Source organism: Bolinopsis microptera, chromosome 13 (genome assembly GCF_026151205.1).
Source record: "Bolinopsis microptera isolate Bmic1 chromosome 13, MBARI_Bmic_1.0, whole genome shotgun sequence".
NCBI classification, from domain to species: Eukaryota; Metazoa; Ctenophora; class Tentaculata; order Lobata; family Bolinopsidae; genus Bolinopsis; species Bolinopsis microptera.
In genome coordinates, this window is record NC_087084.1 from 14,896,322 (window position 1) to 15,031,026 (window position 134,705).

At 39.1% G+C, this 134,705-nt stretch overlaps 5 protein-coding genes across 10 annotated transcripts; 2 read left to right on the top strand and 3 right to left on the bottom strand.

Annotated features, from left to right (window-relative positions):
- Positions 1–7,045: 7,045 nt before the first annotated feature.
- On the bottom strand, positions 7,046–10,354 carry LOC134824833 (uncharacterized). Its single transcript, XM_063836809.1, has one exon. The coding sequence runs from the start codon at positions 10,352–10,354 to the stop codon at positions 7,046–7,048; it is 3,309 nt and encodes a 1,102-aa protein (XP_063692879.1).
- An 18,692-nt stretch (positions 10,355–29,046) lies between these two features.
- On the bottom strand, positions 29,047–97,850 carry LOC134825514 (uncharacterized). Of its 4 annotated transcripts, XM_063837742.1 has the most exons (7): positions 97,791–97,850; positions 94,727–97,706; positions 94,389–94,505; positions 94,060–94,166; positions 93,651–93,753; positions 93,308–93,382; positions 92,203–93,008 (listed from the first exon to the last, which is right to left on the bottom strand). In XM_063837742.1, exon 2 carries the CDS (start codon positions 97,627–97,629, stop codon positions 96,001–96,003), a length of 1,629 nt encoding a protein of 542 aa, XP_063693812.1. In that variant the 5' UTR covers positions 97,630–97,706; positions 97,791–97,850; the 3' UTR covers positions 92,203–93,008; positions 93,308–93,382; positions 93,651–93,753; positions 94,060–94,166; positions 94,389–94,505; positions 94,727–96,000. The 4 variants fall into 4 exon arrangements, with proteins under 4 accessions (XP_063693814.1, XP_063693812.1, XP_063693811.1 ...); XM_063837744.1 differs by lacking the exon at positions 92,203–93,008 and adding an exon at positions 29,047–29,687 and having other exon boundaries at positions 94,727–97,831; XM_063837741.1 differs by having other exon boundaries at positions 94,727–97,831.
- LOC134824834 (uncharacterized) lies at positions 43,949–47,201 on the top strand. The gene is made up of 3 exons (XM_063836810.1): positions 43,949–44,040; positions 44,136–46,959; positions 47,190–47,201. The coding sequence occupies exons 1-3, from the start codon at positions 43,949–43,951 to the stop codon at positions 47,199–47,201; spliced, it is 2,928 nt and encodes a 975-aa protein (XP_063692880.1).
- Positions 66,072–68,135, top strand: LOC134825513 (uncharacterized). Of its 3 annotated transcripts, XM_063837739.1 has the most exons (3): positions 66,072–66,387; positions 66,545–66,646; positions 66,803–68,135. In XM_063837739.1, the coding sequence occupies exons 1-3, from the start codon at positions 66,352–66,354 to the stop codon at positions 67,982–67,984; spliced, it is 1,320 nt and encodes a 439-aa protein (XP_063693809.1). In that variant the 5' UTR covers positions 66,072–66,351; the 3' UTR covers positions 67,985–68,135. The 3 variants fall into 3 exon arrangements, with proteins under 3 accessions (XP_063693809.1, XP_063693807.1, XP_063693808.1); XM_063837737.1 differs by having other exon boundaries at positions 66,072–66,646; XM_063837738.1 differs by having other exon boundaries at positions 66,545–68,135.
- On the bottom strand, positions 97,831–98,862 carry LOC134824835 (protein fem-1 homolog B-like). The gene is made up of 2 exons (XM_063836811.1): positions 98,652–98,862; positions 97,831–98,237 (listed from the first exon to the last, which is right to left on the bottom strand). Exons 1-2 carry the CDS (start codon positions 98,860–98,862, stop codon positions 97,831–97,833), a joined length of 618 nt encoding a protein of 205 aa, XP_063692881.1.
- Between the last annotated feature and the right edge of the window lie 35,843 nt (positions 98,863–134,705).

Sequence of the window (134,705 nt, forward strand, 5' to 3'; positions counted from 1 at the left end):
AGCATGGAGCCCCACTGTGCAGCATGGAGCCCCACTGTGCAGCATGGAGCCCCACTGTGCAGCATGGAGCCCCACTGTGCAGCATGGAGCCCCACTGTGCAGCATGGAGCCCCACTGTGCAGCATGGAGCCCTACTGTGCAGCATGGAGCCCCACAGTGCAGCATGGAGCCCCACTGTGCAGCATGGAGCCCCACTGTGCAGCATGGAGCCCCACTGTGCAGCATGGAGCCCCACTGTGCAGCATGGAGCCCCACTGTGCAGCATGGAGCCCCACTGTGCAGCATGGAGCCCCACTGTGCAGCATGTAGCCCCACTGTGCAGCATGGAGCCCCACTGTGCAGCATGGAGCCCCACTGTGCAGCATGGAGCCCCACTGTGCAGCATGGAGCCCCACTGTTCAGCATGGAGCCCCACAGTGCAGCATGGAGCCCACTGTGCAGCATGGAGCCCCACTGTGCAGCATGGAGCCCACTGTGCAGCATGGAGCCCCACTGTGCAGCATGGAGCCCCACTGTGCAGCATGGAGCCCCACTGTGCAGCATGGAGCCCCACTGTGCAGCATGGAGCCCCACTGTGCAGCATGGAGCCCCACTGTGCAGCATGGAGCCCCACTGTGCAGCATGGAGCCCTACTGTGCAGCATGTAGCCCCACTGTGCAGCATGGAGCCCCACTGTGCAGCATGGAGCCCCACTGTGCAGCATGGAGCCCCACTGTGCAGCATGGAGCCCCACTGTGCAGCATGGAGCCCCACTGTGCAGCATGGAGCCCCACTGTGCAGCATGGAGCCCCACTGTGCAGCATGGAGCCCCACTGTGCAGCATGGAGCCCCACTGTGCAGCATGGAGCCCCACAGTGCAGCATGGAGCCCCACTGTGCAGCATGGAGCCCCACTGTGCAGCATGGCGCCCCACTGTGCAGCATGGAGCCCCACTGTGCAGCATGGAGCCCCACTGTGCAGCATGGAGCCCCACTGTGCAGCATGGAGCCCCACTGTGCAGCATGGAGCCCCACTGTGCAGCATGGAGCCCCACTGTGCAGCATGGAGCCCCACTGTGCAGCATGGACCCCCACTGTGCAGCATGGAGCCCCACTGTGCAGCATGGAGCCCCACTGTGCAGCATGGAGCCCCACTGTGCAGCATGGAGCCCCCACTGTGCAGCATGGAGCCCCGATGTGCAGCATGGAGCCCCACTGTGCAGCATGGAGCCCCACTGTGCAGCATGGAGCCCCACTGTGCAGCATGGAGCCCCACTGTGCAGCATGGAGCCCCACTGTGCAGCATGGAGCCCCACTGTGCAGTACGGCCCCACTATGCAGCATGGAGCCCCACTGTGCAGCATGGAGCCCCACTGTGCAGCATGGAGCCCCACTGTGCAGCATGGAGCCCCACTGTGCAGCATGGAGCCCCACTGTTCAGCATGGAGCCCCACTGTGCAGCCTTTATTAGTACTTTACCCTACTTTAATAAGAATACCCTACAACTGTAAACCTGTAGTCTGGGGCAATGATACACAACTGAGTATAATGAAAGTGTGTTCGAAGTATTATCACAGGAACATGTAGATAACAATATATCCTGAGAGATAACAAAGTTAAGGTAAAAGCTAAAGTATATAAGCCAAAGGTCCTATAATATAAACTAAAGGCGTAATATATAGAACTGGAAATATATAATAGCCTGATACACGTAGCTTTACACTTAATCAAATATTCAAACAAGCATCGGAAAATTCTCAAGCGAAATGAGATTTTGTAAGTAACGGTGAGATTTATTTAATAAGAAACTTATTTGATTAAAAACTTTGTGCATCATGCAGTCCACGGTAAATATTTTTACTTATTCAGAGTTTAAAATTGGTTAGTATTTTTGTACAATATTTCGTTAAACGCGTGGGCAGATAAATTTTATAATTCAGTGTGGACTTGAAGTAACTGCAAACACTGTACTGTAACACACGCAACAACAACACACACTGTAACACACACACTGTAACAGTGAGTAACACACACAACAACAACACACGCAAACTTTCAATAACTCGCAAATGTTTGCAAAAACTTCAGGATATTTTGTATCACATACTAAGCACGATCAACTTTAGATTTTGGCAGAAGTTCAAAATAACAGAAAATAGAAAGTGCTAAGCCCGAATAATTGTCCTTTTATTGCGAATATAGTAAAATTAAAATATTGAAATAGTGGGAGTAGCAGACCAAACCCACAGTGATCAACGAACTTATCATTAAATATTAAATCCTAGTACATATTTAACATATTTAACATAATTAACATATTTAACATATTAAATCGTACTACATATTTAACATATTTAACATAATTAACATATTTAGCATATTAACATATTTAACATATTAAATCATAGTACATATTTAACATATTTAACATAATTAACATATTTAACATATTTAATCCTAGTGCATATGTAACATATTTAACATATTTAACATATTTAACATATTTAACATATCAAATCCTAGTACATATTTAACTTTTTACTGGTCTAGCATCAGCAGCAAAGGAAAACGATTTTACAATCGACATAAACATTTGTATTTAACTTTGTGCTACTTATAAGCTTATAGTCTAGTAATATCCGGATAGGAAAATTATTTATGAGTCGCATTGTTGTGATGTTTAGAGTTTAAAGTTTCTGATAATTCCGTATTATATGCGACCAAGAGTGTTTAGAGGGACCAAGGGAAACTGCTCTTTTAGTCTAGTAGCAGAAGATTAACATGCGCATATTTGTACAGAGATATTAGTAATATTCAACTTTTTACAGAGTTATTAGTAATATTTAACTTTTTACAGAGTTATTAGTAATACTTAACTTGTTACTACTTACAGTCTAGTAGCAGAAGATGGAAGTACCTAATCTGTTACTGCTACTGTAATAGCAGTAAGAGTCTGGTTTCTACAGAGAGGTAATACAGAGACGTTCCACACTTTACTGGCTTCAGATCCTTACAGCATTTCTTTTATCTTAGAAGTCGCGGACACAGAGCTATGCTGGGTTAGAATATAATTTAGAGCTGTTCCCATAAATCAGATAATTTGTAAGTGATAATAGGGTTTCAGTGGAAGATAGGGCTCAGAGCGGGGGCCGGGGGGATCAGGTACCCCCCTGCTCAGAGCGGGGGGATCAGGTACCCCCCCCCCCCCCCCCCCCGCTCTGAGAGTGACCAAGATAAGAATACTTTTAGAAAGTAGACTGTAGTGCATTCTGACACAAAGAAGTACTCGAAAGGACCCGAAAGTACTCGAAAGTACTCAAATGTACTCAAAAACACACGAAAGGACCCGAAAGTACACGAAAGGACCCGAAAGTGCCCGAAAGTACCCGAAAGTACCAGCTCAAAGTGCTGCTATAACCTTTTATCCTCCACCGGGACACTCCTACATACAGATATCAAAGTTGCTCATGATAAATAATAATCTGATACAATAAGAGTGGTCTGAAATCAAGCTTGCGGAGCCACGATTTAAAGATATTTAAATACGTTGGAGTGAGTTAAAAACCAATCTACGATCTCAACAATCGTGATCGGATAATAAATATTACATTTTGTGACAAGCTAAAGAAAGAATTTATACAATCATGAAGTCAAGTGGAACTGCGAAAGCGTTTGAATAACTTGATAACCGTTAATTGTATCTTGGAATAAGTAATCTGGTGGAAAAGTTTTAACATTTATAACAAATAATTTGAGTACTGATGAAGCTGTTAATTATGGGGGGGGGGGGGTTGTTTTTGATCCCCCCCCACTATGCGGTTAATAAGGTATCCTTTCACTTGGTCACCAAATAGCTAATTAAAATTAAGCTGAAATGTAGGTCTGATTCACTAAACTTGAATTTATGATGTCCAACCATTATTAATACTCAAACAGTCCCAAACGTTTACACTCTCATAAACCCATTTAACATCATGACTTAATCTCAACTCAGCGATCAAAACAGTTATTACAGCAACTAAAGTAACGAGCTTCAACTTTTCTTGGGCACACCGCATTCCAAACCAAAATTACGAGCGTTAACCACGCGATTAAGTAAATTAATTAAATAATTAGATGAGATGGCGAGTATAAATATCCTAAATAATAGCAGGTTAATTATAGTCCAAATCACAGACCTATATCAGTGGCGTAACGACCCCGCTGTGTTACGCCACTATATCAGTGGCGTAACGATTCCGCTGTGTTACGCCACTATATCAGTGGCGTAACGACCCCGCTGTGTTACGCCACTGTATCAGTAGCGTAACGACCCCGCTGTGTTACGCCACTATATCAGTGGCGTAACGACCCCGCTGTGTTACGCCACTATATCAGTGGCGTAACGACCCCGCTGTGTTACGCCACTGTATCAGTAGCGTAACGACCCCGCTGTGTTACGCCACTATATCAGTGGCGTAACGACCCCGCTGTATTACGTCACTATATCAGTGGCGTAACGACCCCGCTGTGTTACGTCACTATATCAGTGGCGTAACGACCCCGCTGTGTTACGCCACTGTATCAGTAGCGTAACGACCCCGCTGTGTTACGCCACTATATCAGTGGCGTAACGACCCCGCTGTGTTACGCCACTGTATCAGTAGCGTAACGACCCCGCTGTGTTACGCCACTATATCAGTGGCGTAACGACCCCGCTGTATTACGTCACTATATCAGTGGCGTAACGACCCCGCTGTGTTACGTCACTATATCAGTGGCGTAACGACCCCGCTGTGTTACGCCACTGTATCAGTAGCGTAACGACCCCGCTGTGTTACGCCACTATATCAGTAGCGTAACGACCCCGCTGTGTTACGCCACTATATCAGTAGCGTAACGACCCCGCTGTGTTACGCCACTATATCAGTAGCGTAACGACCCCGCTGTGTTACGCCACTATATCAGTGGCGTAACGACCCCGCTGTGTTACGCCACTATATCAGTGGCGTAACGACCCCGCTGTGTTACGTCACTATATCAGTGGCGTAACGACCCCGCTGTGTTACGTCACTATATCAGTGGCGTAACGACCCCGCTGTGTTACGCCACTGTATCAGTAGCGTAACGACCCCGCTGTGTTACGTCACTATATCAGTGGCGTAACGACCCCGCTGTGTTACGCCACTATATCAGTAGCGTAACGACCCCGCTGTGTTACGCCACTATATCAGTGGCGTAACGACCCCGCTGTGTTACGCCACTATATCAGTAGCGTAACGACCCCGCTGTGTTACGCCACTATATCAGTATATAAGTCTAGTCACGTGACCTATATAGATAACCTTAAAATACTCGAACTGAGAGAATTAAATAGTTATAGACCGTCAGCTCGAGACATGAGACCAATAGACCATAACTTAAGGTTCTGAACTGTTAACTGACACGGTGCCCGGTGGACGAGGGAAATTATACGATTTCTCAGACATTATAACAATAATAAATATGTTAACTGAGTACTTGTACCGTATTTTCTGGACTGTTCTGGCCTAGCAATTAATTATTGACTTAAGAAGAGTTTCTTGATTAAGATGACTTAGTAGTTGCGTGAAAGGATAGTTCATGATAAAGCTAGAATATTCTAGCGAGTGTTCAAAACGTTAAGAACTGAAACGAAACGAAACGAAACGAAACGAAACGAAACGAAACACAGTATTCACTACCCCGCTACTGTGCAGCAAAGATATTGTATAAGTTATAACTTAGTAATTTACACAATACGGTGCCCATGTCTGATAGGCAAATAAGTTGAAAAAGGGGCACAACCTATTTTTCTTCGTAAGATCAGTAAGGAATCTTATTGTTATTATTCTTGGTAATCTAGATTACAGCGCCACCAACATGTTCTCATTGGTCTGTGAGATACCACGAAGCAAAAGTTCCAGAAAATAGACATGAAAAAGAAGAACAGGGTGCAACGGTACCCACTACGTAGTAGTGCTGTCATGGTAACTATTTCAGACTTCAGACAAGTGGTAGACTGGAGCTGAAGACGGTTAACATATGTTATTTTAAAATATAATATGTTATTAACAATTAAAAGGCTTCTGAAGCAACAACCTAACGATTATATGTTTCTAGACCACCCTTCATCTCATACACAACATGTAACTACTAATGGTACCCACCATTTCAGTAAAAACTACCGCCTGAAACTTTTTAACTGACACAAAAGTTACCAGTTACACTCTGATAAAGTCTATAGAGAGCCGGTACCCATTATTCTACCATCCGGAGCTGTGACATTTAACAGAGTAACAGTAAGTGAGGTGATTATATACTTGTCAATCTACTGCTGAACACGTGACATGTATTGTATAGCACGTGACATGACGTCACAACATATGTATATACCTAATGTAGACGTTCTTGGGAGCATTTAATTGTTACTGGCTACTATGGTTACTATTGACAAGTTACCAACAAAGTAACTAGTGGTATACGTCTACAGCTTCAGTAATAGATCTATAAAATATTCGGACCAACTCTGGACATACAGCACTAGGCTGAGTACTTATACATCTGAAACACTTTGTAGAAAGTCTAACATGTTCTCTAGACCGGCCCTGGTAACTATGGTTACCCTGATGCTATGCGACAGTTATTATCTTCCTTTAGTAGGTGAAACTAGCAGCACAGGACTTTTAGCTGACTAGGCTGACCAACAAGCCCCCCCCCCCCCCCCCAACAACTCAACAATAACAACTAGAATAACAAGCCCCCCCCCCCCAACAATAACGACTAGAATAACAAGCCCCCCCCCCCCCCCCCCCAACAATAACAACTAGAATAACAACCCCCCCCCCCCCCCCCCCCCCCAACAATAACAACTAGAATAACAATTATCAGAGGGATATCACAAAATGAAGGTGACAGATTTGCAACTATCTGCAATTAAAAATTCAAATTCAAGTGCAGAGCGAAAAAGCTAAATGATCACTCAAAAGCGTAAATATCATATAACACACATGCAGACCTGCACTGTGAGACAAATGACCCCACTAATAGCAGCTTAATGCACCTACCAGTTATAAAGCTGTGTTTATGAGGCTTTCCATGTTGTCCTGCAACATGTTACTAGTGACATTACGTCCTGCACTCTTGTTGTCCTGCAACATGTTACTAGTGACATTACGTCCTGCACTCTTGTTGTCCTGCAACATGTTACTAGTGACATTACGTCCTGCACTCTTGTTGTCCTGCAACATGTTACTAGTGACATTACGTCCTGCACTCTTGTTGTCCTGCAACATGTTACTAGTGACATTACGTCCTGCACTCTTGTTGTCCTGCAACATGTTACTAGTGACATTACGTCCTGCACTCTTGTTGTCCTGCAACATGTTACTAGTGACATTACGTCCTGCACTCTTGTTGTCCTGTAACATGTTACTAGTGACATTGCGTCCTGCACTCTTGTTGTCCTGCAACATGTTACTAGTGACATTGCGTCCTGCACTCTTGTTGTCCTGCAACATGTTACTAGTGACATTACGTCCTGCACTCTTGTTGTCCTGCAACATGTTACTAGTGACATTACGTCCTGCACTCTTGTTGTCCTGCAACATGTTACTAGTGACATTGCGTCCTGCACTCTTGTTGTCCTGCAACATGTTACTAGTGACATTGCGTCCTGCACTCTTGTTGTCCTGCAACATGTTACTAGTGACATTACGTCCTGCACTCTTGTTGTCCTGCAACATGTTACTAGTGACATTACGTCCTGCACTCTTGTTGTCCTGTAACATGTTACTAGTGACATTACGTCCTGCACTCTTGTTGTCCTGCAACATGTTACTAGTGACATTACGTCCTGCACTCTTGTTGTCCTGCAACATGTTACTAGTGACATTACGTCCTGCACTCTTGTTGTCCTGCAACATGTTACTAGTGACATTACGTCCTGCACTCTTGTTGTCCTGCAACATGTTACTAGTGACATTACGTCCTGCACTCTTGTTGTCCTGCAACATGTTACTAGTGACATTACGTCCTGCACTCTTGTTGTCCTGCAACATGTTACTAGTGACATTACGTCCTGCACTCTTGTTGTCCTGCAACATGTTACTAGTGACATTACGTCCTGCACTCTTGTTGTCCTGCAACATGTTACTAGTGACATTACGTCCTGCACTCTTGTTGTCCTGCAACATGTTACTAGTGACATTACGTCCTGCACTCTTGTTGTCCTGCAACATGTTACTAGTGACATTACGTCCTGCACTCTTGTTGTCCTGCAACATGTTACTAGTGACATTACGTCCTGCACTCTTGTTGTCCTGCAACATGTTACTAGTGACATTACGTCCTGCACTCTTGTTGTCCTGCAACATGTTACTAGTGACATTACGTCCTGCACTCTTGTTGTCCTGCAACATGTTACTAGTGACATTACGTCCTGCACTCTTGTTGTCCTGTAACATGTTACTAGTGACATTACGTCCTGCACTCTTGTTGTCCTGTAACATGTTACTAGTGACATTACGTCCTGCACTCTTGTTGTCCTGTAACATGTTACTAGTGACATTACGTCCTGCACTCTTGTTGTCCTGCAACATGTTACTAGTGACATTACGTCCTGCACTCTTGTTGTCCTGCAACATGTTACTAGTGACATTACGTCCTGCACTCTTGTTGTCCTGCAACATGTTACTAGTGACATTACGTCCTGCACTCTTGTTGTCCTGCAACATGTTACTAGTGACATTACGTCCTGCACTCTTGTTGTCCTGCAACATGTTACTAGTGACATTACGTCCTGCACTCTTGTTGTCCTGCAACATGTTACTAGTGACATTACGTCCTGCACTCTTGTTGTCCTGCAACATGTTACTAGTGACATTACGTCCTGCACTCTTGTTGTCCTGCAACATGTTACTAGTGACATTACGTCCTGCACTCTTGTTGTCCTGCAACATGTTACTAGTGACATTACGTCCTGCACTCTTGTTGTCCTGCAACATGTTACTAGTGACATTACGTCCTGCACTCTTGTTGTCCTGCAACATGTTACTAGTGACATTACGTCCTGCACTCTTGTTGTCCTGCAACATGTTACTAGTGACATTACGTCCTGCACTCTTGTTGTCCTGCAACATGTTACTAGTGACATTACGTCCTGCACTCTTGTTGTCCTGCAACATGTTACTAGTGACATTACGTCCTGCACTCTTGTTGTCCTGCAACATGTTACTAGTGACATTACGTCCTGCACTCTTGTTGTCCTGCAACATGTTACTAGTGACATTACGTCCTGCACTCTTGTTGTCCTGCAACATGTTACTAGTGACATTACGTCCTGCACTCTTGTTGTCCTGCAACATGTTACTAGTGACATTACGTCCTGCACTCTTGTTGTCCTGCAACATGTTACTAGTGACATTACGTCCTGCACTCTTGTTGTCCTGCAACATGTTACTAGTGACATTACGTCCTGCACTCTTGTTGTCCTGCAACATGTTACTAGTGACATTACGTCCTGCACTCTTGTTGTCCTGCAACATGTTACTAGTGACATTACGTCCTGCACTCTTGTTGTCCTGCAACATGTTACTAGTGACATTACGTCCTGCACTCTTGTTGTCCTGCAACATGTTACTAGTGACATTACGTCCTGCACTCTTGTTGTCCTGCAACATGTTACTAGTGACATTACGTCCTGCACTCTTGTTGTCCTGCAACATGTTACTAGTGACATTACGTCCTGCACTCTTGTTGTCCTGCAACATGTTACTAGTGACATTACGTCCTGCACTCTTGTTGTCCTGTAACATGTTACTAGTGACATTACGTCCTGCACTCTTGTTGTCCTGTAACATGTTACTAGTGACATTACGTCCTGCACTCTTGTTGTCCTGCAACATGTTACTAGTGACATTACGTCCTGCACTCTTGTTGTCCTGCAACGTGTTACTAGTGACATTACGTCCTGCACTCTTGTTGTCCTGCAACATGTTACTAGTGACATTACGTCCTGCACTCTTGTTGTCCTGTAACATGTTACTAGTGACATTACGTCCTGCACTCTTGTTGTCCTGCAACATGTTACTAGTGACATTACGTCCTGCACTCTTGTTGTCCTGCAACGTGTTACTAGTGACATTACGTCCTGCACTCTTGTTGTCCTGCAACATGTTACTAGTGACATTACGTCCTGCACTCTTGTTGTCCTGCAACATGTTACTAGTGACATTACGTCCTGCACTCTTGTTGTCCTGCAACATGTTACTAGTGACATTACGTCCTGCACTCTTGTTGTCCTGCAACATGTTACTAGTGACATTACGTCCTGCACTCTTAGCAACGTTAATAATATCACCCTCTTCTGAGTATATCATTAATATTACTCCATCAGCTCTACATCGATAAGGTTGCGACACAGTGACAAGGTTGCGACACAGTGACAAGGTTGCGACGCGGTGACAAGGTTGCAACACAGTGACAAGGTTGCAACCAGTGAGACAGCAACAAGGTTGCGACACAGCGCTACAGTGACAAGGTTGCGACACAGCGACAAGGTTGCGACACAGCGACAAGGTTGCGACACAGCGACAAGGTTGTGACACAGCGACAAGGTTGCGACACAGTGACAAGGTTGCGACACAGCGACAATGTTGCGACACAGCAACAAGGTTGCGACACAGCGACATTGTCGACAAGTCTGTTAACACAGGAAAGTAGAGACGACTTACAGCCCCCTATTATTAGTTACTAATAGTACTAATTAGTTTTAGGCTCGGAGAAATATCTCACTTGTCTGATATAAGCAGCGCTCCTTATATGGGCATCACGTGTTCACTGTGCAGCTTGATGTTGAGGATTGCGAAACAGTTCCTGTGTTGCACGATGAGTAATGTACAAACCGAAGACGACAATCATGACGACAATCACACAAGTTTTCTGAATTCTGATGTCAACATTTCGAAACTAGTAAAGTACAACAACATGAGACAAACGGGCTGTGGAAGGAGAGAAGTAAATTCAACACGAGAAAAGGGTTATATTTTAGAATACACACGGGACTAGTGGTCAACTCCGTGGTCTGGTTACTACGGTTACCCTGATACTCCGGGGTCTGGTTACTATGGTTACCCTGATACTCCGTGGTCTGGTTACTATGGTTACCCTGATACTCCGTGGTCTGGTTACTATGGTTACCCTGATACTCCGTGGTCTGGTTACTATGGTTACCCTGATACTCCGTGGTCTGGTTACTATGGTTACCCTGATACTCCGTGGTCTGGTTACTACGGTTACCCTGATACTCCGTGGTCTGGTTACTACGGTTACCCTGATACTCCGTGGCCTGGTTACTACGGTTACCCTGATACTCCGTGGTCTGGTTACTATGGTTACCCTGATACTCCGTGGTCTGGTTACTATGGTTACCCTGATACTCCGTGGTCTGGTTACTATGGTTACCCTGATACTCCGTGGTCTGGTTACTATGGTTACCCTGATACTCCGGGGTCTGGTTACTATGGTTACCCTGATACTCCGTGGTCTGGTTACTATGGTTACCCTGATACTCCGTGGTCTGGTTACTATGGTTACCCTGATACTCCGGGGTCTGGTTACTATGGTTACCCTGATACTCCGTGGTCTGGTTACTATGGTTACCCTGATACTCCGTGGTCTGGTTACTATGGTTACCCTGATACTCCGTGGTCTGGTTACTATGGTTACCCTGATACTCCGTGGTCTGGTTACTATGGTTACCCTGATACTCCGTGGTCTGGTTACTATGGTTACCCTGATACTCCGTGGTCTGGTTACTATGGTTACCCTGATACTCCGTGGTCTGGTTACTATGGTTACCCTGATACTCCGGGGTCTGGTTACTATGGTTACCCTGATACTCCGTGGTCTGGTTACTATGGTTACCCTGATACTCCGGGGTCTGGTTACTATGGTTACCCTGATACTCCGTGGTCTGGTTACTATGGTTACCCTGATACTCCGTGGTCTGGTTACTATGGTTACCCTGATACTCCGGGGTCTGGTTACTATGGTTACCCTGATACTCCGTGGTCTGGTTACTATGGTTACCCTGATACTCCGTGGTCTGGTTACTATGGTTACCCTGATACTCCGTGGTCTGGTTACTATGGTTACCCTGATACTCCGTGGTCTGGTTACTATGGTTACCCTGATACTCCGTGGTCTGGTTACTATGGTTACCCTGATACTCCGTGGTCTGGTTACTATGGTTACCCTGATACTCCGTGGTCTGGTTACTATGGTTACCATGTTATCATGACAACACTACTCATGAGGTTATTATGTGTCACATTAATATTTATTGAACCTATGTGTATTATACTATAGTATTGTATAGACGACAGTTTATTAATTTAGCGTATTATCATTTATCAAATTATTTTTTATTAGAGTGCTAAAAATGGTCACGTACTTCGTGGACATCATTAACAAAAACACATTGAAATATACTGACTGAAACTCTAGCAGTCAACTCTAGCAGTCAACTCTAGCAGTCAACTCTAGCAGTCAACTCTAGCAGTCAACTCTAGCAGTCAACTCTAGCAGTCAACTCTAGCAGTCAACTCTAGCAGTCAACTCTAGCAGTCAACTCTAGCAGTCAACTCTAGCAGTCAACTCTAGCAGTCAACTCTAGCAGTCAACTCTAGCAGTCAACTCTAGCAGTCAACTCTAGCAGTCAACTCTAGCAGTCAACTCTAGCAGTCAACTCTAGCAGTCAACTCTAGCAGTCAACTCTAGCAGTCAACTCTAGCAGTCAACTCTAGCAGTCAACTCTAGCAGTCAACTCTAGCAGTCAACTCTAGCAGTCAACTCTAGCAGTCAACTCTAGCAGTCAACTCTAGCAGTCAACTCTAGCAGTCAACTCTAGCAGTCAACTCTAGCAGTCAACTCTAGCAGTCAACTCTAGCACTCAACTGCGGAGAGTGCTAAGCTGCAGGTCAGGTAGACGGCTCAGTGTTAATTCTGTGCCAGTTCGGTGGTAGTGACGTCAAACCAAAGTCTCGGAGGCAGCGCTCAGGGGGGCGAAAGGGTTTTTGGGCAGTTTTTGGACGATTGCTGACCATTTTCTCCCCACTTCTTTGCCGCTGTGTTAATTTATAAGTGTACGGACCGGGAACAAAAGTGATGAAAGAGGTTTGGTAAAACCGATCCTTACCTCGCTTAACTTAATGTGTGATGGTAGGGTTTGATTTTTACAGCTAACATGATATATGTTAATATATTAAATTAATATATTATGCTTATATAATACTATTTATAGTGAAACAGTGTTACAAAGCACCCGTGAAATAGGCGATGAACTCATTATCTGTTCACAATAATACCCGTCAATCTCTCAGGTCTTATCAAACATCATGTTGTAACTAGTGGTTACCATGGTTACTGTTGTAACATGTCGTCTAATACCAGTACATTGATCTGTTACACAGTATTATCACTCTATTATAAACAAAGTCTTGGTTATAAATTACTCTATTATAAACAATGTCTTGGTTATAAATTACTCTATTATAAACAATGTCTTGGTTATAAACAGTACACAGGCCCTTATAAACGGTACACAGGACCTTATAAACGGTGCACAGGACCTTATAAACGATACAAAGGGACTTTATAAACAGTACACAGGCCCTTATAAACGGTACACAGGGACCTTATAAACGGGGTCCAGGACCTGTACCTCCACACTATTTCTAGTCTTTAGTAACATCACCGTATTGTTATATTCGTATTATTAGTTATATATCTTAGAGGTATACCACTACTAAGTGATATCACCAAATCATTAAACTTTAAGACTAACGATATTCTCCATCATCTACAGCTGCAGATCGCTCTATAATCTAATAAGCTAATAAACGATATAGTATAATACGATACACACACGTTGAATTATGTTAGTACAATAGTATAATCTATTTGATAATAATATAATAAGTCAAATAAGCGTATTAACGATTTCACCGTTGTAATTATATTATTATTAAAATCGCGGATCACCTATCGGAGTTAACATTAACATTGTACTAATAACATTACAGTGAAGTAAACTGTACCGTTATCCAACTTACTAAGTCGCAACTTATTAATAATCATAGGCCATAGGTACCACTTTAGGTACCGCATTTGGTACCGCATTAGGTACCGCATTTGGTACCGCATTAGGTACTGCATTAGGTACTGCATTAGGAATTTTGTATTGAAACCTCCATATCAACTTACCATTGCGGTCAACATTTTCACTGGTAATAATAATATGGAACTTGCTAAAGTAATATAATAATGTACTATATATATATATATATGGCTTCGTCAGAGTTTTATCGGCACTAGACCAAAAAACCAACCACGTACCTCTTACCGTTTTCTTGATTTAGCCGTTTGTAAATAACACACGCAGACACACGCACATGTGTGCGTAATATTATATTAAATATATAATATCATATTAAATATATGATATTATATTAAATATATGATATTATATTAAATATATGATATTATATTAAATATATAATATTATATTAAATATATGATATTATATTAAATATATGATATTATATTAAATATATAATATTATATTAAATATATGATATTATATTAAATATATAATATTATATTAAATATATGATATTATATTAAATATATGATATTATATTAAATATATAATATTATATTAAATATATGATATTATATTAAATATATGATATTATATTAAATATATGATATTATATTAAATATATGATATTATATTAAATATATAATATTATATTAAATATATGATATTATTGAAATACCCAGATACTAATTAGCTACCCTAGCGTGGCCCGGTGTATAACTACATTAATAAGGTTGTGTTATTAGATTTAGGATTGGATTTTAGCGGTGATCCTGCTTCGTATTGGGCCATGTTAATAAGGCCACAAATGAACCAACAGACATTCGGCAAGGGTCCTGATAATTTAATTGGGCAGGAGACATTTGTAGACTTTTCGAGATTCTCCTTGATAATTGGCAAAGAATAAAATAAGTTATATATCAATAATAACCGTCATCTATATTGGCGAGAACAGTGGACAAGATACCACCATTCCTAGTGGCCCACCGTGGAAATAAATATAATAAAAGATGTCACGAAAATGGGGAATGTCAGTGTAACCATAGCAACCAGACCACAATGTCAGTGTAGACCGGAACATTAGATAAAGCAGTAGCAGTTCTCAAAAACAAACAACGTCAAAAAATGTCAGGAACTTTACGTGTGTCTACAAGGTCCAGCATTTGCTTGCCACAACAAATTATCAGAAACTTCTACAGAATCATCCACCGTGGCTACTTTAACACTGCTCATTAATAATAACTCATTAAAATAATAGCTCAATAAAATAATAACTCATTAAAATAATAACTCATTAAAATAATAGCTCATTAAAATAATAACTCATTAAAATAATAACTCATTAAAATAACAAAACATTAAAATAATAACTCATTAAAATAATAACTCATTAAAATAATAACTCATTAAAATAATAGCTCATTAAAATAACAACTCATTAAAATAATAACTCATTAAAATAATAACTCATTAAAATAATAGCTCATTAAAATAACATCTCATTAAAATAATAACTCATTAAAATAATAACTCATTAAAATAATAGCTCATTAAAATAATAGCTCATTGTAGACCACGCCCACACCATAACACGCTCCTAATGTTGAACACAAACATTGCAAGCAATGCTTTACAAACTGCTCACAGTTAGTAATGTGAGTTCTAAGCACGTTCTGTGGAACTGAGTTAGAAGTAGCCAGGTATGATGTATATAGCAAGGAGAATTCGCATTTTACATGGAAATTAATCGTGGTAGAAGTACCACTAGTATGGAAATTAATCGGGGTAGAAGTACCACTAGTATGGAAATTAATCGGGGTAGTATAGAAGTACCACTAGTATGGAAATTAATCGGGGTAGTATAGAAGTACCACTAGTATGGAAATTAATCGGGGTAGTATAGAAGTACCACTAGTATGGAAATTAATCGTGGTAGAAGTACCACTAGTATGGAAATTAATCGTGGTAGAAGTACCACTAGTATGGAAATTAATCGGGGTAGAAGTACCACTAGTATGGAAATTAATCGGGGTAGTATAGAAGTACCACTAGTATGGAAATTAATCGTGGTAGAAGTACCACTAGTATGGAAATTAATCGGGGTAGAAGTACCACTAGTATGCACTTGCTACTGTTAAGTGGAGTATATAGTTAAAATACCAACAGATCATCATGAAAACAAGAAGGATTGCACTCGAATCATGATTGAAACAAGACTTAATTCTGAATTCCTCACCACATACCATCATGGAAATAAGTACGCACTAGCACCTCAGTGTCGTATCAAGTTTTAAACAGCCGCCAATAAATATAAAAACTAACACTGTAAGAATAAATATTTAACATTCAAACCGATCATCGTTATATTATTAAAACACGACTAAAGTGCTTCTGAATCACTATGGAAACAGGACTCAAGCTTGAAATGCTCACATAGAAAGAGAGTCATGATGGTAGTAATTATTACTAAGTTACAGTGAACTATCAGGTCCGTTTAGTAGACCTGATGGGACAAATTGACAGCTGAACAATACTTAGCTAGCACTGCATTGTAACTCATATGAAGTGGTGGTGCAGATGAATAGGTGTGACGTCATGTCACGTGGTGTGACGTCATGTCACGTGGCGTGACGCCACAATGGCTGACTAGGTAACTAATTCGGTAATAGCGTTATTGTTGAGCCCAAAATGGCAGGCAGTACTTACACTGAACAATGTCTACATACAGTGGAGTTGCATGTCTGGAGGGGGATTTGTTTTAAAACATATAAGAGATACGAGAAGTTTGTTTAAGCAGGAGCTTAGTTGAGTTGCAGTGGACCTCACCACTGCTTCATATCACAACTAATATTAGTCACAGTAATATATGTCTGAGAGTTCGGAGGTGAAAGTACTCACTCAAGGAAAAAGAGGGAACCATAGCTTATTGAAATTATCATGTTTGATGATAAAAGAATAAATAACAACCCTGAACTTTGAGCAGTGGTCGTAACTTTAAGGGGTACTTACTACTTTACTACACATAATGGTTAGTAGTTACACAATATACACATGATAATTGTAATAATAGTAAGTGTAATCAGCTTGAGTGTAAAGGATATATATTCAAATTGTGTTACCCTCTTATATAATATATAATGTGTAAGTATGTGTGTTCGTGACATATAACCCAGCGGTATTAAGATCTACATAATGAAAATACCAAGCATATACCACGCTCTGCAGGCTATAAGATTGAAACACGTGACTTACACGTGACTTACACGTGACTAACAAGCACACCACATAACATCTCCTGTAATGTCAGCTGACATGTAACTATTGACAATATAGTGTCAATATTATATGCAACCATGATTGCCGATAGTAGGGCCCGTTGGTGTAGGACATTAATATTTACTGACTTGCGATCACACTTTGCGCATCGCATTATATCTGATATGGATGTACTTACATCATTTATAAGATGTCATGGAATAATATTGAAGGTGACAGTTGGTGGTGTCGTGAGTAGACCTCCAAAGGGATTTTGCTCCAATAATGTTCAAACTGAAATATTATATTAATGAGATATCAGCACATTAGTGCTTTTTCATTAACAAATGAAACAAACGCAAAGATAATATGTATTCAGGGGTTGGAATAACTAGACCAGGTTAAAATATTTCCATCCCATTATGATATACATATATATATATATCATAATGATACTGAATAGATGCACTTATTTGCCCACATCCAGAAACACGCCATCTTGCCAGGCAGCCTGGGAGGAAATTTTTTTTGGGAGGAAATAAAGACAAATCAATTGAGGAAATTTTTGAAGAAAATTTTTCGATTCTATGAAAATCAAAGAGGAACATCCTGTCAGTTTTGGAACACAGTGAAATATTCTGATTGGAGAATGCAGATTGCTGTTGTGAAGTTACCAATTTTACGTGAGTACTTGATTCTTTTCAATCCCAGTTTGTTGCTGTCCTACAAATTTCTTTAATGCCAAATGTCGTCTAAAACACCCTATTTCGCAAAAAATTTCCGGGGGGATGCGCCCCCTAGCCCCCGCTAAGGGGCTCCGCCCCTGGGCCCTGCTGGGGGCTGCGCCCCCAGACCCCTGCCACAGCTTGCTCGCTTCGCTCTCTGCGCAGCTGGATTGGACGTGTCGGCTCGCTTCGCTCGCCGACAGCCCCCCCAGGAGAAATCCTGGCTACGTCCCTGCTCGTGAATTGGTCCAGTGTTAAAAATTTGCGAGCGAAACGAGCGGGCCACAGAAAAAAAGGCAAACTTGCGAGATAAGCGAGTGGGCCACAGAATTTAGAAAAAAACGCATCTGGGAGGAAATATAAAACTTTCTGGATGTGGGCTTATTTGTATTTGTGAAATTAAAAACTCTTCTTGTAATATGCCACATCAAATCAATTGGTTAATTCTTTTAATGTTACCAATAGTTTAAATTGATAAATTTGTGAGCAGAAAATCAAAATCAAAGCAAAATACAAATTATAGAGAGAATAAAATATAAAAACGCACTAACAAAAGAACAAAAACAAATTTTATAGTGCTGCTTCGGTACTGATCGGTAATTGATTTAAAGTGTAATTACTCCAAACCATGCATTTGAGTATTTTTTAGGATCATCAGGAGCATTACTCTGATTCCAATCCAACTTACAACGCATGATGGAAAAAATGGTTTGGTTAAGACTTGTCAGTTCTTGTGAAGAAAATAATGTATCACCTTAATATACAGAAATCCAAAACTGTTGCAAAATTCAATTAACGAAGAATTCATTCTGAGCTGCCTGTTTGATTCTAAAACGATGAAGAATGGCCACCTTTTCTGTTACATAATTTACCCGGGCTACGTAAATCGACAAGATCAGGCACACAACAAATCAACTACCGAGAATAAACTAAGGAATAAATAAAACCAGACGGTTAGCACACTAGTCACTATCAACCATATGCCACTTTTTTCACTGCCCATTCACTGTCATATTAATAGCATCATATAGATAGCGCTAGCAGGTGCTGATAAGACATGGGCTCAGTTATTCTTTTTTGTTTTAACCTCAAGTAGCTTATAAAACAGTGCGTGTGATCATCTGTCGTATCAAATCAAATTATTTGTCACTATATGTTAATAAATCATGATATACAAGTTTTAATTTTTAAAGTTTCTGTTTTTGTTTTTAATGAATAGACGTAATCAACATTTTCAATTTTCATATTCACGCATATTAAATAAAATTATATTGTTATGTATTATATTATTTTGTAAACATTGGCCGGGTACCAAAAACCGGTCCCCAAACAAACAAAAACTTAAAACAATGGTTGAGACTGCATGAAAAAAGAATAACCCATGGAATTCGGATGGAATCTTCGTAGTTCTTCTACATCATAACTCCTATAAAAGTTACATTTGTTAGTATGTCAGTTAAACAGTTAAACGATTATTGAGTGAATTGTTTGCAAAAACTAAACCATAAGAGAAATTAGAGAAAAAAAAATTAATATGGGGTTTTTAAGACTCTCTCCTCGATAGAAGGTTATATAGAAGTACAGGGTGGGACAAAAGTCAGTACCCATACGTTGGCCTTTATAGCTCAGTCACTGAGTGCCCAATTGAAATAATTCTTTCTGGTATGACTTAGTACAACCACTGGTTCAGGGAATTTGGCAACTCAAAAAATATTTGTGGTCATTATTTCAAATAAAGGTTCATTTTCGCATTTATTTGATAGTTTGGATAATTGGATCGAGCTAAATTTTATTGAATTGTGTTTGGCCATTTGAATTACGTTTGCTCTGAAAAAAATTAGAGTTGTAGCTTCTCAGATGACTGAGATACGGGGCATAACGAGTTTATTCATTACATGTGATCAGGTGATTGGCTTATCTAATCACGTGATAAGGCGACCCCATTAACCACCCGGTTAAACATTATGGGAATTGTCAAGGCTGCCCAATTAAGGTGTCCTGTCACATAATCACCCAATCAATTTTGCTAACGAGGTACACAAAATGCTTGTTAATTTCGTCATTCCTAATCCGTTTCACATCATTTTTTCAGATCAGATGAAACATTTAATAATCTACCCTCTCTTAAAAAATTAGGCGTCCAGCATGTTCAGAGAGAACAGTACAAGGTGTTTTATATTGAATGGGTGTGGTCTAAATTATTCGAATTTTTAAATTTTGGCGACAGAATCCTCCAACAAGTAGGTACAGTATGCCATCTGCAAAGCAACAACTCTCAAATATAAAACATGGCGGAGGTATAAGACCCAACGTATGGGTACTGACTTTTGGCACACCCTGTATATAATGTCAAAAGACTACATCAACATAATGAACAGCAAGAAACGACTGCAGATGCCTAACCTAACGTAAAAGAGCAAATAACTACAGTGATCCACTAACTAAATCACACCTGAAAAGTGCGTGTCTTATCCATGTGTTGAAATGAAATGAAGGACATATAAAGACAATATAAACATTATAAAGTCATATACCAATGCAAATGGTAATCTTGTTTTGCTCTTATGAGTGGGTCAATCATTTATTTTTAATTGTAGTTGACGAAATGAGAGTCTCCACTCAGTGTGGAGACTCTCATTTCGTCAACTACAATTAAAAATAAATCATATACCAAATGTTAATAATCGGTTGATTCTGTAATAAAATGTCCTAAAATTAAACTTATTTTTCATTGAAAATTTCTTGTTTCATTGCATTAATGCATTAATCCATGGAATGTGAAGCAAAAATGAGGAGTACCAAATGAATATTTAAAAACTTTGCAATTCAGATATAGAAATAAAATTGCATTCAAAAACATGGTGGGGGTGGTGGCGTTATTATAAAAAAGATCAAAGCATCAGTCGTACTTTTAGCTTGATATTATTGTTAAACAGTCAATGAAACGAAAAGTTTTCAATGAAACGAAAAGTTTTCAATGAAACGAAACGTTTTATTTTACATTCCTTTAATCATAAATAAAATAAGAGCTTAAACCACGAATTAGTTAGCTAGAAGTAAACTTGAGGAAATATTTTTGGTGATTGTATATAATTATTTAAAAAACTTTATTTGGTTGTTAGTATTTTTATTATGGTACCTAAGTGGTTGAATTTAGTGAGACAAGGTCAGTTTCTCTATTATCTAAGAAAAATTTCTACTTTACAGTAGGCAATGCTGAGTGGCAGGAATGAGGGACCAAAACGCTTGGGGCTAACAATGGCCCATTTACAAACCACTTCAGACATGGCAATGATGTCATTTATGCTTAATTCGTCTGAAACTGACCCTACTGCACTTGTAACATTCTATAAAAATCTCTTCTAAAATAGGTATAAAAATGCATAACACAAAACACACAAACAAAATGTTTATAATCCTCAGGCATCAAACAATTTTAATGCAACGCTAAATGGTAGCAATGCATTACTGGGCGGCTATGAAGGATTGACATTGTCAATATAAGTTAGGCTTGTCTATCATAAATTGTAAATGTATGTTTGATTTTTAGTTAAACAAAATTGTATGCTTATTTATTATGATAAAATTGTTTTCTTTGTGCAACTACGATACCAACTTAAATTATAAACTCTTAAAGAAGTTTCACCCCAGCCGTATTTCTCACAACTGGAGGCATGTCCAAAGAATGTAAGCGGTTTCTAAATAGAGCGGCAGACCTCATCGCCATGAAAAGAAAAGAGAGGTATTGCGATGTGGTAAGACATGTAAGGAAATAAGATTCGCTATGTTAAGAACCACACTCATAGCTCTTCGAGGGTACAGAGGAAAAAAATGGACAGCAAATATGAGACACCACTATCAGAAGTCTCTTATAACCACATCCCTGCCCCTATCAATGAAACTAATAAATCAATGAAACTAATAAATCAATGTTTTAGCTCATTTTACAAAGTCAAATATTTAAAACAATTAAAATTGTATAGTGCTCAATTTGTAAATGACTAGTTGATCTTTGCTATTGGAAGTTTGTCAAGGACTGGCAGCTAGCGGGGCAAGGAATGCACGGGCTTAGGGGCTTTTGTGCACACCAGAACACTAGCTCGGTAGATTTTTGGAAACTAGAAGGACTGAAAACTAAAATTGTTTTTGATGGAGGCTGAGGCATGTTTTTGAGAGGGACGGTATAATAGCTTGTGGTAACTACTGGCCTTTACTTTAATAGGATGAAGTTTTAGTTTTAGGACAGGAAGAAGGCATTAAGAAGATTTGCTCTTTGTTTACAAGGCAGAATATAAGCAATGTTGGTTATAATATGTCCCTATGATGGAGTAGATGTGTATATATCTGATTGTTGATATTTAATATTCAGGAGGTGACCGGGACATGATTTCAGGCCTGACCGGGACCGGGACCGGGATACAAAATGTGACTTGACCGGGACCAGGATAGCTCAAAATTGAGATTATCAATTTACCGGGACCGGGACCGGGACAAGGATGAAAAATGTGACTTGACCGGGACCGGGACCGGGACCGGGACCGGGATAGCTCAAAATTGCCAATCCCGGAACCGGGATTCCTGGTACCGGGAATTCCGGTCGATTACTGGTTAATTCATGATCATAATTTATTACTCAAACTACATTAATGTAAAGAAGTGTTGTTATATGTACTTTTCTCCCTCTAAACGTGATAATAGCGAATTAAATGCAGATATAGATAGCCAAAACTTGTCCATAAATAACAAAATAATTAAACGTGTAAGTCAGACAAAATTTCTTGGAGTAATCATTGATGATAAACTGAGCTGGAAACCACACATATTATCTCTCAATAAGAAACTAAGTAGTGCTTGTGGACGTATCTACCGTATTAAGAAATGCTTACCAGAATCACTATATAAGCAAATATATCATTCTCTCTTTGAATCACACCTAGGTTATGCTATTTCTGTCTGGGGAGGTATTCCCAATAATCAGTTGAAACCGCTATTTATTACTCAAAAGAAGTGTATCAGGATTCTCTTTGGAGACTTTGAAGCCTATGTAGACAAGTTCAAGACATGTGCTACTAGAGCAAGACCAATTAATTCTCAACGTCTAGGATCTGAATTCTATGTTAAAGAGTCCACCGAACCTCTATTCACAAAACACGAACTACTTGCTATAGAGAACCTATACAGATACCGTTGTTCAATGGAATTGTTTAAGATCATTAAGTCACGAGTACCAATTTCGTTATACTACCTATTCGGCTTATCAAATAGGAAAGATAATTTGTTAATCACGCCCTCTCCAACTAATCAATTTATGTACAAATCTGCATGGCTGTGGAACGAATTTCGTAAAGTTGGGCCGATGAATTTCACCTCCCCTTGCAGCTCTGTCAAGAATTTGCTTAAACAGTCACTTCTAAGAGCTCAAAACAGGTATGGAACTGATTGGTGTGACAAAAATTTCACTGAATTCTGAGTGAGAAGTGATACTTGCCTGTTATTCCCACTTACTGACTGATAATCTTATCTATGGATACCACTTTGATCTCTTGTTAATGTTTGTCATTCAAATTTGGTAGACGGCCCCAACGTTAATGTGGCTCTTGCTATGTGTTGGTTCGGCCGAATTAATTATTATATAATCAAGTTTATTTTTCTCGTTAGTTGTCATCCGGCCAAACATTAAGCAACTTATATTGCAGTACCATTTACCATTTAGTATATCAAAATATGTCATTGTAATTTTGCATGGCTGAAATGTAACGCTTGATTTATATATATAATGATTAATTGAATTTTCAAATAAAAAAAAAATGCTTGAATTTAGGTAAACAACATAGCACTTCCTCACCAGTCACGTTGAACGCGATCGCCGAATGATAAAACAATATGGGAACGCGCGCGCACAGCATTGCGCGCTGATACTCTAAATACTGTGCGCGTTTCGTCCAGAACCTGGGGGAGTTCCCGCTCTAATATATCTGACGACAGTGATCACTCATTATGAGAACTAATCCCGACCACTTTCCCGGTCGAACCGTACCCAAATCAAACTAATTTATGAACCACGTGTATAGCCAACGTCCTTGCGGTGCTGAGCCGATGTAAAACTCTTCTGTCTCTTGATAATATTTTAGTTGTACTGTGCATAAAAGTGTGTAGTGACAAGTGTGTAGTGGTAATGTATATTATTTATTATGACGACGCGATATTTATAATGCAGAATTAAAAGCTGCTTTCGATATGACTGGTGGTGGGCTCTCTCCGGCGGGACATAGATCTATATAGGGGGTACCCGGGGTACGAGTTAACGAACAGTGTTCGTGTCCTTCCACAACCCCCTGTTACCTGTGTTTCTGTCGGGGTAGCCTAATTCATCCGTTAGAATCGCAGAGTTAGCGGAGCTCATGATATCTCGCGACGTATGCTGCATGAACGGTGCAAGACTTGCGCCGTTTGTTTCAGCATCCAGTTGCAAGTGCTTGCCCATCGAAAACATGATAAGTGATTGTGGATTTTATTGATATTACTGATTATCCATCATATTCAGTATTAATGTTATCCATTATTTATTTATTGTCATCCTTCAGTCTCCAAAACGAGGTGTGAAGGTAAATTAACTTTGAGCCTTGTTTTGGCGACTGCTTAATCGATGGGCAAGTAGGTATTTGTTTTTTAGCAGTGTTGAACATTGAAACAATTATAAAATGTTTATTTTTATCTTATATAACGTACAATATGAATGACATATGCTATAGTGACGTAACATATATAGTGCAAAGAATTAGTAACTTGCGAGATGTGATTTAGTGATAATCGGCGTTAACATTTTGCAGTTTACAGTTGCGCAATGTTGACGTCGATTGTTACTAACATTTATCTGAATTTAATACAAGTACATGTCACATATAAATTGGGTAGCTGAATGAAACTCGTGCCTCAAAATTTTCCGTTGTTAGCATTGCAGTGTCCACGCCCTGTACTGCGTTAACAACCGAAATTTTCCCAATATGCAATTATTATTTTGCTTCTAAAATTCTCTGATAATTAATAACATATCGTGACATGTTGATTCACGATGTCAATCCTTCGCAGCTCGGTGAGGCACAGTGGTGCATCTCGCCGATCTACCGAAGCATGGTGGTTGCGAGAAGCATTATTTGATGCGCGCGCGACCCAGTAGTGCATCGCGCTACAACGTGACATGTAATTGTAAGATAACAAACCTCGCGCGCGCGGCGCTTACATCTGCACCTGAGAATCTCTCAGCAATGTGTGGCTGTCTGCGCGGCGGGCTGTGTATTGTGTATATAGCTGAATTTAAATTTAGATTTATTTGTAAATGTATAATAATATTAAATATGTATTGATCGTTTTGTGGTAAATAAAAATTTTGTTTTACTAAAAAAAATTTTGTTTAACTAAACTTGTTTAGCAATTTTAAACATTGTTGTATTTGGCTCAGAGGATGTTTAAAGATGAAATTCACAATGAATAAAAGGAAAAACTTAAAATCACAGTGAATGAAATTATGTAAAAGATCCCGGTCAAAATCCCGGCAAATTTGAGTGATTGACCGGGACCGGGACCGGGACCGGGACCAAGAATCCCGAATTAACCGGGACCGGGACAGGGACCGGGATCATTAATAAATAAATCAGCATTTGACCGGGACCGGGACCGGGACTGGGATAGCTCAAAATTGCCAATCCCGGTCTCCTCCTGTTAATATTATATAATATTGGTAACAGTGGACAATTTCCGTTACCTCTGTATTGTGCTCTGCCAATTGCAACACTTGAATTACTTTATTGTATATATATTGTAGCGCGATGCGTTACTGTGCCGCGCTGCGCACTTAATAAGGCTTCTCACAGCTTCTCACAGCTTCTTTGGCTAGATCGGCGAGATGCGCTACTGTGCCGCGCCGAGCTGCCATGAATTGACATCGTCAATTAATATATATACTGTTTGATACTTAAATTACAAGTAAAACAAAATTTAAGTTTTTGTTGCCATTACAATGAATAATGATATCATAATAAATATAAGTAGACATCTTATAATAAACTTGTTAGGTCCAGTGCAACCCAAAATGTCGGCCGACTAACAAAATAAAAAAAGCTAGCATGTTCATTGTTTTTCAAACGAGTATACTTAGGCTGTATTTACCCGGGGACTTCAGGCTATCATGTTTATGAACACAAAGATTAGGCAGAATGACAGGCTGAGCGCGGCCCAGTAAAGCTGTATGGAAATAGTTTTAATTCTATGTCATATAAAAAACTTAACATCATTTTTGAGTTACAAAAATAAAGGATATCAAATTTAGATAATATCAACAATCAAAACTGATTGGCAGAACCGTTACCGAGTATGTTTTAAAAAATTATTTATACCTCTTTTGCTGCTTAGGCGCGGCCGCACCGCGCTTGACCCACATGTTATGCAACGTGTAGCAGAGCAACGATTTTGTCAGTTGCTTCGATGCGATGCAAGAATGCTAGTTTGTGCGGCGCGTCGAAGCGGCGAAGTCCCTCAAGAGCTTTACTAGCACCCGATTTACCACTTTTGCATGGAGCACAAACTCAAACCTAATAATAATACCGGCCGAGCGCGCGGGCACAAATTAATATGTTATTACTACAATTGGGTGGATTGATTCTCAGAATATTATCAGCACGCAGCACTAATAATATAAAGTTGATTATCGAATTTTAGATGGGCCGTTGATTTGTAGCGCGATCATGCACTACTGGGCCATAATTTTGACGGATGTTACGTTGCTCTAACCAGAGCCCTCTCGCTTGCAGTAGCGCGCGTCACGCACGCGCAGTACGCGCGTCACGCAGTACGCGCATCACGCAGTACGCGCGTCACGCAGTACGCGTAGACATGCACATGGCTATGTGAAGATGTTACGCTGTACGCGTCTAAATTTCTTCGAAGTGCGAAGTAGCGCCCTCAGCCGCTCTTTCTTTTCGAAATGCTGGCCCGATGATAAGTGCTACGAAGTAGCGCCAAGCGCGCGCCGGGCCAAACTATCACACATCAACTCAGATTTAAATTGAGAGTTGGGAGTTTTTGATACATGTTTCGTATTCGGTTCTAATGACTTAATATAGTCGTTTAGATAATAAAAATACTACAAAGATACCAATACAAGTAAACTCACAAATATTGCAACTTGGTTAAAAACAATGCATTTAACTGTTTTGGTGGCGCGCGCGCGCCATCTCAGTCAATTACTCCCATATTTGGTCAAACAGGATAATAGGGACGCAGAATATGCGTCCCTCTAAAAAGTCCGATTTCCTTCATGGTATGCCCCTTTTTCCGCCTTCGGCGGCGTGCGCTTCGCGCGCGAAAAGTAGCATGCAACGTATATAGTATGTCAAAGGAGTTTTGATCGACCAACTTGTGTTTCATGAGGTTTTCTGATAACCGATTTTACGTTTCTGGTCCAGAAAATACTCCGTCAAATGTTTTTTTTCTATTCAGGCTTGTTGTCAATAAATTTGGTTTGTTTTGTAAAAGCAGAGTTCAGGATGGTCATCAACTTGATTTCCAACCAGATAAGAAGCGTGTTAATAATAGATTCATCATGAGCAGACATCCACAGTCCACACATGGTCAGGCCGATTACATAGCAGAGAAGTTAGAATTAACAGCAAATTAATTGGCCCCAAGGGTCAAACTCCTCTCCAAGTCCAAGCTTGAAACTTCCCTATAAAAAATCAATATGTGATGATCTCAGGAGCAGCAAACAGAAAAAACCGAAATCCTCTAGTGGTGAATCTGGAATCAAAGGGTAATCTCTGCTTCCGAATAAATTTTCCTGAAAGGTCAGCTTCACCTTCAGACCCTGAAACTGGCGATTTTGACACGATTCAATTTTAGAGCTACAGATCATTCCTGATACTAATAAGTTCACTTCCTGACAGGCCAAAGAGAGAAAGAGAGAGGTCAAAGAGTTATTATCTGCCTCCTGATCGTGGGTTTGTTACAGTCAACTATTGCTTTTCGCCAGATAGACTCAATTCTGTTTGGATCGAACTCTAAAAAGATAATAATATAAAATCAACAAGTAATTGGTAACGTAATAGTGAATACTAATAGTAATAGTAATACTTTTATAGTTTCAAAGAGAAGTTATGGAGTTAGGGGTCGTTCACACTTCACATAATACGTAATCAGCCGAGGGGGAGGGGGGGTTCCAAATGATTACGCTAGTGTAATTTTGACACAATGAATATGTTTAAAAATGATTGCGGAGGGGAGAGGGGGTTAAGAATTGGCCAAAAAGTGATTACGTAATATGTGAACGGCCCCTTAGTGTTATGGTTTCAATTGCTACACGTTGTATACCTCTCGTGCACGCGAAGCGTGCACGCCGGCCGGCCGCGCGCGATCAAAAGGGGTTGCAGCGTGTGTCAAGGTTTCAAAGAGAAACAAGACATTAGCGTTTTGGGGTTATTATTCTCTAATGGAAAAGTATTCCAAGTGGTATGTGAACGGCCCCTTAGTGTTATGGTTTCAAAGAGAAAGAAGACATTAGCGTTTTGGGGTTATTATTCTCTCATGGAAAAGTATTCCAAGTGATTTGTATTCATATTATATTTTTATTCATAATATTTGTATACCGCTTAGTCTTAAAATATTCTGATGGCTCAAAGCAATTAAAGTACATATTATTTTGAAAATTCTCGGAAAATACTTAATTTTCGTTATTATCCTCGCTCTAGTAATTTAAGTTTGTATTACAAAGAAAACTATTACGTATATTAGTTCTGAAGGTTATTATACCAAGCCATAAAAAACAACGTTGAAGTTGTTAAATTTATAACAACCCTGTGGACTAACCACATTATCAAAACCGCAAAATTAAAGTAGCTTTACAAATAAAATTAATAATTAACAACTGTTTAAAAATACCCTGATATAGTCTGATTATGATCGGTCAAATATAAAACAGTTTAACACTTTTACAAACATATCAGTTAGAAAATTTCTAACATAGACTAAAAGTGTTATTTTAAGGCAAAATAGTATTGGAAGTATCCAATAACACCCTATAGGATAGTTAGGCAATAATAATTTAATTAGGTAATTTGACGAAAGTTAATTGAGGTTACATAACCTAGCTAAAACAGCTGAAAACGTAGATATACGGAACAATATCATATCTGAATGATATTAATAAAAAGTTTACATTTTTACTGGACGGTGACTATTGACTATAGCAGTGCAGCTGGATTTAAAAACTTAGTAAAATTTATTAACTCACAGCTAGACTTACAATAAAAACCTATAGCTAAATGTTCATTGTTCTGACAACTCAATTCTTAGACATAAATATTGATTTACCCCACATTTTTAATATCATGTAACCAGACGGAATATATCGCACAATCAGCGAATGCAGATATATTTTACTTAAGATGATGGAACCAGGAACAATTGTCTTTTTCACAGAGGTCAATCTTCTTAGGAAGGAACGGAAGATATGATGAAGAGGAGTGGAAAGGGTGGCAGTGTATTCTTTGGAAGGATGTTAAAGTTGGCAGCGCTCATAACCTGAGGAAAATAAAGTTTAACAGGTTTTTTGTTCAAAAACTACAGTACTAATCTGGACAAACTCAAAATTTTCAGACAGAAAATTATTATTTTGCCACGATGTAAAGTTTTCACCAGAAAGGCTAAAAATGAAATTGAAAAGGATTTAACTTATTACATTCATTGATTTCATTTAATTGATTAATGTTGATGATGACATTGATTAAAGTATAATCTGCTAAAATTGAAACTCACCTTTTGTTCAATGAGGAAGTGAAGTTAGCTCCAACACAAAAAGAAGTTCTTGACTCACAAACACGTGATACCCATATAAGGGATATAAACACCGCTTTCTTCTCTGAAACAGTAAGGGTATAATATATTATACGGGTAAATTATCGACCATCTCCTATTACAAACACCTTAGGCTTTATCAAACATTAATTGAAAAGTTCAACATGGTGGTGGTGCTCGTATTGGAACAACAACAGTAACCATGGTAACCGTGGTTACCTATATAGAGATCTTATGAGTATTGCTGAAAGCACAGTGTAAGGCCTACACGGACCGCCTCTAACTAGCCAATCCCTGTTTACATGCCGTGTAGCAGGGGACTAGAAAGAGCTAAACTAGTAAGCGGGGCATAGCCAATACACTATACTTCCATCATTGAGTATATTACCAACCAAAGGAAAAATTTCCTTGTGTTTGGAATCTACCAAGACGAAAGTTGTACAATCCAGCGAAATTCCGAAATTATGGTATACTAATGGCACGTGATGCCCATACAAGGGATATATTGAATCCTGACTACCAAATTGATTTTTCACTGAATATAATATCATTGAAAGCAATACGTAGATGTGATTAATTCAACATAACCATAATTCCAACCTGTAGTATCAGTGAAGGAGTACAGGAGATAATGATGGAGGTGATTTGGAAGATAAGTGTCCTTATATGGGCATCACGTGTCTTTCAGTCGCCTTTCAGTCACATTACTATCTCCTGAGATGTTATTGTATAGATACATAATTAAGCTATATTTATGCAATAGGAAATGTCTTTATAATCATGATAATAATAGAAATCTTTATGAGAGACATGTTTCCAAACTTACTGGAAACTTATTTTAAAATTATTTAAAACAGTTCATATATACGTGATCCACCCACTTTAATCTCAATTTACCAAATTAGTGCAGGTGTCTCAACAGGATCAATTAAACGTGAGTGTCTAGGGTTACCATAGCGACCAACTAAACCACAAGTAAACTGCTCCTGATCACTGCTTTTCACTGATCCTCGCCTAGTGAGAAACAAATTAGATAAAACAAGGTTATTTCCTGACTTTCTACTGGCTTGTCCCTTTTGCTATTTAGTAAATACCGGAATTATAGAATACTTAAAAAACCTACATCAACATGAACTCGTATCATTTTGATGAACGAAACAAAGTTAGTAACCTAAAGTGCAATTTGTAACGAATCTTAGGATCATTAAAAGCAAGTGGTGATGAACGAAAATTAAAATTACCTGTTATTTGAGAACTCAAATGTAGCGATTCTTGAGTTGCTTGCGGAGGTTTTTGTCTTTAAAGAGTCGGGTTGGATAGTGTTAAGTTGAGAAGGAAAAAGAAAGTAAAAGAGAACTAATGATAATAAGATTAAGGTGAAAGGATAAAAATATCATCTTTGTATCCGTGAAAAGTATGGAATTGTTTCCCTTATAGAGGAAGCACTTCTGATGAAAGTTGTGAACTCCGGTTCTCATCCTTAGATTAGATATATGTGTCTTCTTCAAGGTGGGTTCTTGAAACATTTGAATGATACGATAGGCATCATTTACAAATAATAAATAAAACATAATAATAAAATACATAAATAAAGCTTTTAAACTATACATGCGAGTCTTGGAATACCCTGTGTTCGTCTTCTGCTGGTGTAATGTCAGCTTCTACATTCTGAGCTTCAATATCACTGATTTCCTCTTCCTGTATGGTTGCTAGAAGTGTGCTGCGTTCCGTTTCAGTTTCACTACCATGAGTCTGAGTTGATAGTGGCAGGGTTGACAAAGGAAGTTCATCTGAAGTAGTCTTACATCTGCAACAGATAGATTTAGAGCAAGACTTTTTGAAATAAGAGATTGGACAGCAGGCGGAAGCTTGTTCTTTTTGTTCTTCATCGTTCCCATTTTTCGGAAGTTTTGCTTCGCTAAACATTCTTAACAATATAGCTGCTACAAGAAAGATAATCATCAGGATCACTAATACGATGGTCACCCATTTCGGCTCCATCAGGCTAAATCTTGTCCTGGAGATTAAAGAACCTACCATGTACCACATTATTAACCCATATCCACAGATAAAGGCTGACTTCATTCGGAAGTTTTTAAAGTTCGTTTTATTGACCTGGAGAATGTAAGAAAGCAAAGTTATGAGGGTAGTTGAAATAATTAGTAGTGTTAGGTAGAGCCATCCCTGGTATTTGAAGATATCAGTATTCCTACCGCAGGGGTAGTTATTCTCAACATAAACCGCGCCTATAACTCCCTCGACAAACATGTAGGTTGATATGAGCATCATCTCTTTCCAGGTCCTTAAAGTTTTGTAGCCTACTTCTGAGGGGGAAATAAGATATGCATTCGGTCGACGTAGCGAAATGACAATAACATCTCTAAAACTGAATAGCAGGAGAGACCACATATCACCAATACGTCGTAGTATCGTAAGATCTTTTTCTTTATCCTTTGAACTTGGTCTTTTCTCAGGCTTGCTTGCTCTACTTATCGTGATCTTATTAACAACAAACCAAACTAAAGTTGACAATCCAAGATATCCAACAAAATAGAAGTGATTGGGGACTGAGTGCATTACTGCTGCAAATAGGAAGAGTCTAGAAGGGATCATCAGAACGTAAGCTATATACAATAGCACGAGAGCAACAGTAGACATCTTTGGTGTTGCTGGATGGAGTTTCCGAAGTATCACTTCCAAACCGATCACGCTGTTGGGAATCTTCACAAACGGCACTATCATTGAATATACTTCCACCCATGACGCGCATATCTTTAATCTCAGTAGGTTTTCGACACACTCAAAATCCCCTGAATCGTAATCGAAACTATGATAGTCCGTACATCCAGAGCTTGTGAAATCCCCATCTTTCCTCAAAATGTTGAAGTAGATCTGAAAAATGTAAAACTGGATAAGAAGCTCAGGAATCTGTTCCGTTATCATATAGTATTGGGCAAGAGATTTGTCTTTGGCCTGCTGCCTATAGATGACTCGTAATTTAGAAGGTGAGTGCGTGAGAAATTGCAGACGATCAACAACTGGACGGAGCCAAAATATCGAGAGTACGTTGAGAAATGCGGCTCTAACAGATGTTAATATTGATGTACGTCCTTTTACTTTGAACGGCCAAAAGAATCGTCCTAGATATTTAAATGGCCACCGCCATTCATAGTTTAGTTCAGAACCTTTCCAATCTTCTGTTGTTAATGCAAATTTTCCAAGATTTGTTCGGAGTTGCTCTATCCCAGTAGCAAATGTTGAAATTGAAGAGCGGATATTCTCGTGGAACAACGTCACAAAAACAAGGACTAGCATTAGTATCCCTAATCTTGAAGAAAAACCTTTTAGCGTTTTAAAGCCTACATAAACATCAGAAGCAATATCGGAGATATGAATTAATATTGCAAATAAGCAAGTAAAATAGTCCAAGCTTCCTCGAACTCTACACTTGTGCGAAAACTTGCTAATGCATGCAGAAAACAGACACTTTTCGATGTCCTCTTTAACATTTTCTATGGGAGCGCAGCATCCTTGATCGTTCTTCTTCGAATAGGTTTTAGCAATACTTTTTGCTACAAGTTTTGCGTCAATGTCTCCTTCATATCCTTCATCTGAAATTCTATCTATTTTGGCGGAAAATCTTTCGAAAATAGCCCCTCCCAATGTTTCTCGAAGAAACTTTTTAAAAGCGTCTTTTTCGATCGCTTCTTTAGACTTCTTAGCTTCTTTGGATTTCTTTGGACTGTCTGGAGACTCGACCTCATTTGGAAGGCTTACATTGATGGGATCTGGAGACTCGACCTCACCACAGTCACATTTGATGTTAGCCTGCAAACTTACGTACAAAGGATTCAATAAACTTGATAACTGTGTGTCATGAACCTCTGGATCTACGAAGATTTCAACAAGTGTTTTGAAGACGGAACTTCTATAGAACACATATTTTGCCTGGTTGTTATCCACTTGCTCCATATTGACACAGCCTAATTGGTGAAGGTATTTAACTATATGAGCATGACCTTGCTCAGCAGCAGCGAGAAAGGGGGTATAACCTAAATTATTAACGTGGTTCTTATCCACGCCATCGACTTGGCACATTTGTTTCACAATGTCCAAATAACCCATCCTAGCAGCTTTCAGGAGGGGAGTGTCACCTTCCTTATTCTCCAATTTAACATCAATATTACTGTGTGTTAACAGCTCTTTTACAACATCTGTGCGACCCCACTTAGCTGCTCTGTACAGTGGTGTACCTAACACACCCCCCTTGTTAACAGCAATATCACGGTGTGATAACAGCTGTTTTACAATCTCTGTGTGACCCTTCTCAGCTGCTATGTACAGTGGTGTACTTGACTCATCCCCCTTATTAACAGCAATATCACAGTGTGTTAACAGCTCTTTTACAACATCTGTGCGACCCCACTCAGCTGCTCTGTACAGTGGTGTACCTGACACACCCTTCCTGTTAACATTAATATCACGGTGTGTTAACAGCTGTTTTACAATCTCTGTGTGACCCTTCTCAGCTGCTATGGACAGTGGTATACCTGACTCAACCCCCTTATTAACATCAATATCAGGGTGTGTTAACAGCTCTTTTAAAACCTCTGTGTGACCCTCTCTAGCTGCTAGGTACAGTGGTGTACCCCACTCATCCCCCTTATTAACATCAATATTATTGTGTGTTAACAGCTCTTTTACAACCTCTGTGCGACCCAGCAGAGCTGCTCTGTACAGTGGTGTACCTAACACACCCTCCTCGTTAACAGCAATATCACGGTGTGCTAACAGCTCTTTTACAACCTCTGTGCGACCCAGCAGAGCTGCTATGTACAGTGGTGTACCTAACAAACCCTCCTCGTTAACAGCAATATTACTGTGTGTTAACAGCTCTTTTACAACATCTGTGTGACCCTTCTCAGCTGCTATGTACAGTGGTGTACCTATCTGATCCCCCTTATTAACATCAATATCACGGTGTGTTAACAGCTCTTTTACAACCTCTGTGTGACCATGCTGAGCTGCTATGTACAGTGGTGTACCCCACTCATCCCCCTTATTAACATCAATATCACTGTGTTTTAACAGCTCTTTTACAACCTCTGTGTGACCATGCCAAGCTGCTATGTACAGTGGTGTACCCCACTCACCCCCCTTATTAACATCAATATCAGGGTGTTTTAACAGCTCTTTTACAACGTCTGTTTTACCCTGCTTAGCTGCTATGTACAGTGGTGTACCCCACTCACCCCCCTTATTAACATCAATATCACGGTGTGTTAACAGCTCTTTTACAACGTCTGTTTTACCCTCCTCAGCTGCTACGTACAGTTCAGTGCTCTGGTCAGACATCTTTACTGGTAGTTACCTAGAGAAATTTTAGTAGTCAGTAACTGTGTTGTACAGTTCAGTGTTGTGATTTACAGTTCAGTGTTGTGTTTTACAGTTCAGTGTTGTGTTTTACAGTGCAGTGTTGTGTTTTACAGTTCAGTGTTGTGTTTTACAGTTTAGTGTTGTGATTTACAGTTCAGTGTTGTGATTTACAGTTTAGTGTTGTGTTATACAGTTCAGTGTTGTGTTTTACAGTTCAGTGTTGTGTTTTACAGTTCAGTGTTATGATTAATAGTTCAGTGTTGTGTTTTACAGTTCAGTGCTATGTTTTACAGTTCAGTGTTGTGTTTTACAGTTCAGTGTTGTGTTTTACAGTTCAGTGTTGTGTTTTACAGTTCAGTGTTGTGTTTTACAGTTCAGTGTTGTGTTTTACAGTTCAGTGTTGTGTTATACAGTTCAGTGCTGTGTTTTACAGTTCCGTGTTGTGTTTTACAGTTCCGTGTTGTGTTTTACAGTTCAGTGTTGTGTTTTACAGTTCAGTGCTGTGTTTTACAGTTCAGTGTTGTGTTTTACAGTTCAGTGCTATGATTTACAGTTCAGTGTTGTGTTTTACAGTTCAGTGTTGTGTTTTACAGTTCAGTGTTGTGTTTTACAGTTCAGTGTTGTGTTAAACAGTTCAGTGCTGTGTTTTACAGTTCAGTGTTGTGTTTTACAGTTCAGTGTTGTGTTTTACAGTTCAGTGTTGTGTTTTACAGTTCAGTGTTGTGTTTTACAGTTCAGTGCTGTGTTTTACAGTTCAGTGCTGTGTTTTACAGTTCAGTGTTGTGATTTACAGTTCAGTGTTGTGTTTTACAGTTCAGTGTTGTGTTTTACAGTTCAGTGTTATGATTTACAGTTCAGTGTTGTGTTTTACAGTTCAGTGTTGTGTTTTACAGTTCAGTGTTATGATTTACAGTTCAGTGTTGTGTTTTACAGTTCAGTGTTGTGTTTTACAGTTCAGTGTTGTGTTTTACAGTTCAGTGTTGTGTTTTACAGTTCAGTGTTGTGTTTTACAGTTCAGTGTTGTGTTTTACAGTTCAGTGTTGTGTTTTACAGTTCAGTGTTGTGTTTTACAGTTCAGTGTTGTGTTTTACAGTTCAGTGTTGTGTTTTACAGTTCAGTGTTGTGTTTTACAGTTCAGTGTTATGATTTACAGTTCAGTGTTGTGTTAAACAGTTCAGTGTTGTGTTTTACAGTTCAGTGTTGTGTTTTACAGTTCAGTGTTGTGTTTTACAGTTCCGTGTTGTGTTTTACAGTTCAGTGTTGTGTTTTACAGTTCAGTGTTGTGTTTTACAGTTCAGTGCTATGATTTACAGTTCAGTGCTGTGTTTTACAGTTCAGTGTTGTGTTTTACAGTTCCGTGTTGTGTTTTACAGTTCAGTGTTGTGTTTTACAGTTCAGTGTTGTGATTTACAGTTCAGTGTTGTGTTTTACAGTTCAGTGTTGTGTTTTACAGTGCAGTGTTGTGTTTTACAGTTCAGTGTTGTGATTTACAGTTCTGTGTTGTGTTTTACAGTTCAGTGTTGTGATTTACAGTTCAGTGTTGTGTTTTACAGTTCCGTGTTGTGTTTTACAGTTCAGTGTTGTGATTTACAGTTAAGTGTTGTGTTTTACAGTTCAGTGTTGTGATTTACAGTTCAGTGTTGTGTTAACAGTTCAGTGCTGTGATTTACAGTTCAGTGTTGTGATTTACAGTTCTGTGTTGTGTTTTACAGTTCAGTGTTGTGATTTACAGTTCAGTGTTGTGATTTATAGTTCAGTGCTGTGTTATACAGTTCAGTGTTGTGTTTTACAGTTCCGTGTTGTGTTTTACAGTTCAGTGTTGTGTTTTACAGTTCAGTGTTGTGTTTTACAGTTCAGTGCTATGATTTACAGTTCAGTGCTGTGTTTTACAGTTCAGTGTTGTGTTTTACAGTTCAGTGTTGTGTTTTACAGTTCAGTGTTGTGTTTTACAGTTCAGTGTTGTGATTTACAGTTCAGTGTTGTGTTTTACAGTTCAGTGTTGTGTTTTACAGTGCAGTGTTGTGTTTTACAGTTCAGTGTTGTGTTTTACAGTTCAGTGTTGTATTTTACAGTTCAGTGTTGTGTTTTACAGTTCAGTGCTATGATTTACAGTTCAGTGCTGTGTTTTACAGTTCAGTGTTGTGTTTTACAGTTCCGTGTTGTGTTTTACAGTTCAGTGTTGTGTTTTACAGTTCAGTGTTGTGATTTACAGTTCAGTGTTGTGTTTTACAGTTCAGTGTTGTGTTTTACAGTCCAGTGTTGTGTTTTACAGTTCAGTGTTGTATTTTACAGTTCAGTGTTGTGTTTTACAGTTCAGTGTTGTGTTTTGCAATAAAGTGTTGTGATTTACAGTGCAGTGTTGTGTTTTACAGTGCAGTGTTGTGTTTTACAGTTTCGTGTTGTGTTTACAGTTCAGTGTTGTGTTTACAGTTCAGTACTGTGTTATACAATTCAGTGTTGTGATTTACAGTTCAGTGTTGTGTTTTACAGTTCAGTGTTGTGTTTACAGTGCAGTGTTGTGTTTTACAGTTCAGTGTTGTGTTTTACAGTTCAGTGTTGTGATTTACAGTTCAGTGTTGTGTTTTACAGTTCAGTGTTGTGTTTTACAGTTCAGTGCTATGATTTACAGTTCAGTGTTGTGTTTTACAGTTCCGTGTTGTGTTTACAGTTCAGTGTTGTGTTTTACAGTTCAGTGTTGTGTTTTACAGTTTCGTGTTGTGTTTACAGTTCAGTGTTGTGTTGTACAGTTCAGTGCTGTGTTTTACAGTTCAGTGTTATGATTTACAGTTCAGTGCTATGATTTACAGTTCAGTGCTGTGTTTTACAGTTCAGTGTTGTGTTTTACAGTTCCGTGTTGTGTTTTACAGTGCAGTGTTGTGTTATACAGTTCAGTGTTGTGTTTTACAGTTCAGTGTTGTGTTTACAGTGCAGTGTTGTGTTTTACAGTGCAGTGTTGTGATTTACAGTTAAGTGTTATGTTTTACAGTTCAGTGTTGTGTTTTACAGTTCAGTGCTGTGTTTTACAGTTCAGTGTTATGATTTACAGTTCAGTGCTGTGTTTTACAGTTCAGTGTTGTGTTTTACAGTTCAGTGTTATGATTTACATTTCAGTGCTGTGTTTTACAGTTCAGTGCTATGATTTACAGTTAAGTGTTGTGTTTTACAGTTCAGTGTTGTGATTTACAGTGCAGTGTTATGATTTACAGTTCAGTGTTGTGTTTTACAGTTCAGTGTTGTGATTTACAGTGCAGTGTTGTGTTATACAGTTCAGTGTTGTGTTTTACAGTTCAGTGTTGTGTTTTACAGTGCAGTGTTGTGTTTTACAGTTCAGTGTTATGATTTACAGTTCAGTGCTGTGTTTTACAGTTCAGTGTTATGATTTACAGTTCAGTGCTGTGTTTTACAGTTCAGTGTTGTGTTTTACAGTTCAGTGTTGTGTTTCACAGTCCAGTGTTGTGTTTCACAGTTCAGTGTTGTGTTTTACAGTTCAGTGTTGTGTTATACAGTTCGTTGTTGTGTTTTACAGTTCAGTGTTGTGTTTCACAGTCCAGTGTTGTGTTTCACAGTTCAGTGTTGTGTTTTACAGTTCAGTGCTGTGTTTTACAGTTCAGTGTTGTGTTTTACAGTTCCGTGTTGTGTTTCACAGTTCAGTGTTGTGTTTCACAGTCCAGTGTTGTGTTTCACAGGTCAGTGTTGTGTTTTGCAGTAAAGTGTTGTGTTTTACAGTTCAGTGTTGTGTTTTACAGTTCAGTGTTGTGTTTTACAGTTCAGTGTTGTGTTTTACAGTTCAGTGTTGTGATTTACAGTTCAGTGTTGTGTTATACAGTTCAGTGTTGTGTTTTACAGTTTAGTGTTGTGTTTACAGTTCTGTGTTGTGTTTTACAGTTCAGTGTCGTGTTTTACAGTTCAGTGTTGTGATTTACAGTTCAGTGTTGTGACTTACAGTTCTGTGCTGTGTTTTACAGTTCTGTGTTGTGTTTTACAGTTCAGTGTCGTGTTTTACAGTTCAGTGTTGTGTTTTACAGTTCAGCGTTGTGATTTACAGTTCAGTGCTGTGTTTTACAGTTCTGTGTTGTGTTTTACAGTTCAGTGTCGTGTTTTACAGTTCAGTGTTGTGTAACTGCCCACATGCAACCCTTTAATAACTTTAATCAGTAATCTCATCGGGACTATTCGCTAGCGAGCAACAATGAGACTCATTAGGCGGTAACGAGCCTGTTGGTGGATGACGATCTGATCAATTTGAGTGAATACTGATATTTAATTGACGTTCCTTAAAACTGAAGAAATTTGCGTTATACTTATAGCGCTTTACTTCGGTTGCTGTCCTATAAGCAGTTTACAACCAATCAGATCATTGATTGAGTGAAGATATCACTGATTAAGTGCTGGATCACGTATCTACAAGTTCTTAAAAGGGTCACAACTCGCTTAAATTGTGAACAACTAACTTGAAATTTCGGGAAAGCACTTCAATTATCAAGCCAAATGTGTCTAGAAATTTTGAAGTTCCTAGCTGGAAGCGTTCCCACTTTATGGCGACAATAGTGAAAAAAAGGGAGTGGCGTGCCACACCCACTGTAATTAATTAAGTTGAATGAATCATACAGTACAACCGGTCAAATTAGACTAAGTCCAATTCGATGCTTTACGGACTACTTACCAAGGCCAAATACCTCAATTATATTTCTCAGCGATTGTACACCAGAAGAAATAGAGAAAATCATTAGCGAACTCAAAAATGGAAAAAGCTAGTGACATCCCTATTCACGTCATCAAACGAACGTCTAAGATTATAAGCCCACTCCTGTCAGTATTATTTAATGAACACATGAGAAATGGAACTTTTCCAGACCGACTGAAAATTGGTAAAATTAGCCCTATATACAAAAAAGACGGTACAGAATATCTCGAAAACTATAGGCCAGTATCTACCCTAGCTGTGTTCGGAAAGTTATTTGAGAAAGTAATCTATTCCCGTTTGTACATTTTTTCTTGTGTCGCAGAACGTTTTGTTTGAGAACCAGTTTGGTTTTAGGAAGAGTCACTCAACTAACCACGCCCTTAATTACTCAGTTGACTATGTAAACTCCCATATAAAGGAAAAGCAACATGTTTTAGGTATCTTTATCGACTTATCAAAGGCATTTGACACTATCAGTCACGATAAACTCCTCATAAAACTTGACAAATATGGTATAAGAGGTAACGCAAACGAGCTTATTGGAAGTCTAACAGACAGCAGTACGTTTCAGTTTTAGGTGAGGAATCTGATAAACTACCTGTTATTTGTGGAGTACCACAAATGTGTTTTAGGACCGCTACTGTTTATAATTTACATAAACGATATCTATAACTCATCAGACCTAGGAAAATTTATACTTTTCGCTGATGACACCAATATATTTGTAGTCGACAAATCTGTCCAGAATCTCTACCAAAAAGCTAATACTACTATAATGAATTCTGTTTACAATTATATGAAATGCAATCTTCTCCACATTAACATCAATAAATGCTGTTACATTCACTTTACACCAGGAAAGAAGGATGTAACTAGTAGTAGTAGTAGTAGTAATGATCTTATTTTAACGTTGAATAACACAGTCATTAAACGTGTTGATGAAACTAAATTCCTCGGCGTTATTATAGATAAAAACCTTAACTGGAAACCTCATACTGCATATCTTAGTTCTAAATTAAAGTGTGAAGTCGGTAAACTCTGCCGTATGAGAAGATGTATACCTAAAGAGCTGTATAATGACCTCTACCACACCCTCTTCGAATCTTCAATCTCATCTAGGATATGGTATCTCAGTGTGGGGAGGCATATCGAACAATAGGCTTGAACCAATATTTAAAATTCAAAAAAAGTGCACTCATATTCTATTTGGTGATCAAGAGGCGTACAGTAATAAGTTCAAAACATGTGCTAGAACCCGCCCAATTGGATCCAAAATCTTGGAGCCGACTTCTATAAACGAGAATCAAGTAAACCCCTTCTCAGCAGAAACAAAATACTCTGCGTGCATAATTTGTATAAGTACCACTGTCTACTTGAAATGTTTAAAATAATCAAACTTCACACTCCAATACTGATGTACAATTTATTTCAAAAGTCACCCCGACGTGATAACTACTTTATTAACCCCGCTGCAACCAATTTGTTTGTATATAAATCCTCGAATATGTGGAATAAATTCCTTAAACCTTCTAGTAAGATTGACTTCTCGTCCCCAATTGCACTTGTTAAAGGTCGCATTAAAAATATGCTACTCAATGCTCAAAAAGCTGGAAACACTGATGAATGGTCAGAACTCAACTTTGATGGAAATGACATGTGCCTATAAGAACACACAAACTATCTTATCTTATCTTATGAGGATTCGTTGCGACGCAACAAGGCCATCGAATGAGTCGACCACCTTTGTTATTTTACTTCGGCATTACCTGCATTACAATGTAAACCAGCACTTTCAAGGAAGAGCTTTACAAGAAGCCGAAGGATCGTTCCTAAGGCCAGCGACGGTTAAGGCAAATTTTTTAAGCAAATATTTCAATCTAACGTAACTTAATCAATAGTTAATAATAACAATCAAACACAAATACTAGACATTTTACTTTTAATTAACGTGTATTATATTATATATTATGTGTTATGTATTACATATTAAAACTTTTACATCCTAATATGCAATTTATTCAATAATATGGTGTGAAAATCTTTAAACAATTTATATGTTTGTGCTTGCAGCTGATATCAGGCTTGGGGTGGTGCTTTAGAAATGGTATTTCGGGTATAAGTGAAACAAGACATTATGGACTATTTATTTATAAAATTTAAACATTTAGAAAACAAGTCAGTTGAGGAAATATATTTTTTGAATAACGTTCACTTCTGCTTTAGAATTTTCATTTAAATTTTGAATTGCGCTGATAAAAATGTATGATTGAGACGAATCTTCGAGTTAAGTAGTTCACTACTATATGGACACGTTCATTTGAGTTTGAGGATATTGGTAAATATAAGTGACCCTATTAAAAGGCACAGTGTAGTTGAATTTGTCACACTATGAAATTACACAAACCCTTGATGGTTAGGATAATCTCCTCATCCTCTAGGCTAACTTTGTCACATAACGATATCTTAATCAGGTGATAAGATATCGCTTAAATACGGCCGGCACGGGAATGGTTACATTGTCACACTATAAACATGTGACGGAGTAAATATGGACCCCTTGCTGCCGTTTTTGACCAAATTTTTGAGTGTCCAGTTGATTGGATGGGTACATACTACATATGACCATTACCTACTTATTTGACGACTTTTTTCGTTAGATGGTGCACTCAGGTTTACTCTGTCACACATTTAAGAAAATATGTGAAGAATGTTTAGGGCACCCTGATAAGCAATGCTGAGTAGTGTAGGTTTATTTGATGGCCTGGAAGTGCTAGGAATTGTTATTATATTGCATATAGTCGTAAGGAATTAAAACACAGAAGGCACAAACAAGTTTACTTTGTCACATAATCTTGATGATATCTGAACATGTGTGAAATTGAACAAATAATGATATACCAGCTTAAACCCCTTATATTACGTACTATGGATCAAACAACACTGCTAGTACCACGCACCAGTCACATAAATCATTATCGGGTGTAATATGTTAACAGTGTCACAATTAAACTACCGCAACATGGTCAAAAATAGGGTAATTTCGTCACAAAAAAATTATTATAACTCTGTTAGCTCCTTGCTGGCAAAATAACTAGTTTATCGAAATTGTTTTGATGATAAAGTTACATAGTATTTTAATAGAGGTATAGTTCTTCAAAATAGGGACAAGACATGTTTACTTTGTCACATCAGTTATTATTAGAGTTAGGTAATCGTCATCACATTAACAGATCTTTTTCGTAGTTTGGATCGATTAATATAGGCAATAAAGCAGCTTATGCTAATTTTTACACACTATCTTGAAATTGTTGGGGCAGGAAAAGTTAATTTTGTCACATTTTTAGTGACTTTGACAAATTTAACCTAGAATTGTTAAACTTGAGCTCTGATGTTCTGGACAATATTCTACCAATTTTTTCTGAAAGAATGTTGAATTCTAATAGAGTTACAGAATATATAGATCTTCAAAATAGGGGCAAGAAATGTTTACTTTGTCACATCAGTTATTATAAGAGTTATTACAAGAGACTATTTCATTCTATAATCATTGTTTTTAACCTATTTACGATTTCGTATCATTTTTTGTGACAATGTAAACATCAACTGATCTTAACTTGCATCAACTGCATTGTCATCATATAAAGTTTTCCCGCCTTTCAAATCAAAATCAGATATAAATAATTCGCCCAAAATTTAAAATTCCATATATTGTGACAGGATTAACCTCATTTCCCAATAACCAAGTGCCTGTATTAGCTTATAGCTAACTATTCAAAACAACATATTTTAGCGCTATGATGGGTACATCAACCATCAAATAATGAGTTAAAAAATAAAAGGGTTTTGAGGACACCTCACAGTAGAATAGAGGTATGGTATTCTGACTGTGACAAAGTTACCCAAATATTGCCTTGTAACCGTTCGAAAGATGGATCAAGGTACCCCATCCCCATCCCAAACTGTCACACAGCCAATGGGAGCATCCATGATCTACCCAGTTCAATCAGCTCCCCCAATGATGTGTCTAGGTGTGCCCAGGCTACCACACCACCAGATTCCTTTCTCTCCTCACTCTTATTATTAAATGCTAGGAGTTTAAATCCATCTGCCCACAGTACCTGCAGATGGAAGCTTAATGACCTTGTTGGTCATGTAGACGATAAACGACAATCTGGACAGCTCTACCCCTTTATTGCTATCACAGAATCTTGGCTTAAGTCACATATCAGTGACGCCCAGCTTCAGTTACCCGGATACTCACTTTGTCGAAGTGATCGCAGTAAGAGAGTTGGCGGAGGAGTAATACTTTACTCACTGTCGTCCATCCCAGTCTCGGTGTCGGAGACTTACGACGACAGCATTTGCCAGGGAATCTTTAATGTCTACCCTTCTGCTAAACTTTGCATAGCAGTTGCTTATAGGCCACCTGACGCAAGCTCAAGTAGTTTCTCAAAACTAATAGATAGATTTACATTCGCTATTGAGAACCTTGCACCTAGTGGCTACGACGTCTTTATAACAGGCGATTTCAACTTTCCCCAGATTGACTGGGAAACACTAAACATCATGAGCGGTGGGACCTCTGATTCAAATCTCTCCGCCCAATACCTGCTAAACTTCATGTCAACCCATCTGCTGAGTCAGGTGGTTACTGTTCCAACCAGGGGAAACAGTACACTAGACCTCGTCTTGTGTAACAATGATCGGCTAGTATCTGATGTAACTTGTGAAGCAACAGAAATATCTGATCATGACATGGTTAATGTACTGCTATCCTTTAACCCTGGTCTGATGGAGAAGGCTCAGGCTTCATATCTTGACGAAATGAGCTTCCGAGCCCTAGACTTTAATCGGGCAGACTTCGAACCGATTACTGAGATCCTGAACAGAGTGAATTGGAAGGACTTGAGAGACGCAAGCACTTTTGAAGAATTTCCCGCAGAGTTTACACGGACAGTGCTTAATATATGCCTGGAAAATGTTCCTCGGAAACGACCACCAACTGGCCAGCCGAAGCTTTATAATTCGCTGAGAAGGAAGAAGTCACGACTTAAAACCCGTCTCTCTGCTGCAAAGTGTGCCAATGACCTAGCTCGAATCAAGAAACTTGAAGACGAAATTGGATTAATTTGCTATGAGATCAAGGAAGCTATAGTCCACCATCTTGATAAAGGTGAAAAGAGAGCAGTGGATAAAATTAAAGTCAATCCTAAATACTTTTACTCATACGCTAAATCTTTTTCTAAAGTTAAGCACAATATTTCAACTCTTCTAAACCGTGATAAGAAACTGGTAACTGAACGGAAAGAGTTAGCTAATATACTGCAGCAACAGTTCTGTTCTGTCTTTAGTGACCCCAACTGCCCTGATAAGTCACTACCTACATTTACAGTATCACCTCTCACTAGTAGGGATACAGAACTGGTACTCACACCTAACCACATCGCAGAAGCTATATCTGAGATTAAGCTGGACTCTGCACCCGGACCCGATGGTATTCCTGCTATTCTCCTCAAAAGATGTGCTTCAAGCTTGAGTGTTCCGATTCATCTCCTCTGGTCTGAGTCCATGTATACAGGCATAGTCCCAAGTTTCTACAAGACTGGATATGTCACACCGCTTTTCAAGAAAGGTAGCAGGTGTGATGCTGCTAACTACAGACCGGTTACTCTGACCTCACATGTAGTCAAAGTCTATGAAAGAGTGGTTAGGAAACACATGGTTCAGCATCTCGAAACCAACAATTTGTTATCTGACAAACAACATGGTTTCAGATCGAACAGAAGCTGCTTGACCCAAATGCTCGATCACTTTGATGACATCTTTGAAGGGTTTACTCAGGGGAAAGACACAGACTCTATATACCTCGACTTCGCCAAGGCGTTTGATAAAGTTGACTTGGACCTTCTCTTGTTGAAGTTAAAGAGATACGGATTTCATGGCAAACTTCTAAGCTGGATCCAGTCATTTCTCTCTGACCGTGAACAGGTTGTAGTCCTAAACGGTGTTCATTCGAACAGTGCCAGGGTTCTAAGTGGTGTCCCTCAGGGAAGTGTGTTAGGACCACTATTGTTCATTTTGTTTATTAACGATCTAGAGCTAGCTGTTACCTCTTCTAAGGTAAGCTTCTTTGCTGACGATACTAGGGTCTCCAAACGTATCGATTGCTTTGAGGACTGTCTGCTGCTTCAGGCTGATCTGTACGGTATTCTCGACTGGTCACGCTGCAACAACATGAAGCTCCACGAACAGAAGTTTGAGCTCCTGAATCATCTCCACAATAGAAAGAGTACCTTTTCTGAACTCCCTTTTTACGTGGAAACTCTACTTTACAAGGTCTCCAGCGAGGAAATACTACATCCCGTTGAGAACGTTAGAGACCTCGGAGTTATGGTATCAAGCGATCTGAACTGGTCCAAACAGATCGGTAATATGGTCAAGAAAGCTAGAAGCACACTGTCATGGGTGTTTAGTGTCTTCAAAACTCGTGATAGGACCGTAATGACTACCCTATATAAGTCTTTGGTCAGAAGCCTACTAGAGTACTGTTGTCCGCTGTGGGACCCTGTTAAGGTGACTGAGATCCAGCTTTTGGAGGGGGTCCAGCGAACATTCACCGATCGTATTTGCGGTCTGGAAAATATGAACTACTGGGAGAGGCTTTCACATCTAAAGCTAATGTCACTGCAGCGCAGAAGGGAACGGTACACTATTCTGATGATGTGGAAGATCCTTCACAATGTTGTCCCCAATTGCAGCAATATAAGGTTCACAAAAACATCCAGACATGGTACCCGAGCAATCATCCCTTCCCTGTCTAGGTTGAGTTCCTCGAGCAACCAGACACTCTATGACAGCTCATTTGCTGTAAGAGGACCAAAACTGTGGAACAAAGTGCCTGATAATATTAAAGCTGAAGCTACGTTTGAGTCGTTTAAAGTTAGTTTGTCCAAGTTTATTGCTTTGATACCGGACAACCCTCCGACTTCCGGTTATAGCTGCAGCTGGTCTAATTCCCTGGTAGACTACTCGCCATCGAGGTGGTCAGAAATCTGATGACCCTTCCTGCTACGAGGATAAACACAACCAAAGTAACCAAAGTAAGATCCATGCCCTTTAACCAATGTTGTATCATAATTGTTAGATTGACCTAATCTACTATATTTCAGACCAAGGAATGATAATTAGACTGTAGACAACTACAGTTAACTAAGTCACACAAAATGTGACATTTGAAACATTATAGTGCTTAACAACAATAGATTTTCTTTCTGAGCAGTGCATATGGGAGTATGTGTTACGTGGCTAATGTTCAGAACTTCTGAACGTGCTAGGTTAATAGATGTCAAAATTAAGCCACTATCGTCGAAAACGCTATTATTTTTGTTTACCAATATCCTCAAACTCAAATGAACGTGTCCATATAGTAAAAAGCTTATTTTACATTTCGTTAGCATATCCAATATTCATGTGTTTATTATCGGATGTTTAAGTTTAACTATGTTTATTATGATTCATTGTAATATGGCAATAAAATTTAAATTTTGTTTTACTTAAATTTTGTTTTACTTAATTAAATTTGACGGGACTTTTAGGATATCTAACTCTAAGTTTGACCCATATCTATAATCTCTGAAATTTCTGTACAATTCTAAGAAGAATTACGTGAGTTAATAAAGGGTTGCGTGTGGGCAGTTACTTTTGGGCCACCCTGTAGTGTAGTAATCGAATTCTAGTCATTGGATCGTATTGAAAGTACATTACAGCACTAAATTAGTAAATTGCGTGTAAGATCGAATTGAAAGCTCAAACACTTCTTAATATACTTCATAATACACAGCTTCTTAACTGTCATTTGAACCCTACCCAGGTTCTTGGTTGTCCGGCTGTTAGGATGGTTATAATATGGATTACATCACAAATTATACGTCACTGATTGGGCCATGTGATGTGATACCTGTGGGAGCCCGGAATGAGAGATTCCTAGTTGTCGGTCACCGATTGAAAGTAATACTACACCTAAGTGTATAAGATTTAGAGTAGAGCGATACTTGTGTTATCGTATCCTACGCCCCTTCACAGCAAGTACTGCTTGTACATTGTACAATGTAGAGGTTTGCAGTTATATTTGTGTACGATACCAATTATTGTACCTTCGTAATTCACATTATTATACAATACTTGATATTGTACCCTTTCTATTTACGCATACGATACTAAGATATTATATCTATCGTGTTAGACTAGTGTTCGATACTTAATATACGTGAGTAATTATAGTTTTTAGTCGCTAAACGACTAAATTAGTGCAGTGTGTAGTGTGTAGTACTTGTGAGCAGGCAAAGTTTATCATTGGCACGCCCCGGGAGGACTAGTCTGGTTGCCGCCTTCTATTTCACACTAGCTGTGTTTTGCAGTTCAGTGTTGCTTTTCATAGTGCAGTGCAATGTGTCCCATAAATGATTTTAATTAACACGGTTTGTTTAAACTTAAAGCTATTTGACTGTGTTACCAGGCTTTGTACTAAGAAATGTGACTACAATTCAAAAATTCTAATTACTCTTGATACTTGTGTTACTAATGTGTATTTATGTAATTATCAATTCAAGTCTCCACGCCCTAGAGCCCTGGTTTGTAGGTCACTTCCCTAAAGTCTCGGGTTCTAGAGTTTGGACCGCACTTAAATAACCATTTCAAAAGGACACAGCGAAATATATTTTTGGAAACAGTAGACGAATAATGCATAAAATGGGTTTTATTGCACATGAGAAATGTATAATTAAAAAATTATAAATCTTCTACTACTCACGATATGTTAAAACAGTGAGCTGGCAAATTTGTCTACTGTTTTTCACTGCAGCTGTTTTCATAGGATGTCCACCCTGAATTGTTGGTTGAGATTAGATGAAACATAAACTCATAAGTCATAGCGACTATAATTAAAATAATAAAATCATGTCATGGTTATCACAGTCATTCTGGCAAGCATGACCTGATGACCGCGGCTCTTATAATAGTTATACATTCTATACTATTATACCCCCTTTACTATTTTCCAGGCATTAAGTCTCATCGGAAGTCGTGTATTGGGAAGTGGGTTTTCTATTACAATTGTAAATGAATGGAAAAGCGAGCGACCGGATTCATTATCAGTATCATATTGCATTTGCGGACGGTTATTCAAATTAATATATATATATATCATTTGTAGTTTTTACCTTGCTAGTTATGAGTAAATTTTTGCCTTCCATCAATTGAGTGCAGCTTTCAGTTTCAAAATTTTCAGTTTATTCAGATTTTTCGTTTTCGATATTGCAAATTTTTAATAAATCATGTTCAGATTATGGTGATAATGGATGTAAAGGTACTTCAACCGAATTAACAATCCAACCGTGTGTATGACGTGTCCCAGTAGCCAATCATAATATATATATATATATATATATTATATATATATCTTCGCGGTCCTTGATATACGAACGGCCATAGTTGGTTAGTACGCACGTTACGTAATTTTAAAGCAAATTGCAAACTTTTCGTCGCATCAAATAGTGTCTTTTATAAATCTTTAAAAAGCAACATTTATTTCCAAAATTGACTAGCTGGCAGTTTTCCTAAACGGGTGATATACTCGTAAAATATTTGTTCCAAATATTAGATTTAGACCGTCAACGAGCGAGCGTGCTAAATCACTCTACAGTCGATCTTCGAGATACAACAGTTCTAAAAGGGCCCCCGACAGTTGAAACCAACTTGAATCGATGTATTTTCGGACGCTGATTCCGAATCAACCCCATAACATAGGGTTAAAATGCTCCCCTGGCGAGATATTGGCGAAAAACTGTCTCGATCACGTGATATGACCGTAAAAGGAAGTTAGTCTAATTTCTCGTTAGGGTTAAGGTTTCAGCATATGCTTTTGTTAAGGATTGGGTTAGGGTTAGAGTTGGGATCAGATTAGAGGGTCAGGGTTTTGAATAGTCGTTCAGGGCCAGCTAGAGAACAGGTTGAAGAAGTCACGTGACAGTCGATCAGTGTAAAGTGATTAATCATCATCCGTCAACGAGTCTAACTCGGCATGCGTTCTGTTACGGTAGGTTATAAACTACAAAATTTTCCCCGATATTAGCAACCGTTCACGAATTACCATGGATGTAAACTTAACGGCACTTCGTATGACTTAACTTTGTTGTTTAAGTGAAAAGTTTAAATGTCTACCTTCTAGAAGTTTTAGTCTAGGTAGGTAATGGTACTTGGTAGTGCGCCATTAACAGTAAACCGACTGTAAGATGAATTTTTAGCGCTAATTTCTGCCAGCATATTGTAATTGGGTAACCATATTAATTCGTAGGGCGCTGCTCTACTTCTAGAGTCTCTAGTCAGTACTACACTAAAAGAGGGTGTGGTCAGCATGTGTGTAAAGAAAGGGAGTGTGGGAGAGAGAGAGTAAGGGGAGATCGACAAGATCCATGTTTTTGCAAACGGGAGCCTAAAACACATGTAATTATATAAATTATGTACGTATTTACAGATTTCAGGGCCTCCAAATACTCTGACACGACAAGCACTGATAGATACGCCACAATAAGCTTTTAGGAAGGAGAAAACTTTAGTGTTATTGCTGCTGAGGCTGTTGGATACCCTAGTAAAGTAGTAACCACCCTAGCAACCACCCTAGTAACTACCCTAGTAACTACCCCAGTAACTACCCTAGTAACCACCCTAGTAACTACCCTAGTAACCACCCTAGTAACCACCCTAGTAACTACCCTAGTAACTACCCTAGTAACCACCCTAGTAACTACCCTAGTAACTACCCTAGTAACCACCCTAGTAACTACCCCAGTAACTACCCTAGTAACTACCCTAGTAACCACCCTAGTAACTACCCTAGTAACTACCCTAGTAACTACCCTAGTAACTACCCTAGTAACTATCCTTGTTTCGCTCCACCCTTTAGTGTTACTAAAAGGAACCTGATTAACCATAAAATGGTGTCAAGACTCAATAGACTAAAATAATTATTACCTATTTAATTCGCGTTTTTAACACCACTTGGGGGTCCAAATTTTGGGCTCTAAAATCCTATCTTTTACGGTTTTTGCGGAAAGTCGCGTTAAAGTTGATGCTCTGGTGTCAGTAAAATGGTACGGATCCATCCATATATATCGTCTCGCTTTATAATTATATATAGTAAGATTATTATTTTAAAAGGATACTGAGCGAGAAATATCTTTTTGGAAATATGAAATAGTAGACAAATAATGCATGTGTTTTATTGCACATGAGGAATGTTTAATTAAAAAGGTATACATTTTCTACTACTCACAATATGTAAAAAATAGTCAGCTGGCAAACTTGTCCACTGTTTTCGCTGTATAAGTTTTCATAACATTTTCCAGCCTGAATGGTAAGTTTTGATTAAATGAAACATAAAACTCATAGCGACTTTAAGATTAAGTATGATAATAAAAATATGTCGTGATTATTAGTATACACATATTTTATTTAGTAAATACCCAGTGTTTATATAACGTAAAGTGAAACATCTCTATATACCAGGTACTTCGATATAATTACATCACCATCCTATTTTCTAGATACCAGGTTCATTCTATACCGTTTCCTACAAAATAACTGAGATATTTTTATATAAAATGAAGTCGACGTCTCTTCTATTTTCAGAAATATAGGATGGCCCACTTAGTGTAAAATAAGGTTGGCAACCAGATCAGTCCTCCTGGTGCGTACCAATGGTCAACACTGCCTGCTCACAAAGGTACGGTAACGAAGTGGCGTACACGGGTAATTAAAATGTACAAGGGTACGATAGAGAAGTGTCGTACACGGTACTTAAAGAAATATACGGGTACGATATCGAAGTCTCGTACACGAATACCTGCAAATCTCTAGCTCTCAAGCTCTGCAATTTCACTTTAGCTCTTACTGGCTACTGAGTGCCGTATGACTTTAAAAGATCGAATAACGTTGATCGAGTCCTAAGTTAGGTAAGAACAAAGGAAACAGGGTGTTCGAACAATAAGTCTCGAATGGCAATAAATTACTATTTGATCAATCAACCAAGACTAGTGACTCGAAGGCCACGCTACACTGTTCTCGGAAGCGGTAACTTTTACAACCTTACCGTTAAATGCTCCTCGAAGAACTGCCGCTAACGGGGCAAGCAAACACTAACAGCACTGGGTCACGTGACATCACATGGCGAACCACGTGACACCGCGCGGCCCAGTCTGTCCAATAACCTAACTTAACTAGCTAACCTGACTAACACGTGCCTTCCTCCGCAAAACCATCCATAATCTATTACACTAATCTAATCTAATCTTACACTAATCCTTACGGTTATTTAACACTTATACTAGAATATTCTAAAAGATAACCAATACCACCGCTATTTTTATGACAAAGATCTGAATAGTACACCTTCACACACAAAGGAAATTTTCAATAAACTAGAAATATTAGCTTTACCGAACGTGATAGCTAAATGTATATTATGCTTAATGCACAAAGTTTATTCTAACACTGCACCACCAAATATTATAGGAATGTTCACTGTTTCAAACTTAAACGCACCTAGAAGAGAACCTGAGTTCTTTGCAGTACCATTTAATTGTTTATGTAATTCAGACAAGAGCATTTCTTACATTGGGCCTAAGTTATATAACAAACAGTCAACATTATTAACAAGGACATAAATGATAAAATACGTCACCACTTGCCTACAAGACAAATTCCTAAATTCATTCAAGTCTACAGTCAGCAAGCATGTGCTTACTGCACAAGCACTTATATTAACCCGGATGACAAGGACTGGAACAACTCAAATTTCGTACTTTTAGAAATTTAAATAATTTGGTACAACATACGTTGATCATAATAACGAGCAACACAACTTTAACCTCATAACGAACTATGACTATCTTCGAGCATTTTTTACAATGCTATCGATACCGCGCAATTTCACTGTCATTTACAACTTTTAAAAGATAAAAATATCACCGCGCATTCTTCAGACCCTGTGTCGCTGTTCTAAATTTATGTCAAGAGATAAGAGTTATTTAAAATTCTTAATAGCACTATTTAAATTTGCTAATAGCATAATCATATTTTATACATTATTAATATTTTATACATTGTGTGCATATATTTATATTTGATTGTAATTAAAGATTTTAAGGCGTTAGTGCCGCGAGTAATGCCTTCGGGTAGTGCTCCTCAATCAATCAAGATCTAAAAAGCCTAAACCCTGCTGCAACCAGCTTACCATATTACACTACACTGATAAGGTCCGAAAATGCAGATCCTTAAGTTTTTGCGGACCTACTCGTGAAACAATTATATTTTAACAAAATATGCAACATGCAGGTGCAATGGGCGGGTTAAAATTAAATTAGGTTAAAAATGTGGCCGATTGTTTAGTGTTCAAAATAAATAGGCCGAAATCTGTTAAAAAATCTACAGCATCCGAAGAAATCCTTAAAAAATGTCTGCGTTCAATATTCTGATTCCGGGAAACATTCTCTTTACGCGATCAGCATCATATTCTACGATGAGATGTTGTTCATTTGGAATTGAGTTATAATAGGCATGTCAAGGATTGAAGCCTAATAAGACCCTAGCTAGACGGTACATGATGCGTCATGTGATGGTGTTTTTGTTTTAGCTAGACGTGACGTCCTGAGCAGTGGCGTAACGTTGCCTGTTGGCGCCCCCCCCCCCCCCCCCCCCCCGCCGAAAAAGCGCCCCCCTGTTGGTGCCCCCTCCCCTTTTGGTGCCCCTCCCAAAAAATTGAACAAATTAGGTGATTTTAGAGGATACGCCGGTAAAATCTCTAAAAAAGTGTGTTTCTAGAGCAAAACGCGCAGTTTTGCTAGTACTTAAGTTAAGTTTTCGAAATTGTCCAACATTCAAACGACGATTTGGCGCCCCCCTAAGACGGCGACGATTGGGATAGGGTAAGGGTTGGGGTCAGAGTAGAGGGTTTGTGTTTTAAATAGTCACCCACCTAAAGAACGTGTTAAATCAAATCACGTGATGCTCTGTGCTTATTTGCCTCTACACTCTCAGGAGCAGGAAACGATCCTAGGAATACAAGGAATACAAATTTAAAATCTTAAGTTACAATAGTAACTGTTAAGATAATAACAATATCATGAGATTTAAATTTATTATATTAATATAACTTAAACTAAAGTGACTGAGAGTAAGAGGAGAGATAAGGTAGTAACATTTTCTTAGGTGTATTATATCAGACCGGGAACACTGTAACAAAAAAACAAAAACGGAGTATACGCACAGAAAGGTATTTTGGTTAAAGAACCGAGGGTGCTATCTTTCAGTTCAAGAATTGTTTCTGGCTCACGGAAAATGTTATCAGAATAATATTTGATGACTAAATGTTATGCAGTAACATGGAGGTTTGGTTTATTTTAGGAAGAGATTAGTAGAAGAACCTTAATTCATCTGACGTCCAATCAAAGCACAGCTGGGAGGTCACGTGACAGCAACGTCCGGTACCCGGGTTGAAGCGGTTTATTGGAGGGTTATCAGATTATGTGAAGTGAGCGGCAGTGCTGATTACTAAAGTTTTATCGATTGGCTGGGACCCTGGTAGTGTTACTGTTAGGTTAAGGTGTAGTAGGGAGCACAACAGGAGTCACGTTGAAAGGAATTATATTATGTCTCGGTCACTACCTTGGTATTCAGTATACAGACATGTCTTTCAGACACAGCGCAGCTTCGGTATCACGTGACAAAATGAGTCTAGAATAAACCTTGATATATCAGTGGTTAAGACGATTATAAATTGAGAGTGTGATGGAGGAACCCTGGTCACGGTTAGCTCGTGAGTCACGTTGAGGGATAATTTGTCATATAATACACTAAATTGCCACAATACGGTCTTGGGTTGTGTCGAGCTTGAGGCGTTATCTAGTTCAAAATGGCAGTGGCGTAACGAAGGGCACCGTCGACAAATCTTCGTTTGAATGTGGGACAATTTAAACTACTAAGCTAAACTACGGTACTAACAAAACTGCGCGTTTAATTCTAGAAACAAGATTGTTTAGAGATTTTACAGGCGTATCCTCTAAAATCATCTAATTTGTCCAATTTTAGGGAGGGACGACAAAAGGGGAGGGGGCGCCAATAGGTCGGGGGCGCTTTTTCAGCGGGGGAAGGGGCGCCAATAGGGGGGGGGGGGGGCGCGTTTTCAGCGGGGGAGGGGGCACCAATAGCCATAGGTGGAGGGCGCTTTTTCAACGGGGGAGGGGGCGCCAATGTACGCGACGCCACTGCAGGACGGGGTGTGCTTGAGGCGTAATCTTGTTGAAGACTGATTGTTTTAAAATTTGGGGTGGTAGTATAAGTAAACTTTAAGTTTAATGATTGCGATGTCTCTGGCAAAATTTGCCAATTTTTGTTCTCTTGGATGTAAATTTAAAGAGTTTTCCTAAATATAATATGTAAGTAAAGATTGTTACTTAATACTAGTACTACCTTCACCAAAACTTTATCGGAAATTTTATATAAACAATTTGTTAAATTAGCTTCAACAATTGAACATGAACAATCCAAAAACCGTTTCTTATGAATGTAAGCAAAGACCTCGTGAATCATTCGTCATCAAAATCACCTTCTTTTATTTAATGGTAAAAGCGTAAACGAAATACCGTAGATTGGGGTAAAATCGCCGTGTCGGGGAACTTCGCCACTATTTTTCAAATAATCATTTTACTGTTTTGAATTGTTAGGAGATCGAGTTTTTGTATAGTATTGTGTTGAACAAATGGTTATAAAGGTATTCCTATTCAAATATAAACGTTTACTATGTTAATTAAACTCAGGCAACATGAAATATTGCTATAAAGTGGCTAAAATTTCCTGCTTGCATATTTCCCATATTTTACAATTATATCCTTAATTAATTCTGTGTGACATCATTAGCATATGTCCTGTTCATTTAAGGGCAAAGTTAGTTAGCCATGATGCACACAACTGATATTATGAAGTTTTCAAATTTGTGTGTGGCGAAGTTACCCTCTTCTGATCCCATCTGTTCGGCGAAGTTTGGCGCGAAATTCGCGCGCGGCTGGCAAAGTCACGCACGTGTATTGGCGAAGTTCGACTATATTTCTACTTCATCCCGGCGATGTTACCCGCAGCATGGCGATGTTACCCCGGCGACCAAATTGCCCATTGTAACACGCAGGCTAGAGCTAGATAAGTAAAATTGGCAGGTATATCAAGGAAATATAACTGAGTTTCGAGTGGTATGGTGCTTAGCACCGAATATGGTATAGTTTCAGAATGGCGAAGTTACCCCATATTGCAGGGTAACTTCGCCCTGATTTCAGTGGCACCAATCTAGCTGACTATTTATGCCTGGCTGATGTGGTTCATACGAAAACATTTGCTTTACCAATCCTGTTCATATGAGCTATAAACTTTTTCAAGTACTCGTGTCGTATTTTCTAAATAACATGAAATAGCTGTAAAACATGGCGAAGTTCCCCCATTCTACGGTAAGGAATTATGATGCCTATCATGTATATCTAATTTTAAGTAGATTACCATCTTTTGTCGCTTCTACTTGAATGTTGTAGTATTTCGATAACAGAATATATCGACTTATCGAGGAACAGAGTATATTGAGGAACAGAGTATAGCTTGGATGGAATTGGAAACGATATATAACGGGCATACCAGCATACAAGCAAGGAAACATAGCTGGCATCATAATGGCCCTACGCGACGGCTACTACAACCACACTTATACAGACATAGCGAAGTCTGGTCACGGTTTGGTGTTTTACCCCAGTAACTCTTTCTTTTGCGCTGAAGTTTTATTTTTTTAATTTAGGTGGTTCGTACGAGTTTTGTTTTTTTTTACGTTTTTATTTTTTTTTTTTGACGTTTTTATTTTTTTTGAAGTTTTATTGTGACTTTACTTTTTTAGGTGGTACGAGTTTTTTTGACGTTGCTACTTGCTAGTTAGCCTGGCAACCAGAGGGTTCGGAGCCCAACAAAATGACTCTTTTGCATATTAAGCAGCGGGAACAACTGGGAATAGACTGTGTACTGCGATACTCTGTTGATATTTGTTCCATTCAAGGGACCGAAATGGTTAAACTAGGTATTTGTTACCTGGGGACCCCAGGCTATTATGTTCATTAACATAGAGATTAGGCGGAATGACAGGCTGAGCGCGGCCCAGTAAGGTATTTGTACCTTATCTAATGGTTATCGATTGATAGGCTCTTACTAATTCGCTCGCCCAAAGATTATTACGTGACTGTGATTTTTGTGGTTTTGCAGCCGAACAATATGGTTTACACTTTACATAAACCCTAATCCTTACTCTAATCATGACCCCGAAGCTATCCATAACCCTAACCAAAACCGTAACCCTAACCCGAGCCCTACTACACAATCGAATTCGTGTTTTATCAGCCTGTCAGTGTCACGTGACCAAAACAAATCTATTAGTACGTAAAACTATCCCCTGGTCATATTTTCACATCCTCAATCAATCAAGACCAACAAAATGACCTCTACCCACAACAATGATAATTACTGAGCTCACCAGACAATTTAAGTTTAATTAAACAAATACAAATAGAACATTATATAACATTAAAGTTTTTTTACAACAATTAACGTGTAACTATAAGATTTTTTATCATCAATTCATTGAGTCCGTGGGACTCCTAATTAACTAAACTTTGATACAAAGCATGTAAACTCAAAGTCGCTCTCGCTTGCATATTATGATTTTAGTGAAAAATCGTCATCAATGAATTAATGAGTTTTCCCCAATATTAGTACGTAACCGTTCACTACTTACCATGGATGTAAACTTTACGGCACTTTTTATCTCTGTTGTATAAGTGAAAAGTTTAAAATTTCTACTTTCCCGAATTTTTGGTCTAGGGTGTTGGCTAGAAATTAACAATAAACTTAAGGGATTCAAGTTCAACAATAAGATACTCAGAGCTTCAACTTGAAAAATACGTCGTTATAAGTTACAAAGCAAAATGGTTATTATATATATTTATAATGATTCATGTTCATTTGTAAACAGCAACAACAGCTGTTCAGCCGTTTTCGAAGAGATCAGAAAAGAAAAACGACTTAGAAGAAAAAACGTGATAAATTACTCAAAATCTGATAAATTTTTAATTCTACCATAGCTAGGCGACATATATCTTTTTGCTAACGTAATGTATGAACACTCCCTAACAAAAAAAAAAGCAACTGATAAGAAATATGATTATTCTGACTCTGATCAGTCTTAAATACAGTTTGATATAAGTTATCTCACAGCATATAGGTATGATGATGTGATTCTCCTAAAGCTGTGACTTGTAAAAAGTGCAATTGCCGCGTTGGGATCAATATCATTGGAATGTTTATCTACTCACCAGAGAAATTTGGTGTCGTTTTACTCAAAATTTAAACCATCCGTATTCTCAAAATGGAATCACTGTTATGAGTGTTGCTATAACTCAGGACTCATATTTCATCAAAATTGAGAATGAGTATACATTTAGAAAAATATCGCTATAATGTGACTGTTGACGGCAAGATTCTACTCCATTTCTATGTTTTATCAAAAGATGAATTTTTGGCGCTCTGGTCGGAATATCTTACAATAAATAAATAAATAATATGCAAGAGTGTTCTTAAAATAAAAATGTAAAAAATCATTAAAATTTAACTTCGTCACATCTTTTTCGAAAGAGAAACAAGTGCGAATAAAATAATTTAATTCCCATGAGCATGTTCCATAATGATATGATATGATGATATGAATTAGTAACCGAATATCAACAGTTCAGTGTCAAAATGAAATGAAGCTAAGCTATATCATTTCGCTTTATACATAGTAAGATTGGCATGTATTTTGCGTATTTTGTAATTTCGATATTCAGAGGTAACGTTATGACCCGTTGAAAAATATTGATTTCATCATAAAATAAACATAACATTTCAAACACCCCAATAATTCTGACACCCTGACATGAACTTTGATCCTCGTGTCACTGTTTACGTAGAGTTTCTGTAACTATATCATGTTAGTAATGTACTCTCTCTCTCTCTCTCTCTCTCTCTCTCTCTCTCTCTCTCTCTCTCTCTCTCTCTCTCTCTCTCTCTCTCTCTCTCTCTCTCTCTCTCTCTCTCTCTCTCTCTCTCTCTCTCTCTCTCTCTCTCTCTCTCTCTCTCTCTCTCTCTCTCTCTCTCTCTCTCTCTCTCTCTCTCTCTCTCTCTCTCTCTCTCTCTCTCTCTCTCTCTCTCTCTCTCTCTCTCTCTCTTCTCTCTCTCTCTCTCTCTCTCTCTCTCTCTCTCTCCCTCTCTCTCTCTCTCTCTCTCTCTCTCTCTCTCTCTCTCTCTCTCTCTCTCTATCTCTCTCTCTCTCTCTCTCTCTCTCTCTCTCTCTCTCTCTCTCTCTCTCTCTATCTCTCTCTCTCTCTCTCTCTCTCTCTCTCTCTCTCTCTCTCTCTCTCTCTCTCTCTCTCTCTCTCTCTCTCTCTCTCTCTCTCTCTCCCTCCCTCTCTCCCTCCCTCCCTCCCTCCCTCCCTCCCTCCCTCCCTCCCTCCCTCTCTCTCTCTCTCTCTCTCTCTCTTTGTTTGGAAAAGAGAGACATATGATTATGGTTTTGGTCAAATTCCATAACAATAACTGTGAATTGTTGGGACTAAGATTCGGCGCCGCGCATTTCACTCTTGACTATGAGTATGATTTTTCACGAAACATAAGGCTTTACTGCCCTTGATTCAGTGTAGGCGTACTAGCTGCGCGATTCCATTTCCAATAATCTTACCTGGCCAATTTTACATCACAATGCTGGCAAGCATAACCGTTGCCCTTATATTCACAACACTATTTACCCCCTATACTATTATATCCCCTTTATTATTTTCCAGGCATTAAGAATCATCGAAAGTAGTTCAGCAGGTATATTTAAGTTCAAAACACTCTAATTCAATGTTAAAGATGACAGGAATAAGAAATAGTTATGTGGAGGTTTTTAAGAAATTTGCGCAAAATACGCGCCAGCATGTTATACGAAATTAGGTAAAAAACCCAAAATCGCCATATTCAGGTGCCTTAAAAACCATGTTAAAATTGAGTTAGAGATCTGAAACTTAGCAGGGCGTCTAGACCTCGTCTAAATCGACTGTAAAAAAAGTTTCATGTTTCAGGAGTATCGGGAAGTGAGTTTTCTGGAACCCCTGTTTTACAACAGATTGTCGTGAAGTATAGTATGTATGTATAGACGCTTTTGGCAGTCAATTGTAGCCTACATTTAAGTGTCCTTAGATTCAAAAGTATAAACGATACAGTCATCTAGAACCACAGGTTTTAAAGATAATTGTTTATACTTTAGTTTATATTACATCGAAAAATAATTTATCGTCATCATCATCACTTGATGACGTCATCAATTTAAGTGTTTTTAAAACTTGATTTTTGACAAAATAACAACTTTTCAAATCGATTTTACACCATTAAAAAGTAATTTTATTCAAAATCTGAGGACATTTTCATCTTAGATAATTGTTCAAGCATTCTGAAAATCTACCTTTTTTGGAAAACGAAATTAGATATATACAGAATAGTATTACAGGTTATATATTATGAACATCATCATTGCAAAAATAAAACCCAGTCCATGGGACTGAAAAAATTAGTTGACTTTCGATTCGAAAGAGTTAAATTCTAAATCATCCATGTTAGATAATTCGTAAGTTTTGTTTGAGGTATTTCTTGATCCTCTAATACACAATAAAATTAATTTCCTAATTAAAAATGATAATTTACACCGATAAAAATTTATAATATCGTTGTAATTCTGCTTCTTCTTATAAGCAAGTTTGTTGCAAAGCAGTTTCTCAAATGTCCTGGCTTGAGGTCCCATGCCACCTGTTACTGAATAAATTAATGGAGCGAATGACCCGTGCTCTACATTAAGTATCCTCTCGTTGTAGCATCGTGATTTCTGTTTCTCGGCATTCTCCATAGTCTTTTTTGTCGAAAATCTACCGGAAAAGTTTCTTACCTTACTCCTTCATAAAGATATTCGCTATTGAAGTTAGTGCTTTTTTGAAGAATAATTTTATAAAAACACAAAAGTTGTGAATTAGTATTCTTTGGTGTTGGACCATCCCTTGGTTTGTGGAGCTCAATTTTGCTTCTTAAAGGTCAATATTGTGTAATAGGCTAGTTTTAAAGTTGAAAATCAAAAAGTTGCACACGTGGGGACACGCCCAAATTGATAGAAAATTGCTAAAATTACTGAAAATTGCTGTTTTCACCATTTTGATCAACTTTGGAGTCCCGTTGTGATCCAAGTTCTTTTTGAAATCTTCTGAAACTTTGCGTGCTTGTCAAACTATATATTAAATACCACTATGCAAAAATTTACGGTGATTCAATATTGTATGCGCATGCAACGTCCGCTCAAAGTTTGCACGTGCGAAAGGTGAGAATTTTGCTCATTCGTGATTTCGAATATATTCTGCTTTCCCACGATATTTAAATGGCATTATATATGAATTAAATGCCAACTTGAATGAGCAAAAAGTGCCATATTCAGTCTTTTATCGACAGATATACCTACCTAAACACAAGGAAATGTTTTCAAAGGTAAAATGTCGAAATCGTTGAAATTACCTCCTTATAGTTATTCATGAAATTTCGACTGTGTAAATTATCCTGACATTATAATCAAAAAGAGATGATATTTGACCAAAACCCATAATCATGGGTAGAGTGAACCGCTGCCAGTGTCTCCCTTTCCAAACAAAAGGAAATGATATTAATTTGAGGAACCGTCCGCAAATGCAAATTGATACTGAGAATGAAATCGGTCGCTCGCTTTTCCAATTTCCCATTCAATAAGCTTTATTACAATTCGTAAGCCGTGAATGAATGGGAAAAGCGTGCGACCGATTTCATTCTCGGTATCAATTTGCATTTGCGGACGGTTCCTCATATTAATATCATTTCCTTTTGTTTGGAAAGGGAGACACTGGCAGCGGTTCACTCTACCCATGATTATGGGTTTTGGTCAAATATCATCTCTTTTTGATTATAATGTCAGGATAATTTACACAGTCGAAATTTCATGAATAACTATAAGGAGGTAATTTCAACGATTTCGACATTTTACCTTTGAAAACATTTCCTTGTGTTTAGGTAGGTATATCTGTCGATAAAAGACTGAATATGGCACTTTTTGCTCATTCAAGTTGGCATTTAACCTTGTGTTTAAGTGTTTGTGACGGAGAATAGACTATGATACCTCCGGCTCCGGCGTGTGAAGCATGAACCCTAATTGGTTAAAGATCAGAGCAGTGATGCACGCCGCCGCGTTTTGTCAAAATCGGCGGCGGCGAGGCCAAAACTTGCGGCGTTCGGTGGCGTGGCCCCTTGGCAATTGTAGTTGTGACTTCGTCAAACAAGAAAATGCCCAAGCATGCTACAATGCACAATAACATGTAACATTGCATGTGCCACGTTTAAAGCTGATGACGTCAGACATATTGATACAGGATTGATAAATCAATTTAATTTTACCGATGGAAGATATTTCAAAATTCTTTCACGCCGCCGCTGATTTATTCTTGCGTGGCGGCGTGAGCAAAAACTCAGCGGTGGCAGCGTTCGGCGGCAGCGTGCACCACTGGATCACACTTCACAGCCATGGTATGTCACGGCACCACGTGAAGCCAATGCCATATTCAGACAGCTACCTAAGAGTAACTTAGTAAGTCAGTAAGGCCAAGGCACAAGGGAAACTCCAGGATATTCAAGCATAATATTGCAGCCGCCTAATATGATGTTATAAATCAAGAGGCTTGCATATAATGAACATATTGACATGGGTGCAGAGTTGAGTCTGTACGGAACCTAGTAGTTTCAGTTCCTTGTTTAACTTGCCGTACAGCAAGGACATCCACTACTTTAGCCCGGCGAGGCACATAGCTCACTCTACAACTCCATGTCAAATGTTTCATATATACTAGCCAAGTTCACAAGATATATCCTTGTGTTTGAGAAGCGCTCGTTAGAAGCGCTCGTTAGAACTGCTTCTTTTCCCTTATACCACTAAGACAGTTTTCCCCATACAATATAGGAGACCCTGTTAAAAGGCTAGTCAGTGGATGCGATCGTCAGATAGGCTGACCACTACACCTACTATAAGGGCGATCAACAGCTTAAATTAATGCAGAAGCGAGGACAAGGGAAATAAACCAACTAAGCACACCGTTAAACAATACCTCCCTTTATACCCCTCCCCCCATGATCAGCCCACGTCAGCTCAGGAAATTTCTCACATTTTTGTAAGGTATTTCGTTGCTTAACTGTTCATAATATCATTTTGCACGAGTCTAATCGAATAAATTCGTACATACATACCTCGTGAACCTACAAATTCTGACTTATTTGATTTAGTCCCATCGAGAATGCGAAAGTATCAACTTTTGATTCTAAAGTTCCAGACACTTAGTCAAGATTGCTGGGGCGTTGACCAACTCGGAAGGAATTAGACAGGAGCACAAAGCTGAATAACTTCTGAATAGCTGCGACGGTTAACACGCAGAGAAGATGAAATTAACAACGTCTCTTTCCCAAACAAAAAGAAACGATATTAATTTGCTTGACCGTCTGCAAGTGCAAAATGATCAGATACCGAGAATAAAATCGGTCGCTCGCTTTTCCGAACGATCCTATGACTTATGACTATGACTAATGTCTTAGGTGTATTATATCAGATCGGGAACACTGCAGTAGTGCATACGCACAGAAAGGTATTTTGGTTAAAGAACCGAGGGGTGCTATCAGTTCAAGAATTGTTTCTGGCTCACGGAAAAAGATTATCCGAATAATATTGGACTTATAATGTTATGCAGTTACATGGAGGTTTGGTTTATTTTAGGAAGAGATTAGTAGAAGAACCTTAATTTATATGACGTCCAATCAAAGCGCAGCTGGGAGGTCACGTGACAACATTGCTGTCACAGCAACGTCCGGTTTATTTGATTAGTCCCATCGAGAATGGAATTATAGACAGGACCACAAAGCTGAATAACGTCTGAATAGCTGCAACGGATAACACGCACATTTGAAAGCATTTTTGAAAGCATTTCTTAAATTTGAAAAAAACCCATAACCATGGGTAGAGTGGACCGCTGCCAGTGTCTCTCTTTCTCAATTATTGAAGTAATTGAATCACCACTCAACCCAGGATCAACCCCAAATACATCCTGAAGGTGCCGTACATAAGTGAAGCCCACACTAGACTAATGAGAACGGAGCTCAATAGAAGTGGAATTGACGCAAGACTGGTAGTGACGTCGGGCTGACCCGTCAAATCCATGATCAACCCTCCACCCAACGAATCATGTGACAAATACGACTGACTCTTCTGTACTGCTGGCATGCCATGCCGAACCACACACTATGTAGTATGTACATCAATTGACATGCAACATGTGCCCCGCTCAAGATAAACCCACGTACGTAGGCTGCTCTAGCCTTAGGAAGATCTAGATAGTTCTGAAGAGAATGAGAGCCCACGAAGCAAGTGCGAGACTGGTCAACGAACGAACTGCTTCCGGGGCACAGTACACGCTCTCAGCCCATCCCACGGATCCTCAACGTGGCCGAGTGGATATCAGCACCTTCCTCAAGAAATGGACACCTGAGATACTCCAAAAAGGTCGTCCAGACAATCATATTTAATTTGATCTGCTGTAAGGACACTTATGCTATTTCCTGGGATTATTTCTAAGTGATATATTTATCTTTTACATTTATTAAAACACAGGGTTATGTGCATCTCAAAGTTTTAGGATTTAAAATACCTCAAATTTTTCACTGCTCTGTATGCAGCTCATGGAAACATTTAAACTTTAAACTACCTGGTATGATTAAGTGAAGAAGCAAGTCTATATATGGCAGTGTTAAACAAGGAACTGAAACCGAGGGGTTCCGTTCAGGCCCTTCACACTTTGTTTCTGTCTAGTTCTAATGTACCGTCACAATATAGTGACTTTAATATATTTCACTCAGACGATAAATCATATTTTAGCCCAGCAGAAGGTATACCGCCCGTACCGAAATATCGGCTATTTTTGTCACTTTTTTGTTATTTTTGTCAAATATTTGTTCATTAGTTCCTTTTAAAGTTTTAAACGCATTGCCGTCATTGGTGTCCTAAAACTCGAGAGAAAATGAAATCAACAATTTCTCTTACCCAAACAAAAGGAAATGATATTAATTTGCTTGACCGTCTGCAAATGCAAAATGATACCGATAATGAAATCGGTCGCTCGCTTTTCCGAACGATCCTATGACTTATGACTATGACTATTTTCTTAGGTGTATTAGAGGACTGCCCGATGCCCCAGTACCAAAGACTGCATTTGAGATGGAGAGATTGGACTGGGATGAGTTTCAAACGAAGCTGAAAAGCCGTAGAAATAAATCATCACCTGGTCCGAATGGAGTCCCATATCTGGTATATAAGAGATGTCCCAGAATGGCGAAAGCAGTATTCAAATTGCTGGATTCTCTATGGGAAAGCCAGAGAGTCCCGCTGCAATGGCGAGTAGGTGAAGCCATTCTGATAGCAAAAACTGAGGATTTAGATGACCTTAGTAAGTTCAGAAACATCACTAAAACAAACACTAGTGGGAAGTTGCAGATGGGATTACTAGCGGACAGAATGCTAGAGTATATGGTCAGCAATAGCTACATAGACACGTCTATCCAGAAAGGATTCCTGCGTAAGACACCAGGTTGCCTCGAGCATACTCAGGCTCTGATGGAAGAGTTGAAGGATGCCAAATCTAATAGACGACAGATCTTTGCAGTTTGGGTGGACCTAATGAACGCCTACGGCCGGGTTCCCCACAACTTGATAATATATGCTCTAAGACATTATAAGTTCCCAAACTGGCTCATAGAATATATGTTTAAGTACTATGATGAGCTGATTGTGAGAGTGGTGACAAAGGACTGGAAAACAAACTGGTTCTTTTATATGTTAGGTCTTTTTCAGGGCGACCCTCTATCGGTTGTACTGTTCTTAATAGTTTTCAACCTACTATTGGATCTCCTGAAAAATCAAAGCGACTTGGGTTACAAGCCGTCTTTTAGTTCTAGCAGCACGTCAAGTCGTGCTTTTGCTGACGACCTAACTCTGATGTCTCCCAGGCTGGAAAAGATGAAGAAGCTAATAGATGTGATGGAAAGATTTCTTACTTGGTCAAGGAAAATGAAAGCCAAGCCGAGTAAATGCGTATCCCTGGGGATGAAGGTTATAGATGGAAGGTATGTGTCCTATGACCCTGAAATTTTCATAGATGGAGCTCAAATCCAGTTTATTGGAAATACACCGATGAAGTTTCTTGGCCATTGGATATATGTGGATCTGGGCCTCAAAGATACCAAGAAGCTGATAGAAGACAAACTGATTACACTGTTTCAGGCAGTGGACGGATCAGGCCTTAATGGAGTGATGAAATGCTGGATTTACAACAACCTCCTAACCAGCAAGCTCTCCTGGGACCTGATGATCTACAATCTCCCGGTTAGTTTTGTCAAAGATCTTGAAGCAATATGTACGAAGTATCTGAAGAAATGGCTAGGTGTAACAAAGACAATTACTGTCAGTGTGCTTTACAGAAATAAGGATTGCTTTGGATTGAATCTTAAAAGACTATCGGACTTATACAAGTTCCTTCAGGTGTCCAAAGGTTACTCTCTAAAGAACAGCAAGGATCCTAAAGTTAAGGAGGTCTACGAGCACAGGGCCAAGAAACAAGAAGGGAGCAGTCGGTGGGGTTACACTAATGAGCTGAGTGCTAGAGAAAGAGATCTCTACTTCAGAGAGTTAGTAGGGGTAACAGTGCAAGGCAGGATGGGCTTGGGATCCAAGAGGAGTGTAGCCAGTGAAAAGGAAAAACTGAAAGAACTGGTATCCCACATCTCAGAGCAGGATATCCTGTTGACACTGGTAGACAAGGGAGTTCAAGGACAATTCTTAACATGGGAAAACACCATGCAGCTAGACCTAGGTTGGAACAACCTTATTTACAACTACAAGATGAGCCCTGCTCTTCTTAAGTTCCACCTCAATGCAACCCATGACGTTGCAAATACTCCAGCAAACATGAGCCTGTGGAACTATGCTGACACAGGACACTGTCCACTTTGCGGATGGAGACACTGCAACATTAAGCACATTTTGGTAGCTTGCAACTTCTCGCTGAACAACAAACGATACAATTGGAGGCATGACAACGTGCTGCGGGTCATTGCGAAATCCCTACTGGATCAAATCGAGAAGTTCAACAACAAAGATTTTAAACTTGAAGTTCAGGACTGGACAGGCTTCAAGTCATCTAGCAGCTGTTACCAAAAACCGAAGACGAAGATGAAAAGAGAGAGCCCTTTTGAGAAAGACCAAGATTGGCAGATTATCTGGGACGAAGATGACCTCCCAGCACAGTTCCCCCAGCACATCTACGGAACTGCAGAACGTCCCGATATTGTAGTCTGGTCTGATAAAGGAAAGGTGGTCATATTAGTAGAGTTGACAGTTGGTGACGAGAGTAACTTTAGTGACCAAGTAGAACGTAAACAAGCACGTTACAACAGAGAGCTTATTCCTGGGCTGCATGGCAGTGGGTGGAAAGCTCAGCTTTTTACGGTAGAGGTTGGGTGTAGAGGCTTCTGGCATCATACCTTACCAGCCCTACTAAACTACTTTGGTGTTACAAAGAGAGTAAAGAAAGCAGTGTTCCAAGAGGCGGCTTTGGTTGCTCTCAGATGTTCCTATGCAATCTGGTTAGCAAGAGAAAACAAGAAGTGGAGTCCCTGCTACAACATCGCACAAAGACCCACTGTTCTACCATCAACTGAGTGAGCTGAGTGTTGGGCCCTTAAAACATTGTTTAAAGCCACACCTGGAATCTCAAGTACCAGGATCAGTGATGGAAGCTAAGCAGATACATAGATGGAGTTGCTATCGAAAGATATAGAACTCAGGTATCCAACATCGTACCTTGATTATATTGTAGTATTTTCTCAGACCGGGAACACTGCAGTAGTGCATACGGACAGAAAGGTATTTTGGTTAAAGAACCGAAGGGTGCTATTAGTTCAAGAATTGTTTCTGGCTCACGGAAAAAGATTTATCGAATAATATTGGATGACTTATAATCTTATAATAATATGCAAGTACATGGATGTTTGGTTTATTTTAGGAAGAGATTAGTAGAAGAACGTCCAATCAAAGCGCAGCTGGGAGGTCACGTGACAACATTGCTGTCACAGCAACGTCCGGTTTATTTGATTTAGTCCCATCGAGAATGCAAAAGTATAAGCAACTTTCGATTCTAAAGTTCAAGACACTTAATCAAGATTGCTGATATGGTTTATTTTAAGAAGAGACTAGAAAACCCGTGGTCACAGGGAGGAAGGTAATAATATTCTTTGGTAGTCAGTTTTTGTAGCATCAAAAAATATCACAACTACACAGCCCATTAAAATGTAGCTCGCACTGAACACAACGTAGTCGTAATTACCACAAACCTGATAAAAATGATGTTAAAACGATCATTGCACGTGCATGTGCGTGTTTCAACACCATTACCATGGTTACTATGCAACTTCCTATTTCTCATCTGATTTGCACGTGGGCGGTCGTACATAAATAATTCTCTGAATTATAGTAGAGACTAGAAAACCCGTGGTCACAGGGAGGAAGCTAATAATAATATGTCATGGTTATCACAGTCATTCTGGCAAGCATGACCTGATGACCGCGGCTCTTATAATAGTTATACATTCTATACTATTATACCCCCTTTACTATTTTCCAGGCATTAAGTCTCATCGGAAGTCGTGTATTGGGAAGTGGGTTTTCTATTACAATTGTAAATGAATGGAAAAAGCGAGCGACCGGATTCATTATCAGTATCATATTGCATTTGCGGACGGTTATTCAAATTAATATATATATATTTAAAGTCACTATTGTGACGGTACATTAGAACTAGACAGAAACAAAGTGTGAAGGGCCTGAACGGAACCCCTCGGTTTCAGTTCCTTGTTTAACACTGCCGTACAGCAAGGACATTCGCCGGGTTCTCCAAGGATGGGCACATAGCTCACTCCACACAATGCTCTGTCAAATGTTGCTTATATACCAAGGATCTTCGCGGTCCTTGATATACGAACGGCCATAGTTCGTTAGTACGCACTTAATGTACTTTTAAAGCAAGTTGCGAATTCTTCGTTGCCTCAAATATTGTCTTTTATAATTCTTTAAAAAGCAACATTTATTTCCAAAAGTGACTGGCAGTTTTTCTTAACGGGTGAGATATACTCGTAAAAATAAAATATTTGTTCCAAATATTAGATTTAGACCGTCAACGAGCGAGCGTGCTAAATCACTCTACAGTCGATCTTCGAGATTGTTCTAAAAGGGCCCCCGACAGTTGAAACCAACTTGAATCGATGTATTTTCGGACGCTGATTCCGAATCACCCCCATGACATAGGGTTAAAATTCTCTCTGGCGAGATATTGGCGAAAAACTGTCTCGATCACGTTGGGATCAGATTAGAGGGTCAGGGTTTTGAATAGTCGTTCAGGGCCAGCTAGAGAACGGGTTAAAGAAGTCACGTGACAGTCGAGTGTAGAGTGATTAATCATCTTCCGTCAACGAGTCCAACTCGGCACGCGTTTTGGTACGGTAGGTTATAAACTACAGAATTTTCCCCGATATTAGCAACCGTTCACGAATTACCATGGATGTAAACTTTACGGCACTTCGTATGACTTAACTTTGTTGTTTAAGTGAAAAGTTTAAAATGTCTACCTTCTAGAATTTTTGGTCTAGGTAGGTAATGGTAGTGCGCCATTTACAGTAAGCCGACGGTAAGATGATTTTTTAGCGCTAATTTCGGCCAGCACAAAATTCTTGGAAAAAAATGCATATTGTAATTGGGTAACCTTCCCTCGATACTTAAATTCGTAGGGCGCTGCCCCAGAGTCTCAAGCTCTAGAGTCCGGACCGCACTATAATAACCATTTTAAAAGGATACTGAGAAATCTCCTTTTGGAAATATGAAATAGTAGACAAATAATGCATGTGTTTTATTGCACATGAGGAATGTTTAATTAAAAAGGTATACATTTCTACTACTCACAATATGTAAAAAATAGTCAGCTGGCAAACTTGTCCACTGTTTTCGCTGTATAAGTTTTCATAACATTTTCCAGCCTGAATGGTAAGTTTTGATTAAATGAAACATAAAACTCATAGCGACTTTAAGATTAAGTATGATAATAAAAATGTGTCGTGATTATTAGTATACACATATTTTATTTAGTAAATACCCAGTGTTTATATAACGTAAAGTGAAACATCTCTATATACCAGGTACTTCGATATAATTACATCACCATCCTATTTTCTAGATACCAGGTTCATTCTATACCGTTTCCTACAAAATAACTGAGATATTTTTATATAAAATAAAGTCGACGTCTCTTCTATTTTCAGAAATATAGGATGGCCCACTTAGTGTAAAATAAGGTTGGCAACCAGATCAGTCCTCCTGGGGCGTACCAATGGTCAACACTGCCTGCTCACAAAGGTACGGTAACGAAGTGGCGTACACGGGTAATTAAAATGTACAAGGGTACGATAGAGAAGTGTCGTACACGGTACTTAAAGAAATATACGGGTACGATATCGAAGTCTCGTACACGAATACCTGCAAATATCTAGCTCTCAAGCTCTGCAATTTCACTTTAGCTGATCTTACTGGCTACTGAGTGCCGTATGACTTTAAAAGATCGAATGACTTGATCGAGTCCTAAGTTAGGTAAGAACAAAGGAAACAGGGTGTTCGAACAATAAGTCTCGAATGGCAATAAATTACTATTTGATCAATAAACCAAGACTAGTGACTCGAAGGCCACGCTACACTGTTCTCGGAAGCGGTAACTTTTACAACCTTACCGTTAAATGCTCCTCGAAGAACTGCCGCTAACGGGGCAAGCAAACACTAACAGCACTGGGTCACGTGACATCACATGGCGAACCACGTGACACCGCGCGGCCCATTCTGTCCAATAACCTAACTTAACTAGCTAACCTGACTAACACGTGTCTACCTCCGCAAAACCATCCATAATCTATTACACTAATCTAATCTAATCTTACACTAATCCTAACGGTTATTTAACACTTATACTAGAATATTCTAAAAGATAACCAATACCACCGCTATTTTTATGACAAAGATCTGAATAGTACACCTTCACACACAAAGGAAATTTTCAATAAACTAGAAATATTAGCTTTACCGAACGTGATAGCTAAATGTATATTATGCTTAATCATGCACAAAGTTTATTCTAACACTGCACCACCAAATATTATAGGAATGTTCACTGTTTCAAACTTAAACGCACCTAGAAGAGAACCTGAGTTCTTTGCAGTACCATTTAACCGTTTATGTAATTCAGACAAGAGCATTTCTTACATTGGGCCTAAGTTATATAACAAAACAGTCAACATTATTAACAAGGACATAAAATACGTCACCACTTGCCTACAAGACAAATTCCTAAATTCATTCAAGTCTACAGTCAGCAAGCATGTGCTTACTGCACAAGCACTTATATATATTAACCCGGATGACAAGGACTGGAACAACTCAATTTTCGTACTTTTAGAAATTTAAATAATTTGGTACAACATACGTTGATCATAATAACGAGCAACAAAACTTTAACCTCATAACGAACTATAATGACTATCTTCGAGCATTTTTTACAATGCTATCGATACCGCGCAATTTCACTGTCATTTACAACTTTTAAAAGATAAAAATATCACCGCGCATTCTTCAGACCCTGTGTCGCTGTTCTAAATTTATGTCAAGAAATAAGAGTTATTTAAAATTCTTAATAGCACTATTTAAATTTGCTAATAGCATAATCATATTTTATACATTAAATTAATATTTTATACATTGTGTGCATATATTTATATTTGATTGTAATTAAAGATTTTAAGGCGTTAGTGCCGAGTAATGCCTTCGGGTAGTGCTCCTCAATCAATCAAGATCTAAAAAGCCTAAACCCTGCTGCAACCAGCTTACCATATTACACTACACTGATAAGGTCCGAAAATGCAGATCCTTAAGTTTTTGCGGACCTACTCGTGAAACAATTATATTTTAACAAAATATGCAACATGCAGGTGAAATGGGCGGGTTAAAATTAAATTAAGTTAAAAATGTGGCCGATTGTTTAGTGTTCAAAATAAATAGGCCGAAATCTGTTAAAAAATCTACAGCATCCGAAGAAATCCTTAAAAAATGTCTGTTCAATATTCTGATTCCGGGAAGCATTCTCTTTACGCGATCAGCATCATATTCTACGATGAGATGGTGATTTTAGAGGATACGCCGGTAAAATCTCTAAAAAAGTGTGTTTCTAGAGCAAAACGCGCAGTTTTGCTAGTACTTAAGTTAAGTTTCGAAATTGTCCAACATTCAAACGACGATTTGGCATCGAAGCAAGATGACGAGATCGTTGCTCTGAGCTTCGCGGAGCAACGATCTGGAAGGGTTGACATCGTCAATCAAGTCAACAGTCAAGTTCAGAATTGCTACTGATCAGAAGAGCTGTATAATTTTAGTTGTGCTGTCAAGTTTAGTATTGCTACTGAGAGTGAGAGGCCGTATTTCAGTTGTGTTGTCAAGTTTAGTATTGTTACTAGACTGAGAGACTCTTGCCATACGTTGCATGCAACATGTATTATAAATGACCCGTTTATAGGCTATTAGTTTTAAGTCCTGTCTAACGTTGAACAATTAAAACAGTTGGATAAAATACGAATAAAAGTAACGTTGACAATTAGTATAATATCAAGACGATAAAGATGGGAGTAAAGAGTCTATTCAGTAACTCAGTAAAGTCCGTGGCAAATCTCCCGTGCTAGAATCGAAGTGTCCTCCTTGCTGAAGTCTGCTTAGACACGTATTGCGATGTTGCTGTGACGTCACGTTGGGCAGTATCGAGATAGCCCGACCACTGTCCGCGGACAACTGTCCGCGGACAGTTGTCCGCAGACACCTGTCTACCAGATCATATTACTGTATAATAACAGTATCCCCTGAATCAAGCAACAGGTGTTTGTGAATAGTTGATTGGTTACCAGATCATATGAATGGTATGTATGGTATCTTGGATGCAATTAGTTACGACTAGCATAATTAATTGTAGCGTAGTAAATTACTGGATCAAACTATTGATTACGATTCAAATGTGGTCTCTCGTAGTTGGGCTAGTGAAGGGTTCAGCGTTGTCTCTATCTAGCGTGTCTTGAGGAGTTGGTGGAATGGAGTCCGGGAGTTGATGCTCAGGACAAAGCTTTGTTATCTTTTTTGTAGTAGAATGTAGGATCCCATCGAGGACTGAAGATTCTCGGTGGACATTCATAACAACGCAGTTGTTACATTTGGAGCGGACACGAGGAGCATGAGCAGAGGTAAGGAGTTAGCAAGACCTCCGGCATCAGAAGATGCTACAGGGTCATGAGCAGCGCATGATATACCAGCATGCCTCTTGTTGCAGAAAACGCAGAAGCTTGGGTTGGCTCTGGAGACAATGAGGGTTTTACCAGCTTGAGTCCACTTGTCGAGAGGTGAGATAGGTTTGCAGATAGGGACGTAATCAGCCGAGGGGGAGGGGGGTTTCCAAATGATTACGCTAGTGTAATTTTGACACAATAGCTATGTTTAAAAATTATTGCGGAGGGGAAGGGGGTTAAAAATTTAAATATAAGAAATATGATTATTCTGACTCTGATCAGTCTTAAATACAGTTTGATATAAGTTATCTCACAGCATATAGGTATGATGATGTGATTCTCCTAAAGCTGTGACTTGTAAAAAGTGCAATTGCCGCGTTGGGATCAATATCATTGGAATGTTTATCTACTCACCAGAGAAATTTGGTGTCGTTTTACTCAAAATTTAAACCATCCGTATTCTCAAAATGGAATCACTGTTATGATATAACTCAGCACTCATATTTCATCAAAATTGAGAATGAGTATTTAGAAAAATATCGCTATAATGTGACTGTTGACGGCAAGATTCTACTCCATTTCTATGTTTTATCAAAAGATGAATTTTTGGCGCTCTGGTCGGAATATCTTACAATAAATAAATAAATAATATGCAAGAGTGTTCTTAAAATAAAAATGTAAAAAATCATTAAAATTTAACTTCGTCACATCTTTGTCGAAAGAGAAACAAGTGCCAATAAAATAATTTAATTCCCATGAGCATGTTCCATAATGATATGATATGATGATATGAATTAGTCACCGAATATCAACAGTTCAGTGTCAAAATGAAATGAAGCTAAGCTATATCATTTCGCTTTATACATAGTAAGATTGGCATGTATTTTGCGTATTTTGTAATTTCGATATTCAGAGGTAACGTTATGACCCGTTGAAAAATATTGATTTCATCATAAAATAAACATAACATTTCAAACACCCCAATAATTCTGACACCCTGACATGAACTTTGATGCTCGTGTCACTGTTTACGTAGAGTTTCTGTAACTATATCATGTTAGTAATGTACTCTCTCTCTCTCTCTCTCTCTCTCTCTCTCTCTCTCTCTCTCTCTCTCTCTCTCTCTCTCTCTCTCTCTCTCTCTCTCTCTCTCTCTCTCTCTCTCTCTCTCTCTCTCTCTCTCTCTGTCTCTCTCTGTCTCTCTCTCTCTCTCTCTCTCTCTCTCTCTCTCTCTCTCTCTCTCTCTCTCTCTCTCTCTCTCTCTCTCTCTCTCTCTCTCTCTCTCTCTCTCTCTCTCTCTCTCTCTCTCTCTCTCTCTCTCTCTCTCTCTCTATGACTATGACTATGATTTTTCACGAAACATAAGGCCTTACTGCCCTTGATTCAGTGTAGGCGTACTAGCTGCGCGATTCCATTTCCAATAATCTTACCTGGCCAAGGACCTTGTGTTTAAGTGTTTGTGACGGAGAATAGACTATGATACCTCCGGCTCCGGCGTGTGAAGTGAACCCTAATTGGTTAAAGATCAGAGCAGTGATGCACGCCGCCGCGTTTTGTCATAATCGGCGGCGGCGAGGCCAAAACTTGCGGCGTTTGGTGGCGTGGCCCCTTGGCAATTGTAGTTGTGACTTCGTCAAACAAGAAAATGCCCAAGCATGCTACAATGCACAATAACATGTAACATTGCATGTGCCACGTTTAAAGCTGATGACGACAGACATATTGATACAGGATTGATAAATCAATTTAATTTTACCGATGGAAGATATTTCAAAATTCTTTCACGCCGCCGCTGATTTACAACTCCATGTCAAATGTTTCATATATACTAGCCAAGTTCACAAGATATATCCTTGTGTTTGAGAAGCGCTCGTTAGAAGCGCTCGTTAGAACTGCTTCTTTTCCCTTATACCACTAAGACAGTTTTCCCCATATAATATAGGAGACCCTGTTAAAAGGCTAGTCAGTGGATGCGATCGTCAGATAGGCTGACCACTACACCTACTATAAGGGCGATCAACAGTTTAAATTAATGCAGAAGCGAGGACAAGGGAAATAAACCAACTAAGCACACCGTTAAACAATACCTCCCTTTATACCCCTCCCCCCATGATCAGCCCACGTCAGCTCAGGAAATTTCTCACATTTTTGTAAGGTATTTCGTTGCTTAACTGTTCATAATATCATTTTGCACGAGTCTAATCGAATAAATTCGTACATACATACCTCGTGAACCTACAAATTCTGACTTATTTGATTTAGTCCCATCGAGAATGCGAAAGTATCAACTTTTGATTCTAAAGTTCCAGACACTTAGTCAAGATTGCTGGGGCGTTGACCAACTCGGAAGGAATTAGACAGGAGCACAAAGCTGAATAACTTCTGAATAGCTGCGACGGTTAACACGCAGAGAAGATGAAATTAACAACGTCTCTTTCCCAAACAAAAAGAAACGATATTAATTTGCTTGACCGTCTGCAAGTGCAAAATGATACCGAGAATAAAATCGGTCGCTCGCTTTTCCGAACGATCCTATGACTTATGACTATGACTAATGTCTTAGGTGTATTATATCAGATCGGGAACACTGCAGTAGTGCATACGCACAGAAAGGTATTTTGGTTAAAGAACCGAGGGGTGCTATCAGTTCAAGAATTGTTTCTGGCTCACGGAAAAAGATTATCCGAATAATATTGGACTTATAATGTTATGCAGTTACATGGAGGTTTGGTTTATTTTAGGAAGAGATTAGTAGAAGAACCTTAATTTATATGACGTCCAATCAAAGCGCAGCTGGGAGGTCACGTGACAACATTGCTGTCACAGCAACGTCCAGTTTATTTGATTAGTCCCATCGAGAATGGAATTGTAGACAGGACCACAAAGCTGAATAACGTCTGAATAGCTGCAACGGTTAACACGTACATTTGAAAGCATTTTTGAAAGCATTTCTTAAATTTGAAAAAAACCCATAACCATGGGTAGAGTGGACCGCTGCCAGTGTCTCTCTTTCTCAATTATTGAAGTAATTGAATCACCACTCAACCCAGGATCAACCCCAAATACATCCTGAAGGTGCCGTACATAAGTGAAGCCCACACTAGACTAATGAGAACGGAGCTCAATAGAAGTGGAATTGACGCAAGACTGGTAGTGACGTCGGGCTGACCCGTCAAATCCATGATCAACCCTAGCCATCCAACGAATCATGTGACAAATACGACTGACTCTTCTGTACTGCTGGCATGCCATGCCGAACCACACACTATGTAGTATGTACATCAATTGACATGCAACATGTGCCCCGCTCAAGATAAACCCACGTACGTAGGCTGCTCTAGCCTTAGGAAGATCTAGATAGTTGCGAAGAGAATGAGAGCCCACAAAGCAAGTGCGAGACTGGTCAACGAACGAACTGCTTCCGGGGCACAGTACACGCTCTCAGCCCATCCCACGGATCCTCAACGTGGCTGAGTGGATATCAGCACCTTCCTCAAGAAATGGACACCTGAGATACTCCACAAAGGTCGTCCAGACAACCATATTTAATTTGATCTGCTGTAAGGACACTTATTATGCTATTTCCTGGGATTATTTCTAAGTGATATATTTATCTTTTACATTTATTAAAACACAGGGTTATGTGCATCTCAAAGTTTTAGGATTTAAAATACCTCAAATTTTTCACTGCTCTGTATGCAGCTCATGGAAACATTTAAACTTTAAACTACCTGGTATGATTAAGTGAAGAAGCAAGTCTATATATGGCAGTGTTAAACAAGGAACTGAAACCGAGGGGTTCCGTTCAGGCCCTTCACACTTTGTTTCTGTCTAGTTCTAATGTACCGTCACAATAGTGACTTTAATATATTTCACTCAGACGATAAATCATATTTTAGCCCAGCAGAAGGTATACCGCCCGTACCGAAATATCGGCTATTTTTGTTATTTTTGTGTTATTTTTGTCAAATATTTGTTAATTAGTTCCTTTTAAAGTTTTGAACGCATTGCCGTCATTGGTGTCCTAAAACTCGAGAGAAAATGAAATCAACAATTTCTCTTTCCCAAACAAAAGGAAATGATATTAATTTGCTTGACCGTCTGCAAATGCAAAATGATACCGATAATGAAATCGGTCGCTCGCTTTTCCGAACGATCCTATGGTGTATTATATCAGACCGGGAACACTGCAGTAGTGCATACGCACAGAAAGGTATTTTGGTTAAAGAACCGAAGGGTGCTATTAGTTCAAGAATTGTTTCTGGCTCACGGAAAAAGATTTATCGAATAATATTGGATGACTTATAATCTTATAATAATATGCAAGTACATAGATGTTTGGTTTATTTTAGGAAGAGATTAGTAGAAGAACGTCCAATCAAAGCGCAGCTGGGAGGTCACGTGACAACATTGCTGTCACAGCAACGTCCGGTTTATTTGATTTAGTCCCATCGAGAATGCAAAAGTATAAGCAACTTTCGATTCTAAAGTTCAAGACACTTAATCAAGATTGCTGATATGGTTTATTTTAAGAAGAGACTAGAAAACCCGTGGTCACAGGGAGGAAGGTAATAATATTCTTTGGTAGTCAGTTTTTGTAGCATCAAAAAATATCACAACTACACAGCCCATTAAAATGTAGCTCGCACTGAACACAACGTAGTCGTAATTACCACAAACCTGATAAAAATGATGTTAAAACGATCATTGCACGTGCATGTGCGTGTTTCAACACCATTACCATGGTTACTATGCAACTTCCTATTTCTCATCTGATTTGCACGTGGGCGGTCGTACATAAATAATTCTCTGAATTATAGTAGAGACTAGAAAACCCGTGGTCACAGGGAGGAAGCTAATAATAATATGTCATGGTTATCACAGTCATTCTGGCAAGCATGACCTGATGACCGCGGCTCTTATAATAGTTATACATTCTATACTATTATACCCCCTTTACTATTTTCCAGGCATTAAGTCTCATCGGAAGTCGTGTATTGGGAAGTGGGTTTTCTATTACAATTGTAAATGAATGGAAAAAGCGAGCGACCGGATTCATTATCAGTATCATATTGCATTTGCGGACGGTTATTCAAATTAATATATATATATTTAAAGTCACTATTGTGACGGTACATTAGAACTAGACAGAAACAAAGTGTGAAGGGCCTGAACGGAACCCCTCGGTTTCAGTTCCTTGTTTAACACTGCCGTACAGCAAGGACATTCGCCGGGTTCTCCAAGGATGGGCACATAGCTCACTCCACACAATGCTCTGTCAAATGTTGCTTATATACCAAGGATCTTCGCGGTCCTTGATATACGAACGGCCATAGTTCGTTAGTACGCACTTAATGTACTTTTAAAGCAAGTTGCGAATTCTTCGTTGCCTCAAATATTGTCTTTTATAATTCTTTAAAAAGCAACATTTATTTCCAAAAGTGACTGGCAGTTTTTCTTAACGGGTGAGATATACTCGTAAAAATAAAATATTTGTTCCAAATATTAGATTTAGACCGTCAACGAGCGAGCGTGCTAAATCACTCTACAGTCGATCTTCGAGATTGTTCTAAAAGGGCCCCCGACAGTTGAAACCAACTTGAATCGATGTATTTTCGGACGCTGATTCCGAATCACCCCCATGACATAGGGTTAAAATTCTCTCTGGCGAGATATTGGCGAAAAACTGTCTCGATCACGTTGGGATCAGATTAGAGGGTCAGGGTTTTGAATAGTCGTTCAGGGCCAGCTAGAGAACGGGTTAAAGAAGTCACGTGACAGTCGAGTGTAGAGTGATTAATCATCTTCCGTCAACGAGTCCAACTCGGCACGCGTTTTGGTACGGTAGGTTATAAACTACAGAATTTTCCCCGATATTAGCAACCGTTCACGAATTACCATGGATGTAAACTTTACGGCACTTCGTATGACTTAACTTTGTTGTTTAAGTGAAAAGTTTAAAATGTCTACCTTCTAGAATTTTTGGTCTAGGTAGGTAATGGTAGTGCGCCATTTACAGTAAGCCGACGGTAAGATGATTTTTTAGCGCTAATTTCGGCCAGCACAAAATTCTTGGAAAAAAATGCATATTGTAATTGGGTAACCTTCCCTCGATACTTAAATTCGTAGGGCGCTGCCCCAGAGTCTCAAGCTCTAGAGTCCGGACCGCACTATAATAACCATTTTAAAAGGATACTGAGAAATCTCCTTTTGGAAATATGAAATAGTAGACAAATAATGCATGTGTTTTATTGCACATGAGGAATGTTTAATTAAAAAGGTATACATTTCTACTACTCACAATATGTAAAAAATAGTCAGCTGGCAAACTTGTCCACTGTTTTCGCTGTATAAGTTTTCATAACATTTTCCAGCCTGAATGGTAAGTTTTGATTAAATGAAACATAAAACTCATAGCGACTTTAAGATTAAGTATGATAATAAAAATGTGTCGTGATTATTAGTATACACATATTTTATTTAGTAAATACCCAGTGTTTATATAACGTAAAGTGAAACATCTCTATATACCAGGTACTTCGATATAATTACATCACCATCCTATTTTCTAGATACCAGGTTCATTCTATACCGTTTCCTACAAAATAACTGAGATATTTTTATATAAAATAAAGTCGACGTCTCTTCTATTTTCAGAAATATAGGATGGCCCACTTAGTGTAAAATAAGGTTGGCAACCAGATCAGTCCTCCTGGGGCGTACCAATGGTCAACACTGCCTGCTCACAAAGGTACGGTAACGAAGTGGCGTACACGGGTAATTAAAATGTACAAGGGTACGATAGAGAAGTGTCGTACACGGTACTTAAAGAAATATACGGGTACGATATCGAAGTCTCGTACACGAATACCTGCAAATATCTAGCTCTCAAGCTCTGCAATTTCACTTTAGCTGATCTTACTGGCTACTGAGTGCCGTATGACTTTAAAAGATCGAATGACTTGATCGAGTCCTAAGTTAGGTAAGAACAAAGGAAACAGGGTGTTCGAACAATAAGTCTCGAATGGCAATAAATTACTATTTGATCAATAAACCAAGACTAGTGACTCGAAGGCCACGCTACACTGTTCTCGGAAGCGGTAACTTTTACAACCTTACCGTTAAATGCTCCTCGAAGAACTGCCGCTAACGGGGCAAGCAAACACTAACAGCACTGGGTCACGTGACATCACATGGCGAACCACGTGACACCGCGCGGCCCATTCTGTCCAATAACCTAACTTAACTAGCTAACCTGACTAACACGTGTCTACCTCCGCAAAACCATCCATAATCTATTACACTAATCTAATCTAATCTTACACTAATCCTAACGGTTATTTAACACTTATACTAGAATATTCTAAAAGATAACCAATACCACCGCTATTTTTATGACAAAGATCTGAATAGTACACCTTCACACACAAAGGAAATTTTCAATAAACTAGAAATATTAGCTTTACCGAACGTGATAGCTAAATGTATATTATGCTTAATCATGCACAAAGTTTATTCTAACACTGCACCACCAAATATTATAGGAATGTTCACTGTTTCAAACTTAAACGCACCTAGAAGAGAACCTGAGTTCTTTGCAGTACCATTTAACCGTTTATGTAATTCAGACAAGAGCATTTCTTACATTGGGCCTAAGTTATATAACAAAACAGTCAACATTATTAACAAGGACATAAAATACGTCACCACTTGCCTACAAGACAAATTCCTAAATTCATTCAAGTCTACAGTCAGCAAGCATGTGCTTACTGCACAAGCACTTATATATATTAACCCGGATGACAAGGACTGGAACAACTCAATTTTCGTACTTTTAGAAATTTAAATAATTTGGTACAACATACGTTGATCATAATAACGAGCAACAAAACTTTAACCTCATAACGAACTATAATGACTATCTTCGAGCATTTTTTACAATGCTATCGATACCGCGCAATTTCACTGTCATTTACAACTTTTAAAAGATAAAAATATCACCGCGCATTCTTCAGACCCTGTGTCGCTGTTCTAAATTTATGTCAAGAAATAAGAGTTATTTAAAATTCTTAATAGCACTATTTAAATTTGCTAATAGCATAATCATATTTTATACATTAAATTAATATTTTATACATTGTGTGCATATATTTATATTTGATTGTAATTAAAGATTTTAAGGCGTTAGTGCCGAGTAATGCCTTCGGGTAGTGCTCCTCAATCAATCAAGATCTAAAAAGCCTAAACCCTGCTGCAACCAGCTTACCATATTACACTACACTGATAAGGTCCGAAAATGCAGATCCTTAAGTTTTTGCGGACCTACTCGTGAAACAATTATATTTTAACAAAATATGCAACATGCAGGTGAAATGGGCGGGTTAAAATTAAATTAAGTTAAAAATGTGGCCGATTGTTTAGTGTTCAAAATAAATAGGCCGAAATCTGTTAAAAAATCTACAGCATCCGAAGAAATCCTTAAAAAATGTCTGTTCAATATTCTGATTCCGGGAAGCATTCTCTTTACGCGATCAGCATCATATTCTACGATGAGATGGTGATTTTAGAGGATACGCCGGTAAAATCTCTAAAAAAGTGTGTTTCTAGAGCAAAACGCGCAGTTTTGCTAGTACTTAAGTTAAGTTTCGAAATTGTCCAACATTCAAACGACGATTTGGCATCGAAGCAAGATGACGAGATCGTTGCTCTGAGCTTCGCGGAGCAACGATCTGGAAGGGTTGACATCGTCAATCAAGTCAACAGTCAAGTTCAGAATTGCTACTGATCAGAAGAGCTGTATAATTTTAGTTGTGCTGTCAAGTTTAGTATTGCTACTGAGAGTGAGAGGCCGTATTTCAGTTGTGTTGTCAAGTTTAGTATTGTTACTAGACTGAGAGACTCTTGCCATACGTTGCATGCAACATGTATTATAAATGACCCGTTTATAGGCTATTAGTTTTAAGTCCTGTCTAACGTTGAACAATTAAAACAGTTGGATAAAATACGAATAAAAGTAACGTTGACAATTAGTATAATATCAAGACGATAAAGATGGGAGTAAAGAGTCTATTCAGTAACTCAGTAAAGTCCGTGGCAAATCTCCCGTGCTAGAATCGAAGTGTCCTCCTTGCTGAAGTCTGCTTAGACACGTATTGCGATGTTGCTGTGACGTCACGTTGGGCAGTATCGAGATAGCCCGACCACTGTCCGCGGACAACTGTCCGCGGACAGTTGTCCGCAGACACCTGTCTACCAGATCATATTACTGTATAATAACAGTATCCCCTGAATCAAGCAACAGGTGTTTGTGAATAGTTGATTGGTTACCAGATCATATGAATGGTATGTATGGTATCTTGGATGCAATTAGTTACGACTAGCATAATTAATTGTAGCGTAGTAAATTACTGGATCAAACTATTGATTACGATTCAAATGTGGTCTCTCGTAGTTGGGCTAGTGAAGGGTTCAGCGTTGTCTCTATCTAGCGTGTCTTGAGGAGTTGGTGGAATGGAGTCCGGGAGTTGATGCTCAGGACAAAGCTTTGTTATCTTTTTTGTAGTAGAATGTAGGATCCCATCGAGGACTGAAGATTCTCGGTGGACATTCATAACAACGCAGTTGTTACATTTGGAGCGGACACGAGGAGCATGAGCAGAGGTAAGGAGTTAGCAAGACCTCCGGCATCAGAAGATGCTACAGGGTCATGAGCAGCGCATGATATACCAGCATGCCTCTTGTTGCAGAAAACGCAGAAGCTTGGGTTGGCTCTGGAGACAATGAGGGTTTTACCAGCTTGAGTCCACTTGTCGAGAGGTGAGATAGGTTTGCAGATAGGGACGTAATCAGCCGAGGGGGAGGGGGGTTTCCAAATGATTACGCTAGTGTAATTTTGACACAATAGCTATGTTTAAAAATTATTGCGGAGGGGAAGGGGGTTAAAAATTTAAATATAAGAAATATGATTATTCTGACTCTGATCAGTCTTAAATACAGTTTGATATAAGTTATCTCACAGCATATAGGTATGATGATGTGATTCTCCTAAAGCTGTGACTTGTAAAAAGTGCAATTGCCGCGTTGGGATCAATATCATTGGAATGTTTATCTACTCACCAGAGAAATTTGGTGTCGTTTTACTCAAAATTTAAACCATCCGTATTCTCAAAATGGAATCACTGTTATGATATAACTCAGCACTCATATTTCATCAAAATTGAGAATGAGTATTTAGAAAAATATCGCTATAATGTGACTGTTGACGGCAAGATTCTACTCCATTTCTATGTTTTATCAAAAGATGAATTTTTGGCGCTCTGGTCGGAATATCTTACAATAAATAAATAAATAATATGCAAGAGTGTTCTTAAAATAAAAATGTAAAAAATCATTAAAATTTAACTTCGTCACATCTTTGTCGAAAGAGAAACAAGTGCCAATAAAATAATTTAATTCCCATGAGCATGTTCCATAATGATATGATATGATGATATGAATTAGTCACCGAATATCAACAGTTCAGTGTCAAAATGAAATGAAGCTAAGCTATATCATTTCGCTTTATACATAGTAAGATTGGCATGTATTTTGCGTATTTTGTAATTTCGATATTCAGAGGTAACGTTATGACCCGTTGAAAAATATTGATTTCATCATAAAATAAACATAACATTTCAAACACCCCAATAATTCTGACACCCTGACATGAACTTTGATGCTCGTGTCACTGTTTACGTAGAGTTTCTGTAACTATATCATGTTAGTAATGTACTCTCTCTCTCTCTCTCTCTCTCTCTCTCTCTCTCTCTCTCTCTCTCTCTCTCTCTCTCTCTCTCTCTCTCTCTCTCTCTCTCTCTCTCTCTCTCTCTCTCTCTCTCTCTCTCTCTCTCTCTCTCTCTCTCTCTGTCTCTCTCTCTCTCTCTCTCTCTCTCTCTCTCTCTCTCTCTCTCTCTCTCTCTCTCTCTCTCTCTCTCTCTCTCTCTCTCTCTCTCTCTCTCTCTCTCTCTCTCTCTCTCTCTCTCTCTCTCTCTCTCTCTCTCTCTCTCTCTCTCTATGACTATGACTATGATTTTTCACGAAACATAAGGCCTTACTGCCCTTGATTCAGTGTAGGCGTACTAGCTGCGCGATTCCATTTCCAATAATCTTACCTGGCCAAGGACCTTGTGTTTAAGTGTTTGTGACGGAGAATAGACTATGATACCTCCGGCTCCGGCGTGTGAAGTGAACCCTAATTGGTTAAAGATCAGAGCAGTGATGCACGCCGCCGCGTTTTGTCATAATCGGCGGCGGCGAGGCCAAAACTTGCGGCGTTTGGTGGCGTGGCCCCTTGGCAATTGTAGTTGTGACTTCGTCAAACAAGAAAATGCCCAAGCATGCTACAATGCACAATAACATGTAACATTGCATGTGCCACGTTTAAAGCTGATGACGACAGACATATTGATACAGGATTGATAAATCAATTTAATTTTACCGATGGAAGATATTTCAAAATTCTTTCACGCCGCCGCTGATTTACAACTCCATGTCAAATGTTTCATATATACTAGCCAAGTTCACAAGATATATCCTTGTGTTTGAGAAGCGCTCGTTAGAAGCGCTCGTTAGAACTGCTTCTTTTCCCTTATACCACTAAGACAGTTTTCCCCATATAATATAGGAGACCCTGTTAAAAGGCTAGTCAGTGGATGCGATCGTCAGATAGGCTGACCACTACACCTACTATAAGGGCGATCAACAGTTTAAATTAATGCAGAAGCGAGGACAAGGGAAATAAACCAACTAAGCACACCGTTAAACAATACCTCCCTTTATACCCCTCCCCCCATGATCAGCCCACGTCAGCTCAGGAAATTTCTCACATTTTTGTAAGGTATTTCGTTGCTTAACTGTTCATAATATCATTTTGCACGAGTCTAATCGAATAAATTCGTACATACATACCTCGTGAACCTACAAATTCTGACTTATTTGATTTAGTCCCATCGAGAATGCGAAAGTATCAACTTTTGATTCTAAAGTTCCAGACACTTAGTCAAGATTGCTGGGGCGTTGACCAACTCGGAAGGAATTAGACAGGAGCACAAAGCTGAATAACTTCTGAATAGCTGCGACGGTTAACACGCAGAGAAGATGAAATTAACAACGTCTCTTTCCCAAACAAAAAGAAACGATATTAATTTGCTTGACCGTCTGCAAGTGCAAAATGATACCGAGAATAAAATCGGTCGCTCGCTTTTCCGAACGATCCTATGACTTATGACTATGACTAATGTCTTAGGTGTATTATATCAGATCGGGAACACTGCAGTAGTGCATACGCACAGAAAGGTATTTTGGTTAAAGAACCGAGGGGTGCTATCAGTTCAAGAATTGTTTCTGGCTCACGGAAAAAGATTATCCGAATAATATTGGACTTATAATGTTATGCAGTTACATGGAGGTTTGGTTTATTTTAGGAAGAGATTAGTAGAAGAACCTTAATTTATATGACGTCCAATCAAAGCGCAGCTGGGAGGTCACGTGACAACATTGCTGTCACAGCAACGTCCAGTTTATTTGATTAGTCCCATCGAGAATGGAATTGTAGACAGGACCACAAAGCTGAATAACGTCTGAATAGCTGCAACGGTTAACACGTACATTTGAAAGCATTTTTGAAAGCATTTCTTAAATTTGAAAAAAACCCATAACCATGGGTAGAGTGGACCGCTGCCAGTGTCTCTCTTTCTCAATTATTGAAGTAATTGAATCACCACTCAACCCAGGATCAACCCCAAATACATCCTGAAGGTGCCGTACATAAGTGAAGCCCACACTAGACTAATGAGAACGGAGCTCAATAGAAGTGGAATTGACGCAAGACTGGTAGTGACGTCGGGCTGACCCGTCAAATCCATGATCAACCCTAGCCATCCAACGAATCATGTGACAAATACGACTGACTCTTCTGTACTGCTGGCATGCCATGCCGAACCACACACTATGTAGTATGTACATCAATTGACATGCAACATGTGCCCCGCTCAAGATAAACCCACGTACGTAGGCTGCTCTAGCCTTAGGAAGATCTAGATAGTTGCGAAGAGAATGAGAGCCCACAAAGCAAGTGCGAGACTGGTCAACGAACGAACTGCTTCCGGGGCACAGTACACGCTCTCAGCCCATCCCACGGATCCTCAACGTGGCTGAGTGGATATCAGCACCTTCCTCAAGAAATGGACACCTGAGATACTCCACAAAGGTCGTCCAGACAACCATATTTAATTTGATCTGCTGTAAGGACACTTATTATGCTATTTCCTGGGATTATTTCTAAGTGATATATTTATCTTTTACATTTATTAAAACACAGGGTTATGTGCATCTCAAAGTTTTAGGATTTAAAATACCTCAAATTTTTCACTGCTCTGTATGCAGCTCATGGAAACATTTAAACTTTAAACTACCTGGTATGATTAAGTGAAGAAGCAAGTCTATATATGGCAGTGTTAAACAAGGAACTGAAACCGAGGGGTTCCGTTCAGGCCCTTCACACTTTGTTTCTGTCTAGTTCTAATGTACCGTCACAATAGTGACTTTAATATATTTCACTCAGACGATAAATCATATTTTAGCCCAGCAGAAGGTATACCGCCCGTACCGAAATATCGGCTATTTTTGTTATTTTTGTGTTATTTTTGTCAAATATTTGTTAATTAGTTCCTTTTAAAGTTTTGAACGCATTGCCGTCATTGGTGTCCTAAAACTCGAGAGAAAATGAAATCAACAATTTCTCTTTCCCAAACAAAAGGAAATGATATTAATTTGCTTGACCGTCTGCAAATGCAAAATGATACCGATAATGAAATCGGTCGCTCGCTTTTCCGAACGATCCTATGGTGTATTATATCAGACCGGGAACACTGCAGTAGTGCATACGCACAGAAAGGTATTTTGGTTAAAGAACCGAAGGGTGCTATTAGTTCAAGAATTGTTTCTGGCTCACGGAAAAAGATTTATCGAATAATATTGGATGACTTATAATCTTATAATAATATGCAAGTACATAGATGTTTGGTTTATTTTAGGAAGAGATTAGTAGAAGAACGTCCAATCAAAGCGCAGCTGGGAGGTCACGTGACAACATTGCTGTCACAGCAACGTCCGGTTTATTTGATTTAGTCCCATCGAGAATGCAAAAGTATAAGCAACTTTCGATTCTAAAGTTCAAGACACTTAATCAAGATTGCTGATATGGTTTATTTTAAGAAGAGACTAGAAAACCCGTGGTCACAGGGAGGAAGGTAATAATATTCTTTGGTAGTCAGTTTTTGTAGCATCAAAAAATATCACAACTACACAGCCCATTAAAATGTAGCTCGCACTGAACACAACGTAGTCGTAATTACCACAAACCTGATAAAAATGATGTTAAAACGATCATTGCACGTGCATGTGCGTGTTTCAACACCATTACCATGGTTACTATGCAACTTCCTAGAAAACCCGTGGTCACAGGGTGGAAGCTAATAATAATATGTCATGGTTATCACAGTCATTCTGGCAAGCATGACCTGATGACCGCGGCTCTTATAATAGTTATACATTCTATACTATTATACCCCCTTTACTATTTTCCAGGCATTAAGTCTCATCGGAAGTCGTGTATTGGGAAGTGGGTTTTCTATTACAATTGTAAATGAATGGAAAAGCGAGCGACCGGATTCATTATCAGTATCATATTGCATTTGCGGACGGTTATTCAAATTAATATAGATAATATATATTCGCGGTCCTTGATATACGAACGGCCATAGTTGGTTAGTACGCACTTTACGTACTTTTAAAGCAAATTGCAAACTTTTCGTCGCCTCAAATAGTGTCTTTTATAAATCTTTAAAAAGCAACATTTATTTCCAAAATTGACTAGCTGGCAGTTTTACTAAACGGGTGATATACTCGTAAAATATTTGTTCCAAATATTAGATTTAGACCGTCAACGAGCGAGCGTGCTAAATCACTCTACAGTCGATCTTCGAGATACAACAGTTCTAAAAGGGCCCCCGACAGTTGAAACCAACTTGAATCGATGTATTTTCGGACGCTGATTCCGAATCACCCCCATAACATAGGGTTAAAATGCTCCCCTGGCGAGATATTGGCGAAAAACTGTCTCGATCACGTGATATGACCGTAAAAGGAAGTTAGTCTAATTTCTCGTTAGGGTTAAGGTTTCAGCATATGCTTTTGTTAAGGATTGGGTTAGGGTTAGGGTTGGGATCAGATTAGAGGGCCAGGGTTTTGAATAGTCGTTCAGGGCCAGCTAGAGAACAGGTTGAAGAAGTCACGTGACAGTCGATCAGTGTAAAGTGATTAATCATCATCCGTCAACGAGTCTAACTCGGCATGCGTTCTGTTACGGTAGGTTATAAACTACAAAATTTTCCCCGATATTAGCAACCGTTCACGAATTACCATGGATGTAAACTTTACGGCACTTCGTATGACTTAACTTTGTTGTTTAAGTGAAAAGTTTAAAATGTCTACCTTCTAGAATTTTTGGTCTAGGTAGGTAATGGTAGTGCGCCATTTACAGTAAGCCGACGGTAAGATGATTTTTTAGCGCTAATTTCGGCCAGCACAAAATTCTTGGAAAAAAAATGCATATTGTAATTGGGTAACCTTTCCTCGATAATTATTCGTAGGGCGCTGCCTCAGAGTCTCAAGCTCTAGAGTCCGGACCGCACTATAATTACCATTTTAAAAGGATACTGAGAAATCTCCTTTTGGAAATATGAATTAGTAGACAAATAATGCATGTGTTTTATTGCACATGAGGAATGTTTAATTAAAAAGGTATACATTTTCTACTACTCACAATATGTAAAAAATAGTCAGCTGGCAAACTTGTCCACTGTTGTCGCTGTTTAAGTTTTCATAACATTTTCCAGCCTGACTGGTAAGTTTGATTAAATGAAACATAAAACTCATAGCGACTTTAAGATTAAGTATGATAATAAAAATATGTCGTGATTATTAGTATACACATATTTTATTTAGTAAATACCCAGTGTTTATATAACGTAAAGTGAAACATCTCTATATACCAGGTACTTCGATATAATTACATCACCATCCTATTTTCTAGATACCAGGTTCATTCTATACCGTTTCCTACAAAATAACTGAGATATTTTTATATAAAATAAAGTCGACGTCTCTTCTATTTTCAGAAATATTGGATGGCCCACTGATAAGGTCCGAAAATGCAGATCCTTAAGTTTTTGTGGACCTACTCGTGAAACAATTATATTTTAACAAAATATGCAACATGCAGGTGAAATGGGCGGGTTAAAATTAAATTAAGTTAAAAATGTGGCCGATTGTTCAGTGTTCAAAATAAATAGGCCGAAATCTGTTAAAAAATCTACAGCATTCGAAGAAATCCTTAAAAAATGTCTGTTCAATATTCTGATTCCGGGAAGCATTCTCTTTACGCGATCAGCATCATATTTTACGATGAGATGGTGATTTTAGAGGATACGCCGGTAAAATCTCTAAAAAAGTGTGTTTCTAGAGCAAAACGCGCAGTTTTGCTAGTACTTAAGTTAAGTTTTCGAAATTGTCCAACATTCAAACGACGATTTGGCATCGAAGCAAGATGACGAGATCGTTGCTCTGAGCTTCGCGGAGCAACGATCTGGAAGGGTTGACATCGTCAATCAAGTCAACAGTCAAGTTCAGAATTGCTACTGAGAAGAGCTGTATAATTTTAGTTGTGCTGTCAAGTTTAGTATTGCTACTGAGAGTGAGAGGCCGTATTTCAGTTGTGTTGTCAAGTTTAGTATTGTTACTAGACTGAGAGACTCTTGCCATACGTTGCATGCAACATGTATCAAAGAGACTCCTCTGGTCAATTATAAATTCGTTAGATTTTGGTTTGGATGACTGCCGAGGATTGGAGGGATGTTTACTGACTATTTTATCATCTGATTTGGTAAAAGAAGGTCCAGTACTAGTAGTCACACAAGTATCCGGTCTAGCAAGAGAATCACTGTGTTCAGAGTCGGAAGTGGGGATTGCCTTTCAAGATTTTGGAACTGCTTCTCAGCTATAAAACTTTGAAGAATTCCTATTTCTCATATCATCAAGCTGAGGTGTGCTGGGAGTCTTCTCAGTGACTCAGATGTAGACTGAGAGTTGGGAAGTTTTGATCGACCAACTTGTGTTTCATGAGGTTTTCTGATAACCGATTTTACGTTTTCTGGTCCCGAAAATACTTCGTCAACTGTTCCTTCAGGCTTGTTGTCAATAAATTTGGTTTGTTTTGTAAGAGCAGAGTTCAGAATGGTCATCAACTTTATTACCAACCAGAAGCGTGTCACTGATAGATTCATCAGCAGACATCCACTCATGGTCAGGATTACCAAGCAGAGAAGTCAAAATTAACGGCAAATTGGCCCCAGGGGTCACTCCTCTCCAAGCTTGAAACTTCCCTCTCACGAGCAGCACTAATTGCAAACGGAAAAGACCGAGATCCTAAAGTGTTGAATCAAAGGGTAAATTGCTGTCCATCTCTGCTTCTGAACCCTCGCCTACGAATTAGGAGATGCTTCAGTCCAAATATATCTTCCTGAAGGGTCAGCTTCACCCTCAGCGGGAGGCGAACCAGGCACAATGAGTCTCGCAGACCCCGAAACTGGCGATTTTGACACGAGTCAATTTTAGAGCTACAGATAATACCCGATACTAATAAGTCCACTTCCTGATAGGTCAAAGAGAGAGAGAGAGAGAGAGAGAGAGAGAGAGAGAGAGAGAGAGAGAGAGAGAGAGAGAGAGAGAGAGAGAGAGAGAGAGAGAGAGAGAGAGAGAGAGAGAGAGAGAGAGAGAGAGAGAGAGAGAGAGAGAGAGAGAGAGAGAGAGAGAGAGAGAGAGAGAGAGAGAGAGAGAGAGAGAGAGAGAGAGAGAGAGAGAGAGAGAGAGAGAGAGAGAGAGAGAGAGAGAGAGAGAGAGAGAGAGAGAGAGAGAGAGAGAGAGAGAGAGAGAGAGAGAGAGAGAGAGAGAGAGAGAGAGAGAGAGAGAGAGAGAGAGAGAGAGAGAGAGAGAGAGAGAGAGATCAAAGAGTTATTATCCGCCTCCTGATCGTGGGTTTGTTACAGTCAACTATTGCTTTTCGCCAGATAGACTCAATTCTGTTTGGATTGAACTCTAAAAAGATAATAATATAAAATTAACTAGTAATAGTGAATACTAATAGTAATACTGTTATAGTTTCAAAGAGAAGTAAGGGGTCGTTCACACTTCACATAATTTACGTAATCAGCCGAGGGCGTTTTGGGTTTGTTATTCTCTATTGGAAAAGTATTCCAAGTGATTTGTATTCATATTATATTTTTATTCATAATATTTGTATACCGCTTAGTCTTTAAACATTCTGATGGCTCAAAGCAATTAAAGTATTATTTTGAAAAATTCTCGGAAAATACTTAATTTTCGTTATTATCCTCGCTCTAGTAATTTAAGTTTGTATTACAAAGAAAACTATTATGTATATTAGTTCTGAAGGTCATTATACCAAGCCATAAAAAACAACGTTGAAGTAGTTAAATTTATAACAACCCTGTGGATTTAACACATTATCAAAACCGCAAAATTAAAGTAGCTTTGCAAATAAAATTAATAATAAACAACTGAATCGCTGTATTTAAAATGCCCTGATATAGTCTGATTACGATCGGTCAAATTTAAAACAGTTTAACACTTTTACTAACATATCAGTTAGAATATTTCTAACATAGACTAAAAGTGTTATTTTAAGGCAAAATAGTACTGGAAGTTTCCAATAAAACCCTATAGGATAGTTGGGCAATAATAATTTAATTAGGTAATTTGACGAAAGTTAATTGAGGTTACATAACCTAGCTGAAACAGCTGAAAACGTAGATATACGGAACAATATCTGAGTGATATTAATAAAAAGTTTACATTTTTACTGGACGGTAACTACTGACTACAGCAGTGCAGCTGGATTTAAAAACTTAGTAAGATTTGTTAACTCACAGCTAGACTTACAATAAAAACCTATAGCTAAATGTTCATTGTTCTGACAACTCAATTCTTAGACATAATTATTGATTTACCCCACATTTTTAATATCGTGTAACCAGACGGAATATATCGCACAATCAGCGAATGTAGATATATTTTACTTAAGATGATGGAACCAGGAACAACTGTCTTTTTCACAGAGGTCAATCTTCTTAGGAAGGAACGGAAGATATGATGAAGAGGAGTGGAAAGGGTGGCAGTGTATTCTTTGGAAGGATGTTAAAGTTGGCAGCGCTCATAACCTGAGGAAAATAAAGTTTAACAGGTTTGTTGTTCAAAAACTACAGTACTAATCTGGACAAACTCAAAATTTTCAGACAGAAAATTATTATTTTGCCACGATGTAAACTGTAAAGTTTTCACCAGAAAGGCTAAAAATGAAATTGAAAAGGATTTAACTTATTACATTCATTGATTGCATTTAATTGATTAATGATGATGATGACATTGATTAAAGTTTAAATAATTAGAAAGATGATTATATAGAATTAGCGTTTCTGTGTGGTTGTATCAAGTATAATCTGCTAAAATTGAAACTCACCTTTTGTTCAATGAGGAAGTGAAGTTAGCTCTAACACAAAAAGAAGTTCTTGACTCGCAAACACCGCTTTCTTCTCTGAAAAAGTAAGGGAAGTTAGGGTATTTTTTATATAGGTAAATGATCGGGACAAACTCAACGTCGCGAGTTTTCGGCAAAAATCGTTATTTTGCCACAATACGAAGTTTTCATCAGAACGGCTAAAAATGAAATTGAAAAATTGAAAGGAATTTAACTTATTACATTCATTGATTGCATTGATTAAAAAGAAGAATTTTATTAAAGTTAAAATGATTACAATGATGATTTTATAGCATTAGTATATTCCGCTAAAATTGAAACTCACCTTTTGTTCAATGAGGAAGTGAAGTTAGCTCCAACACAAAAAGAAGTTCTTGACTCACAAACACGTGATACCCATATAAGGGATATAAACACCGCTTTCTTCTCTGAAACAGTAAGGGTATAATATATTATACGGGTAAATTATCGACCATCTCCTATTACAAACACCTTAGGCTTTATCAAACATTAATTTAAAAGTGCAACATGGTGGTGGTGCTCGTATTGGAACAACAACAGTAACCATGGTAACCATGGTTACCTATATAGAGATCTCATGGTATACTAATGGCACGTGATGCCCATATAAGGGATATATTGTATCCCGAGTACCAAATTGATTTTTCACTGAATATAATATCATTGAAAGCAATACGTAGATGTGATTAATTCAACATAACCATAATTTCAACCTGAAGTATCAGTGAAGGAGTACAGGAGATAATGTGGGCGTGATTTGGAAGATAAGTGTCCTTATATGGGCATCACGTGTCTTTCAGTCGCCTTTCAGTCACATCTCCTGAGATGTTATTGTATAGATACATAATTAAGCTATATTTATGCAATAGGAAATGTCTTTATAATCATGATAATAATAGAAATCTTTATGAAAGACATGTTTCCAATTTACAAGGGATAACAAAACGTTTCTAGATAACTTGTACAGGAAACTTATTTTAAATTATTTAAAACAGTCGATATATAGTATACACGTGATCCACCCACTTTAATCTCAATTTACCAAATTAGTGCAGGTGTCTCAACAGGATCAATTAAACGTGAGTGTCTAGGGTTACCATAGCGACCAACTAAACCACAAGTAAACTGCTCCTGATCACTGCTTTTCACTGATCCTCGCCTAGTGAGAAACAAATTAGATAAAACAAGGTTATTTCCTGACTTTCTACGGGCTTGTCCCTTTTGCTATTTAGTAAATACCAGAATTATAGAATACTTAAAAACCCTACGTGAACTCGTATCATTTTGAAGAACGAAACAAAGTAAGTAACCTAAAGTGAAATTTGTAACAAATCTTAGGATCATTAAAAGCAAGTGGTAATAAACGAAAATTAAAATTACCTGTTATTTGAGAACTCAAATGTAGCGATTCTTGAGTTGCTTGCGGAGGTTTTTGTCTTTAAAGAGTCGGGTTGGATAGTGTTAAGTTGAGAAGGATAAAGAAAGTATAAAAAGAGAATTAATGATAATAAGATTAAGGTGAAAGGATAAAAATATCATCTTTGTATCCGTGAAAAGTATGAAATTGTTTCCTTTATAGAGAAAGCACTTCTGATGAAAGTTGTGAACACCGGTTCTCATCCTTAGATTAGATCTGTTGTGTCTTCTTCAAGGTGGGTTCTTGAAACTTTTGAATGATACGATAGGCATCATTTAATACTTACAAATAATAAATAAAACATAATAATAAAATACATAATAAAGCTTTTAAACTATACATGCGAGTCTTGGAATACCCCGTGTTCGTCTTCTGCTGGTGTAATGTCAGCTTCTACATTCTGAGCTTCAATATCACTGATTTCCTCTTCCTGTATGTTTGCTAGAAGTGTGCTACGTTCCGTTTCATTTTCACAACGATGAGTCTGAGTTGATAGTGGCAGGGTTGACAAAGGAAGTTCATCTGAAGTAGTCTTACATCTGCAACAGATAGATTTAGAGCAAGACTTTTTGAAATAAGAGATTGGACAGCAGGCGGAAGCTTGTTCTTTTTGTTCTTCATCCTTCCCATTTTTCGGAAGTTTTGCTTCGCTAAACTTTCTTAACAATATAGCTGCTGCAAGAAAGATAATCATCAGGATCACTAATACGATGATCACCCATTTCGGCTCCATCAGGCCTAAGTCTTGTCTCGAGATAAACAACGTCAAAGATACATGTACCACATTATTAACCCATATCCGCAGATAAAGGCTGACTTCATTCGGAAGTTTTTAAAAATCGTTTTATTGACCTGGAAAATATAAGAAAGCAAAGTTATGAGGGTAGTTGAAATAATTAGTAGTATTAGGTAGAGCCATCCCTGGTATTTGAAGATATCAGTATTCCTACCGCAGGGGTAGTTATTCTCAACATAAACCGCGCCTATAACTCCCTCGACAAACATGTAGGTTGATATGACCATCATCTCTTTCCAGGTCCTTAAAGTTTTGTAGCCTACTTCTGAGGGGGAAATAAGATATGCATTCGGTCGACGTAGCGAAATGACAATAACATCTCTAAAACTGAATAGCAGGAGAGACCACATATCACCAATACGTCGTAGTATCGTAAGATCTTCTTCTTTATCCTTTGAACTTGGTATTTTCTGCTTGCTTGCTATACTTATCGTGATCTTATTAACAACAAACCAAACTAAAGTTGATTAGTCCAAGATATCCAGCAACATAGAAGTGATTGGGGACTGAGTGCATTACTGCTGCAAATAGGAAGAGTCTAGAAGGGATCATCAGAACATAAGCTATATACAATAGCACGAGGGAAACAGTAGACATCTTTGGTGTTGCTGGATGGAGTTTCCGAAGTATCACTTCCAAACCGATCACGCTGTTGGGAATCTTCACAAACGGCACTATCATTGAATATACTTCCACCCATGACGCGCATATCTTTAATCTCAGTAGGTTTTCGACACACACAAAATCCCCTGAATCGTAATCGAAACTATGATAGTCCGTACATCCAGAGCTTCTGAAGTCCCCATCTTTCCTCAAAATGTTGAAGTAGATCTGAAAAATGTAAAACTGGATAAGAAGCTCAGGAATCTGTTCCGTTATCATATAGTATTGGGCAAGAGATTTGTCTTTGGCCTGCTGCCTATAGATGACTCGTAATTTAGAAGGTGAGTGCGTGAGAAATTGCAGACGATCAACAACTGGACGGAGCCAAAATATCGAGAGTACGTTGAAAAATCCGGCTCTAACAGATGTTGATATTGATGAATGTCCTTTTACTTTGAACGGCCAAAAGAATCGTCCTAGATATTTAAATGGCACCCACAATTCATGCCCATAGTTAAGTTCAGAACCTTTCCAATCTTCTGGTGTAAATGTGACTTTTCCAAGATTTGTCCGGAGTTGCTCTATCCCAGTAGCAAATGTTGAAATTGAAGAGCGGATATTCTCGTGGAACAACGTCACAAAAACAAGGACTAGCATTAGTATCCCTAATCTTGAAGAAAAGCCGTTTAGCGTTTTGTAGCCTACATAAACATCAGAAGCAATGTCGGAGATATGAATTAATATTGCAAATAAGCAGGTAAAATAGTCAAAGCTTCCTCGAACAGTACACTTGTGCGAAAACTTGCTAATGCATGCAGAAAACAGACACTTTTCGATGTCCTCTTTAATATTTTCTATGGGAGCGCAGCATCCTTGATCGTTCTCCTTCAAATAGGTTTTAGCAATACATTTTGCTACAAGTTTTGCGTCAATGTCTCCTTCATATCCTTCATCTGAAATTCTATCTATTTGGGCGGAAAATCTTTCGAAAACAGCCTCTCCCAATGTTTCTCGAAGAACCTTTTTAAAAGCGTCCTTTTCGAACGCTTCTTTAGACTTCTTTGCTTCTTTGGATTTCTTTGGACTGTCTGGAGACTCGACCTCACTTAGAAGGCTTACATTTCTGGGATCTTGAGACTCGACCTCACCACAGTCACATTTGATGTTAGCCTGCAAACTTACGTACAATACATTCAATAAACTTGATATCTTTGTGTCATTATCGTGTAGATCTACGAAGATGTCAACAAGTGTTTTGAAGACTGAACTTTTACAGAACACATATATTGCCTGGTTGTTATCCACTTGCTCCATATTGACACAGCCTAATTCGTGAAGGTATTTAACTATATAAGCATGACCTTGCTCAGCAGCAGCGAGAAAGGGGGTATAACCTAAATTATTAACGTGGTTCTTATCCACGCCATCGACTTGGCACATTTGTTTCACAATGTCCAAATAACCCATCCTAGCAGCTATCAGGAGAGGAGTATCACCTTTCTTATTCTCCAATTTAACATTAATATCACTGTGTGTTAACAGCTCTTTTACAACATCTGTGTGACCCTTTCTAAGTGCTATGTACAGTGGTGTACCTGACTCACCCTCCCAGTTAACATTAATATTACTGTGTGTTAACAGCTCTTTTACAACATCTGTGTGACCCTTCTAAGCTGCTATGTACAGTGGTGTACCTGACACACCCTCCCAGTTAACATCAGTATTACTGTGTGTTAACAGCTCTTTTACAACCTCTGTGTGACCCTTCTCAGCTGCTACGTACAGTGGTGTACCTAACTCACCACCCTTGTTAACATCAGTATTACTGTGTGTTAACAGCTCTTTTACAACATCTGTGTGACCCTGCTTAGCTGCTATGTATAACAGTGATGTACCTGACAGACCCTCCTTGTTAACAGCAATATCACGGTGTTTTAACAGCTGTTTTACAACCTCTGTGTGACCCAGCAGAGCTGCTCTGTACAGTGGTGTACTTGACGCATCCTCCTTATTAACATCAATATTACTGTGTGTTAACAGCTCTTTTACAACCTCTGTGTGACCCCACTGAACTGCTATGCACAGTGGTGTACGTGACTCATCCCCCTTATTAACATCAATATCACAGTGTGTTAACAGCTCTTTTACAACCTCTGTGTAACCCTGATCAGCTGCTATGTGAAGTGGTGTACCTAACTCACCACCCTTATTAACAGCAATATCACGGTGTGTTAACAGCTCTTTTACAACCTCTGTGTGACCCCACTGAGCTGCTCTGTACAGTGGTGTACCTGACTCATCCCCCTTATTAACATCAATATCACGGTGTGTTAACAGCTCTTTTACAACCTCTGTGTTACCCTACTGAGCTGCTATGTACAGTGGTGTACCTGACTCATCCCCCTTATTAACATCAATATTACTGTGTGTTAACAGCTCTTTTACAACCTCTGTGTGACGCCACTGAGCTGCTATACACAGTGGTGTACCTGACTCATCCCCCTTATTAACATCAATATCACTGTGTGTTAACAGCTCTTTTACAACCTCTGTGTAACCCTGATCAGCTGCTATGTACAGTGGTGTACTTGACTCATCCCCCTTATTAACATCAATATTACTGTGTGTTAACAGCTCTTTTACAACGTCTGTGTTACCCTGCTTAGCTGCTACGTACAGTTCAGTGCTCTGGTCAGACATCTTTACTGGTAGTTACCTAGAGAAATGTTAGTAGTCAGTAACTGTGTTGTACAGTTCAGTGTTGTGTTTTACAGTTCAGTGTTGTGATTTACAGTTCTGTGTTGTGTTTTACAGTTCAGTGTTGTGATTTACAGTTCAGTGTTGTGTTTTACAGTTCAGTGTTGTGTTTTACAGTTCAGTGTTGTAATTTACAGTGCAGTGTTGTGATTTACAGTTCAGTGTTGTGTTTTACAGTTCAGTGTTGTGTTTTACAGTTCAGTGTTGTGTTATACAGTTCAGTGTTATGATTAACAGTTCAGTGTTGTGTTTTACAGTTCAGTGTTGTGATTTACAGTTCAGTGTTGTGTTTTACAGTTCAGTGTTGTGTTTTACAGTTCAGTGTTGTGTTTTACAGTTCAGTGTTGTGTTTTACAGTTCAGTGTTGTGTTTTACAGTTCAGTGTTGTGTTTTACAGTTCAGTGTTGTGATTTACAGTTCAGTGTTGTGTTATACAGTTCAGTGTTGTAATTTACAGTTCAGTGCTGTGTTTTACAGTTCAGTGTTGTGTTTTACAGTTCAGTGTTGTGTTTTACAGTTCAGTGTTGAGTTTTACAGTTCAGTGTTGTGATTTACAGTTCAGTGTTGTGATCAAAACTTCTGAAAATCAAACTTCAGTCAGTGACAAAGATCAACGCCAACAGGCCCAATGTGCCTGCCATTGAGCGCCTGAGGGATAGTACTACGGTTTTAGAGTACAATGTGGCTCTTCAAAACCGATTTGCAAGTCTGGATAGTGAGGTCGACCTCGAGGATATGTGGCGTAATCTCAGTCAGACCGTCACTGATGTCTCACTGGAGGTACTAGGCAAAAGACCCCGGAAGGCAAAGGAGCAACACCTGTCACGGAAGACCAAGGATTTATTGATTCAGCGGGCACAGTTTAAGCGCAAAGACCCAAACTCAGACGCGAACAGGTCAGAGTATTCTAAACTTAATAAGTTAGTCAAGAAAAGCAGCAAGTTAGACGACAATAACTGGGCAGTTAGAGTAGCTACTGATCTTGAGGAAGCAGCGAGCAAAGGTCCAGCAGCGTGAGGATTGGGCAAAATCAAAAGACTTTAAAACAAAATTCCACTTTTTTCGGGGGAAACATCCTAACCCAGGCCAAAGATCATCTGTCAACACTGAGATGCTAGAGAGCCACCGTAAGGCCTGAAATACGACGTCCAGAACACAAATGCTAAATCAAGAAGAAAGTACCCCCAACATGATATAAATAGTGCAGCAAACACAAAACAAGAGTCCATAATGAGCATTATGAGCAATGTTGGATACACATATTTAAAGCTAGATATCTCCCGCTCACATTCAAACAGACACTGAACCCGCTACGGGTCGTGGTCAGAAGGAACATTAACCCTGCAACGTGCCCCGTTCAATAAGGAGGGGATTTAAAAAAATATCATTCATATATTTATATTATTAGCTTCAGTTACCAGGTCATGCTAAAGAATACGTGAGCCAAATCCATTCAAGTTCCTTTCTAGGAATTTTCGTATAAGTAGGTAATGGCCTTCGCAACTATTTTATAATATATGTACAAAGTAAATTATAACGTTTGGCCAAGTAAATTTCACGGTTGCAGGAACGCCGCTCGTTGCAGTGAAATAGCAGAGATATAGCCGGGCAAAATGTAGTTACTAAGCAACGGATAGCAATGAAGTAAAACAATACACACGCTCCATACTCGTCAATCGAAAAGCCTGTAAAACAGGTCTAAGAATAATGCGAATAATATGCCAACTAGCTGTAACACAGCCCGATGGAAGTGCTTTACAGGACAGCACCACGCTCACGTGACTTCCTAAAATGAAATTAGATGACCGCTTTTCCAGACCAATACTCATTACGTAATGCGGTGAAAGCAGAAATGTAGTTGATTAAGTATACAAAGGCGTGTTTCGATTTTCTACCAGCGCTGAAACCACAAAAATCAACGTTTTTCCGTCGAGAATATCGACCAAGGAACACTTTTAGGGGTTCTATAAAATGAAGGAGAAGCCTCAAATTGCTAGGTGGGTGGGCAGGAGTTTACTATGGTTACAGTTACAACCAGTAGACACTGTTACTATTGTTACTTTGGTTACAGTTACACCAGTAACACTGTTACTATGTGTTACTATGGTTACAGTTACACCATAACACTGTTTACTATGTGTATCACTATTTACAGTTACAACACCAGAACCCTGTTACTATGTCGTCATAATAACAGTGTTAATAATATAGAGAGAATATTATATTGAACATCACCGCTGACTATGAAGATGTGAAGACAGATAGACAAGGGAGAGTGGTATGAAGAGTGGATGCCTAACACGTCTTCAGGAGAGGAACAATGTTAGCATGCCTAACACAAGTAGGACTTAGCATGAAACGTCCACTTGACCAAGTGGGATCAAAACTGAAAAACAGTCAACTGATCGGCCCCTTGTCATAATCCTAAGAGTCCTGTGTGATTGGCAGGTATTTTAGACACGTCCAGCTATTGGTTTATATGGTAACCAGCTATTGGCAAACGAGTGAAACATTTTCTAACTATAAAACAACCTTCCTATCGTAATGAACCACGTGGATCTAAGAGTAACAGATGTTTGTCGTCCCTGTTTTAAATTTCAGATTTTGGTTCCGCAGGAGAAAAAGGCCTATTTCGGGATTACTTTGACGGTTTTACCTATGAAAGGATGACAGTTCAGGTTTCCAGGTTGTATCTTTTATAGGAAATACCACAAATTGTACCCGGTCTATTGTACACGGAGTCCCACTATGTAAGTGAAAACGTACCGGTGAGAGTGGGTACTACGGTTAGTAACAAAGTGCATTATCAGTACATCTCACCAGATCAATAAGTAAGCTACAAGTTAAGCATTAAATTAAAGAGTGAACAAAATTTAACGAGCGCTCGAAAATAGCTAAAAATGTGGTTAAAAAGAGCCATCCCACCGATACCTATACCCAGACTAACCCATCAAATCTGTCCTCTATCACGGATTAACAATTTAAAAATAAAAACATGAGAAAAATAGGAGTAGCAGATATCCCGTACATTCACTTTATCGAATTACTTAGTAGTTTTAGGATAATAAAGATTTTTAAAACTCCTGATTTTATATTATTGGATTAGCTTGTCAATGACATGTCCATCTGGGATTTGGTAATCCTGTCTGCACTTTCTCCTTTATAAATATTGTACTGTGTTATAGAGGTGAAACTATCGGACTGAAGGATCTTTGCCACCCCATATAAAAAAAGCTACTAGAATACATTATATATACGCTTAAAGAGAGAGGTAATGTTGTACAGACTGTTATTGCAAGACAAGCGAATGGTAGTAAAGAGTTAAAAGTAATCAAGCAACGATCGTGAAAATATCAACCGAAACATTTTAGGTTTTCAAAGCCACGCCGACAACAACCGCTAGTATAGTTAGTGACATATAAAATTTAATAAATATTAAAATTCCATTATCCATACTACATATTTACTATACAGAGTACATAAATTATGACTATTACATCACAAGCAGCAAAACAGATTTCTGCTTTATATAACATATTATTTTATGCAATACCGCTAATCTCATGAGAAAATATTAATTATTTGTGTATTTTAGAAGGACGGCGTAATCCACACGATGGGCGGCGGGTTAGAGGGCTGTGGATTGGTGATTCGTGCAGCTTGCCTTTCATTGTTTACTCTTACAAGCCGTATGATTGGTTTTGTATTTTTATTATGAAGCAATTTGATAGATTCGCATACTGTTATGAGCAATATGATTGTACATGAATTTCAATAAATGTTATATCTTTATATCGCAGTGGAGATAGCACTGTGGCTGTATTTCATATTGAAATCTAAATCCTCTCTCTTTGGACTGTCGTTTTTCCGCGAGAATTCTAATTTGGCCTCTCCAAGCATCACTGCAACTACATAACAATACACAGCCCAATGTTTATATCAGACATCGCCAACAAATCCATTACGAGACAACACAGAGCCATTCCATAAATTCCTGGGCGTCCACCTCCGCAAGCAATTCCTCCAAATTCGTCCACCTGGCGTCCACCTGGCGTCCACCTCCGCAAGCAATCCTCACAAAACCTGGCGTCCACCTGGCGTCCACCTGCGTCCACCCGGCGCCCACCAGCGTCCCACCGGCGTCACCTGGCGTCACTGGCCGTCCACCTGGCGTCCACCTGGCTCTCACCTGGCGTCCCCCTGGCTTCCCCCCTGGCGTCCACCTTGCTCCAACCTTGCGTCCACCAGGCGTCCCACCTGTCGTCCCACCTGGCGTCCACCTGCCGTCCACACTGTCGTCCCACCTGGCGTCCACCTGGCGTCCACCTGGCGTCCACTGGCGTCCCACCTGGCGGCCACCTGGCGTCCACCTGCGTCCACCTGGCGTCCACACTGGCGTCCACCTGCGCCCACCTGGCGTCCCACCTAACATAGATTTCCAATTCTGAGTCCTTTTCGAGCAGCGGCCGGTTTCTGCCCACTGACTGGAAGAAGTGGGGATATTCAACAACAAACAAGACCTGGCGTACCTTTTATACTCTAACGTGCATCACACATTATATCTCATAATATGTTAATAATGTTAATATTGTTTGCAACATGCGGTTAGTATAGAGCTAATGTTTTGAGATCTATTTAACGTTTGGAGCGACTGGTGATGAATGTTGTAAGATTTATACTGTTGTAGTTTTAACACCAACGTAAAAGTTGTGGTATCAGCCGAGTATAAGGTACGCTATTAGCTCGGGCCTAGCACCCTGCAGTCTGAACATTATAGATATTGAGGTTTTTTTAAATAAATAAATGAAATGTCAGCTGTATTTTGTTCGAATGTTAGGAGAAAATAAAGATAGGTATGATAACCGAGCACCATGTTAAAATGCAGATTTGCAGTTCCTCACTTTATACACACAATTCTCAACGTTCTTTGTAAACCAACTGTTGTTTACTAATTATCACAATACCATAATACAATATAGAATCATATGCGTTCTCATTTATTCAAGATATTCAATACCCCTTACTTTAAAAACAGTGGATAATAAAAATTAATCTACAACAACGTCATTCGTTAACAACCCCCGTTAAAATATATTCTCCTCCATCATTCTAACTAACAATAGGTGACCCTTACTGCCTAATAGAGCCAGCTACTCCATCATTCTAACTAACAATAGTGCCCTTACGGCTGTAGAGCCCATCTACTCCAGCATTCTAACTAACAATATGTGCCCATACTGCTATAGAGCCCAGCTACTCCATCATTCTAACGAACATATGTGCCCTTACTGCTGTAAGCCCCCAGCGACTCCACATCATTCTAACTAACATATGTGCCCTTTACTGCTAATGCCCAGCTACTCCATCCATACTAACTAACTATATGTGACCTTACTGCTATAGGCCCAGCACTCATCATTCTAACTAACCAAATGTTGACCTTACTCTATAGAGCCCAGCGACACACCATCAGTCTAACTAACAATAAGTGCCCTTACTCCTGTAGAGCCCATCTACTCCATCATTTCCTAACTAACAATATGTGCCCTTACTGCTGGAGAGCCCAGCTACTCCATCATTCTAACTAAACAATATGTGCCATTACTGCTATAGAGCCCACTACTCCATCTTCTAACTAACAATATGTGTCCTTACTGCTATAAGCCCGCTACTCCATCATTTCTATATTAACAATATGTGCCCTTACGGCTATAGAGCCCAGCTACTCCACATTCTAACTACAATAGTGCCCTTACAGCTATAGAGCCCAGCTACTCATCATTCTAACTAACAATCTGTGCCCTTACTGCTAAAGGCCCACTACTCCATCATTCGAACTAACAATATGTGCCCTTACTGCTATAGACCCAGCTACTCCATCATTCTAACTTAAACAATATGTGCCCTTCACTGCTATAAGCCCAGCTACTCCATCATTCTAACTAACAATATGTGCCCTTACTGCTATAGAGAGCCTCAGCTACTCCATCATTCTACTAACAATAGTGCCCTTACTGCTATAGAGCCATCTACTCCATCATTCTAACAACAATATGCCCTTACAGCTATAGAGCCCAGCTACTCCCATCATTCTAACTAACAATAATGTGCCCTTACTGCGATAGACCCAGCTACACATCATTCTAACTAACAATATGTACCCTTAATACTGCTATGAGAGCCCCAGCTACTCCATCATTTCTAACTACAATATGTGTCCTTAATGCAGACAGAAGCCCAGCACTCCATCATTCTACAACCCATGACTGACCATCATACTGCTATAGGCCCAGCTACTCCATCATTCTAACTAACAATATGTCCCTTACTGCTATAGAGCCCAGCTACTCCATCCCCCCCCCATTCTAACTAACAATATGTGTCCCTTACTGCTGTAGATCCCACTACTCCACATTCTAACGAACAATATGTACCTACTGCTATAACCCAGCTAACGGAGCTAAATTTGAGGTATCATCCTAGAACGTAGCTTCGTGAAGATAATAACTGGATATAAAAGGTTGTCAAGACAACCAATGGGGTTGTCAAGATGGTTTCGTGCTGTTTCTGATGTTGAGCTCGTTTCAAAATCTTAAGATTTGGGAAATATAGAACAGTTTATTTAAAGTTTTAGTGAGATTACTATTACCAATGTAGTACACGTAGCGTAGTAGTGTATATCACATCATATACACAAAAGCTGGCCAGATATAGAAATGTAGGTTATGATTCGGACCTGGAACCATATGTTTATAAATTGTACCATGATGTTTCCATAAGATTGTAGTCGGAGAAGTTTGGAAATTTGTTTCGAATTTTGTAAGATGAGAAGTATAGATATTGGCGGGTATTTTAAATCATCGCATCTATCTTCACTTTAACATCACGCAGGTTATAAATTCTATCGGATTCATTCACCTAAAAATCTGTGATTATACATTGCATCAAATGACCTTTATACATAGGCAAAATACGCCATTATTTCCCATCACAATTAGTAAGTTTCATACGAATAGTTTGCAAGAAACAATGTCTCCGGTTTCAAAATAAATGTCATCAATAATCCCAGTCAACGGTTGCTAGGCAACGTCACGTGGTTGCTAGGTAACGTCCCGTGTTGCTAGGTAACTCACATGGTTGCTAGGTAACGTCACTGGTTGCTAGGGTAACGTCACGTGGTTGCTAGGTTAACGTCCCACTGGTTTCATAGGTAACGGGTTGCTAGGTAACGTCACGTGGTTGCTAGGTAACGTCACTTGGTTGCTAGGTAACGTCACGTGTGCTAGGTAACGTCCACGTGGTGCTAGGTAACGGGTTGCGGTAACGTCACGTGGTGCCTTCCTATAACTATGCCAGAATCATACTTGTTTTCTTGCACTTGGAGCGTTTTCTAACTGAATTCGGTCAACTTATGGGCAGTTTTTATTAACCTTACTTTTCTTGTACGTCAATATCTCGATCTTATTAAGTTTAAATTAAGAATAGCGCCGCCCTTTGTTCCTTACACCAAAAAAATGTTAGAATTTGTCTTTAATAATAACCAGTCCAATCCACGTACCAATGATCCTTTTATTCATGAAGGTTAGCTGTAGCAGGATCTACTAGTAGGCTCTGATAGAACATCAATGACTAATCCTGAGACACGAGACACTAAGACAGTCCTTCTCATACGTAGTCCTTTATCCTAAAATGAGAAAGATGTGAAAATTACACAATCAAAGCATGTGTAAATTTTAGCTTGCTTAAATCATTCAACAAAAGCAAGTATCTTACAAACGGAACCAGATATAGAGAGGTTATATTAATATTATACGGCATTGCAGAATCATCAACAACCCAACTATTAAAATAAGGTTAAACTGCAACTGCTAGCAAGGAATGTTTGAGTTGACAGACAAGACGAGGAGATAACAAGTTTCTATGGTATACTATGTGGTTACTATAGTTACTAACAAGGTTGATAAGGTAGTAATGTAGAATTTAGAGATGCTAGTTCAGAGTCAATGTCCTATGGTATACAGTACAATGTACAATGCATACAATACAAATCACATAAAGTGGGACGGCCCCGACCCCTGGGGTATTGTATTACAAAAATACTCATTCTCTGACAAACTAAAGTTTCTGTTATAAAAATCTTCTTTTTCATTGTAATGAACCATGTGCAGTAGTGGACCTGAGTAGCCATTGTGTTTTACATAACATACTAATTAGATTTGGGCCGAGCTTGTCCCAATATATAGGAGATTGAGTGACATGATTTTACATAATATTATAGAATTTAAGTGACTCTTTTAATCAATTTCATTGCACCCGCGTAACAAAATTCCAAAGTTTTCACAAGTTATCAAATAATCAGCAGTACCAAATAAAAACCATTACAGTGAATTATCGAACTTGGCACCAGTTTGCTACAAATGTTATCCTTACTTTGGTAATATATAGTGTTGTCACTATATTAGTGCGGAATCGTATTTCCCTCTTCCAACAGTCTCAACAAAACTCACCGGAACTTGAAGATGAAGTAGAAAAATAGGGCAAACACAAAACTGCACAAAATGAAAGGTAGGCTGTTGCTGAGTAAAGCAAGAACTGCTGTATCCCATTATTTTACAAGCAAAGCAAAATGATTAAGAGAGTTACTAGTTACCTAGTTTACGCTAAAAAAGGAAAGAGATTAAAGTTCACAACACGATCATAAACACGGCTATTATATATCATCGCCTGGCTCAAACCAGATACAAACACACAGAAAGGTATATGTTAAAGGACAATAAAAATACAATACGGAACACCCAGAATTACCAATCAACAAAGAATGTCAGCTGACCGAAAAAGAAAGAGGACACAGTGATGAGGGCAGTTACTTTGAATTTAGATGGGAGGAGGGGGAGGAGTATTCAATTTAATACTTCCAATATTTAAGTTTCATTAAATTTCAGTAATCAGTAGCTCAGTTAAACAAAATAAAAAACATTATATTGTGAAATCATCGAACATTTGACCAGCTTAACTGTAAATAACTAATGTTTTTTTATATTGTGGTCAGAAGCAGAAGCGCCCAATAAGTTCTGATACACAGTTCAATATCTAATCGTCTACACTTTAAACTCACCAGAATTTTGAAACTAGGTAGAAATAAAGGGCAACACAAATAGTGCACCAAAAAAAAGTCAGCCCGTTGCTGATAAAAAGCAAGACTGGTTACTGCTCATCTTCAAGCAAGCAACTGAAAAATGAGCTATACTGTATGCAGGATTTTATATATATAATATGTGTAATTATTCTACCCCCCATACGGCTCATTTAATCATCTTATCTATAAGAATGAAATATAAAGGAGTAAATTAATCATCTTATCTATTAGGTGTAATAACTAAGGTCCGTGTGACAATATGATATTATGAAGAGTAAAATTATGCTGATGATCATTATTGTCATTTTAGAAGGAAACGTTTTGATACATAAATGGATATGACAGTCTTACAAAAACGCATAATTACTAATAATTCTAATTAAAACTTATTTAGTAATTTATTTTATTTTCGTGACACTAATGTGTGAAAATACAGGATGGCGTTTTTCACGAAATAAAAATTTTGGACATGGACTTAATCAGTATCACACGAAGGAAACGATTTAACTTGAAGAAATCAACAACTATTTATTAATAAAACGTGAATTACTTTGATAAATGGTTAATAGACATGTGAATTATGATAAATATAGGTACTAATGAGCTACAAAACTCCTCATTATAGTGCATTATTATAGCACAGTATATTGTACAGTGCACACATTGCATACCAGTCAGGTTCAAGTAACTTTTCCTCAGCTTGTGTTAGTACCAGCGAACCGTTTAATGTGATATAATTGGACACAAAATGGAAAAGTGACTATTAACATTTCATGTGTTCAAAACAAAAAAGGAGCTATCATTGCTCCTCTCCAATTTCACCTGCCACATCTACGAAAATAATTACAGTAAGTATGCTAAATCTATTAAAAAGTTTTTCAAAGTTTAAAAGTAAAAGCGTACTAACCCGAGCTTGGCTTAGAACCAGTAGTTTGAAGGTAGGTAGGTCTCCCACCACATCTTCTGTGCTGATACGTCAGAAATACCCTGAAAATGATCTATTAGGGGGAGACGATAAATTGTTAGTATTCCATGGTTACCACCAGGTAGCTGTGAGGTGGTTCCCATGGTTACCACCAGGTATCTGTAGGTGTTCTCCCATGTAACTACCAGGTAATCTTGAGGTGTTCCCATGGTTACCACCAGGAATCTGTGAGGTGGTTCCCATGGTTACCAGCAGGGTAATCTGTTGAGTTTCCCATGGTTACCACCAGGTATCTGTGAGGGTGTTCCCAATGGTCACCACCCGGTATCTGTGCGGTGTTCCCATGGTTACCACGGGTATCTTGAGGTGTTCCCATGGTTTACCACCAGGTATCTGTGAGGTGGTTCCCATGGTTACCACCGGGTATCTGTGAGTGTTCCCATGAGTTTACCACAGTATCTGTGTGGTGTTCCCATGGTTACCACAAGGTATCTTGAGTGTCCCATGGATACCACCAGGTATCTGTGAGGAGTTCCCATGGTACCACAGGTATCTGTGAGGTGTTTCCCATGGTTACCAACCAGTATCTGTGAAGTGTTTCCCATGGTTACCAACCGGTTATCTGTGAGGTGTTCCCATGGTTACCACACGGTATCTGTGAGGTGTTTCCCATGGATTACCACCAGGTTTCTGTGAGGTGTTTCCCATGGTTACCACCAGTATCTGTGAGGTGTTCCCATGGTAACTTACCAGGTATCTGTGAGGTGTTCCCATGGTTACCACCAGGTATCTGTGAGGTGTTCCCCATGGTTACCAGCAGGTATCTGTGAGGTGTTCTCCATGGTTACCACCAGGTATTGTGAGGTGTTTCCCATGGTTACCACCGGGTATCCTGTGAGGTGTATCCCCATGTTACCACGTATCTGTGAGTGTTCCCATGGTTACCACCAGGTATCTGTGAGTTGTTCCCATGGTTTACCACCGGTATCTGTGAGGTGTTCCCATGGTTTACCACCAGGTATCTGTGAGGTGTTCCCAGGTTACCACCATGTATCTGTGAGGGTTCCCATGGTTACCACCAGGTATCTGTGAGGTGTTCCATGGTTACCACCCAGTATCTGTGAAGTTTCCCATGGTTACCACCGGGTATCTGGAGGTGTTCCCATGTTACCACCGGTATCTGTGAGGTGTTCCCATGGTTACCACCGGGTATCTGTGAGGTGTAATCCAATGGTTACCCCAGGTATCTGAGAGGTGTTCCCATGGTTACCACCAGGTATCTGGGAGGTGTTCCCATGGTTACCACCAGGTATCTGTGAGGTGTTCCCATGTTACCACCAGGTATCTGTGAGGTGTTCCATGGTTTACCACCAGGTATCTGTGAGGTGTTTTCCATGGTTACCACCAGTATCTGTGAGGTGTTTTCCCATGGTTACCACAGGTATCTGTTGAGTGTTCCATGGTTAACCAACTCAGGTACTGTGAGGTGTTCATGGTTACCACCAGGTATCTGTGAGGTGTTCCCATGGTTACCACCAGGTATCTGTGAGGTGGTTCCCATGGTTACCACCAGTATCTGTTGAAGGTGTTCCCATGTTACCACCAGGTATCTGTGATGGTGTTCCCATTGGTTACCACCAGGAATCTGTGAGGTGTTCCCATGGTTACCACCAGGTATCTGGTGAGGGGTGTTCCCATGGATACCACCGAGGTATCGGTGAGGTGTTCCCATGGTTACCACCAGTAACTTTGAGGGTGATTTCCCATGGTTACCACCAGGTATCTGTAGGTGTTCCCATGGTTCTACCACCAGGTATCTGTGAGGAGTTCCCATGGTCCCACTAGGTATCTGGAGGTGTTCCCATGGTTACCTACCACCAGGTATCTGTGAGGTGTTTCCCATGGTTACCAACCAGGTATCGTGAGAGTGTTGCCCATGGTTACCACAGGTATCTGTGAGGGTTCCCATGGTTACCACCAGGTAACTGTTAGTGTTCCCATGGTTACCTACCGGGTATCTGTGAGGTTGTTCCATGGTTACCACCAGGGTATCTGTGAGGTGTTCCCATGGTACCACACGGTATCTGTGAGGGTGTTCCCATGGTTACCCACCAGGCATCTGTGAGGGTATCCCATGGGTTATACCACCATGTATCTGTGAGGTGTTTCCCATGGGTTACCACCAGGTAACCTGTGAGGTGTTCCTCATGGTTACCACCAGTATCTGTGAGGGTGTTCCCATGTTTACCACCGGTATCTGTGAGGTGTTCCTCATGGTTTCCACCGGGTATCTGTGAGGTGTTCCATGGTTACCACCGGTAATCGTGAGGTGTTCCCATGGTTACCACCAGGTATCTGTGAGGTTTTCCCATGGTTACTCACCAGTAATCTGGGAAGTGTTCCCATGGTTACCACCAGGTATCTCTGAGGTGATAGATTACCCATGGTTACCACCAGGTATCTGTGATTTCCCATGGTTCCACCATATCTGTGAGGTGTTTCCATGGTTACCACCAGGTATCTGTGAGGTGTTCCATGGTTACCACCAGGTATCATGAGTTGTTCCCATGGTAACCACCAGGTAGCTGTGAGGTGTTCCCATGTTTCCCACCAGGTATCTGTGAGGTGTTCCACCATGGTTACCACCCAGGTATCTGTGAGGTGTTTGCCCATGGTTAACCACCATGTATCTGTGAGGTGTTCCCCATGGTTACCACCAGGTATCTGTGAGGTGATCCCATGGATACCACCAGGTATCTGTGAGGTGTTTCCCATGTTACCACCAGGTATCTGTGAGGTGTTCCCATGGTTTACCACCAGGTATCTGTGAGGTGTTCCCATGTTACCACCAGGTTATCTGTGAGGTGTTCCCATGGTTACCACCAGTATCTATGAGGTGTTCCCATGGGTTACCCACCAGGTATCTGTGAGGTGTTCCCATGGTTAACACCAGGTTATCTGGAGGTGTTTCCCATGGTTACGCACCAGGTATCGTGAGTGTTTCCCGATGGTTACCACCATGTTATCTGTGAGGTGTATCCCATGGTTACCACCAGGATAATCTGTGAGGTGTTCCCATGGATACCACCAGGTATCTGAGAGGTGTGCCCATGGTTACCACCAGTATCTTGAGTGTTCCAAGGTTTACCACCGGGTATCTGTGAGGTGTTCCCATGGTTCCACCGGGTATCTGTGAGGTGTTCCCATGGTTACCACCAGTATCTGTGAGGTGTTCCATGTTACCACCAGTATCTGTGAGGTGTTCCATGGTTACCACCAGGTATCTGTGTTCCAGCTTAACTTGTTATTTTTCTAAATTTCTTATTTACCGAATGTTTTGTTTTTAAAGTCTAAATATTACAATCACGCATCCAAACGCTGTATGATTCATCTTAACATTGGTGTAAAAATCTTCTCTAGTAACGATAAAGTCCCAACTTAGATATTATTACTGATAATTGAAGGTAAGTATTATGTTTGTCTGAAAAATGGATTCCGGACAAAGGAGTGCGCATTAAGGGCCTTGCTTCAGAATAAAGACGCAAGTTTTAAAATAAACAAACTCCGCGAACCTTTCAACAAAACTAACACCAACAGAGACAAAACCGGAAAGCTCATTTTCCGGAACTATGGCCATTAATTAATAATTAATTAATAACAATTAATTAAATATTCAGACCAAAAAAAAAGGAGTAGGCAGTAACCCCATTTCTAACAATCAACCCCTTGTTGGCAGTCAGCCAATAATCCCGTAAACTTGGTAATCTTCGTAAACTTGTAAAAAAATACAGAAAACAGATGATGTGAACCTGGTAATAAATTGCATGAGATTAATCAAGCACACCTCGTGATATACCTTTGCGGCCGTTACCATATTGACACTACCTTTTGCGGCCCTGACAATTGAAACTATATTAACTATATTAACTCCAATTGCCCGCACCTTGTACTTTAAACTATAGCTATTAGAAACCTCCTGGTTTCTTCTAGATTTAATTATTGAAGCCTAACTGAGGAATCGATTTATCGGTTTCTATCTCTTCTTCAATGAAAGAAGACAGAACCATGTACTGGGTTACGTGGAATTGCCTACTGTTTATCCACAGAGAAACACTTACTGGTGAACACATTATGAATAAGAATTCGGTTTTTATTAACAAATATGTTCACAATCTACACTAAACTAACAATGAAGCACAAAACAAGGCATACTTTTCAATTGAATTTTGTGTTTTTTGTTACCTAATTTGAGAAGCCTATAAGCTATAAAAACAGGAACTTACATCTTTCAATTCGACAGGGCAAGAAATAGACCAAGTCAGAGGCTCAGGAGTATTTTTATGCTATTTTCACAATAAGCAATTCGAGTAAAGACAATCCAGCTCACAAACTTAAAGGTCGAAAAACGCAACGGATTTACGACATACAGCCTGATAATGGAGAATTGGCAGTGAGTAACATTATATAAAATACTCACGGAATTCCATATGAACTCTGTTAAATAACCTTGGTCCATGTTAAGAACTTTAGCTGTGACTGTTTCATATTACATGAAGAGCGCTTAACCAAGCTACGTAATGAGTCTTCTTTACTAGGGTATGACAAAGGAAAATGATATTGTCAATATTTAAAATACAAGCAAAACTTCAAACCTAATGCCACATACTTCATTCAACATACATAATAGTATTAATTTACAGTACTGTTGTTGTTCGAGAAGGATAAATAAACCCGAATTGATTTCGTAGAAACCTACACAGATTTCGTGGTTCAAGTCAAAACGTCCCGATTAATAATAGTTCCAGTCTTGACATCTTATCAAATTAAGATAAATTGATATGTAACATGCACTTTTAAAATAAAAGTAATTAAGTGCATATTAGTAATAATTAACATAAAATAGTGTTATCTTGAGCATACTAAAAAAGCATAGAGAAAAAGAGACGGAAGATGTATACTGTCAAATCGAAATACATGCACACTGGGTGGGACCTGTGATTATAAGCGAATTTTGACGCAACCACCACATATACACCCTTGTTATCAAAGTACGATAAAAACTTTTAAAATTTGGGAACTCTTTAAAATTCATGGTAATTCGTGATGGACCAAAATGTCGGGTAAAATACTTATTTCACAATTCGTTGAAACAACGTACCTCATAAATTGTTCACATTATATCAACTAATATCGCAAAGAAACTCATTACTCAGGACATTTCCGTTACATAAAGTGAAAAGTGTCCTTAAATTAATTAAATAATGATCTTAACAACCGTTGGCCACCTCATCTAAACTTTATCAACCTCACCGGAATTCCTAGAAGTAACCAGGTACCCACAGAAGCCTGCACGCAGACATTCTGGCACGGATTGTGGATATATATTATGAAACCATGACGTCTCATCTGCAGAGTTATTTATAACTAGATCCATCGCTACTTACAGTCCACACAGCTCTAGGACATAGCAAGCACTAACATATCAAGTTTAAAAACCTAGGGTCCTGAGGAGTAGTTTAAAACAAGGAGATTCTCGTATACAAACCCTCCATAGTCCATAATGGTGCAACTCGGGCTGAGGAGTAGTTTAAAAAACATGGAGTTTTCTCGGTACACAAACCCCATATTGGTGGCAACTCGGATCTGAGGAGAGTTTAAAAAACATGGAATTCCACAACCTCCATAAAGGTGGCACTAGGTCCTGAGGAGTCGTTAAAACATGGATTTCTCACAAACCTCCATAATGTGCAACTAGGGGTCAGAGAGTAGGTTTAAAAACATGGAGTTTCTCGGTACACAAACCTCCATAATGGTGGCAACTAGGGTCAGAGATAGTTTTAAAAAACAGGGAGTTTCTCACAAACCTCCATAATGGTGGCAACTAGGGGTCTGAGGAGTAGTTTAAAAACATGAAGTTTCTCGGTACACAAACCTCCATAATGGTGGCAACTAGGGGTCTGAGGAGTAGTTTAAAAACATGGAGTTTCTCACAAACCTCCATAATGGTGGCAACTAGGGGTCTGAGGAGGTAAGTTTTTTAAAAAATGGAGTTTTCTCCACCAAACCTCACTATAAAGGTGGCAACAGGGGTCTGAGAAGTAGTTTAAAACATGGAGATTCTCGGATAACAAACGCCATAATGGTGGCAACTAGGGTCGGAGAGTAGTTTAAAACATGAAAGTTTCTCACACACCTCCATAAATGGAGGCAACAGGGGTCTTATGAGTAGTTTTAAAAACATGGAGTTTCTCACAAACCTCCATGAATGGGTTGCAACTAGGTCTGAGAGTAGTTAAAAACAAGAAGTTCTCACAAACCTTCATAATGGTGGGCAAAAGGGTCTGAGAGTATTTAAATCATGGAGTTTCTCACAAACCTCCATAATGGGCAACTAGGGGTCTGAGGAGTATTTAGAAACAGGAGTTTCTCGTATACAAACCTCCATAATAGTGGCAACTAGGGGTCTGAGGAGTAGTTTAAAAACATGGAGTTTCTCGGTACACAAACCTCCATAATGGTGGCAACTAGGGGTCTGAGGAGTAGTTTAGAAACATGGAGTTTCTCGGTATACAAACCTCCATAATGGTGGCAACTAGGGATCTGAGGAGTAGTTTAAAAACATGGAGTTTCTCACAAACCTCCATAATGGTGGCAACTAGGGGTCTGAGGAGTAGTTTAAAAACATGAAGTTTCTCACAAACCTCCATAATGGTAGCAACTAGGGGTCTGAGGAGTAGTTTAAAAACATGGAGTTTCTCGGTATACAAACCTCCATAATTGGTGGCCACTCAGGGGTCTGAGGAGTAGTGGGGCTGACATGCCACGTTGTAACAAGTTCTGAGAGGACATGATCTTTTTCTTCCAGTCAGCAACAGCAGAAGCATCGCTCTCGTCCGAGGAGGAAACTGTCAAACAATATAAGTAAGGAAATGTAAAAATAAGTTTATGATAGAAGAAAACGGAGTGTTTTCCAGTTTTAGAAATAGTTAAACAGTTAAACGATTATTGAGTGAATTGTTTGCAAAAACTAAACCATAAGAGAAATTAGAGAAAAAAAATTAATATGGGGTTTTTAAGACTCTCTCCTCGATAGAAGGTTATATAGAAGTACAGGGTGGGACAAAAGTCAGTACCCATACGTTGGCCCTTATAGCTCAGTCACTGAGTGCCCAATTGAAATAATTCTTTCTGGTATGACTTAGTACAACCACTGGTTCAGGGAATTTGGCAACTCAAAAAATATTTGTGTTCATTATTTCAAATAAAGGTTCATTTTCGCATTTATTTGATAGTTTGGATAATTGGATCGAGCTAAATTTTATTGAATTGTGTTTGGCCATTTGAATTACGTTTGCTCTGAAAAAAATTAGAGTTGTAGCTTCTCAGATGACTGAGATACGGGGCATAACGAGTTTATTCATTACATGTGATCAGGTGATTGGCTTATCTAATCACGTGATAAGGCGACCCTGTTAACCACCCGGTTAAACATTATGGGAATTGTCAAGGCTGCCCAATTAAGGTGTCCTGTCACATAATCACCCAATCAATTTTGCTAACGAGGTACACAAAATGCTTGTTAATTTCGTCATTCCTAATCCGTTTCACATCATTTTTTCAGATCAGATGAAACATTTAATAATCTACCCTCTCTTAAAAAATTAGGCGTCCAGCATGTTCAGAGAGAACAGTACAAGGTGTTTTATATTGAATGGGTGTGGTCTAAATTATTCGAATTTTTAAATTTTGGCGACAGAATCCTCCAACAAGTAGGTACAGTATGCCATCTGCAAAGCAACAACTCTCAAATATAAAACATGGCGGAGGTATAAGACCCAACGTATGGGTACTGACTTTTGGCACACCCTGTATATGGGCGATTTCACGTAAAGTAAATTACACTTTGCACAAAAATTTGGCCTTATTCTGACTCTCAAGCATTACACAAACATAACAGAATCATGATAAATTGCATGAAACATCTCTTATGTACTCCACACACAGCTATATTAAGATTTTTACTCCAACTGCTATGGCTTTTGAGTGAGGCACGTTTGAAAATGTAAAGTAAATTACAGGGCACAAATTGACATTCCTGACCAACGTGTATTGAAATCTCATTTCGTGCCCAGGTGTGAGAGTAAACATTTAAATATTTTTCATGCACACTGGCAAATGTCTTGCCTGTACTGGAAAGGGTTTGTTTTGGTAAATGGTTAATAGCTGTGTTCTGTAGAAGCCTTTGTTCCTTGTAAAGTAAGTTACTCTTTTGTGTCAAGTAGTTTACACTGTTACACAATCCTTTGATTTTAACTGTTAAAAGCTGCCCCTTTGTCTTTAATTCGTTTGCTAAGTGTATGAACTATGTAATATATGATTAATAATGATATATCAGTTTATCATTAGCCAATTAAGGGGGCCGGGGGGGCCTTCATCAAAATTTTCTCGAAATTGACTTTATAGTTGTTTCTAATAGAGGGGAGTGATATCTATCAGATGCTTTTGGTCCCATGGAAAAATATTGTTCCTAGACGAAATTATTATCGGTCAAATGTCAGTGCTTATGTGTAATTGTATTGCGCGAGCGATTTTCAATTTTTGAAAATCTTGGACCTCAAAAAATCGTCAAAAAACGAGGTTCAAGATTTTCAAAATCGAATAAAATATGTTTAAAGGCCTATCTCAAAATTCTGTTTGGCTCATCTCTTTTAAATTATCTCTAGAAGAACATATCCTGAAAGTTTCAGGGTGATTGCTCAAAACATGTAGGAGAAAATAGATTTTTAGACTCGATTTTCAGGACACGTGATTGAAAATCGCTCGCGCAATACAATTACACATAAGTGCTGATCTTTGACCGACAATAATTTCGGCTAGGAACAATATTTTTCCATGGGACCAAAAGCATCTGATAGATATCACTCCCTTCTATCAGAATCAACTAAAAAGTCAATTTCGAGGGAATTTTGATGAAGACCCCCCGGCCCCCTTAATTGGTTGATTGATCCACTGATTGGGTCCACAGTTAGCCCAGTTATACAGAGTAGGTAGGTGGGCGTAAATGTACGAATGTTTCCCAGGTCAAAAATTTGTGTTCAAGCAGGCCACTGGATTTTCTGTAAAGTAAAGTATTATTTATATTATATTTTCGAAAAGTCAATTTTTAACCATTTTAAACCATTTTTATAGATTTCTTTAATGAAATTCTGACCAGAACCAATCTATTATCACTTTTAAATAACTTTTATTCTGTTTGACAATCGTTACTTGTTGTGTTTTACTACTATTACTGAATAAAAAGCATATGTGTAAATTACTTGACACGTAAATTACTTGACATGTAACTTACTTGACGCTGGTATTGACATGATCTGATATCTATGGATCCAAATAAACAAGTACATTATGTCTTGACATCAGAGTTAGCTTGTTTTAGCAAGATTTCAGCAAGAAATAACATGAAATGTGGCCAGCAGAAAACTTTTTTGTTTTTTATGTATAGTAATTTACACTAAAAACAGGAGAAAGTAGAATAGCATTGCTCCGAATCTGCTTAAATTTTGAGTCCTAAATTTTGCATACAGCTTCAGTGAAGTGGTATGCACCTTTACAGATCAAGAATTAATGAATATTACAACAATCTATTTTTAGTAAACAGCTTTTATTATAGAGTAGTTTTAGCCTGTAAAACATGACAATTTATGGGTATTTTGAAAACGCGATAACACAGAAACGAAGTGAGATATTTATAAGCGGTTTTTTGTGTCTAACAGTTTATAATCTTCTCTTTCAGACTCCAATCAAAGCTAGTGCCATAACTGAAATTTATTTTTTTCCCTCCTTGTTCATGTTTCATGAAATTGCCCATATAATGTCAAAAGACTACATCAACATAATGAACAGCAAGAAACGACTGCAGATGCCTAACCTAACGTAAAAGACCAAATAACTACAGTGATCCACTAACTAAATCACACCTGAAAAGTGCGTGTCTTATCCAGGTGTTGAAATGAAATGAAGGACATATAAAGACAATATAAACATTATAAAGTCATATACGAAATGGTAATCTTGTTTTGCTCTTATGAGTGGGTCAATCATTTATTTTTAATTGTAGTTGACGAAATGAGAGTCTCCACTCAGTGTGGAGACTCTCATTTCGTCAACTACAATTAAAAATAAATCATATACCAAATGTTAATAATCGGTTGATTCTGTAATAAAATGTCCTAAAATTAAACTTATTTTTCATTGAAAATTTCTTGTTTCATTGCATTAATGCATTAATCCATGGAATGTGAAGCAAAAATGAGGAGTACCAAATGAATATTTAAAAACTTTGCAATTCAGATATAGAAATAAAATTGCATTCAAAAACATGGTGGGGGTGGTGGCGTTGTTATAAAAAAGATCAAAGCATCAGTCGTATTTTTAGCTTGATATTATTGTTAAACAGTCAATGAAACGAAAAGTTTTCAATGAAACGAAAAGTTTTCAATGAAACGAAAAGTTTTATTTTACATTCCTTTAATCATAAATAAAATAAGAGCTTAAACCACGAATTAGTTAGCTAGAAGTAAACTTGAGGAAATATTTTTGGTGATTGTATATAATTATTTAAAAAACTTTATTTGGTTGTTAGTATTTTTATTATGGTACCTAAGTGGTTGAATTTAGTGAGACAAGGTCAGTTTCTCTATTATCTAAGAAAAATTTCTACTTTACAGTAGGCAATGCTGAGTGGCAGGAATGAGGGACCAAAACGCTTGGGGCTAACAATGGCCCATTTACAAACCACTTCAGACATGGCAATGATGTCATTTATGCTTAATTCTTCTGAAACTGACCCTACTGCACTTGTAACATTCTATAAAAATCTCTTCTAAAATAGGTATAAAAATGCATAACACAAAACACACAAACAAAATGTTTATAATCCTCAGGCATCAAACATTTTTAATGCAACGCTAAATGGTAGCAATGCATTACTGGGCGGCTATGAAGGATTGACATTGTCAATATAAGTTAGGCTTGTCTATCATAAATTGTAAATGTATGTTTGATTTTTAGTTAAACAAAATTGTATGCTTATTTATTATGATAAAATTGTTTTCTTTGTGCAACTACGATACCAACTTAAATTATAAACTCTTAAAGAATTTTCACCCCAGCCGTATTTCTCACAACTGGAGGCATGTCCAAAGAATGTAAGCGGTTTCTAAATAGAGCGGCAGACCTCATCGCCATGAAAAGAAAAGAGAGGTATTGCGATGTGGTAAGACATGTAAGGAAATAAGATTCGCTATGTTAAGAACCACACTCATAGCTCTTCGAGGGTACAGAGGAAAAAAATGGACAGCAAATATGAGACACCACTATCAGAAGTCTCTTATAACCACATCCCTGCCCCTATCAATGAAACTAATAAATCAATGAAACTAATAAATCAATGTTTTAGCTCATTTTACAAAGTCAAATATTTAAAACAATTAAAATTGTATAGTGCTCAATTTGTAAATGACTAGTTGATCTTTGCTATTGGAAGTTTGTCAAGGACTGGCAGCTAGCGGGGCAAGGAATGCACGGGCTTAGGGGCTTTTGTGCACACCAGAACACTAGCTCGGTAGATTTTTGGAAACTAGAAGGACTGAAAACTAAAATTGTTTTTGATGGAGGCTGAGGCATGTTTTTGAGAGGGACGGTATAATAGCTTGTGGTAACTACTGGCCTTTACTTTAATAGGATGAAGTTTTAGTTTTAGGACAGGAAGAAGGCATTAAGAAGATTTGCTCTTTGTTTACAAGGCAGAATATAAGCAATGTTGGTTATAATATGTCCCTATGATGGAGTAGATGTGTATATATCTGATTGTTGATATTTAATATTCAGGAGGTGACCGGGACATGATTTCAGGCCTGACCGGGACCGGGACCGGGATACAAAATGTGACTTGACCGGGACCGGGATAGCTCAAAATTGAGATTATCAATTTACCGGGACCGGGACCGGGACAAGGATGAAAAATGTGACTTGACCGGGACCGGGACCGGGACCGGGATAGCTCAAAATTGCCAATCCCGGAACCGGGATTCCCGGTACCGGGAATTCCGGTCGATTACTGGTTAATTCATGATCATAATTTATTACTCAACTACTACTACTACTACTATGTCGGAGCTAAGTCCGATCTACGCCAGAAAACCCCCTCCATATATCCCTGTCCCGCATCAGGGTTCGCAGTTCCTCTTTAGAGTTTGTCCCAACTTCCTTCAGTAACATAGACAAGTAGCTTTGTCTTGGTCGGCCTTGCTGTGCTCTACCGTGCGTAGGTTCCCATAAGACTAAATCACTGGCAAGTAGCTCAGGATGTCGGATGCAGTGTCCCGCCATTTTTAATCTCCTGCTTCGTAACTTGTTTGACAGCCTTGGGAGGCTACCATACAAAGTTATATTGCTGACCTTGTCCTTCCATGAGATACCCAGCACCATACGCAACATCTTTGTGTATGTCCCGTCCAAACTTTTCTCTTGAGCCTTTGTCAGTGTCCAGGTTTCTGATCCGTAGAGCAGTACTGATTCACAAGCCGCTATGAACAATCTAATCTTTAGGCTCTTTGAGAGTTTGGATTTCCAGATATCCTTCAGTCTATGTAGGGCACCCCACGCTTTTCCCTTTCTAACCCTTATCTCCCTATCTGTGCTCTCAATCCAGGAGCCTAAGTAGATGAAATCATCTACATTTTCTATGGCTTCTCCGGATCGACTTTGTAGGTCGCTAGATCGATCCTCCATATTCAGTGTCATGACCTTGGTCTTGCCTTCGTTTATGTGTAGTCCCACGCTTGCTGCCGCCGATTCTACTCTGAGCAGGAACTCGTTAGCCTTGTCCATGTCCTCAGATATAAGTGCTATATCATCTGCAAAGTCCACATCGGTGATGATCTTGGGCCCCACTCTTCTGCTTTTTCTACGTTCGAGGGTGAGTCCAAGTCGCTCCGCATCATCGCCTATGGCTTGCCTCATACAGTAGTCGATGACTATTGCAAAGAGGTAAGGTGCTAAGGTATCACCCTGTAACACACCTGCAAGTATCTCGAACAATTCAGTTTCTCCGTCTGGAGTTAGGACTTTGGCCATTGTCTTCTCGTACATGAGCCGTATAAGCTGCACGATTTTGACTGGAATGCCGTAAGCTTCTAGAATCTTTAGCATTTTCCCACGATGTACACTGTCGAAAGCCTTCTTAAAGTCTATAAATGTCAGAACAGCTGGCAGTTTCCGACTCTTGACACCCTCTATAAGACGTCTCAGTACCAATATCTGTTGAGTTGTTGACCTTCCTGGTCTGAATCCATTCTGGTTTCTACGCAGAATTGTCTCGATTTCTGGCTTCAACCGGTTTAGAACCATCTTGTTTAGAGACTTGGCAACTAGGGATGACAAGCTTATTCCCCGATAGTTCATTGGTTCGCTAAGGTCGCCCTTCTTTGGAATTGGTATGATGTTGGCAGTTGACCATTGGTCTGGTTTCTCACCTTTCAATAGAGCATTGTTACAGAAGTCTAAGACAATTTGATCAAGGTCGCATCGTTTTAAGACTTCTGGGGCTATGTTGTCGTCACCCCATGCTTTCCCTTCCTTTATGCTGGACTTTGCTTTCCTGTACTCATCCAACGTAAACGGTTCTGTTCCGATATTCAGAGGTGGGTGGACTGGATCAATATCCTCTTCCGCGTTCTCTACCGTCGGTGGTGAGCCGAGAAGAGTAGCAAAATAGTCCTTCCATTTCTGAACCCTTTCCGTTGGTGAGTTTCCCTTGATTTTGCCAGTATATGATGGAGCTTTACCTGTGATCTTGTTGATCATGGTCCAGCTTTTAGCATGTCTGCCCTGCCAACTTGCTTCCTCCAGTTCCCGGACCTGCCCCTCCAGCAGGTGCTCTTTGGCTGCTTGATAAGCATCGCCTAGCTTCTGTTTGCCCTCTTGAACAACTATTCGGTTGTCTTCTGTAGCATCTGAGTGGTATTTTATGCTACATTCCCTCAGCTTCAGCCTGGCAATCTCAACACTTGGAGTCGCTGAGATTTTACATCTTTTCTTTTTCTCCTTTTCAGGTAGTAAAAGTCGAGAAGTTGTCCTATTCGCATCAATAAAGCATTGGTACCTTTCTGTTGCCGTCTGATCATCCTTTTCAAGTATGGAAAAGCGGTTTTTAACTTCCACTGTGTACCTCTCTTGTAGAGCGATATCAGTTTTAAGTTTAGACCAGTCCAGAACCGGAGCCCTCTTCTCCGTCTTGCTTATCCGTAGACTAAGCTTTACCCTTGCTACGACTACTCTGTGATCCGAGCCAATACTGTGGAAACTACCATATGCTTCGGAGTTCTTGACGGAGTTCCGCCATTTCTTCCGGCAAATGATGAAGTCGATTTGAGATTTACTTTGACTCATATCTGAGAGATATGTCCAGAGTTTACCTCTTCGCTTCTGAAATCTGGTGTTTGTGATTTCTAGCTGTCGCTCCAACAGCATATCCTCTAGCAGTCTACCATTCCGGTTTGCTGGACCCTTGTGGAAGGATGTCCAGTTTCCTGATGATGAGACATGCGCATTGAGGTCTCCTACAACGAATAGTAAGTTGTGGGCTGGTATCTGGTCGATGGCACCACCAAGGCTGTCGTAGTAGTTTTCTGCTTCGTCGACAGTCGCCCCCTCTGTCGGGCTATAAGTCACAATAACAGTTGTGACCGGGTTCCCTGCAAAGTTGGCTACCATCGTCCTCCTGTCATGTGACTATACACTAATCAATGAGTTGAATACTGTCTTTTTGTCCAAGACAATACCAACCCCACCAGCAGCCGCCCCATTGCTGGTTCTCCATGCCGAAGTTGTTATGAGGTGAGAGCTTCCAAGATCTTGATACTCGATTTCAGTGCTATGTACTACCCGATGCTCCTGAATGCCCAAAATATGTACGCCACTGTCCCTCATGCATACACCCAGCTCATCCCTCTTGTATTGTTCTCTTATTGTTCGTACATTAAGAGTTCCTACAAGAATTTCCTTCTGGCCACGTAGTAGTAGGGTACCAGCCTTTGAAAGAGTTGGAGCAGGAGATTTGGGTGTGACCCGCCGGTCGAGAGATTAAGGTGTGTGCCCGAGGTAAATACCCCACACACCATGTGTTGAGTCTACGGCGGCGCCCGGCCAATAGGCAGGTCACAAATTGTTTTGCCAGACTTGTATAACCGCATCATAGTACTCAAGCGAACAACCATCCCCCTGTTCGCTAGGGCCGTTACTGCAGAAAGCCTCACGTCTAGAACAATTGATCATTTGTCGCTCCTGATCCTAGAGCATCCTTGTCTCGTTACTTGTCACATGCACTTTTTCTAAAGAGGAACTGTATAGTGATATACAGAAAGAAAATCTGTAGTAGATTTTCAAAGGCGACTGATAATATTGCGGACGCCACACCAGCAATATGACAACCATACCATAATCCAACATTCCCATGCACCTTTATAGTTTAGAGTGCTTAGCACTATCCCAACTGCCAATATATTGCCAAAACGTTTTTGCCCAACAGAAATGCCAACTATAGTTATAGTGTTATACACTGTGCCTCAAATTATTTGATCAAAGCCGAGGATGTGGGATGATAGGCCGGTATATGTAGTGTAGTGCTGACACCTAACTAGGACTGAGTGCAGTAGGACGGTAGAATGCAAGTGTGGAAGTGAGGATGTGGGATGATAGGCCGGTATATGTAGTGTAGTGCTGACACCTAACTAGGACTGAGTGCAGTAGGACGGTAGAATGCAAGTGTGGAAGTGAGGATGTGGGATGATAGGCCGGTATATGTAGTGTAGTGCTGACACCTAACTAGGACTGAGTGCAGTAGGACGGTAGAATGCAAGTGTGTACTCAAACTACATTAATGTAAAGAAGTGTTGTTATATGTACTTTTCTCCCTCTAAACGTGATAATAGCGAATTAAATGCAGATATAGATAGCCAAAACTTGTCCATAAATAACAAAATAATTAAACGTGTAAGTCAGACAAAATTTCTTGGAGTAATCATTGATGATAAACTGAGCTGGAAACCACACATATTATCTCTCAATAAGAAACTAAGTAGTGCTTGTGGACGTATCTACCGTATTAAGAAATGCTTGCCAGAATCACTATATAAGCAAATATATCATTCTCTCTTTGAATCACACCTAGGTTATGCTATTTCTGTCTGGGGAGGTATTCCCAATAATCAGTTGAAACCGCTATTTATTACTCAAAAGAAGTGTATCAGGATTCTCTTTGGAGACTTTGAAGCCTATGTAGACAAGTTCAAGACATGTGCTAGAGCAAGACCAATTAATTCTCAACGTCTAGGATCTGAATTCTATGTTAAAGAGTCCACCAAACCTCTATTCACAAAACACGAACTACTTGCTATAGAGAACCTATACAGATACCGTTGTTTAATGGAATTGTTTAAGATCATTAAGTCACGAGTACCAATTTCGTTATACTACCTATTCGGCTTATCAAATAGGAAAGATAATTTGTTAATCACGCCCTCTCCAACTAATCAATTTATGTACAAATCTGCATGGCTGTGGAACGAATTTCGTAAAGGCCGATGAATTTCACCTCCCCTTGCAGCTCTGTCAAGAATTTGCTTAAACAGTCACTTCTAAGAGCTCAAAACAGGTATGGAACTGATTGGTGTGACAAAAATTTCACTGAATTCTGAGTGAGAAGTGATACTTGCCTGTTATTCCCACTTACTGACTGATAATCTTATCTATGGATACCATGCTTGAATTTAGGTAAACAACATAGCACTTCCTCACCAGTCACGTTGAACGCGATCTGCCAATTGCAACACTTGAATTACTTTATTGTATATATATTGTAGCGCGATGCGTTACTGTGCCGCGCTGCGCACTTAATAAGGCTTCTCACAGCTTCTCACAGCTTCTCTGGCTAGATCGGCGAGATGCGCTACTGTGCCGCGCCGAGCTGCCATTAATTGACATCGTCAATTAATACATATACTGTTTGATACTTAAATTACAAGTAAAGCAAAATTTAAATTTTTGTTGCCATTACAATGAATAATGATATCATAATAAATATAAGTAGACATCTGATAATAAACTTGTTAGGTCCAGTACAACCCAAAATGTCGGCCGACTAACAAAATAAAGAAAGCTAGCATGTTCATTGTTTTTCAAACGAGTATATATGGGCAATTTCATGAAACATGAACAAGGAGGGAAAAAAATTAATTTCAGTTATGGCACTAGCTTTGATTGGAGTCTGAAAGAGAAGATTATAAACTGTTAGACACAAAAAACCGCTTATAAATATCTCACTTCGTTTCTGTGTTATCGCGTTTTCAAAATACCCATAAATTGTCATGTTTTACAGGCTAAAACTACTTTATAATAAAAGCTGTTTACTAAAAAGAGATTGTTGTAATATTCATTAATTCTTGATCTGTAAAGGTGCATACCACTTCACTGAAGCTGTATGCAAAATTTGGGACTCAAAATTTAAGCAGATTCTGAGCAATGCTATTCTACTTTCTCCTGTTTTTAGTGTAAATTACTATACATAAAAAACAAAAAAGTTTTCTGCTGGCCACATTTCATGTTATTTCTTGCTGAAATCTTGCTAAAACAAGCTAATTCTGATGTCAAGACATAATGTACTTGTTTATTTAGATCCATAGATATCAGATCATGTCAATACCAGCGTCAAGTAAGTTACATGTCAAGTAATTTACGTGTCAAGTAATTTACACATATGCTTTTTATTCAGTAATAGTAGTAAAACACAACAAGTAACGATTGTCAAACAGAATAAAAGTTATTTAAAAGTGATAATAGATTGGTTCTGGTCAGAATTTCATTAAAGAAATCTATAAAAATGGTTTAAAATGGTTAAAAATTGACTTTTCGAAAATATAATATAAATAATACTTTACTTTACAGAAAATTCAGTGGCCTGCTTGAACACAAATTTTTGAGCTGGGAAACATTCGTACATTTACGCCCACCTACCTACTCTGTATAACTGGGCTAACTGTGGACCCAATCAGTGGATCAATCAACCAATTAAGGGCTTAAGGGGGCCGGGGGGTCTTCATCAAAATTCCCTCGAAATTGACTTTTTAGTTGTTTCTGATAGAAGGGAGTGATATCTATCAGATGCTTTTAGTCCCATGGAAAAATATTATTCCTAGCCGAAATTATTGTCGGTCAAAGATCAGCACTTATGTGTAATTGTATTGCGCGAGCGAATTTCAATCACGTGTCCTGAAAATCGAGTCTAAAAATCTATTTTCTCCTACATGTTTTGAGCAATCACCCTGAAACTTTCAGGATATGTTCTAGAGATAATTTAAAAGAGATGAGCCAAACAGAATTTTGAGATAGGCCTTTAAACATATTTTATTCGATTTTGAAAATCTTGAACCTCGTTTTTTGACGATTTTTTGAGGTCCAAGATTTTCAAAAATTGAAAATCGCTCGCGCAATACAATTACACATAAGCGCTGACATTTGACCGATAATAATTTCGTCTAGGAACAATATTTTTCCATGGGACCAAAAGCATCTGATAGATATCAATCCCCTCTATTAGAAACAACTATAAAGTCAATTTCGAGAAAATTTTGATGAAGGCCCCCCCGGCCCCCTTAATTGGCTAATGATAAACTGATATATCATTATTAATCATATATTACATAGTTCATACACTTAGCAAACGAATTAAAGACAAAGGGGCAGCTTTAAACAGTTAAAATCAAAGGATTGTGTAACAGTGTAAACTACTTGACACAAAAGAGTAACTTACTTTACAAGGAACAAAGGCTTCTACAGAACACAGCTATTAACTATTTACCAAAACAAACCCTTTCCAGTACAGGCAAGACATTTGCCAGTGTGCATGAAAAATATTTAAATGTTTACTCTCACACCTGGGCACGAAATGAGATTTCAATACACGTTGGTCAGGAATGTCAATTTGTGCCCTGTAATTTACTTTACATTTTCAAACGTGCCTCACTCAAAAGCCATAGCAGTTGGAGTAAAAATCTTAATATAGCTGTGTGTGGAGTACATAAGAGATGTTTCATGCAATTTATCATGATTCTGTTATGTTTGTGTAATGCTTGAGAGTCAGAATAAGGCCAAATTTTTGTGCAAAGTGTAATTTACTTTACGTGAAATCGCCCATATACTCTTTGTGTTCATAAACATGATAGCCTGAAGTCCCCAGGTAAATACAGCCTAAGTATACTTAGGCTGTATTTACCTGGGGACTTCAGGCTATCATGTTTATGAACACAAAGATTAGGCGGAATGACAGGCTGAGTGCGGCCCAGTAAAGCTGTATGGAAATAGTTTTAATTCTATGTCATATAAAAAACTTAACATCATTTTTGAGTTACAAAAATAAAGGATATCAAATTTAGATAATATCAACAATCAAAACTGATTGGCAGAACCGAGTATGTTTTTAAAAATTATTTATACCTCTTTTGCTGCTTAGGCGCGGCCGCACCGCGCTTGACCCACATGTTATGCAACGTGTAGCAGAGCAACGATTTTGTCATTTGCTTCGATGCGATGCAAGAAAACAACAATTTCAAGAAAACAACAATTTTATTCAGTATCAGTTAAAGCAGACAAAAACATATTTTATATATATAACTTTCAACACTACTATTATATAACAAATAATTTGAGGATGTACCATGGAAGTCTAGAGTACCCGCAACAAAGAATGCAGCTGTAAACGACTTGGTAATGGGGTGCATGTGAGCTCTTGGGGCCAGTGGCATCAGAAGACTGGCTATCAGCCTTGGAAATAAGATGAGTTTTCTTTAGATTCATGACACATCCGCACTGCATCTCCATCACCATGACACAAACATTCTTTCCTCCATTACCCCACCCTTGCCTAGCCCCACCCCTCCCTCCCTCTACCTGTTGCGGGTACTCTGGACTGCATGGACATCCTTGAATAGAGGTAATTTTTATAGTAGTGTTGTGGTATTATCTTGAGTACATGTATCTATTATCTATATTCTATATCAACAAACTAGTGTAGACGCCCTATCTAGCCCAACCCTTCCCTTAACCCTCTTCAGCCCCTTTACTCTATACATTGTACTCTTATCCCACGCCCAACCTGCTATAGACATTAAATTATCTCTATCCCTCCCCTTTGGGACCTTGCAGTCCAACCCGCCCCCGCTCCCCTGCCACAACATCACCACTACATACCACCATACACTCATTTATTTAGGCTTTGTGCTCTTTGAAAATTCTCTCTGCTTATTCCTCTTGTTTAATCTATCTTTCCATTTGATATCACTCACTCATTTCAAAACTGTTTTACTCTCATCATCTTATTTTCAGGCTGTTGGTTGGTTCGATGGTGTCCTGGCCCCAATCTCATCATGTGCTCCCTACCATTCTCTCTTCATGCAAGACATAACTATTACTGAAGACAACCCTCGGTCTACTAGATCGAGAAACAACTCCTCTCCTTCTGACAGAAATATCATCGATTTTACGAAACCTATTACCATCACAACCCCTGGACAATACTTGCTCAGTAACCCTGACTCTGGTTGTAGTATTAGTCTCTTCCAGGATGTTTTTCCAAGTCAGCTATGTGATCAGTTCGCTTGTGAAATTGAAAACACTGGTGCCCTCAAACAGTACACCACAATCCACAAGCAGGCTCAAGTACAGCTCCCACGACTGTCATCTTGGTATGGCCCTGTTGACTACGCATTCTCAGGAATTGTAATGAAAGCCAACTCTGTGTCAGAATGTCCTCGTCTTATTGCAGCATATCAGCACATGGCGGAAAACATCTTTCAACCCAACAACATCGATTGTTCCTCTGATTGCTTTTTGATCAACCAGTATAGGACAGGTCGAGATTCTTGTGGCGAACATAGCGATAATGAGCCAGAGGTTGACCTCTCTAAACCTGTTGTTACTCTGTCACTCGGTCAACAACGCTGTATGCTCATTAGAGAGGCTAAGAACTCTGGAAATGCCATCACAATCAAACTTGACCAAGGCTCAGTTCTCGTTATGCATGGTACTGATTTCCAAAAAAAGTACACTCACCAAATACCCAAAGACAATGCAATCACTGCTGCACGCACTTCAGTGACCTATAGGACCTGCAACTCCAGCTTCCTGCGTACCAGAAACGCTCTATCTACACCTCTTATTGATATGGCCATCACTCCTGTACTCGCGAACCTGTACTCGCGAACTGTACCTGCCCCCAAGACCCCAGGAGACTCCGCAAGCTCCCAGTCGCTTCAAAACAGACGTAGATCTTCTCTTACACTAACATCACTACAAACCATCATCACTGGAAGCTCCCCAGTCGGATCTCCTCTGGCCTCAAGCTCTCCCTCCGTGACCAGCAGTAAAACTTCAGTCTCTGATAGTGAGACATTCCCTCTCAGTCTAGAAGCAATGTTAGAAGCCGTTGATTCATTAAAAGAAAAAATGGTGAAAAGTGAACTTTCTCGTCATGGTAGCTCAAACTCAGGGTCCCTCATTGACTGTAAGAAACGACTAAAGAAAGCTGTGAAAGCATGTCACAAACGCCTCAGCTTGCTTCTTCTTGAGCCTCCATCTACCTCAGCTGAGCCTGACTGCGTCACCCACTCCCTCCAAACCATGGAAAACTCTGTTATTGACCTTCAAGCTAAAATTAGCCTGCAACATACCACCCTGCAAACTCTTGTCTTGTGCTCTGACTACAAATCCAATCAAAAAGGTAGCCCCAGCTCCCCTAATTTGTCTAACGAGCTGAATACTGTGGACAAGAGACTTGAAAAGCTTGAGGAAATCATGAGTAGCATCAACTCAAATCAACAAGACACTGCTACCTCCCTTAAAGCCTTTGAAGAAAATATCACTGCTATTAAAAACGAGGTTGAGGTCTCTAAGGCCTGCCTGCAGTCTCTCCAGCTCAATGGCCATAAAAATCCCCAAAAGAAAAGGCCCTCGCCTCATCCTGCTCAAAACCAGAACCGTGAAAGCTCAAATAGCACAACTCAGAACCCCCATAGAAAAACCAGAAAACAGAGAAAAGTGCTCCTCCTTCATGACTCTCAGATGAACGGATTTATAGCCGAGTCTTTCTCTTCTGGGTTCAAGGTTGAAAAAAAGAAAGTAGGTTCCTTTACTGACCTGAACGGTAAACACATGAGAGATGTGATCAAAGAACCAGAAGTTGACTGCTACATTCTTCAGCTCGGAGTTAATGATTACAGATATAATGACCGTCATGTTAATAAAGCAGTCAAGGATGCAAAAGAAGCCATCGACACACTCCTCTCAAGTTCCAGTGCTAAAATTGTTGTCTCCCTGCCCACTCCAACTCCTGGCCCAATAAGTGATCTAACAAATCAATTTGTTTCGGAGATCACCCAATTTGTCTCCACTAAAAGAGAGCTTAGTGACTTATACCGGCGCCTCTTCACTGTAAACAACACTGGAAACTTCTCCCGAGCCATCTCTGCTGCTGAGTCATCTGAAGACTCTCCTAACCCTCTGAAGGAAGACCAACTTCATGTCTCAGAGTATGGTCTAAAAAAACTCTGTATGAATATCAAACTTGGCCTATACCGTGCCTTTGGTATGAGATCCTATAGAAAGCAGCCCCCCACAGAGCGTTAGAATAACCATGAAATTCAATAAAAAACAAGCCTCACGAGATCAACTCGCTGTAATGTCCTGGAACATTCAGGACAGCACAGGAGATGGGTCTAACAAATTTGAAAATAAAGAATTTCTTTCAATCCTCAATCAAGCTAACATTCTGTGTCTCCAAGAAACAAAGAAACAAGTTAAGATTGAAGGATACCTTTCTTTTAATAGCAACCGCAAAAATTCTCGCTCAGGAGGGGTCTGCATTCTTGCTGAAAATGATTTAAGAAAAGGTGTTTCTTGTGTGCCTTGTAGCGAATCTGACGATATTATTGTTGTCAAACTTGACAAAAACTTTTTTAAGCTTGATTTTGACCTATTTTTAGTATGTTACTATATTAGCCCTGCATATTCGTCCTATGTCAAAAAAAATCCAGACTATACTGCTAATACTTTCTCCGCTCTTGACTCCATCTGTATCAGACTACGTCAAAAGGGAGAGGTTATCATGTGTGGCGATGCAAATGCAAGAACTGGAAAACTCCCAGACTATATCCTCTCTTGTAATGCACCTGCCATGCATGACATTTACAATGACATTGGACTTGAACATGACATCGAAGAACCCAGAAACAACTCTGACCTGACTATATCTGAACCCCACTGCCAACATTTTCTTGACATGGTTATTAATAACCAACTCAAAATTCTTAATGGCCGTACCCTCGGGGACACCACTGGAAAAATGACCTGTCACAAATACAATGGGAGCAGTGTGGTTGACTATTTCGTAATCACCTCATGGGCAAGGGATCATGTAAACTCTCTCCAAGTGAAGGAGTTTACATCATACTCTGACCATTGTCCATTAGTCTTGAAACTTACCACATTTGAACCATTTGTTGCCAACTTCCAGCTCCCAGACTTTTCTAATTTTCCTTGTGGCTATAAGTGGGACAGCAACACCTCTCACTCACTATTTAAAACAGCCCTTAACTCGCCCGAAATTGTTAGTAACCTGGAAAACATTGCAGCAAACGAATTTAGCAGCACCTTGGAGGGCAATCATGAACTGAACGATGCAATTACTAACTGTCTCCACAGTGCTGCTGATATAGCGTTAAAAGTGAAAAAACCTCCTAAAACTTCCGCCCACAAGAAATGGTTTGACCCACAAATCAACTCCTCGAGGCGAAACCTGAATAGGCTAGCAAACCGGCTAGGTAGTAAGCACTGCAACAATATTCTCAGACGTGAATATTACAAGCAGCGCAATAAGCACAGTAATCTTGTTAACAGTAAGAAATTATCTTTTCTTAGGAAGTTAAATGAAGCTATTGAAGAGGGTCATATTCTTGACTGGAAAAAATTTAAAAGGCTTAAACAAGAACATGACACTAGCCCCCTACTAGACAAATTCGATCTAGCTAGCTTTCATGATTTCTTTGCATCCCTCTATAAGAAACCAGACCAGGAGCCCGATCCCACTCACCACAATCACAATCATTACCCTGAACCACCAGATCTGGATATCCTAAACAAGCTCATATCTGAACCCGAACTAACTTCTGCAATCAAAAAGCTCAAAAAGGGTAAAAGTTGCTCAAATGACTTGATCTCAAACGAAATGCTTCAGAGCCTAACTCCGCTTTGTCTCCAAGTCATCCTCAAAACGTTCAACCACTCTCTGGTCTCAGGTTACTATCCATGGCATACCAGTATTATCACTCCTATCTACAAATCAGGCAACCCCTTCAGCCCAGACAATTACAGAGCAATAGCAGTTGGCAGTTGTATGGGTAAGCTGTTCTCTAGCATTTTACTTGAACGTCTGTTATACTTCAAAAAGCTCTACTGTCCTGATCCAAAAGAACAGCTCGGTTTCTCGAAGGGTGCTCAAACTAATGATCACGTTTTCACCCTTAAGACAGTCATTGATAAATACACTAAAGTTAAAAAAGCTCGTCTCTATGCATGCTTTGTTGATCTAAGAAAGGCCTTTGACACTGTATGTAGGGACCTTCTTCTGCACAAAATAACATGCCTTGGAATTACCGGTAACTTCTTTAACTGCTTAAGTGATATGTACAAAAACTCAATTGCTCATATAAAAATCTCCAAACTCTTGTCCCCTAAAATTGATATTGGCAAAGGAACGGAGCAAGGACACCCCCTATCACCAGACCTTTTTAAAATCTATATTAATAACTTGTCATCTCTTCTGAAATCTGTTGGTGATTATCCAGTTCTTGCTGACGTTCTAATATCACATCTGCTCTGGGCTGACGATCTTGTCCTTCTTGCTCTAAGTCCCAAGGCCTTGCAAGTCAATATCAACATTCTATCTGACTTCTGTAACTCCATGGGCCTTGAAGTAAATATAAAGAAAACTAAGATTGTCATATTCAGCCCTCCCAAAAAGAAGCAGTCCCATGAAACATTTACATTGGGAGGTCAGCCCATCCAGCACACCGAAAAGTACTGCTATCTTGGCATAATATTCCACAGAAATGGATCCTTTACGGCAGCAAATACTGAGCTGAGGGCCAAAGCTCTCCGTGCTCTATATGGCCTTAAAGGCAATATAGTTAAAGATGCCCTCTCTCACCGTGCCCTTAATATTCTATTTGATTCCTTAATCAAACCAATCCTGCTTTATGGCTGTCAAGTCTTATGCCCCCACTCTAAAACAATGAGATACCTTTCAAAAATAGATGACAAAGCCAGCCCCCAGCATACCCTGAAGTACATTGCACAGGACCACTATGAGAAATTCCACCTAAAATTTATCAAGTGGTCTTTGTCCGTCCATTCAAAAGCATCAAATATAGGTTGCTGGGGCGAAAGTGGGCGCCACCCCCTATTCTTTGAAGCCTGCAAACTTGCAATAGATTACTATAGTCGCCTTGAAAGCACCGAAAATGAACTACTTTGTGCTGCATTTCACGAGCAGATCATGCTGGGCCTTCCTTGGTATACCAACATCTCAAAGCTTCTCACCAAATACAACTTCCCCCA

Bases quoted from the DNA above. Each gene is read 5' to 3' on its own strand.
- LOC134824833 (XM_063836809.1), bottom strand. From the start codon at position 10,354: ATGATATACTCAGAAGAGGGTGATATTATTAACGTTGCTAAGAGTGCA.
- LOC134824834 (XM_063836810.1), top strand. From the start codon at position 43,949: ATGGATCAAGGTACCCCATCCCCATCCCAAACTGTCACACAGCCAATG. The intron at 44,041-44,135 runs GTGTCTAGGTGT...ATCTGCCCACAG, and splicing joins CAATCAGCTCCCCCAATGAT to TACCTGCAGATGGAAGCTTA.
- LOC134825513 (XM_063837737.1), top strand. From the start codon at position 66,098: ATGTTAGGTCTTTTTCAGGGCGACCCTCTATCGGTTGTACTGTTCTTA. The intron at 66,647-66,802 runs GTTAGTTTTGTC...AAGTTCCTTCAG, and splicing joins TGATGATCTACAATCTCCCG to GTGTCCAAAGGTTACTCTCT.
- LOC134825514 (XM_063837744.1), bottom strand. From the start codon at position 97,629: ATGGGTTATTTGGACATTGTGAAACAAATGTGCCAAGTCGATGGCGTG.
- LOC134824835 (XM_063836811.1), bottom strand. From the start codon at position 98,862: ATGTCTGACCAGAGCACTGAACTGTACGTAGCAGCTAAGCAGGGTAAC. The intron at 98,238-98,651 runs GTACACCACTGT...CACTGTGCATAG, and splicing joins TAATAAGGGGGATGAGTCAG to CAGTTCAGTGGGGTCACACA.